The sequence below is a fragment of the Oryctolagus cuniculus genome, chromosome 16 (genome assembly GCF_964237555.1).
Source record: "Oryctolagus cuniculus chromosome 16, mOryCun1.1, whole genome shotgun sequence".
Taxonomy (NCBI): domain Eukaryota; kingdom Metazoa; phylum Chordata; class Mammalia; order Lagomorpha; family Leporidae; genus Oryctolagus; species Oryctolagus cuniculus.
In genome coordinates this window covers 17471596-17615774 of record NC_091447.1, presented here as the reverse complement: position 1 = coordinate 17615774, position 144179 = coordinate 17471596, and the positions used below count along the sequence as shown (strand labels likewise).

The following is a 144179-nucleotide window of genomic DNA, read 5'->3' as shown; positions in this document are numbered from 1 at the left end:
AGCCCTCAGAGGAGGGGCTGTGCTGCTCCTCGGGTTCACGCGGACCCCACGCACGGCGCCTTTCCCCGCGCCCCACTCGGCGCCGACGGTCGGGAACGGCGGCCGCGGCCGCCACGTTCCGCGGGACGCCGCCAGGGGGCGGAGGGGCGCCCGCGCCTTGCCCGTCGCGCGCCCGCCCGCCCGGGGGCCGCGAGTAACTGAGGAACCGGGAAAAGCAGACAGTTTACAGAACCAAACGGAGCGCGGATGCCTGGCCCGACAATAAGCGTTTAGGGGGTCGCTTCGGCGCGCCAGCAGCCCCCTGAGGGGAGTCCTCCCTGGACGCCGGGCGGCGTCCGCAAGATGGTTTCCTCAGAGCGCGGCCGGCCGCGGCCTCAGGCGTCCCCTGCGGGGCCCACGACCGGGGCAGCGAGGGGCCTTCCCGGCAGCGCGGCGGGCCACGGCCCTGGCCCCGCACGGCTCTGTTGGGGGCGCATCGGGGGCCCCGACTGCACGTGGGCAGGGCGGTCTGCCTTCCCCGGCCCCCCGCACCAGCGCACCCGGGGCGCGGGGGTCGCCGCGGGGAGCTGCGGGACGGGACACGCACGCCCTCCGCGCGAGGCTCGATCCCGCCTCGGGGAGCTTCGCGTTCTCGTCTTTTCCGCCGACTCCCGCACGCACACCTGCGCGCCCCGAGCCTGTACTCGACCGCATTCCGCTTTCAAAAGCAGACGTGCGGTGGGTGGGCGTGTTTGTTGCTTAAACATCTTCAGAACGGGACCATTAAGCCCTCACCCTACGAAAGGAAGCAGCAGGTCGGGGGGCTGCCGCCTGTGCCTTGTCGGGGCCGGGGCCGGGGCCACCGCCGAGCCTGCGGCTTCGTTTCCGGCCCGGCCCCGGTTCCCCGCGGTTCCCCGTCGCCACTTCGGGTTTGCCGGGTCAGGCTGAAAGCGCACGTTCCGTTAGGTTCCCGCGGCCGGCCGGGGCCCGGGCCGCTGGGCCTGCAGGGCGCGCCCGTTTCCCTTCAGGGGTCAGGAGGCCCGGCCTTTGAAGGGGGGACCCGAAGCTTTCGGAGCCCAGCCTCGCTGTCTCCGTGTCTGTTTTGTGCACCGCGGAAAAGGCAGCAAAATGCGTTTAAACGGGGACCGGGAGGCGGCGGCCGCGCGCCCCTCACCGCCGTGACCCCCTAACGGCGGGCCCAGGCCCCCGCGTTGGGGCTGGACGCCGAGGCCTGAAGACGGCGCGGCCGTCCCCGGCTCCCCCCAAACCCACCCCCCACAAGACCGCTGGCAGAAGGTGGGACACACGAGGGGAAGTCGAGGCCCGGCGCCCCCGCCCCGCGCCCGCCCGGCCGGCTCCCTTTTCGGGGCCTCTTCCGGGCAGAGCCCGGGGACTGGGTTTCCCCGGGAGAGGTGGTTTCGCCGCAGTCCGGCGGCGCAGCCGTAAATCAGCCTCCCGGAGGCCCGGGGCGGGGGCGTCGGGGGCTCGGGGCCCGGCCACCCCCGGGCCCGCAGTCGCAGCTGGGCGGCCGCCTCCGGTGAGGCGGCGGGGGTTCCACCCATCAATCAAGCGGCCCGCCGCCTCCCAGCAGCCGCGGGCGCCGCCCGCGGGGCCTGCTTTGTGTCTCGGCCGCCCTCGCGCCCGGGGCCTGGGAAGCCGGGTCGCGGCGCTCCGGGGACCCGGGGGCGGCGGCGCGTTCCCACGCGGGGCCGCCCCCAGCCCGTGACGGGGTTGACTGGGGCCGGGGACGCTGTTCGCAAGGGGATCTGTTCTTTGCGTCTGGCAACCCCGGGGCCAGCTCCTCGGTCTTGCCGCACGGTGCGGGCCCCCGAGCCCTGTCACCCCGGGCTGGGACGGTTCGGCCATGAGCACGCGGGAGTACCCGGGCTCGTCGCGCCACTTCAGAGCCTCAGTTTCTCCTGGGTACAGCGAGGAGCTGGTTCGGGATTCACGCATCTCGTGTCCGGCTCTAAAAAGTTTCTGTTTTTGCGTGGAGAAGCCTGAGCCCTCGCGGCCGGACTTGTTTGTGGACGTCCCCTTCCCTCTCACTTTGACCCTCGTCTGTCCAGTGCCTGCCCGCACGCCACTGGGCCCCCGCGCGCCCGCGCGAGCCACTCGGCCCGCAGGGGCCTGGACTCCCTGAACTTCGGAGGAGCCGAGACCAGGCCGTGCTTGGGCCGGAGGGACCACCAGGGGGCGCTCGTGCCTCAGGATAGAGCCGCGAAGTCCGGGGTCTCACCTCGGCCCTGCTGCCTCTGCCTGCTTTGCGCGGGTTGTAAGCGATGTAGACGGATTTTTTTTTTTTTTAAAGTATGCGCATTTGCTTATTAGGGCCCAGGTAGCTGGATGAAGCCTGGGGTTGGGGGGAAGAAAGCACAAAGCGCTCCGGAAGAGCAGGCCGGCCGGGACATCCAGCGGACCCAATGGCCAAAGTGCAAAATGGGGCGAAGGGGCAGACGTTTAAATGCGAGACTGGGGATCAAAACCCGGCCCTGTAGACGGGGCTCCGCGGCCGCGGGGGAAAGCAGGGCCGCGGGACACGGCCACGGCGGGGGGGGGGGCGCCCTCGTGTTTCTGCAGACTGTGGATTCACTCTGGGGTGGAGGTGCAGACGCCTCCCCCCCTGCCCGCCCGCGCTCCGGGTCTGCCCGCGGCTGGAGCTGTCAGCGAGTGTCCGCAAGCGCAGAAATGGCACCTTTACTTTGCTGGGCGCATGGAGGGATGATGGCTGTAATGAAGCATTAAAAAAAAAAAAACAACCAAATTCTCTTTCAAATGTGACTCTTCCCCGCGTGTGCTGCCCGTCCCCTCCTCCCCAAAACTAAGTGCGTTCTGTTCTCACGGTGTCGCCCTTTGCAGCATCCCTCAGTGGCGTGGTGATTTGGGGGTGTATTACAGGGCTTCCCAAATCCCGTCTGCATCCTGAGAACCTTAAACCCAACCAAATCACCACCGTTGTTCTGGTTTCTTGTTGTCATACATAAGCCGCGCCCAGAACTTTCAGAGCACACGCGAAGCGGAGGCGGCGTGGGGGTTTTGGAGTCTTGTCTGTGCAGAAAAGCTTGAAGCTGCTCCGCTGTGATGAGAAAGATTTTTATCTTTACGGAGAGATCGCATTTACCGAGGTTGCTGAAATGACAGAGGAGCCTAGCAACGATGATTAAGATAGGAAAACTGCTCTGAAAACAGGGCGTGCCTCAGCCACCTTAGCCGGCATACCCCGGAGTTAGGGACTCGGAGCCGCCCGATGAGGCCTGAGCCCGTAACCGCAGGATCTGTGGCCTCCCTGCTCTTTTACAAAAGTTGCTCCTGAGGCTCCTGCGTGGCAAAAAGCTATCCCCGGCCGCTCCTGGCGGGGATAAGGGATCTGTTTTTGCCTGCTGCCTGCTGCAGAGCGGGGAGGCGGTGCTCAGCAGGGCTGGGGTGGCGGCAGGGCTGGAGAAGAGCCTCTGGCTAGAGGGCCGAGCCCACGAGTCTCCACATCACGCGGCCCTGAGTCATGGCCTGGAGCCACGCTGCGGCTTCGAGCTCGGCTTGGCAGCCAGGGCAGTCGGCCTGGTGAAGAGCGGCCGTTTCCAGCCTGCCCACGCCAGGGGGCTTGGAGGGCTGGCCCAGGACCAGCCACTCGCAGGAAGTCCCTCTCATGCGGCCCTGGGGGAGCGGGGGATGTTCCAGGTCGCCCCAAGTGGAGGCTGGCTCGGAGGCCGGTGCTGGGAGTGGGGTGAGGTCTGAGCCAGGCGGGCTGCGTCGGTCTGCGTCGGTCTGCGGAAAGGCACGGTGGCCTTCCCGAGGGGCGCTGTGGGTGCTCTCGTCCCCGCACTGGTCTGGAAGTTCGGGAGCGCCCTGGCAGTTGCTGCATGCTACAACCTGGGGCGAGGGCAGGACAACACGTTTCGTCGTTGATGCGGCTCACAGCAGCATCCTGTGTATATCAGTGTATTTTGCTAAAAGCTGGGAGAGGGAGGATTGAATCAGAACCCGCAGTCGTGTGTTTAGGGTGCTGTGTCCCACCCGGGCTGTAAGATCAGCCACACAGGCAACTGCACACTTCTAGGAGCAAAAAGAAATAGGTAGTAGCATTACTTTAAGAATTCTTTTTATGTAATGCAATATAAACTTTTTTCTGATTCCCATATCTTCATTATCTGATGCGCATGTGACCCTCCCAGCACATATGAATTTGGGGCAATCACATTTGCAAGCCTAAGAAGCCCCAGGGGCCAGAGCAGAGGGCTACACAGAGCTGTTCTGGGTGGCACCAGCTCCAAACAGGTGCACGCACCAGGTCAGCCACGTATCTCTCCCCACATTCCCCTTACGGTCAATAGAACTTGCAATTAGAGAGTGAGACCAAGAGATCTTCCTGCTGATCTGCTCCTCAAATGTCTACAACAGCCCATCCAGGAGCTGGGAGCCGGGAACTCAGCCCAGGTCTTGTGTGTGAGTGTTAGGAAGTCAGCTCTGAGCCATTACCTGCTGCCTCCGAGGTGTGCATTAGTTAGGATGCCGGAGTCAGGAATCCCAGCACTCTGCTATGGGACAGGGCAGTCCTGACCGTTAGGCCAAGCACCCGCCCGGAAGTTTGAAGTATCAGAGGAAAGGCTGAGGAAAACTAGTTGTAAAATAGAAATATATTCTTAACAGAGTCATCTTAGCTCTGAAGAGAAGGGGGCCTGGGGCAGGAATTTCATCGCTGGCATGGGAGGTAAACCAGTGGATGGAAGACTCTCTCTCTCTCTTTCAAATACATAAAGAATAAATAAACTGAAAAATAAAAAGATGAGAGTCCTAGGCCTCATGATTCAAGTTAAGGAAAATTCGGTGTTTAAAAAATTAACGATGCTTTTTTTTAAGTGATTCTGCTATATGGTTTGTGTGTGTGTGTGTGTGTGTGCGCTAAAAGTGAATCCATCCTCATTACAGACCACTTGAGATGATACAGGTACAGAACATAATGAAAGTCCCCACCACTTGTAACCACTGGTCAGAGTTTCGGGGTCTCGCTGTCTTCACACACAGATTTTCTTTCCCCAAAGAAACAGTTTATTTAAGGAATACACACCTCGTGCATTTCATAAATACAACTTTAGGAATATAGCGATTCGTCCCACCATACCCACCCTCCCACCCACTCGTTTTTATTCACTCATTGTATCGCAGCATCGCCACAGGGTGTTGAAACCTCACTGGAAGGCCGGCGCCGCGGCTCACTAGGCTAATCCTCCGCCTAGCGGCGCCGGCACACCGGGTTCTAGTCCCGGTCAGGGCGCCGGATTCTGTCCCGGTTGCCCCTCTTCCAGGCCAGCCCTCTGCTGTGGCCAGGGAGTGCAGTGGAGGATGGCCCAGGTGCTTCGGCCCTGCACCCCATGGGAGACCAGGAAAAGCACCTGGCTCCTGGCTCCTGCCATCGGATCAGCGCGCTGCGCCGGCCGCAGCGCGCTGGCCGCGGCGGCCATTGGAGGGTGAACCAACGTCAAAGGAAGACCTTTCTCTCTGTCTCTCTCTCTCACTGTCCACTCTGCCTGTCAAAAGAAAAAAAAAATAAAAAATAAAAAAAAATAAAAAAAAAAGAAACCTCACTGGAAGCACATTTGGTGTGTGCATGGTAGACAACCGAAGCCGGTGGCTTTGGCGAGGGGGAGAGGTGACCATCGGCTCGCTAAATGGTGACCAATACACAAGGGTACCCTGTGGAAAAGTGGCCCGCTGCTGTGGTCTTCCTCAGCCCTGTTTGGTGACTCTGTGTATGTCATCACCCCCAGCAACCAGAGCCGGTCTGCACCCATGTCTGTTTCTGGGGGCGGAGAGCCTCCCTTCCCTGCACCCAGCCACCCGCCCAGATGTCAGTGCCACATCGACACCCGCGGAGTGTGACGCAAGGGCGGGAGGCAAACACTTCCAGGGAGATTGCGAGTTGAAAACTAGCACACTGAAAGGTCTCCGAGTCACATTTTACTTTGCTCCTGGAATCCACGCCCCCTGGGCGGTCACAGCGGCCACTCGGTGCAGGTATCAGGCCACCTTGGTTAAATCATCGTTGGATCTGTTTTTGCTCCCCGCTCTGGCCCCCTTTCCCACCATCTGTCATTTTCACAGGCCTTAGTGACATAAATCTTGTGGAATGTTGGCTATGCACATAGCATGAAGGATCCAGACTCTCCCATTTCTGGCTGGTGGGCCAATGTAAGCGATCCAGGGTGGCGGAGACTGGGGACAGATAGGACAGGGTGATGCAGGGGTAGGGGACCCGGGGAGACGCATGATGAGTGAGGGTGGCAGCATGTGACTGATGATCGCCAGCTAGCAACCAAGTCTGTTGGGCGCTACACAACCACGAATTGTTCTTAGCAGTTTTTTTCCCCCTGTCCACGTGGAAAGACGTGGGGGCTGCGTCCAAGCTCAGTTTGCCTCTCCTTGCACAATCGTGATCCAGTGCAGTGTCCGGATGTTGTGCATGGAGGAACATCCGAGGACAGAGCCCTTCTGTGATGGGCCTGGGCTCTTGCTAAGCAAACCTGCGAACACGGCTGTCTCACGGCCCGCCCTTCCACCCCGCACCTCTGTCACCAAAGGCCCGTTTGTCTGGTTTGGTGAAGAATCTGCAGGCTCACGGAGCTTCGGGCTTTTTGTGAAGCTGCTAACCAGCGAGCCGGGTTCTTCCCCTCTCTCCGGCTCGGCTCAGGCTTTCTCCTGCGGAGTTCTCCATGGCCCCGGCAGTTCGGAGCTGGGGAGGCAGGAGGGTGTCTGTGACCTAGTGGATCTTCAGTGTCACAGAGACAGGCACGCTCAGGGCTCCTAGGACCTTAAGCCACATGGTTTTCCAAATGGGAGAGAAGCTTGTCTTTGCACCTCAGCGCTGGCCCGTCTGTGGTTTGGATGCGCACATGAGATACTAAACAGGCTCGGTGGGAAAGGTTCCTTCGCCTCGGGTTTGACTTTCCCTCCTCTTGTAATTTTTGGCCTGAAGTCAAGTTTTTGTCCATCCCCCTGCTCCCCCTGGGCGGAGGCCAGCGCCAGGGGCCGCTCTCTTCTCGGTGTTGACAGAATGTTTTTCAGCCGCACCAAAGGCCACAAATTTTATGTCAGACTTCAAGATACACAGCTTGACAAACACGTCTGCCTCTGGCGATTGGCAGCATTCTTTCTGGAAAAGAAAACAAAACTTGTTTTACATCAATAAGGAAAGTGGTATGACCAACACGGAACAGCGCGGCGGGGAAGGGGAGCCGGGGCTGAGTTCCTGGCCGTGGGCCCCATCCTCAGCCAGGCTCGGTTTTGAATTCTCTGCCCAGCTCCCTGCAGTCCTGGGGTTTTCCTCGGCCACATGTGTCTGATTCTGTAGCAAATCAACAAATCAACAACGGATAACTTGGGAAAGTTGGGTGGCAGTCAGCACCTCCAGGATGGTGTTTGGAAAAGGTGTCTTGGCTCTACCTGGCTATTTTATTTTTCCTGCTGGGTGAAATGGCCGATTATGGTTAACTCCTTTCCTTCACAGTGATTTTCAAAAACCCCAAGATGCTATCTCTCTGATGTTTTTCAGTTGAGTTTTCCTAACACTTACATTTTTTTTCCTTAGCCAGAGAAATTTGAACAGGGAATCAGTGTGTGTGTGTGTGTGTGTGTGTGTGGTGCAGAACTCAGCTCTGCATTGGGTGAAAAGCTTATCTTTTAAAAAAATTTTCTGTACTTTTTTTTAAAGCTTCACTTATTTATTTAATTGGATGGCAGAGTAATGGGTTGGGGAGCTGTGAGAGAGACAAAAAGAGAGAGGAAAACAGAGAGAAAGAGAGAGAGAAAGAAATCTTCCATCCACTGGTTTACTCTTTTTTTTTTTTTCTTTTGACAGGCAGAGTGGACAGTGAGAGAGAGAGACAGAGAGAAAGGTCTTCCTTTGCCGTTGGTTCACCCTCCAATGGCCGCCGCTGCAGCCGGCGCAGCGCGCTGATCCGATGGCAGGAGCCAGGAGCCAGGTGCTTTTCCTGGTCTCCCATGGGGTGCAGGGCCCAAGCACCTGGGCCATCCTCCACTGCACTCCCTGGCCATAGCAGAGAGCTGGCCTGGAAGAGGGGCAACCGGGACAGAATCCGGCGCCCTGACCGGGACTAGAACCCGGTGTGCCGGCGCCGCAAGGTGGAGGATTAGCCTATTGAGCCACGGCGCCGGCCTTGGTTTACTCTTTAAATGCCCATAATAGCTGGAACTGGGCCAAGCTGAAGGCAGGAACCAGGAGCTCCATCTGTGTATGTCTCATGTGGGTGGCAGGGACCCAAGTTCTTAGGTTGTCATTTGCTGCTTCCCAGGGCGCATTGGCAGGGATTGAATCAGAAGCAGAGGAGCCAGAGCTCAAAGTGGCACTCTGATATGAGTGTGGGTGTCCCGGGTAGTGTCTTAACCTGCTGCATCCCAATGCCCACCCCAGAAAACTTACTTGTTTAGCACTGCTGCCAGCTCTTAGGAGTTCCCACAGAGAAATGGATCACTCCTGGCAATTTCTATCATTACCACCTGAACTTCAAGTCCTTGTTGGGAAAGAGAGAGAACTATGAGGCCACTTCAAAACACTGGGGAAACAGAATGAAAAGATAAGTTAATTTTGGTGTAAAAGTATTTTGAAATCCATGGATACAAGGGGTTTTTGAAAAGTCCATGGAAAATGTGTATTATGAAATTGTATGTGCATTTCAAAAAAATTTTTGCATGAAAATGAATTTATTTTTTCATGCAGTATTTGGCTCTAGAGTTAAGATGCTCTTTGGGATTCCTGCATCCCATGTTCGAGTCTCTGGGATTAAGTGCTGACTTTGCTCTTGATTCTAGTTTCCCGCTAATCCACACCCTGGGAGGCAGCAGGTGAAGGCTCAAGTACTTGGGTCCCTGTCCCTGTGGGAGAGCCAGACTGAATTTTGGGCTCTTGGCTCTGGCCTGGTCCAGCCTACCTGGCTGTTGCAAGCACTTGGAGAGTGAACCAGCAGATGGAAGGTCTCTGTGTTTCTGGCTCTCTTGTCTCTCTGCCTTTCAAATAAAATGAAAATAAATAAATATAAAAGTTATTTTTTTCTTCCATTTTCCATGAACTTTTGAAGCGCCCCAGCACTCTGTTTCTAAGGCAGCTTTGCCACTGAGCGACGCTTGGAACCTGGCGGAAGTCTGACTTCCTTCTTGGGTTGAACTTCCCTTTGGCAGGTTGATGAGACAATGATGGAATCTTCTGCAAAACTGTCTGGACCAGGGTTGGGTCCCTGCAGCACAGCCTCTGGGCAGATGTTGCACCTTACCTGGGTGGGCCTGCAGAAGGGCCGGGGGCACTCTTGGTGACAGCTCTTGAGGTTTTCCAGTGACACCTCACATTATCCCCTGCCCTCAGGCCACTTGGCCAAGCCCAGGGCCACACTTCTGATGTCACCGTGGCCTATGACTACACCCCCACCCAAGACCAGTCCAGTGACAGAGAGGTGGTCAGTGAAAGATCTGAGGGGTCCCGAGGCCCAAGGTTGGGTGTGACTCATTACCAGTGGCAGGCGAGGACTGGGAACCTGTGTATGTGCTGGCAGCATGTTATGGGATGCCTCCCTGGGATTAGTGCAGGGGTTCATGGCCACTGGCTTGTGACCTGTGTCTGATGAGTGTGTGAGGGGCATGAATGTGCCATGTTAGTGTCTCACCACATTGCAGAACTGGGAGAGGTGAGCCAGTTCCTAGTCATAAGCAGAATGGAGCATCAAAACCAAAAATGGTGGATTCCTAGACATGGAAATTCACACCCACATACACGTTTGGGTGCATTAGTTTGATATTTTAGAATGAGCTCTGAATTCAGGATACTTTTTCGTTATTAATTTTGTTTTAAAGATTTATTTGAAAGGCAGGGAGGGAGAAAGAGAGAGAGCTTCTATCTTTGGTTCATTTCCCAAATGGGAACAAATTTCAGGTCTAGACCAGTTTGAGACCAGGAGCCAAGAACTCCATCCTGGTCTCCCACTGAGTGGCAGGAACCCAAGGGAGGCCATCACGGCTACCTTCCCTGGCACATTAGAAGGGGGCTGGATCAGAAGTGGAGCAGCCAGGACTTGAACTGGGGCTCTAATACCGGGTGCTGGCTTTGCAGGTGGCAGCTTAGCTTGCTGCACCACAAGGCCAGTCCTAATTTCAAAAATATTTTGGATGAATGTATAATAGTTCTACATTTTTGTGGGGTCCTCTCTATTATTTCAGCACATGTATGAGGCATGTACTAATCCAATCACTAACTGGAATTTCCATTTCCTTGTTACTTCTTAATGTTTGGAGCCGTCAAGCTCCTCTCTTCTAGTTCCTCCTAAAGTACATGACCACGAATGGTAGTTGCTCCACTGTGCCAGGGAACACCGGAATGTACTCCTCCCTCGCTGCGTTTTGGTACCCATTGTCCAACCTCCCCTGTCCCTCCTCCCACCGCCTTCTGTGCATCTGCCAATCATCGTTCTGGGTTCAGATAAGCTTTTCCGAGCTTCCACACATGAGAAGGGGCATGTGATATTTGTTTTTCTGTGTCTGGCTTATCTTACTTAATATAATGTCTTCCAGTTTCACCCATGTTGCCATTCTTTTTCATGGCTGAATACTATTCCATGGTGTATATACCCCACATTTTTAATATCTATTCTTTCATTGATTGATGTCTTGGTTGACTCCGTATCTTGGTCACTGTGAACAGTGTTATAGTGAACATGGACCTGCAGACATCTCTTTCATATGATAATATCTTTTCCCTTGGATATCCAGAAGTGGGATAGCTGGGTGGTGTGGTAGATCTATTTTTCACTTTTTAAGGAATCCCCATACTGTTCTCTGTAATGGCTGTAGTAATAGGCCATCTTGAAGAGCTCTGTGTGTACCTGTTCCGTTTGCAGAGGGCAGGACTCCTAATGCCTCCTAACCAGGGATGAATGCTCGGTGGTCCATGGGTTTGGGAGCCGGGTCTAGGAACCTCTACAGTTATCAGTAAGTGTTTGAGTTGAGTTACTCAACTTCTTCAAGATAAAAAATTTTTAAAAAAATTTGAGTGGGAGAGGGGAGAGATCCTATTGGTTTGTTCACTCTCCAGATGCCAGCGATAGTCATGGCTGGGCCAGAGCTGAAGCCAGGAGCTGAAACTCAACCCAGGTCTCCCATGTGGATGGCAGGGTCCCGCCTACTTGAGTTACTGCTGCTGAATCCAGGGTTCTGCCTTAGCAGGAAGCCGAAGTCAGGAGCCAAAGCCAGGAATTGAACCCAGGCACTTTGATGTGGGACATGGGTGTCCTAACCAGTGTCTTAGCTGCTAGGCCAAATGCCCACCCCATCTTCACATTTTTGTAGTCCTCTGTAAGATGGGGAAAATCATACCTGCCAGGTGGGATTAGTGCATGCAAAGCACGTGACAGAGTGGCCCCAAAGTGCCCTCTCCTTGCTACATGTAATCGTTATAATTGTTGTTGCTGCTATAGTGATGCGCCTAGGTGAGCTTTAATTGAACACCAGAACTATAGACTTTTATCAGATTTGCAGAAGGGACTTTGAACCCTACAGGCTAAGAGCTAGCATCACTGGTAGAGCCATTGGGACATAAATCTTCCACAGAGTTAAGCTCACTTTGTCAGGAACTGAGTGATTTGTGAGGTTGACCAATCTGGGGAAATTCCTACAGTCCCCAGAAGCAGGGAGAACTCTGCCAAGGTTTTAGGTCAGCACTGTTTCTATTCTACCTTCTATTAGTTCAAATTTTTTTTCTCACTCTCCGTACTCACGTTATTACTTTTTTTTTTTTCATGAATAACGTCCATAGGGCATAGTCATCTCCTTTGTACACCAAGTCTGTTTTCCCACATCTTGAATTCTTCTGGTGTTTTGGCTATTATTATTATTATAATGCCTTTTATCATTGAATTTCATTTCACAATTACAGGAAAAAGTTTTTATGTGACATCTGTAAATGTTGCTATTTCTGTCAGATAGGTTGGCAAACTGAGCCAGTGGAGTGCACATTGTTGATTGTACATAACATGTGTGTTGTTGCCTATTGTCTACTACATAAGAAATACTGGCAGTTCAGGTGATGGCAAACCCACAGACCAGGTAAAGCTTCCTGGTGGGGATTTCCTGCCGACACTGCTCCCAGGACCTCACTGACTGCCAGTTCTGCTGGGGAGGAAGGTGTTTCCCTGTGTCCACACATCTTCTGAGCCTGTCGATACTGCTGAGTGGTTGCAACTGCACTCCTGGTAATACCCATGATGTTCCACCCAACAATGAAGGCCCATAGCTGTGCAAGTTCCAGAAGACCAGATTACACGCAGTAAGAGTAGAAAGCCAGGCCCTTCATCGAATAATTAACTTCACTGCCTGAGGACAGAGATGGCTCTAAAGGTACGTGGTGTCATTTCAGATTTGGAAATGGCTGTCCATTCTTATGCTTAAAATTTACTTTGTGACATAATTACCTCCCCACAAAGCCAGTTTCTAAATGGGAGTTCTTCCTCTGGCTGGATGTCCTTCTGTGTCCTGGACGCCCCTGTGGACCTAGGCTCTCGGTGATCCTGGAGCCCGAGGGTCTTTGCTGCCCACCGGCCTTGTTCATCATCATCTGTTCTCCTCTCCAGGCAGTGCGCCAGCTCTCTGCCCCTGGACTCTGGCGGGAATTCTCTTCTGAAAAGGGTGTTCTAGGGGGTGAGAAATTGACCCAGGGTGCACAGGGGCCCCTGCTGGAGCTGCCATGGGGGAGCCCCAAGGGACTCTTGTTTGGCCAAGTGGTCTTGGCTTCCCTGTGTCTTCCAGTGTGGTTCCAAGCGCAGGGTCCCACTGCGGGTGAGCAAGATGATATGGCACGACCATTTTCCAGGCGGCTTGCTGTTGCCCTGCGTGCAGGGACCGTTGCTCTCTGGAATTCGGTTCATCAAGACTTTCTCGTTTCCACTGCTCTTACAAGCTCCACAGAAGAAGCTGATGTTGATTTTTCGGTGAAGCCTTGGTTGATCTGTCTTCACTGGAGGGGAAGCCATACACTCACTCCAGGGCTGACTGTGCCAAGGATGATGGTCCCTTGAGTGCCCGAGGCAGAAGCAGGAGCTCTGCTCGTCATTCAGGGCATGTCAATGCAGCACCTGTGTCATCTGAGGCTCAGTCCTGGACACTGGATGAGAGGGACCTGGGTCCTCTCCCAAGGAAGACAGCTGAGGAGCTGAGAATGAGGCAGGTGCACATGGAAGCCCAAAAAATGCCCTGAAGTGATGCACTGGAGGGCGCAGGAAGTTCCTTTGGAAGGTCAGTTTCAGGAGAGACTACTCCTAGCTTTTAGGTGGACAGGGCTTCCTGGTGGGATGGCACTTAACTCTGTGAATAGTGAGGGCAAATCTGGGAAAGGTAGTATCAAGTGGAATGAGATTTTTGACTCCTTATTTGAAAGAACAACACTAGGTACATTATTTTTTAAACAGGCAGAGTTAGACAGTGAGAGAGAGAGACAGAGAGAAAGGTCTTCCTTTTCCGTTGGTTCATCCCCCAAATGGCTGCTATGGCTGGCGCTGCGCTGATCCAAAGCCAGGAGCCAGGTGCCTCCTCCTGGTCTCCCACGTGGGTGCAGGCGCCCAAGCACTTGGGCCATCCTCCACTGCCCTCCCATGCCACAGCAGAGAGCTGGACTGGAAGAAGAACAACTGTGATAGTTGCCCCAACCGGGACTAGAACCTGTAGTACCGGCGCCACAGGCAGAGGATTGGCCAAGTGAGCCGCGGCGCTGGCCAAGGTACATTTTTTTTTTTTTTTAAATGGGTTGGAAGAAGATCCAAGTATATTCTGTGTCCAGCTCCCAACTGTAAAGATTTATTTATTTGAGAGTCAGAGTTACACACACACACAGAGAAAGAGAGGCAGAGAGAGAGAGAGAGAGAGGTCTTCCATCTGCTGGTTCACTCCCTAGTTGGTTGCAACAGCCGGAGCTGCACTGATCCGAAGCCAGGAGCCAGGAGCTTCTTCCAGGTCTCCCTCACGGCTTCAGGGGCCTGAGGACTTGGTCCATCTTCTACTTCTTTCCCAGGCCATAGCAAAAAACTGGATCAGAAGTGGAGTAGCTGGGATGCCAGCACTGCAGACAGTGGTCTTACCCACTACGCCACAGCACCGGCCCCAGCAGCTCCCAACCGTAGATTTTTCTATACAAGGCATGCAATTAAAAAAAGTTATTTATTTATTTGAAAGGCAGAATGACAGAGACAGAGAGAGGGAGACAGAAAGAGAGGTCTTCCATCTACTGGTTCACTGCCCAAATGCCTACAGCTGGGGCTAGTGCAGGCCATGAGTTAGGAACTCCATCTGGGGCTCCCAAGTGGGTGGCAGGAACTCAAGCACTTGGGCCATGACCTGCTGTGTCCCAGGTGCATCAGCAGGAATTTGGATTGGAAGTGTGGAATAGCCAGTATTGGAACCAGTCACTCTAATGTGGGATGCAAGCATCCCAAGTGGAGGCTTAATCCACTGTGCCACAATGCTCACTCTGGCACACAACTTTTAAGCATGAAACTGTAAAAATAAAAAATGCAAAGCAGAAAAGCAAATCCACATGGGTGCTGTGGACCATGGAGATTTCTGCTTCACACTGGAGTCATTTGCCAGGTCGTTGTGCCAAATGAATACAATCTCCACAGTCGAAAACCATGACCAGGTTTCAAATCTCTCCCTTTCCAAGTGGCTGTCACAGGGTCCCTCACCTGTTCACAGAAGGACTCCCGGTGGAATAAGGCAATCACGCTTCCCAGAAAGCAAGAAGGATGCTTTTCCTGGTGCTGTGAATAGATCCTCTGTGAGTCTCTGCCCAAGCAGACGGCAGACACTGGACGACCATAGCCCCTGTCTTTGGGGCACGGGTAATTAATGGGGCAAGTGTAGGTTTGTGACTTTCGAGTTGCTAGGGCAAAACTGCTTGTCCATTTCAGTTTTTGCCTAAACCACTGGGACACGTTCTTCCTGAGTCAGTAGGGATCCTGCAGAGCCAACAAAAGACTCCCATTGATCACTGCCCTCCAGTAATTGCTGCCAGTGTGAGGCTGTCCCTGCAACTTGTTGACATCTTTTGACAATTTAAATATGTCCCATGCTAAGGGCCTGCAGCCCTCAGACTGCAGGGTGAGGCATGGAAAGGCAAATATGAGCTTTTCCAGCAAACCCGAGCATAGGGTGCAAACAAGCGTGTCCAGCGATGACATGTTAATGGTGCATTAGGAGCCTTTTCTCTGGGGCTCCCTTGCGCAGAGAGATTGCTGGCAAGCTAAACCCCTGTGGGGCCCCTGTCATTTTGAAAATAAGAAAATCGGGAGGCAATAATTCCTCCTACAGCACATGAACATCCCTGTGGATTTTAAAACAAAGGTGTGTTAGGAATCGTCGGGCAGAAAAGTCTCAAAACAGACGTGGGGTGGAAGTTGGCAGCTGCACCTGGAAAACTCTTTTGCAACTCATCTGCACTGAGGGCTCTGCAGTCTGTAACCAGGATTCAGCAAACTCTGACCAGGGATCTGTCAACTGGGACCCACGCTTGGCAAATTATGACCAAGGCTGTCAACTGTGACCAGGGCTCAGGCCTTGCAAAGACTCAGCACACTGTGACCAGGGCTCAGCTAACTGGCTGTGGCCCAAATCCAGCTGCATGCCTGCTATGGTAAAGTTTACCCAGAACACAGTCACCGCCGTTTGTTCAGGTACCATCTGTGGCCACTTTCTCGCTACAATGGCAGAGTTGGGTAGTTGCTACAAAGGCCGTATGACCTGCAAAGGTGGAAGTATCTGCCCCCAACCCTTGACAGAAGATAAAGTGTGCTGACCTCTGCTCTAGGTGAGTGTCTCAGCGCCAATGGTGACCTTCCTGTCGAGTCACCAAAGTGAGTTTTCAGAGGAGAATCTGTGATCCTGGAGCACCCATGCAGATGAGCATGGGATTTGAGAGAAGGGGGCCGGCCGCCCAGCCTTCCTGAGCGACCTTCCCGGCCCTTCTGCGTCCTCCTCACTCTGCTTCCCTGAGACATCCGTGCTCACAGCTCACAGTGCCAGCCTCCTGTGACTTCAGGGATCATGGGAAGCTGGTAGAATTTTATTTCTCTTGGAGCCGGCACAGTTTAAGCTGGAAGTGTAAACGCCATGGGCCAGCTTTTGATCGGTGTTTGGGTTAGATTTGACCATAAACCTCTCAGCGCACAGGTAGAATTAGTAAAAGTCAGGCATGCTTTTTCTGGAATTCCAGAGCTAAGTTCCAGCTTTCTGGACTGCTTGGAGAAAGAATTATTCTTTATAGCTGGGAAGGGATTTCAACTTTAAAGCACCAGATTCTTATAGTTGCTAAAAGTTTCATTGTAGTTTGGGTGGAAAAATCTAAAATGTTTCTAGTTTAAGTCTGTTGCCAGCAGGGTCCCTGCCCTGAGCCCCAGCGCGCTGTCTTCCCTTCCTTGATTTCTCCCACTTCCTGCCCTCAACCTCATAAAGCTCTCACACCCACGGAGAAGATGTTCCTTACCTTGGATTAAACACCAAGGGGTTGTTGTGTTGAGAAGGATCCTGAGGGTGCACCCAGGAGCTGTCGGAAGGAGCTCCGTGATGGATGATTGATGTCTGCTGATTCCAGGGGAAGTGACGGCGGCTCAGGCAGCATCACTGTTAGTCTTGCTCAGTGCCCGCAGGGGCCCCAGCCTCGCAGGGCAGTCCTCTGCCGCTTTGCTTTCAGATGTCTGTTGTCAGCAGGTCAGAGAATCCATGTTCCTGTCGCTGGGTCTTACCAACATCTCTTATCCTGTTGCCTCTGGTTTGTCCATTGCTCGCTTTTTATTTCGTTCTGTATTTCTTCTCCTTGGCTCCTCTCACTGTAAAACCCCTTGGGAAGTCAGTTGTTTTTAGTCACTTCTGGTCACAAGGTTGCTTCCTCTGCTCTCCAAGGCCAGTGCACACGAGCGTACAGATGGCAGCCGGGAAAGCGGTGAGAGTGGAGGTGGAGACGCAGAGGGCACACACAGCTTTTACATTCATTGCTCTTAATTCAGCTTTAGCCAAGAGTTCTCTCCATTCTTCTCTTTTTTAGTCTGTTTTATTTTTTTAAAAGCTTTTGTAGAAATTAATGTTTGTTGTATTTTACCAAAAAATCAACCTATGAAAGTCTGGAAAATTTTTTTAGTATATATGTATAAGCTTCCATATATGAGAGAAAACATGCTGTATTTTTCTTTCTAAGTCTGGCTTAAGTCACTTAGCCTATGATCTCCAGTTCTATCTCTTTTGTTGCAAATGTTAGGATTTTATTCCTTTTTATGGCTCAATAATATTCCATCTGTGTATATTTGCATTCTCTCTTTCCATCCATCCATTGACAGACACTTAGGTAGATTCCATATCTTGCTGTTGTGAGTTGGGCTGCAGGACACGTGGGAGTGCAGGTGCCCCTTTCATGGGCTGACTTCATTTCCTTTGGATATATTCCCAGACGTGGGCTAGCCGGGTCATATTGTAGAGTTGTTTTTAGTTTTTTGAGGAATCTCCATACTGTTTTCCATAAGGGCTATACTAATTTGCATTCCCACTGACAGTGTATTAGGCTTCTATTTTCTCTCTCTCTCTCTTTTTTTTTTTTTGGTCTTTTTAATAATGGCCAGTCTCACTGGAGTAATATAATACCTCACTGTGGTTTTTATTTGCATTTCCCTGGTGGCTAATGATCCCGAGCAGCTTTTTCATGTGTTTGTTGGCCATCTTCTTTTTCACTCTCTACTTGTAGATTCTTATTTTATTAAATGGATTTCCATCCATTTATTCTGATGTTCAGATTATCTAAGATTTGCCTGGGGAAACCCCTTTCAGCTTGGCTCCCGTGTTCTTTTTCTGTGTCCCCATCATCTTTGTGTGAGTCCTTTCTAGAACATTTACATGCTTGTCCATGTCCTCGTCCTGACTCTAATCCTAATTCCTCAGTTAAACAAATGCTCACCGTCTGTCCTTTTGCCAAATTCTCCCCCATTGTTTCCTGGTTCGGTGAATCTTATCTTCTGCCTTCTAGAAGTTTCCTCAGGAATAGTGGGCATTTATTATTCTTGAGAGCTCACTGCTTCTCCTGACATTATTCCTTGCTTCTGGGATGGTTGGCTTGGCCTGGCTGGGCTCCACATTTCTTTGTCTTGGAGGAGCAGCTCCTCTTTGGGATACCCTTTGCCTGGCTGAGGGTAGGAATGAAAAAGTTGAGCTGGGCAATTCAAGCATATTTATAGCTGCTACCTGGATGTGGTGTATGTGATGTTTTCTGGCCTCTCATTGGCTGAGGCCAGTTACCTGGACACGTTTCCTAGTGGAGCTTGGAAGTGTACACTTCCTACATGGAATTAAAGCCAAGGGAAGGAGTGGCTGCTGCCTGTACAGGAAAGAGAGGAGTTAGAATGCTCGCTATAGTGCAAAGTCAATCTTCAAATGGGAGACTTTATTCAGAATTTCCTAAGTTAACTGACTACAAAACACTTTCCTGGGGGTGCATCATGGAGGCCTCAATTCCCTGGAAAGCAGGTTTGGGAAATGCTGCGCTGGTCCATCTTGTGGGGTTAGAATGGACCTTAGAGAGGACATTCCTTTGAAATCTGAGTACGTGCAGTATAAAGAGTTCAGAAACCCACATTTCTGTGAGTAAGAACCACGCATTCAAGTCTTCCCACCCCAGCAGGTCCAGTGCTGCTTTATTAGCTAGCACGCCTCCTCCCTGGAGAGCTGTAAAAACCAGAGTGGGGAAGTAATCCCTAAGTTTGCACGCATTCTGATCCCCCAGGATCAGCAGTGATCTCCTCAGGAATCCTCCCTGCCCCCAGACATCCTTGTTCACCCCCCCTCCTAACTAATCTGTTGCTAAGGAATTATTATTTGTCATGCATCTCTTCAATCATAAAATCAAGAATCTCCATCTGGTTGTCTTTATGTCCCTTTTGGTATGATTATTGCCTTGGAAACAGAGATGTGAATAATAAATTATTTTTAATGATGATGAAAACTCGCTTACTGAGCGAGGGATGTGTGCATGGCACGGTGCCTCCATGCTGCGAGCTTTGGCCATGTGGAAGGCAGGGAAATAAAACTAAATTAGGAACACATATTCCTTCTTTGGAGCACAAGGTCAGTGACTCATAACCTTGAAGTCAGGAGATATAGGTTTTTGGGCTAAAAGATAGAATGCAAGCAAGGGCATCTTCATTGTAGGTCTCAACTGAGGGTGAGCATGGGCAATTCATTACTAGTTTTCTGATACTAGTCTTTAGGCTTCTCACTCGCAAAGGAAGAGACACTCCCTGGAATCTTTTGAAGACGTTCTGCCAAGAAAGACCACAAAGGTGAGAGAAGTGTGACAGAAATGTGCCACATAGGAGACTTTAAGTTGCATTCATTTCTTTTTATCCAAAATATGTCATCTTTCAAGCCTCAGTTTTCTAAATTTTGTCATAAAATCTCCATAATACACAATTAGGCATTTAAGTATGTGAATAGGTAGTATATTTATAATGTGCAACCATCAACACTATCACTTTCCAAGACTTTTGTATCATTCCAAATACAAACTCTATACCTATTAACAAAAACTCCCCATTGTACCTGGCCCTCAGACCCTATTTCACCTCTATTTCACTTTCTGTCCATGAGTTTTCTTACTTTATGCACTTCATGTCAGTGGCTTCAAACAGTATCCACATTGTTGTCCCTAGAAAGGCAGCCATATGGTTGTTGACTTTGTACCTAACTTAGATCTGAATCAAGCCATTCCTCACCAGGAGGCTGCAACAGTCCATAATTTAGCAGGTTTAGGCTAGTTCTGGTCTCATAAGGTGGCTTAAATTGGGTTTAAGCAACTCTTCAGAAAACTCCTCTGTAGTATTAGCAAGATCAAACAAATCAGAAATTTGTTCCTTCCTTTTCATGGCTGACTAATATTCAGTTGCATGTGTGAGTGAATATCACATTTTGTTTATCTATTAATGGACAGTTGGGAGTCGCTTCCACTTTTTGGCTATTGTGAATGAGTGCTGCAATGAACATTGTTGTATGTATGAGCCTTTTATAGACAGTTCTAGTCCAGCTCTGTAGTCTTGAAGTTCTGCCACAGCTAGGCAGAGGGAGAGCATCTGGTGAGTAAAATGAGCAGCTGACAAATGGGTAAAAATCTGGTTTGAAATTTTATACGCTTAGTGTGTTTCCATTATTTTCCCAAGGAGGACCTTTTCCCGGAATCAAATTTCAGCTCTTAGAACCACCTGGATGTAGTGGCAGGTGTACGGTGGGGGTGGGGCAAAGCCATAAACCCTACTAAACCCTGCTCCTTTACATGTTAATGGGACTGTTTGCTGTTGAGAAATTGAAAGTATTATAACAGAGTGACAGTTTAATATTTGTTTTAAAAAAGTTTTAATTAATTAATTTTAAGGCATGGATGAAGAGACAGAGACAGAGACAGAGAGATATTTATCTTCCATCTGCTGGTTCATTCTGCATATGCCCACAATAGCTGGGGCTGGGCCTGGCTGAAGCCAAGAGCCTGGAACTCCATCCAGGTCTCTGACATGGATGGCAAGGGTTCAAGTACTTGAGCTAGTACTTGTTTCCCACCCCCACAACCCCAGGCACATTAGCAGGAAGTTGCATAAGAAGCAGAAGAACCTGGACTTGATCTCAGGTACTCTGGTATGGGATGTAGGCATCCCAAGTGACAGCTTAGGCTGCTGCACAATGTCTACCCCTGTTTAGTCTTCGCCTGCCCTGTTTAGTATTCTACCTAATGGACTCTCTGGGTTATGATTTTACCCCTTGACATGATAGATTTTATAGCATGATTGGATTTGTATGTTGGAACCATGTTTGTTAATAGAGATTGACACAGTTCCACTAAGATTTTAAACTGACTGCGGCAATACAGGAAATCTAGGCTGATAGATCAGGGAGGCTGGAGACCACAACTGACCAGAGTCCTTTCTGTGTAACTTTCACGGGAAAAGTTCTTGGAGATGAAGTCCACGTTTTCACTCTTTTGGACGAATTGTACAATGATGGGTGTGGAGCTGTGGAAAGATGGGCTCAAACCCAGGGCCTCGCAGAAGTCAAAAGCCACAGGAGTTGCTGAATTTTCAAAGAGCTTGTCAAAGGGAGAGCATGAAAATGCACTTGCATAGTCCAGTTTCATTATTGTTTCTCTCACGAAGCCTTCTGGGCTGTGGGTATAAGTACATACGAGTCAGCAGGCGTTTGGAGCTTATATTTTCTCAGGAGAATACCTAAGATCTGTTCATTCCACGGCAGCTACCTGGGTCTGGAGTTTTTTCGAGGTAACTGTGGCCTAGAAAGGTGGCAAGATCACTTTTGCTGCCGTACTTAGCTTAGATCTGAATCATGCAGGGCCTTCCCCAGGAGGCCTCAACAAATTTTAAATTTAGTGACATTACGTTTGCCCTGGCCTCGTAAAGCAGTTTAAACTGAGTTTACATAGATTTATGCAAAAATTCCGATGCAAGATTAGCAAGATCCAAATAAATCACAAAACTATAGTCATGTTCATCTTCTGGGAAATTATGGTTTTAAATTAGTAGAGAGAGTCTGTGTGGTTAAAAGTGACAAAGCAAACAGATGGGTTCCACTCCTAACCAGGTTCCAATTTTTTATTATGATTCATTCATTTTTAAATTTATGAATGTAATTAATTATGAAGCTAATCTTATAAAAATATAGAAAAGAAAAAAATTACCCACAATCCAACACTCTAAAGCAGCTACTAATGTATTCAGGTATAATTCTTTATAGTCTTTGCACTCAGAGCAACTATTTAGCTATTCTTCTTTCCATGTTTATAATCAAAATTTAAGGACAATTTTGTATCTTGATTTTTAATTTAATGTTGCATTTAAACATTTCCCATGTTTCTGTCTGATCTTTATAGCTAAAGTTTTTTTTTTTTTAAGATTTATTTTTATTTGAAAGTCAATGTTAGAGAGAGAGAGACAGTCTTTCATCCACTGATTTACTCCCCAAACAGCTGCAATGGCCAAGGATGGGCTAGCCTGAAGCCAGAAACCAGGAGTTTCATTTGGGTCTCCCACCTGGGTGTAGGGATCTAAGCACATGGGCCATCCTCTGCTACTTTCCCAAGCACGTTAGCAGAGAGGTGGATAGGAAGTAGAGCTGCTGGGACTTGAACCAGTGCTCATATAGGGTACAAGCATTGCAGACGGTGGCTTGACCTGCTGTGCCACAGCGGCAGCCCCTGTAGCCACAATTTTAAGTGCTTTAATTGAGGGAAAGTATATAATGTAGAACATTCTGCTCATTTCAAGTTTTATTTTATTGTCATTTTTATTAGGTAATTTTATGTATTTGAAAGAGACACAGAGAGACAGAGAGGTCTTTTGTCTGTTGGTTCACTCCTCTCATGCCCACAATAGTGGGAACTGAGCCAGGCTGAAACCAGGAGCCAGAAAGGCAATTCAGGTCTCCCATGTGGATGTCAGGAACCCAATTACTGAGCCATCACTGCCATCTTCCTGGGTGTGCACTAGGTGGAAGCTGGAGTTAGTAGCTGGAGCTGGGACTCGAACCCACGTACTCTGATATGGAATATGGAATATGGATATCCTAAGTGGCATCCTAATTGCAGGGTGAAACACTGTCCCCTCACTTACAGTTTTAAACTAAGTTAGACCATGGCCACTTGCAAATTATCATTCAAAATTTCAACTGTTTTCCAGAAATTCCAAAGATCCATGGCACATGGCAATCAATAGTTTTATTGCGGGCATTTGTTGCATCTGAATCACAAGATTGTGGTCCAGAGCTAGCCAGTTAGTCCACGAATTAATTTCTCCAAATGAGGATTTTAACATAATAGTCGTCCCATATGCATAAGTATAAATGCCTGTGATAAGTCTTCTAGGAGCTGGGAAGCAAGCTGGCATTGGGTAACTAAACACATGTGTTTGAAGAGAAGATGCTGAAAAATGGAGATTGGGGTCTAATCATAAGCTTTAACAATCAAACTGTTAAAGATAGTGGATGGGGCAGAGTTACCCCGAGAAGATTTGGCTGACGTGTCTCAGTAGAGAGTTTGTTCACTTGGAAAAGTTGTTGTCTTAGTGACATGTTTCTGCAGCCATTCTTGTTTCCTGGGGTGTCAATTGGGAACTCCTGGAAAGGTGGAGCCTCTGGTCGTAAGCAGGGGCAGGGCTATAATGTGACAGGCATCAACCTCCACCAATGGGAATGTAGAAACAAATGAAGGGGGCAGAGATTCTACAAGTAATGATTAATTAAACATGGTCTTTAAGTGGAGGTGGCAAGGAGTTTGGGGAGTTCATTTGGTAGTGGCTGGGTAGAAGACAGAAGTAACACAGACAGTGGAGGTAAGAGAAGGGAAATTAAGAAGAAAAGTCTTCATGAAACGTCACATTTAAAGATTAATTAACTTCAGGTGGGTGTTTTATTTGGTGGTTAAGATGCCCGCATCAATGTGCCTGGGTTCCGTTCCCAGCTCCCGCCCCTGACTTCAGCTTGCTGCTAGTGGAGAGGAGTGATGACTCAAGTAACTGGGGTCCTGCCGCCTACGTGGGACACCTCGGTTGAATTCTGGGCTCTATCTGGGAACCATATGGCCATTTGGGGGAGCGAACTAGTAAATGGGAACTTTCTCCCTCTCACTGTCTCTCAAATAAAATACAGGCAAGTTAATTATATGTAGACATGGTAAATCTATCTTTTGCTCTTGCTAAAGAACACAGACTTCTCACGTAGCACTGGGGATGATGGTTCAAAATCCCCATGAGGCTTCTGGCTCCTGAAAGGTAGCCAGCGAGATTCCCAGAGCTTGAAGGGGTCTGTCTTAACCAACAAACCAAGTGTCCACAGACACTGATGCAGAGCATGTAGAAAAATATTAGCCTTTCCTATTCAAACAAATAGGATCTAGTCTGGGGACACGGGGTTATCTAATTTTCCTTTGCAAAGATAACATTGAAGAAAGTACAGGGTTTAGACAGGAAAAACACTGAGCACCATGTAAAGGCACAGATCCAAACTGGGAGCTCTCCTGCCCAGGAGAACAAGCGCAGCTTTGTCCCAGTGATAGAATGCAAACGGCGTCTGCTTCTCCAAGTTTGTCCTGCACAAAAGTCTCGGTTAGCAACTAAGCATGTCTTTTCTTCCTCCCTCCTCCTGCCTCTCTTCTTTGGTTTTTTTTTTTTTTTTTTGACCTCCTGTTTTTTACAGAGCTATCTAAGTGGATGTCGAAACAGTCTGAATGTTAAGAAAGAGTGCATTTCCTGTGTAAACAAACACGACTCAGCTTAGAGAGCGTGGAAAGCACTCTTGTCAACCCGAAAGGACCCAGCACATGGCAATTTTCGTAACTGAAGTATCCCAGGGTACACGAGCTCTCCATAAAACAGGAACGGGACCACACAAAAACACATCCCGGGCTCCAGCGGGCATGTTTGAAAATAAGCAGACCTGGAGGAATAGGAAGCAGGGGACTAGCATCCAAGATCTTTATAAAAACTCCCTCTAAAATCTAAGTCCCTTCTAAGCTTCTTCCAGGTAGGACCGTTGCCCAGCGGGGCTGGAAGCCGGGAAGCCAAAGCTATGCAGCGAGGCAGACAGAACGGCTGGCGAGGTCATGACATGGAGGCGTTTTGTTTTCTTTCTCAAGGTCTTCTACACGCATCACTGGAGCGCAGTCTCAAACCTGCGATTCCAGCCGAGCTCACATGCGTCAAGAACTTCCTATGCTCTCGGTACAAAACTTGGTGGCTTCACACATGGTTTTCATGAGGATTTTTCAAAGACAGCACCTAGCTTTTCCCTGAGACGCTCCAGCGGCAGAGGTTGATCCGTCCTAGACCGTTGTTGCCCACCCTGGTCAAGGGTGCTTTCCTGCCCCTGCGCTGGCAAAATCCTTGACTGTCGGAAGTCTCTAAGCAGCCATATTTACAGCAACCAGATAATTATAAAAAAAAAAAAAACAGTCAGGAGGGATGCTAGCATTCTAGAATGTACTTTTCTCTCTGACCCTTGTAGCTTCCAGTCTAGTGCCATTCCAGAGCCCCGAGGGCTGGAGGAACTTGGGAAGGGAAGGAGAGACCCTGTCCTGGCCGCCACAGGGGTGGCCCCTGTGCCTCTCTGGGACGGAAGTCAAGATTTCCTTGGGTGTAAGTGGCAGCTTTGAATGGCTACAAAGAGAGTCTGAGTTTGTTTAATTTGGAGTAAAGTTTTATGGGTTAATCTCTAGTGAGGCAAAGCAGCAGTAAACACAGAACATGCTGATCATTATTCTAAGAATTTCTCCATTCTTTCTCATGCATGCAAGGAGGAAAGAAAGTAAAGAGGAGTGATGTTCAGACGTACGTGTGTGTGTGTGTGTGTGTGTGTACGCTCACGTCTCTCTCTCTCTGTGTATGTGTCTGATTTTGTTTTGACCAAACCATCTGGTGTCCAACACACCCCAAGGCTGCAAAGGCAAACATTTACAGGACATTCACGTGGTTTCTGCTGTGTATACACAAATTTGTAGAAGACTTCTGTTTCTAGAAAGTGGAGATAAACAGACTTGTCTTATGCAATTTTTAACACATGCCATCCTTTGCAGACCAAACTTATTTATGTTAGTGGTCCTTATAAACTCAGGTGGGCTAAAATGCCAGAGAGACACACGCAGTCTGGAAATGATCAGTGTCGTGTCTGAGGAAAACGTTACTTTTCTCCTCAGGTTCAATAATAAGGGCCCAGAATTCGGGGCTATTGTGATAAGATGGTGTGCTGAAAAGTGGATTGAACCTTGATTAAATCACAACATAAATAATGCCTTAACTAAAAATGTTAAAGGTGAACTTGAAATGGTCTTAAAAACAAAGGAGGTCATTTGCCTGATTTATTAGGGGAGAGAAAAAGTAGCGTGGTGTGTGTTCTGTGGATTTCGTGTTTAATGGGACAGACTTTTAGGGAGACTGCTGGGGATTTGAGAAAGCTAAACCCAAAGCCCTGAGTGTGCTGGATGGATTTTTAAGAGGATAGAGGGAGAGGAACAAAAACACCCATCAACTAGCTCCCCACCACCCCGCCAGCCAACCCACCCAACAAAAAAGCCAAACCAACCCCTGGTGCCCAGGCACGGGGAACGTGGCCATTGTTCCACAAGGGGGTCCTGGCTATCAGAAGACCACTCAATAAGGGAGCACTTAAACTTCAAAAAGGAAAAGCAGCGATTTATTAGGAGGCACACACGAGGCTTTAGGGAATATTCCTGGAGACCAGGACCCCTGCCGTTCTCATTCCTGTGCCTCTGTGTTGTTGAAAACCCTCTGTAAGATCTCCGTGTGGCTTCGCTCCTAGTCTCATTAGCTGCAGCTCGAACATGTTGCATTACCACCTCTCGGGAAAGTTCAGGATGTGGGGCATTTCCTTGGAAGGGCCTCTCAACTCCTGCTTACAGAAAGGATCCCAGGCAGCGTCTAGGTGCGGTGACGCTGGCAGTGGCGTGGGGGTGCCAGGAAGGGCGTCGCCAGCTGCTCTGTGTCTGTGGATGGAGGACATCTCCTCTTGGATCCTCGGCTTCCTCATTTGTAAACAGAGGAGCTGCTCTTCCAGGGCCTTTCCAGCCCCGAGTTCATGGTTCTCAGGGAGCCACAAGAGCCAGCTTCTAAGCAAACCAACCTCAGAGGGCCAGGGTAGAATATGTGCCAATGTCACACAGCACGTGCCTGTCAATTCTGAATGGCACTCGAGACTGTCCCTCTCTGCTGACAGCTGGACTCTGGGGTGTGATAAGGCGGGGGGTTTGGGGTGGGCCAGGGCCAGGGCCAGGGCCAGGGTCAGGCCTGTCTTGTTCACCATCATCATAGTCCTGGGGCACCTGGGACAGAGCAGACAGTCCAAATATATTTATCAAATCAATGAATGGAAAGGGTGAGAGAAACAAGGGACTTCCTAGGGGCAGGTCAGTTTTGGGAGCCATGGTTTCTTAATTGGATGGCATGGAGCTCCATGCTACCAGCAAGCATGGATTTTGTGTAAGGGAGGATGGTCGTCCCAGATCGCTGGAGGAGGAACTGGCAGAATGATGGCTTGGGAAATTAAGACACTTCTGTCATTAGTAGTGATGGCAGTGTTTGGACGGCCTCTTCACAGACCCACATAGTTAAGTGTGCTGACAGTGGGGGCAAGGCCAGGGGGACTGGATGGCAGTGTTGACTTTGGACATGGATGAGTCAGTTGGCAAGCCTTCACCTGTTAGGGATTGTGTGAATGCGTCTTCCAGAGCCATCAGACAGGTGAACAAGGCAGGCTGCTGGCTTGAGAGTCTTTGTAAAAACATAGTCACCGATCTCTGAACTACTTCCTCATGACGCAGTCTGCACACACATCCCCAGGAAATGCAAGCCTCATCAACCACTGCTTGCCTTTACTCTGCAGTATGCGGGTATTTTATTTTCTATTCTACTTTGTTTTTATTTCTCTTTATTTTTTATTTGAAAGGCAGAAAGACAGAGATTTTTTCATTTACTGGTTCACTCATCAAATGCCCACAACAGTAGGATAGGCCAAAGCCAGGATCCTGGGACACAATCCAGGTCTCCCTTATGGGTGGTAGGGACCCAAGTACTTGAGCCATCATCTGCTACCTTCCAGGGTCTGCATTAGCAGGAAGCTGGAGTCAGAAGCTAGAGCCAGGACGTAAATCCAGGTTTCCCAGTATCAGATGCTGGTGTCCTAAGCTTTGCCTGAACTATTATTTATTTTTTTTAAAGCAGAATACCATGTATTAAGTTGGTTTTATGACTCAACATGCAATGAAAACAATCCTCCAGGATACATTTGGGGTAGGCAGATGAGGGTTGTGTGGATTAGACATTTCACCTGTTTTTGGTTTGCTCTTTTTGAAAAACAACTTTACTGAAGTACGAAGCTTCTTCAAAAACGTCATGGAAAAGGCCTGTCACAAAAAATTACACATATTTTCAAAAAATTTTTTGACACCAGCTCCCTGCTAATGCACCTTTAAAGACAGCAGAAAATGGTCCAAGTGCTTGGGCTCCTGCCGCCCATGTAGGAAGCCTGGATGTAGTTCCAGGCTCCTGACTTCAGCCTGGCCCAGCCTCCATAGATGCACCAAAATCAGGAAGACAAACGACGAAGCTGCAACTTGAGTCTCTTTTAGGGTCAATGTTATTATTTTGTTAAACCTCATTTCGTGCTTTTAAATGAAAACCTAAGTGATGCGTGTGCACATCCCCAGATGGGAGCCTGGTGTATGCTTGCCCTCCCAGGACCTCACAGCACTTCACAGAGGATTTGATTTAGTGTTCACTGAGAAGCCACCTTTGACATGACCTGATTTCTGGAATTTTCTGGGTTATTGGAACTGTGCAGTTTTTCATCTTCTTGGCCTTGCCTCTGACATCCCACACTGACACGGCTGCCTCTGCCTGCGTTCTCGGCATATTCCTCGGGCGTTTGCTAATCCAACGTTCAGTGTGATAGATTCTCAGAAGGACACAGAGCCAGGGCAGAGGGTAGGAGGTGCCACTCAGAGCCAGCTCACAGGTTTCCCAGGCTATGTCGCTAGCTAGAGCCGTGTAGCAGTGGCTGCAGGGCGGCAGATGGCTCAGCTCTGCCCTGAGGTGGTGCTTGGCGTTTCCCTACAGAGGTGGTACCTTGAGGGCCCCGGGGGACAGGCGAGGGTCCCCTTCCCAAGCAGCAGGTCCTGAAGTCAGTCATTGGGTTGGGTGCTAGGAAGGCAGAATGGGGGAGGAGCTTTATAATCAGGGGACTTGCGTTAGAATGCAGGCATCTTGAAATTGATTTAACAAATACTCAGCAAGTGCACTGTCCATGCCAGCACCTAAGTTAAGGTAATTGAGAACAAACCAGAGAAGGTTTCTGTTCGCATGGAGGTTTGTTTTTTTTTTTTTTTTTTTTTTTTTTGTGGAAGGGAAGGAGAAATCAATATAGCAAATATTTACATCAAATGATATCTTTTTCTTAAGAAAAAGAATGTAGAGTGAAGCATTGTTATTAAGTGGCCAGAGAGGGTTTTTGTTAAGGAGGCGAGGCTTAAGCAGAGATCTGAACCATGCAAGAGGCTTGCCTATGGGTGTGTGTTCCAGGCTGAGGGAGCAGCATGTGCAAAGGCCATGGGGAAAGGAGCAGCAAGAGGGACAGTGTAGCCGCATGAGTGACTAAGGTGGCCACTAAGAAGGGCAGTAGGGAGTAGAGTCCCAGGGAGCCAAGGGCCCATTCACGTGGGCCTCACAGAGAGTATGAGGCCTCATGTGAAGCCCACCCTGTGCCTCAGTTTACCTACTTTCTACAGTTGTGAGATTATAGCACATAGAGAAAGTGAAATGCACTTCATAAGATGCTGGCTGTTCTCCTCTCCCGTAGGATAGCAGCAGGGATGAGTGGTGTGGCTCCGTAGGCTGGCCATGCATCAGGCTCGCTCTTGGCCTGGGAATTTGGGACGTCCAGGTCATCTCTGTTTTTGGAAATCACCAGGTCTCCCGGGAGCTGACATCAGTTGCTGGGGGCAAGGGGCAGATCTGTGCTTTCCTCATGACTTACAGTTTGCCATTGGCTGTGGAGCTGGCAGGGGAGCCTGGGTGTCAGGAGACCCCTGTAGCCCCTCATGGACCTCCTGTGACTCACAGACAAAACTGTAACTGGCTCCTTAGTCCTCAGAGCCTTCCTCCTCCTTCTTTTTTTTTGGAGGGGGGGGAGGTCAGTACTCTCCCTCTCCTTTATTTTCTGACAATGCAGGACAAAAGTCTCCAGAGAGGGGCTGGCGCTGTGGCGTAGCGGGTGGAGCCGCCTCTTGCGATGCTGGCATCCCATATGGGCACAGGTTCAAGACCCGACTGCTCCGTTTCCGATCCAGCTCTCTACTATGGCCTAGGAATGCGGTGGAGAATGGCCCAGGTCTTTGGGCCCCTGCGTGGAGGGGGAGGGGGGTGGTGGTGCAGAGAAAGCTCCTGGCTCCTGGCTTCGGATCGGTGCAGCTCCAGCCATTGCAGCCATCTGGGGAGTGAACCATCAGATGGAAGACTCTCTCTCTCTCTCTCTCTCTCTCTCTCTCTCTCTCTCTCTCTCCTCTCCTCTCTCTGTGTAACTGTGACTTTCAAGTAAAATAAATAAATCTTAAAAAAAAGTCTCCAGAGAATGAATGATAATACAAATACAAGCAAAGTATAGTGGTGCCCAGGAATGTAGCCTGGTGGGGGGGCAGGTATTTATTACAGTGGTTAAGACACTGCTTGGGCTGCCTACATCCCATATTGGAATGTCTGGGTTCGAGTCCTGGTTCCATTCCCAGTTCCAGATCCTTGCTAACGCTCACCCTGGGAAGCAGCAGTGATGGCTCAAGCCCTTGGGTCCCTGTCACCCATGTAGGAGACCCAGATGGATTCCAGGTTCCTGGCTTTGGTCTGACCCAGCCCACACTATTGAGGGCATTTGGAGAGAAAACCAGCAGATGGTTCTGTCCCTCCCTCCCTCTCCCTCCCCATTTCAAACACATTTTTAAAACAGAAAGAAATGTAGCTGGAAAGCTGTGAGAACATGGGCTTGCCCCTAGATCACCAAATGATAAAACACACACTTCTTTATGTCGTCAAAGGCTGCTGAACCGAATGCCAGGGATCAGCTGCAGAATCTGTCACTCCCAAACCCTCCCAGAGGGCTTTCTCCCAGCTTCCAAAGCAGCCCCATTTATGCTAATAGTTCCCACACTGGTCTGGGGGAGTTAGGAACCCCTGGCAGTGTACAAGGTGACACACGAAGATGATGAAAATCTGAATTTTCTACATAAAAATCCCTCCCTTCCATTCTCCTTGGTCCTCCCCCTCCCCGCTTCTGTTGTGTCAGGCGCTGACTTCTTAGTTAAGGGCTGGACGTGGGAACCAGGTGGTCAGTGTTCGAATTCTGGCTCTACCACTTCCTAATTGTGTTCCTTTGGGTGAGTGCCTTACCCTTGGGGTAGCTTTGTTTCTTTGTTGGCAAAAGAAACAAGCATCACCCACCAGCTAGGGCTCTTGTGAGGAAGAGTAGTGTTAGAAGGGAGCCTGGTCCCCTGTTAGGTGCTTGTTTGATACTGTTTTGACAGAGCTATAGTTTGTAAGTAAACAAATATGGAAACCTGAGGCCTGCCCGCCTTTTCCCACTCTGGAGTGGGTGACTTCAACCATGGGGAAGTCTTTCCTTGGGGTGCTGAGAGTCACTTTCCATCTCACGTCCATGACACCAAGCTTCTCCAGGACAATTTACTCGTGGCTCTGATTTCGTACACCTGGGGTGGGGTCTTGGTACCAACACTGAGGGAAAACAGGCGGGACAGAAAGGAGCAGAGCCTGACAGGCAGCCATTGCTCTCTAATTATCAGCACAGTCCTGCGCTGCGTGCAGAGAGCTGGGCTGCGACACAGACACAGGACATTCCAGCGTTAAGAGTCCTGGAAAGGATTATTCTGGAATAATTGCACTCTCTACACTCTTTGCACAGATCCAAAGAGAGATAAATTTTGAAAATCAAGAAGGCCTCAGAGACCTGCAACTAAAGAGTTCTTACTTTTTTTTTTTTTGGAAGTGTGGAGAAGAGAAAAGGAATAAAATGAGATTTATTTTAATTCAAGATATAGTTGCTAGATACTCTCACTTTCCTTGGGTCTGCAATTCTCAAGTGCTTCTGTTCTCCTAGTTTCAAGTTGAAACACTCGGAGTTAACCCATGGTTTGCCAGACTGGTGACTGACACCCAGTATGGCTGTAGCTGTCTGTACACATTTTTTTTTTTTAAGATTGATTTATTTATTTGAAAGTCAGAGTTACACACAGAAAGAAGGAGAGGCAGAGAGAGAGAGAGAGAGAGAGAGAGGTCTTCCATCTGCTGGTTCACTCCACAGTTGGCCGCAATGGCTGGAGCTACACCGATCCAAAGCCAGGAGCCAGGAGCTTCCTCTGGGTCTTCCCACGTGGGTGCAGAGGCCCAAGGACTTGGGCCATCTTGTACTGATTTCCCAGGCCATAGCAGAGTGCTGGATGGGAAGTGGAGCAGCTGGGACTTGAACCAGCACCCATGTGCCCTCCGTCCACATTTTTTTTTAAAGATTTAATTATGGCTGGCACCAAGGCTCAATAGGCTAATCCTCCGCCTGCAGCGCCGGCACCCCGGGTTCTAGTCCTGGTCATGGCGCCGGATTCTGTCCCCATTGCTCCTCTTCCAGTCCAGCTCTCTGCTGTGGCCCGGGAAAGCAGTGGAGGATGGCCCAAGTCCTTGGGCCCTGCACCCACATGGGAGACCAGGAGAAGCACCTGGCTCCTGGCTTCCGATCAGCATGGTGCGCCGGCTGCAGTGGCCATTGTGGGGTGAACCAATGGAAAAGGAAGATCTTTCTTTCTCTCTCTCTCTTTCACTGTCCACTCTGCCTGTCAAAAAAAAAAAAAAAAAGGATTTAATTAGTTTATTTGAAAAGCAAAAGGCAGAGTGACAGAGAAAGGAGAAAAGACAGAGAGAAAAGAGATCTTCCATCAGTTGATTCACTCCACAAATGGCTGCAACAGCTGGGTGAGGGCAAGGCTGAAGCCAGGAGCCAGGAACTCCATTCTGGTTTCTCACGTGGGTGCAGGGGCCCATGCACTTGAGCCCTCCTCTGCTGCCTTCTGAGGCACATTAGCAGGGAGCTGGATGGGAAGCAGAGCAGCTGGGACTCAAACGAATGTTCACGTGTGTCAGCCCGACCTGCTGTGCCACACTGTTCGCCCTACAGGAACGTGTCTTAACAGCAATATTTAAATATGTCTCCAGAAGTGGAAAAAAAATTTAAGGATCTCTTTTTGTATCCATCCCCCAGGTTCAAAAATGAATAAGTCACAGTCAAGTTTGTTCCATTGATAGCTCCCTGGTTTTCCCTATTCTCTGGGATATTTTGAGGCAAATCTCAGCAATGATGTTATTTTATCCACACATATTAAAAAGGACTGTGTAGGATACTGAACCACATGGGAAATAATAAGAGGCAGAGAACACCAAACCAAACTAGAGCCCAAGCCTCAAGTGCCCAGGGCTTGGGAGGGACCTGGATGAAAGAACTGAGTATAGAGTTGGCCAAAGCAGACTTAATCTCACTCCCAAGGCACCTCTGACAATGAGTCTTAAACTCCATTATGGCATCATGAGATTAAAAAGGATTTTTTTTCCTATAGTGTTCTATTGTCTTCTAGTAATACAAAGTTATTTCAAAATAAGGTCATGGAGAAATGTAAAACTTTTGAAATTGGGGCTGGCGCCATGGCTCACTTGGCTAATCTTCCGCCTTCAGTGCCAGCATCCCATATGGGCACCAGGTTCTAGTCCCGGTTGATCCTCTTCCAGTCCAGCTCTCTGCTGTGGCCCGGGAGGGCAGTGGAGGATGGCCCAAGTGCTTGGGCCTCTGCACCCGCATGGGAGGCCAGGAGGAAACACCTGGCTCCTGGCTTCGGATCTGCGCAGCGCCAGCTCTAGTGGCCATTTGGGGGGTGAACCAACAGAAGGAAGACCTTTCTCTCTGTCTCTCTTTCTCACTGTCTATAACTATACCTGTCAAATAAATTAAAAAAATTGTTTTGAAATCCATGCATAGTGTCTTCATAATATGCATTTCTATGGACTTTAATAAATAAATATTTATTTTTCTATCTATCTGTCTATTTGAAAGGCAAAGTGACAGAGAGGGAGAGACAGAGATCTTCCATGTACTTGTTCACCCCCCAAATGGCTGCAAAAACCAGATCTGGGCCAGGCAGAACTCAGGAGCCAGGATCTTCATCTCTGGGTTCCACGTGGGTGGCAGAGACCTAAGTACTTGGGCCATCTATTGCTGCCTTCCCAGGTGCATTAGCAGGAGGCTGGATTGGAAGTGAGTAGACAGGACTTGAACCAGCACTCTGACATGGGAAGGCAATGTGACAAGCTGTGCTGTGCCACAGCGCTGGCCCCTCCATGAGCTGTCTGTAGACCCCTTGTGTCACAACCATGACAATGAGTATACATATTGAAGGAGGAAAAGCGAGAATCTGGGGACCAGGTTGTAGTTCCAGAGCGGATTCTGATGTTGCTATCTGCAAAGAGTGTGCTCTTGGTTCTTGGAATGATAGAGTTAGTTATTCAGATGCATCAACCAGGGAATTTTAGATTTCTGGGAAAATTGCTATAGAAGAGAATAATAATTCCCAATTCGCCTTCTGGAAACTAGAAAAGTTTTCAGTGGCCTTAAGTTGCTATTGATTGGCATCTTGCTTAGAGAATAAAGTGAGTATTGATTCCCTTCTCCTCTTAAGGATGCTTCCATGGGGACAAGCCACCTGGGTAATTTTTGAAAGGTTCCAAATGCTAATGAATATATGACCTAAATAAGGAGCATTTAGTGAATAACTTTGTTTTTATTAGAAGTTTGAAATTTGAGGATGGTTCATCTTGCATTTCTGTGTATCTGTTTTCTTTCAGGAGATCCTAAATAATTTTTTTATTTTGTACATTTTATACAAAAAATTCTATTTTTCTCTATTGCCACTATCACAAGACATCAGGCTCAACTTCCTTCTTCCTTTTGCATTTTTTTGTTCTAATAATTTGCGTTTGGTGACCAGTGCCACAGGAAAAGATTTTTTTTTTTTTTTACAGGCAGAGTGGACAGTGAGAGAGAGAGACAGAGAGAAAGAGGTCTTCCTTTGCTGTTGGTTCACCCTCCAATGGCCGCCGCGGCCGGCGCGCTGTGGCCGGCACACCGCGCTGATCCAATGGCAGGAGCCAGGTACTTATCCTGGTCTCCCATGGGGTGCAGGGCCCAAGTACTTGGGCCATCCTCCACTGCACTCCCTGGCCACAGCAGAGAGCTGGCCTGGAAGAGGGGCAACCGGGACAGAATCCGGTGCCCCGACCGGGACGCGAACCCCGGGTGCAGGCGCAGCAAGGCGGAGGATTAGCCTAGTGAGCCGTGGCGCCGGCCAGATATGGTTTTAACACCAAAGTGATTTTTCTTTCACCTAAGTAAACCATTCAAGACAATGGAAAAGAGAACAATTTTGTGTTTTCCAAGAGCCAGGATTTTTCCCTCATTGTATCAGCTCATAGCAGATAGCATGTGTGCAATTCACTTTTGAGTGAATCACAATAAATATGAGACAATATGGTAGAAACCACTTTTTATAATGCCATGTTCACCAATAAATTCCACTTTGAGTCTTAAATCAAATTGGTACAGATGCAAAAATTATGTAAAACTGGTGGTACCTGCTGCTGACCTGGCGGAGGCCCTTCCAGATCTTGACTCCATAAACTTTCCTTCCCTAATGATCTGGCATTTATTCCTATCAAGAGAATACAATGGGGTTGTGGGGAAGTGGGGAAGTGAAACGGTGATTCAGAGACCACCAGGGCCCATAAGAAGATTAATTTGTATGAGGTATCTGAAAAGTTGGAAAAATCTCAATGCATTTCTGAATACACATATTCATTTTGAGCTGATCTCTGTTCCTCCTGTGCCCTGTAAAATTTCAAGGAATGCAGTTGAGGTCTGGAGATTTCCACAAAGAGATTAAGAGAGGCTATAAACCCAAGAAATAGTGGTTTTGTATAACTGTTGGGCATGAAATATTTTTAGTACCACGATGTCCTGATTTTCAGTATAGAAACTAAGTAAACACCTTGTAAACATTCAGAGGACATTTCTATTAATGCTCTTAATAACAGGGCATGGGAGTTTAAGTCTAAAAAGAGCCTGCGTCTGTTATTTGTACTTGGAATAACGTACTTGTCTGTTTTAATATTTATTTCACAAACCAGTTGGTGAAGCAGCTAAATTTTCTGGAGATGCTGGCTCTCATTTTTGTGTTTTATTTAAGAGCCAACCCATTTTGAGCTTTCAATAAACACTTGTGTTTTTTGTTCCTTGGATTTCATTATCCTAAACCAAATACTCAAACTTCTCTGCTTTTAAAAGAAATTGGGTCCTTTTAGTTTGTATGAAATCCTGAAATGTTCTCTTGCACCATATCAGTCATTTTTACTTTTTCTTTTAGAAATTTACTTTTATTTATTTGGAAGGCAGAGTGACAGAGAGGGAGAGACACAGAGAGAAAGATCTTCTGTCCATTGGTGCATTTCCCAAATGGTCAGAACTGGGCCAAGCTGAAGCCGGGAGTCAGGTACTCCAGTAGGGTCTTCAACATGAATGGCAGAGGTCCATGTACTTGGCCATCTTCTGCTGCCTTCCCAGGTGCGTTCGCAGGGAGCTGGATTGGAGGCAGAGCAGCTGGGACTGGAACCAACACTCTAATATGGGATGGCAGTATCACAGGCTAAGGCTTAACCCACCGAATCACAATACCAGCCCCATGCCAAGCCTTTTACAGTGGGGGCAGAAAGGCTGTTTCTCATCTCATTCTTGCAGTCTAGATATGGGGCTGATTTGTGACTACTTGGATGGAGGTAGGGAGCATATGTCTTGGGAGGTGTAAGGACAGGGGAAATATTATCCAAGATCTGTTTATTTCTAGCTCATAGTTACATCACAGTGAATGAGGAGTAGGGAGTGACAGGCGTTGGCTTCAAGTCAGGTGGGCCTGGGATGCAGCCTCACACCTGCTGCTGAAGCTGTGTGGACTAGGCTGACACCCTTGAAACTCTGCTGCTCTCTGTAAAGCAGGGGTAATGCCGTTTGCCTCCAGGATAGATGTTAGGATCAAACAAAAGGCTTTGCACAGTGGTATGTGAAATATAAACAGCTATTTGATTCTCATCATCTAGTTATGGAGGGGTCCAGTCTCCCTGAGGGACAAATAACACAGCACCACTTTGAAAGGCTGAGAACTTAATGGTTTCAACACATTTTGGTTCCTCCATTACAAGGTCTTCTGAATTCCACATATATTAACAAAAGTTAAGAGGTGGCTCCCATTATACAGCGCATTATCCAAAACACATGAGAATTGGATACCTGTATGGAAGCCAACATGTTGCTTTACCAATTTGAGCATATCAGTCCACTAACAGTATTTAGTTAAGGCAGAAGGGAATTGTAGGAATCTTCATAGTATGGATTATATAGTTCTATTATGTACATATATTATTTTGTAATCAGAGAAAGGAACAACGACTTTCAACCTACTTTACGTTTCTATACATGCTCACTCTCTCATGCTTACAATCCTGAAAGAACAAACAAGACTGGCTGCAGTTTTGCTTGGGGTTTCTCCTATTAAAGAGTCACATAAAGAACCAGATCTGGGCTAAGCACACACATACAACTTTTCATTTATGTGAATAGTATATTTGTAGTTCCAGGGTTGGCTTTTTTTTAATGACAGATTTCAGAATGAGCAATTGAAATGTTCAAGAAGAGAAGTCTAATGGGACTCACAAGAGTAGCTGTCAGGAGGACCCCAGTCGCCCTTCAGGCATGATAATAGTCCCTTCTCCCAGCTAAAACAATGAAATCACTTCTTTTCTTCCTCAATGTTGAAGAAAGGAAGCCTTCTTGCCCCAGAGAGAGGTATTCTGTCTTCAAGCAGGAGAGCCTCGACCTCATTTCCACGTGGATTTCCCGCTTGATGTCAACCCTCACACAGCAGGCTATTTAGTGTCCCACCCACGAAACACCAGAATCACCTGCAGGGATTGTACCACTTCCACATCCTCCCTAGTGTTCATTCCTGCTGAGAACCACAGCGTCTCGCCAAGCTGGACCATTCCTGGCCACCAAGGCACTCCACGCAATGCTGTGCCTCTGGACTATTGCATATTCTGCTCCTTGTTAGTGAAAAGTGCATCTGGTCTTTCCTTCTTTCACTATTGAATTACTGTGTATGTATCCTTCTTAACTCTGGAAAGGCTTCTCCTATTTCTCTCACCCCACACTTCCAATACCTTGCTTTGAATGTTGCATTATGGTTCATGCAATGGTTCATATACAAAGAACTGAAAAGCTAAATAACAGAGGCTTTAAAGCAAAAGACAAATATGGATCCTGGAAGTAGATGGATCCAAGCCTGTTTCTGTAGCTCACTGTCGTTATTGCAATTCACACTTTTTCCTTCCACCAGCGCAGCTGTCCTTAGCAGGCTAGCTTTTTATCCTCTTGTTACTTGTCTCATCATCGCAAGATGGCTGTAGGGGCACTAACACAGTAACATCCTGCTCTCACACCGCTGTTGCAGCTAGTGACAAAGGAGATGATCAAAAGGCTTTCTCCTAAGTATATTCTGTCTTTTTATCTGGCAGGAAACCTGTACCCACAGACATTCTCCCAGGTCTCATTAGCCAGAGCCATTCCACAAGAACATAGCCCAAAAGAGGATGAGTGAGAGATTCAGTCTCCATCCATGGGGTAATGGGTCCCATGACTGGTTTAGCTATAAAATATTTATAACTGGCCAAATTCACAAACACCCACATACATGCATGCAGCACACACACACACACACACACACACCAATTAAGGTGTGGAAGGCAAGAAAGAAGGGCAGGAATGGCAGTCAGTGTCTGTGAATTTGTGACTCTGTCTCTGTGGCATCTGCAAACCAAGATGTCAGAGGTTGACACTCATCTTACTTGGATTCTTCAGACTCCAGCACAGCAAGAAAGCCAAGTTTTCCCCTGGGACCAGAGTTCGGAATTCAGCAAACACTACTGATGCACCAAGCTCAGGCCCAGGTCCCGGAAGTCTTCCTGAAACTCTGGCCCCTTCCTTTCCCTCTCAAAAAAGTCTACAGCTCAGCGCCTCTGAGAGGGACATTATTACAGGGATGATGTTACAATTGTTAGTTATACTTAACTGAATGTTTATTTCAAGTAGCAAAATCAGTATTTTATTTCATCAAGACAAAAAACGTCCCTCTACTCCTTGCATAGCTGACAAAATATTTACATCTAGAACAGAGAAATCCCGAAATTCCATGCCTGCACAGACAACAGGTGACACAAACGTAGCAAGATGGCAGCCTCCCGCAAGCCAAGAGAAGAGGTCTCAGAATGAAACCTCCTTCACCAGCACCTTGATCTTGACCTCCAGCCTCCAGAACTGGCAGAAATAGCTTCTGAGGTTTACGCTACCCAGGCTGTGATATTTTGTCAGCCTGAGCTGACCATGACAAGTAAATCCATACTGAGGAAAAGCAGGCCGGTGGTTGGTAGGACGAGGCAGCAGTGGTGGATGTAGGGGGCAATGGTGACAAGAGAGCAGGAGGAAACTGGGGAGTCGTGGGTGTGTTCATTGCTTTACGGCAATGACTGTTTCACGTACTCAAATGTTAGAGCTTATCAAGTTGTAAATTTAAATCTATCTAGTTTATGATATTGATGATACCTCAACAATATTCTTAAAATTTCCACAGCCAAGGTACTTTAACTGTTATTAACAACATAGTTTACAAAATACTAAGATACCACTGTTTTAAAAACTAAAACTTGGGCCAGCATTGCAGCACAGTGGGTAAAGCTGCCACCTGTGACACCATAATCCATATGGGCACTTGTTCATGTCCCCGCTGCTCCACTTCTGGTCCAGCGGCAGAATATGGCCCAAGTACTTGGGCTCCTGCCACCCAGGTACTCAGGTGAAAAACCCAAATGAAGCCCCTGGCTCCTGGCTTTGGCCTGGCCCAGCCCTAGCCACTGTACCATCTGGGGAGTGAACCTGTAGATGAAAGATCTCTTTCCCTCCTCTCTCTTTCTATGTCTCTCCCTCTCTATATATAACTCTGATTTTTAAAAAAATAAATCTTAGGAAAGATTAAGCAAGCATTGGGGGCAACTGCACTCTGCAGTGGGCCATGGGAAGAGAGAGGGAGAGAGAAAAGCAGTGTGAGTCCAGTTCAACTGTTGCAGGTATTTGCATTTGTACATTTCTCTTAGAAAACATTTCCTCTGGTTGTCCATCAAGGTTATTTTTCCTTGGAACATTTAGAAACAGGTGCGTGTTTAACAGGCATTGACATAACAGGGCATGTGTGAGTTTGTTGATGTTAGAACTTTCATTTTGTTTTAAATTTAAATTTATTTGAAATTTCATGGTATGATGAAAATATTCTCAATGAGAAATTGTTCAACTTTCTTAGGAAAAGTTAGACCTTCCTGTGTTTACCTGAAGATGACTATTTTGTGAACTGTTAGATTTCTTTCTTGATACAGATCTTTTATATTTCTTATAAAATATTATTATTAGTTTTTAAGCTTCATTTCAGGTAGCCTTTGAGAAATTCATTATGTAGATATCTCCAGTTTTATTAAAATTTATGATGCATGACACAAAGCTACTTTTAAATGTTTATTTATTTAATTTATTTGAAGGATGAGAGAGAGAGAGAGAGAGAGAGAGAGAGAGAGAGGTCTTCCATTTGCTGGTTCATCCTCCAAATGCTTAAACAGCCAGTGTTGGGCCAGAAGCCAGGAGCCTGGAATTCAATTGAGGTCTCCTAAGTGGGTGGCATGGACCCAAGTACTTGAGTAACCCCCTGTTGCCTCCCAGGGAGCATATTAGCAGGAAGCTGGAATTAAGAGTAGAGATAGTACTTGAACCTAGGCACTCCAATATGAGATGCAAGCATCCCAAGTAGCAGTTTAATCATTGCACCAAAAGACCACATCTGCTTTTTACTTTTATTAAAAAAATCCAAAGAATAGCTTACCACATTGACATCCCTGAAGACTTGGATAAATCCACGCCTTCCTTAGCTGTTGAGTAGTTGTTGATTTCCTCCTTGTTCATGTTCTTACCCATTAGGATTTCTCGAGAATGCCCTTAAGATGTTGGTGTACCTTGCTGTCAGAAATGGCCAGACCATATCTACAAGGGGCCCTTTCTTTGCTATGCTTAGCTGTCATTGTTAGAAATCACTACTGTGCAAAGAATGGAGGAATTAGATTTTTTGTAGAAAGATTTTATTTAATAAATATAAATTTGATAAGTACAACTTTTGGATTATAGCGGTTCTTCCTCTTATACCCACCGTCCCACCCCCAAACCATCCCACCTCCTACTCCCTCTCCCATCCCATTCTTCGTTAAGGGAGGAATCAGATTATTCCTTCTCCTTCCCTAAACTGTGGGACAGGTTAAAGGTGGATTGAATTCTATTTCCCAGTCATGGTGGCTTCACTCTGACCATCTGCTGTCAATGTCTATTTTCTACAGCACAAAGCCAAGTTCATCAACAGGGAGGACTCTCACTCCCTGCATCCAAGGGCATTCCATCCTGATTGAACACAGCTCATGAGTTCTCCTCTCATTAAAATCTGTATTGATCTCTATTATTTACAGAATGTTTACCCTCCTGGAGAAAACAAAGCTGCAAATCTCAACATTATGAGCATGCAGCTTCAGACCATGGTGCACTTTTTGGGCAAAAGCCAGAAAGGTTGTTTCTGGAGGTGAAACGTCAGCATTTTTCTTGTGGAACTTTAATTGGGAATAGGATGGTGGTTCAGCCTAGAGAGGAGATCAAAATGAAACAAGCTGGTGTTTTCCTCCTTGTCCCTTAATGGACCATAATCCAGGTCATAAAACCCTACCACTTAAACTTTGGCAGTCTTACTTTCCCAAGAAGCTTTATTACCAAGTATTAGCTTGAGTCAAGACATAGCTTTTCCAAGCCATGCTGGAGCCAAGGCCATGGGTGAGGAGAATGTGTTTGTGGGCAAGTCAGGGCTCCCCTATGGTCCTGCACTAAGCCATGCATGGTCTTCAGAATGGAGAAAATAGGCTCAGCCTGTTGCATTCCAATCATCTCCCTGGCCAAGGACACAAAGGGAAGTGCAGAGAATTCTGAGCTACAGGTTCATCTGTGAGTGCTAAGACAACCCACACTCGTAAACCACTTCAGGAACATTGTTGCCCCTAACAGTGAATCCAGCATGGTCTGGACTGTCTCATGCACAAGAGTCAGGACCTGCAGCTCTCCTGGGAATCCTGTTCCTGACCAGTCCTCACTCACTCACACCTCAGGCTCCATCTGTTTACCTTTGCACCAATCAGATCAAGCCTGGGTGCTCTCCACCTTGGCATTCGGTCCTGGACTTTTCCTGGTCCAGCTGATCTGTTCTAAGCTGCCGATAAGTTCTTCCCTTGTGCAGGCATCCTCGGTGCTTAATAATCCATAATAATAAGAACTGGGATTTGCTCCAGCAAAAACCCCTTCACAACTGCTTCAGGTAGCTTTCATGTCAACAGTGGATCCACTCCAGGAACGGCCGAGACTGGGCAGAAGCCATATTTCATGTCCAAGTTATAAATAGTCATGCTCAAATTCAGCCTTTTTTAGATAGAGCTCACTTCTGATCACTCCTGTAACTTAAGAAATCAAAGATGCAGTATGAGATGCCGTGTTTTCACCGGGGATGGCATAGTCTTATTTTCCCAAATCTCTGATTAAAACTCTCAGATTTATGTCACCTCGCTGACCCCTGAGCACTTTGCAATCCCCCAGAGGAAGGCTGCCTTGCTGTCCTGGGTGCCTAAGAGAGCAGCAGGTGAGAAGGCAGTTCAGCCTTGCCTGGTTTGCTTATCAAGGAGGGAGTAAGCCCCATTTCTGTGTCTGAAACAAGAAGGGGGAGATCACATAGGCAGGAGGCAATTATCCAGGTTGGAATTGGGCCAGGCCAGTAGGGTTCAGTTGCTCCTCTTGCAAAAATTGCCATCTGGTCTTTAATGGCCTCGAGTGGTCAGGCTGGCATTAATTTGCACCTCATCCCAGAAAGGCACCTCGGAGAATGAGAATGCTGTTAATGTAGTGCAGTTCCCAGGCTCTGAGGGAAGGGTATGGATGCCAAGTGGAGACAGGAACTGTTTGTGCAACAGGGAGCAGAGCATATTCCAGAATGAGAGCAGGAGGTCACACAAAGGCCATTCTTCAGGCTGGACGCTGGTCAGCACCAATGCAAAAGGGAGAGGCCCACATCAGACAGGTGCTGAGGACATTCCTATCACTTACCTGTTGCTTTGGCTGAAGCTGTGGAAGTCTCTCCGAGCACCCAGCAGAGTGCTAGCAGGTGCAATGGTGCGATGGCACAATGCGCGTCATCTCTGCTCAGTCTTGAGGGGACATGCATGCTTCAATAGAGGCCCATCCGTGTGCTATCATGGCACAAGTGGGACAGAAAGGGTCTTTTCTTGGTGGTGGTGGATATAGGTGTATCAAAGTAAGGAGTTTACAAAATCAACTGAAGATGATCCAAGAGTCAGCACGGTGATGCAGTGGAACAGGTGGCTCCCCAACATATCCAGCATATTTCAAAACCCACAGTGTTTTGAGCATTGACCAGATGCTACAAGCGAAAAATTCTACACCTGATATCATGTGATGGGGGGCTTTCGAAACACAGGTGCACCAAAAATATTGTGTAAATTTACCTTCTATATATGAAGCATAAATGCATTTTGGGTTTAGATTTGGATCCCATCCTCCAAGTATCTCATTATATTTATGCACATGCCCTAAAATCTGAAAAAAAAAAAATCCCAAATACTTCTGATTTCAGTACTTTTGAATAAGGGATATCGAGCCTGAAAAATATTTTATCTTTTATTTTTCTGAATTTTTTTTATTTGAGATGCAGAGAGAGAACTCTTATTTGCTAGTTCACTCCCTAAATGCCCACAATAGCTGGGGTTAGGCAGGCTAAAGCTGGTCCAATTAAATTTTAAAGCAATTAAATTTTGGTTACTAACAATGAAATGTGTTTTCTCAATATTAAATATATTCTTAATGAGATCAAACCTTCTGTGGATCATTCCTTTTAACCAATGGAAGAGAAAGGAAACATGGGTGGCTGTAACTTTGAAGAAATGTTATTTAAATACCTGTTAAAAACCACTCTGCCCAGTACAAATGTCTGTAAACTCCATAAATAGTTGAAAGAAACTATTTTTTTTTAAAGATTAATTTATTTATTTGAGTTAGACAGGGAGAGAGAGAGAGAGAGAGAGAGAGAGATCTTCTATCCTCTGGTTCCCTTCCAGATGGCCACACAGCCAGGGCTGGGCCAGGCCGAAGCTAGGAGCCAGGAACTTCTTCTGGGTCTCCCACCTGGATGGCAGGGGCCCACGCACTTAGGCCATCTTCAGCTTCTTTTTCCAGATCTTTAACAGAGAGGTGGAGCAGCTGGAACACAAACCTGGCACCCATATGGGATGCCAGTGTCACAGGAAGCAGCCTTGTCAGGTATACCACAATGCTGACCAAGAAACTAGTTTTTGATAAATCAGTTGATTTGGACAATTTAGTGAATTGGGCATTTATATAAATGGGCTATTCAGCAGATGATTTTCCGTACCTTAGTTTTTTGATGATCTGATTTTCTTTACGGACTTAGAGCCAGTCCCATAGTTGGGAGATGACAAGGTAGGGTCCAGCAAATGTTTCTCCTTGGACCTACAGTCTCCAGGTTGTGAGAGCAATGTATTTCTTTTTTTTAACTTTTATTTAATGAATATAAATTTCCAAAGTACAGCTTATGGATTATAGTGGCTTTCCCCCCCATAACTTCCCTCCCACCTGCAACCTTCCCCTTTCCCGCTCCCTCTCCCCTTCCATTCACATCAAGATTCATTTTCAATTCTCTTTATATATACAGAAGATCAGTTTAGTATATATGAAGTAAATATTTCAACAGTTTGCACTCACATAGAAACACAAAGTGAAAAATACTGTTTGAGTACTAGTTATAGCATTAAATCTCAATGTACAGCATATTAAGGGCAGAGATCCTACATGAGGAGTAAGTGCACAGTGACTCCTGTTGTTGACTTCACAAATTGACACTCTTATTTATGGCATCAGTAATCTCCATATGCTCCAGTCATGAGTTTCCAAGGCTATGGAAGCCTTTAGAGCAATGTATTTCTAAGCACAATGATGCATTCAACAGCAGCCAGACACCTGTGAATGTGATGGAAAAACAAGAAGGAGGGTGGATCTGGACAAGTGAATTCAGTAGTTGCAAGTTTATGAACGAGCAGATTCAAGATTCAAATCCAGTTCTAACTGCAAATTCTACTATACGCAGGTGCCTCTCAAGAACAATCATGACATGATCATAAAAAAGTCTTGTAAATATTTTGTGCAGAAGCAGATGACCAGATGGAGTTCTAGAATCTAACAGGAGCTCCTTCCTCTGCTTAATTTTGTCGAAATAGCCCCCTGGTGCCCCCTCTCATTCAGAGAGGGCTGGGGACAAATGCAAAGAAGACAAAACAAATACAAAAGCAACACAACCAACCTATCCATAGTTCCTATGTGAGGAATAGGTGATGTTAAAAAGATGGTGCCAACTCTCCTGACATCCTGCTAGAGGAGGCAAGAGGTGGGTTCTGCGACCTCCCCAAGCCCTGCCAGTCTTGGAGATGACAACTACTGGGCTTCCTGGCATGCATCTTGTTGGTTGGACCAGTGACTTGGTGCTACGGTGTGTAAGCGCTGGATGGCTTCTCTGCAATGTTTCCATAAAGTCTTTCCGTCATCACATTTTCATGCCCATCCTCTGTAGTTTCCCTCAAGGAACTCATTCGTTGTAGTTCATTCTGCCGGGTTTCAAGCACATCATTCCAATGTGCTGATGTTGTGTCCATCATCACTGCATGTCGACTAGGTGTCCATGTCAGGTTGGCAGAATTTGGCCCTGCTTTGCACAGACCGTGTATGTCTGGTTTGTAAACATAGTGGAGCTGAGCTTTTATGAAAGTATAAGCCGAGTCCTAACACGTAGTCTCTCCTGCCAGAGTGTCCTGGTGGTAATAAATTGGAGGTACTAACATCACGCTGGTTAGCATCTCTTCCAGGCAAGCATTCCTTGCAAAAGTGCTGTAATGCATGGTTCTTGGGATTTCCTACATTTCCTATCTACTCCATGTGACGTGTTGTAGATCTCTTCTTTCCTTCCCCATAAAACCTTTAATATAGCAGGACATTCTCTAAACAAAAAGTATTTTCTCCAAAGTCCTCTTTGGTGGCCATCTCATGAAATTTTTTTAAGCATACAAATAGGCTGTTAACACTGGAGACATTCTTTAAACAGGGCTACCAATCACCCTGTCCCTGGAGGACTGGCTCGAATTGCAGGATTCTAAGAGGAGAGGCTCTCCTGGCTGTAAGAGCTGTTCTGCTTTATAGTTGTGAAAATTTGCTTTCGAAACAGCTTTCTATGAATTTGTAATACCACAGCAGGCTGGCAACCAGGAGTTTATGCAGTTTCTTGAGATTTTTGCTCCTTCTCCCAATGTCACCATGGTCACAGGTCACAGTAGTCCCCAGGGTCTCCATTACCACTGATATGGCCAAGTATGGTACAAATTAAACTGCCCTGGTGATGTACAGAGAATGTTTTTGGTCCTTTAATCTTCAAAAAGGCAGAATTACCCCCAACCATATGTATTTTATTTGTGTCGTGTACATCTATGGGTAAGAATAGTTAACCCAAATTAAGCAATATAATATTTTCGCAAATTTGGTGACACAGACAAAGATCAGAGCTGCTCATAGGTCTGTTTTGCTTTGCCAGCTGCCTTGATAGACAAAGCTTTATTTTTAAGCTAATACTTTATTTTTATTTGTCAATGCACTTTTGGACCTTTAGTACTATTTGTAATTTTTTTTTATTTTTATAGTGCTCCAAATAGAACTTACAGTAAAAATTTGCAACTATTAAAAGTCATTCTGGGGGATGGGCATTTGGTGCAGTAGTTAAGATGCTATTTGAGGCTGGCGCCGCGGCTCAATAGGCTAATCCTCCACCTGCAGTGCTGGCACCCTGGGTTCTAGTTCCGGTCGGAGCGCCAGATTCTGTCCTGGTTGCTCCTCTTCCAGTCCAGCTCTCTGCTGTGGCCCGGGAGTGCAGTGGAGGATGGCCCAAGTCCTTGGGCCCTGCACCCGCATGGGAGACCAGGAGAGGCACCTGGCTCCTGGCTTCAGATCAGCGCGGTCCAGCAGCCATTGGGGGGTGAACCAATGTAAAAAGGAAGACCTTTTTCTCTGTCTCTCTCACTGTCCACTCTACCTGTCAAAAAAAAAAAAAAAAAAAAAAAAAAGAGATGCTATTTGGGATGCCCAAATTCCTTATCAAGTGCATAGGGTTGGCTCCACTCCATATTAAAGCTTCCTGCTAATGTGCACCCTGGGAGGCAGCACACGGTGATAATTCAAGTACTTGAGTCCTTGCCACCCATGTGGGAGACCCAGATGAGTTCCTGGCTCCTGGCTCTTACTGTTGCAGACATTTGGAAAGTGAATCTGCCGATGGGAGATCTGTCTGTTTGTCTTTATTTGTTTGTCTTTCTCCCTTTAAAAAAAAAAAAAAAAACATCTTGGGCTCTCGTAAAGAAAGAACGTCTTAGTTCCAGAAAAGTAATTTATAAATGTTCCCCACTTGTTTTTCCCCGTAGAAACATTTGGTTCAATTGTTTGGTAGCACATTTATTAATTGAAAAATAGGACATAGAAATTGTGCATAGGGTGTGCATATTTTGCTAAGAGTTTTTGTGTGATTTGGAAAATCACAGTAAGTTGGTTTGCATTGCAAATAAATAAGAGAATGAACACATAGATGTTTAATGATTGAATTTGAGGAAACAGTCATAAGGACCATGAGGGGATAAGGAGGTGGATGAGAGAATCCTTTAGAACCGGAGCAACTGTCAGCACACAATATGGAAATTGTTTCACTCACGGAGCCACACAGTGATAGAAACATAACTGAGGAACGGTAGTGTGGATGGCATGACAAGAAGAAGTAATGATGTATATGTATATGTATATGTATATATGTATACATATTGTATATGTATATATTGTATTATGTATATATGTGTATATCATTACTTCTTATATATATCATATATAAGATATCATCTATCTTATATATATATCATTACTTCTTCATTTAAATACATATATTTATGTATATATGTGTGTGTGTATATATATATATAGCGATATAGATAAACGTTTTGAAAGCCATGGTTGAGTCCATGAATAAACCAAGAATGAGAAATCCTCTTGTATTTAGGGTTAGGGCTAGTGTGCTGGTATAGCCTGTTAGGCCACTGCCTGTGATGCCAGCATCCCATATCAGAGCGCTGCTTTGAGTCCTGACTGCTCTGCTTCTGATCCAGCTCCCTGCTAATGCACCTGGGAAGGCAGCAGAAGATGGCCCAAGTGCTTGGGCTTACATGAGACACCTGGATGGAGTTCTGGGCTCTTGGCTTTGGCCTGGGCTGGCCCTGGCTATGAGGGCCATTAGGGGTGTGAACCAGTGGATGGAAGATCTCTCCCTCTCTCTGTGTGGATGTCTTTCCTTCTCTGTAGTTCTGCCTTTCAAATGCATACATACATACATACACATATTTTTAAAAACAAAGTATGGTTTATAGTCATAGTCACCTGCCATAAGCCTTGGCCTTCTTCTTAAAAGTGGAATTCCTGACACTTCTTATCACAAAGAGACATGGGCAAGAAGCGCATTACATAGTCATGTGCTCTGAGCACCACATGCTGTGGTCTTGCTGCCTGGTGTGGAGAGAGCCTATGGAGACAGAATTTCCAGGGAGGTTCTTTTCCATGTCAAAGACCATTCCTAACCACATATGCACATCCCACACTTCAAATATTCCTGAAAGAGAGCTCCCTTTTCACAGCAGAATCCCTTGGCTGAATTTGCAAGTAGGTTTTACGAATTAAGAAGCCCCCCACTTTGGTGTTTGTCTGCTTACTTGGATATTTTCTTCATAAACTACATCCGTCATAAGTCAGAAGGGGAGGCCCCGACCTTTCCTTTTTATTATTACTTTTCAGAGGAAACTGGAACTTCTATTGTAGTTTTCTGGTAGCAAAACCTTAAAAAAATTTATTATGTAAAGTTTCAAACCTCAATCAAAAGGAAAACAGACCATCGGGAACTCCATGTGTGGGTTGCCCAGCTTTAACACTGAGGAACATTTTACAGTGTTGCAATGAGTTTTTATAAAATGCAAGTGTCAGGTTTTTTGCACTTAGATGTGTTCTTGTAAAGAGGCATAAAAATTGAGCTGCTGTAAATTTTGGGGGAATCTTGCTCTTAAAAACCATCTTAAGGGAAACCATTTGTTAGAGTGCATCATGCCCCCACCCCTCAGTTTTACAATTAGAGTAAACGTTTTCTGCCCGTCCACCTTCCCTCCCTCCCCTCTCCTTTCGCTTCAGCAGGGAATGTATTTTACAAAGGGTTGGACCAGGCAGTTGTCATTTTCTGTGGGATTATACAAGGCTGATAATTTCACTGGGAAAGCAGCAAAGAGTGTTTTAAAGACTTTGAAAATAACTGAGCGAGTGGCTCATGTTTTATGCTCCATCTGGTAGGAGAAAACCCTACAGCCACTTGTTTGCAGCTTCAGGGATGTCCACATCTCAAGCCATAACTGCCCCCTTCACAGAGAAGCCCGAGAGTCTACTCAGATTTCAGCCGCTAGGAATTCAGGTCGGCCTGGTCCCTCTCGGGCGGCGAACGCCTCCCTAGTGCTTACTGGAGCCTGGAGCAGACAGCGAGTCTCACTGGAGTCTGGGCGTGGTGACTCTCTCTTCTGGGCAGAGGTTTCTGAGTTTTTGTGCACTGTGGTGGGTCCTTCCAGAAACCTCCCCAGTAGCTGTTCTGCGCTTCCTGAGAGATTCCTAATCCTTGTTAGGGTGGCAGTGGATCCACCGAAACCATTACATGTCCTGGAGTCCCCAGTGAGACATTAATAAAAATTTGTTGGGGATCTTGGAGAGAGATTTTACTTTTTTTGGTTTAGGTTGGCGTCATCTCCCTTTGCCTTTTCTTGCTGTCTGAATGGAGGACCAGAGGTGAGCTTTCATCTTGTGACCAAGATGATGGAAATGGGTTGGGATCTGGCTTCTTTTCTGGAATGGCCACACTTGTCCGGAGGAGCCTTCTGAGGATACCTGGTTGCATTTGAGAAATGAATCTCATCTGATCACGTTGCAGGGGTCGCGTTTCGGTTTCATGCATATGGAAAAGCCATTTCAAACTGACCCACATGTAGTGTATGGGAAATCTTGCTGTTTCTCCCACAACCTTGGGTAATGCCATTGTGTGTGTCTCAAACTGGGAAATCAGGACCCAGCATGGTTCTCTAAGCAGTGAAACGCTTTCTTGAAAGCAGCTCCTATTTTCTTTGGAGAAAGAAACACCGAAAATATTCCATAAAAACATTCTCATTTCTCAGTCTACACTCACAAAGCCAATCAGGGAACTGAGGAAACTGCTTAGTGAGGGCAGCCATCCTGAACACGGTCACAGCAACCAGTCCCATGATGGGGTCACCACTGATCTTTGTCTTTCTCTTGGAAAGATTTAGAGAGGTAATTTTACAAATAGGGAAAGAGAAGATATTCATTCATTTATTTATTTTAACTTGAGAGAGCGAGAGAGATTGAGAGAGAAACATTTCCATCTGCTGGTTCACTTCCTAATGACCGCAACAGTCTGGGCAGGGCCGGGCCAAAGCCTGGAGTTAGGAACTCAGCCCAGCTCTCCCATGTAGGTGACAGGGATCAATTACTTGTGTCCTCGCCTGCTGTTTCCCAGGGTGCACTTCAGCAGGGAAACTGGAATTGACAACACAGCCAGAAACTTGAACCAAGGCACGTCCACGTGGGATGTGTGTCCGGAACGGTGGGTTCACTGCGGCCCCGAACGCCCACCTGCCAGTGGTTTTCAGATGTGCTACAAGGCTCATCTTCTTTTGTCACTGTAAATAAACTCTCAACTGCATAAATATCTACTAACTTTAGGTTTACATGGCTCTACCTTTAAAAATGCTTATGTCATTAAGCTAAGAAGCTGCCTAATAAGAGTGACTTATTCTGGTTTGGATCAATCAGGCCTGGGATGGTTTTTACTGAAATGCCTGTAAGTGCTCAGAGAGCGATATAGAAAGGAACGGGCTTTAAAGATCGGTCTTTTCGAGAAGTGACAGATTACCTAACACAATAATCCATGCTATTGGACAAATTGGCTTGAAAAGGAAGGCAGCTGGCTTCGTTCCAACACCTCTAAAAGTATGAATGGCAGTGACAGAATAATTCCCCGGGGGCAGGGGCCGTGTGACAGACCTGGCTCTGGGCCAGCCCAGGGGATTTGCTCCGAGAACTTTCTCTTCCTATTTTTCTGTTTACGTTTGGCATTCAGCAGCCACCTAAGGGCTGTTAACATCAGATGCTGTGTAAATCTGAACAGGTAAAACACAGGACCGGTTTTTTAAGATGGAGAAATTCCCAGCAATCCATCTTGAACGCAGAACTCCGGCGTGTCTCGCTTGCCACGAAGCCCCTTATTCCAACAGTGGATAATTTACGGCTCCCAGATCTTGGCATTTCGTTAAAGCCCAAAGCATTTGACAACCCATATTTTCAAAAAGTTTTTCCATGAGTTGGTTTCTAGCAGGAGGAATTTATGATAGGTTGACTTAATCCTTGCTTTTTGGAGACATCTACAAAAAGTTCTTTCTATAAACAATGGAATTGCGTGTAGACGATCGCAGGCAAGGCGCTGGTGAGGATGTCAGCCCTGCCTTGGGAAAGGAGGCAGCTCCAGTGCCTGTGCAAGGCCGCTGTGTGCAGGCCCTGCTTTCCTGCCCCCGGAGCCAGTTGTGCTGTCCGCAGGGTTGGCTGGCGTCCAGGCTTACCTGGACCGGTCTTGCTCCCCACACCACACTGCCTGTGTAGTCACTTACTACAACTAACCACTGTGAAATTATTCGCAGGCCTTGGAAATAACATATGGAAGGTGATTTATTTATATATTTTGACTAATAATCTTAACTTGTCATTTCGTTTTTAAAATTTGATAAACGGACTGGGAATTTGAAGAAGGAGCTGTTTGTGTTAAATTTATATCCCTACTTCCTGGCATTTTGGGATTGGTTATTGCTTTTGGATTTCTTTAGTTTTGTCAGAAATGTGTGTGTGTGTGTGTGTATGTGTGTGTGTGTGTGTGTGTGTGGCGTCTCCTCCTCACCCTCTTCTGTTTTTTTTTCCCCCAGTATGTCCATGTATGTTCCACAAGGACATTTTTGAGAGTTGTGGGTTTCCAAAATTTTAAGCACTTGAAAAGAAGAAATCAAAAAATGTGAGTATAGGATTTTGTTAGAGCAATTTTTGCCTTTTATTTATTTATTTTGGTGTATAGAGTTACTTCACAATGTTTGTGGAAAGTGGAATGAAAGTTAAATTTATTTTAGGTACAAAAAAAAGTGAGACCCATGCCTAGTTTTGTATAATATGCATTTCGATGAATTTTTGAAGACCTTTGGTGTTTACACAACACAATGTTAAATGGGATTTTAGCAGTGGCTGTAGACAATTCAAACAGATTTCCTTATCTGCTTTCCCCGATATTGTCATCTACATGTAATTCAGGGCTGATCACAATTCCATGTCACTTTGAGCTGAATAGACACGAACGCTTCTTGAATCTTCCCTGTTTGCTTCCATGACTGGGGAGAAGTGGGCAGTATTTGGAAATATCTCATATCACTGCTGCGACTGCCTGAGGGATCATGTGAGCACTATGGCTGCTACTTTGTTAGGTGCACAGTTGCCTGGGGTGTCTCTTACTAGTTTCTGCCCATACGCGCGTAGGTCCTCGGATCTGGATTAACCGGAAAGTACGGCTGACATTTCTAATCTGAAATCCTGAAATCCAAAATGCTCGTAAATCTGACACTTTTTGAGTGCCATCCTGATGCAAAGTCCAACGTTTTGGACTTTGGACCACTTTGGATTTCAGAGTTTCACATTAGGGGATGCTCAACTAGAAAAGTTGATGAAAATGTCCCCAAATCTGAAAAATTCCAGAATCTGAAACACTCCAGTCCCAACATTTCAGAAAAGGGCTACTCTACCTGTACAGGAAAGATCAATTAGAGATTGTCTGGAAAATTCAGATCAAAAACTACTTTGCATGGAAATACATCCAAGGGAATACATCCAATGGTTTTGTGGAGGAATTTGTATATCAGGATTTGGCAAAGTTTCTGTAAAGGGCTAGATAATAAATATCTCAGGTCTCTATTGCAACAACTCAATTCTGCTGTTGTAGCACAAATATAGCCATGGAAAATACTTAAAGGGGTAGGCATGGTAGTGTTCCAATACAATTTTATTTAAAAAAAAAAAAAGACTACGGACTGGATTTGTCCTGTGGGTTTTAGTTTTCCAACTCTTCTCACCCAGGTGTGTGAAGTGAATCCTCTCGCCATCTGTGGCTTGCGTGAGGCTAGAGCCCTTCCCTCTTGGTTCTCCGGTGGTCTGATTCCTCCACTGGGCAGCTTCCTTCACCCTCCATGTGGGTCGTCATTCTCCCGGTTATGTCAGCCTCGACACCGGAGGTTTACTCTGCCTTGCAGGACTGGCAAGCACAAGTGTGCCTGTGGACGGATGTGTGCATATAGGTCAGATCGAGCCTGTTTATGGATGCTGAAGTGGATCAAAATGTGAGAAATCTGAGGCATCTCTAGGCTACTCATTTTTAAACATGGCAATCCTTTTACATGATCTTTTTTCTTGTCAATCTTTTCAGTTGTTCCACGCCTTCTCATGTATATGTTGGCAGGAACCAGAGCCTGGGACCAGCCAAGAGTGCCCGTAGCCTGTAGGAAGAGCCGTCTCAGAGGCAGAGAATGAAAGATGGAAAACTGGCTAAGAGGATGATATGGTCTGGAGAAGGGAGTAAATGTGGTGTTTTTGCTGAATGAGGCTGTGCAACCTTTCTGAGGCATGCGCACGTGTTGTGGACAGGTTATTGCTTCTGTTTGCCACGTTCCTGCTCCATGAGCTGTAAGGACTGGGGCAGGCCGGGCAAGTGGCACCAGCCAGGAGGATCAGAATGTACCTACCCATGGTGCTGCAAAGGTCCAAGTCGGAGCTGGTACAGGCCATGCTTTCTGCAGTGTGTACGGTCCCGGCAGACCCAGGAGCAGAGATACGAGTGGAGCAGAAAGTATCTGCTTTGGTCTCTGAATTCCTCCTTTGACTTTACCAAACACCCCCCTGCCTTCTTGATTACCCCTCTTTATTTTGCTTGGTTATTTTTAGTAAGTTGAGAATTTGACAACCACAATCAAACAGTCACCACTGTATTTTTTTTTGCCATCTTGTTGATAACAGTATCTGTCTACAAATGTCAAGTTGTATATAAAATCTCTGTTTTCGTAGTAAATCTGTTTCTTCTTAACAAAATCGGTGTGGCTGGAGTCCTCTCACATTCATTATGTTCCTAAAGGAAGCAAAAAATACCTTTCAATGTCTTCTGTGAAAGAAATATGTAAGCTATGCAGAACGCATGGGCCTGAGTGCCACTCAAAGGATACATGTGTTCAACCACACCTACCCTCTCTTTGCAAAGTTGCTGTTCTGAGTCACAGCTATTTTTCACAGTTTTAAAAATGAACAAATAATAAAATTCCTGCAGAAGTTTAAGTCACTGTGGAGGAATCCAGCAGTTAAGAGTGTATTTGTTGGTGTAGTGGGTAAAGGCGCCACCTGCAGTGCCGGCATCCCATATGGGTGCTGGTTCGAGTTCCAGCTGCTCCACTTCTGATCCAGCTCTCTGCTGTGGTCTGGAAAAGCAATAGAAGATGGCCCAAGTCCTTGGGCCCCTGCACCCACATGGGAGACCCAGAGGAAGCTCCTGGCTCCTGGCTTCCGATTGGTGCAGCTCCGGCCATCTGGGGAGTGAACCAGTGGATGGAAGACCTCTCTCTCTCTCTCTCTCTCTCTCTCTCTCTCTCTGCCTCTGCCCCTCTATAACTCTGCCTTTCAAATAAATAAATAAATCTTTAAAAAGGTGTATTTGTTGCTGTAAGGGAATTCTTTGAGCTTTGGATTCATAAAACCATAAGACCAGTCTTCTCTGAAAAAGTGGAACAGAAACTGCGGCCATCTTCGGAACAGAAAATCAAGTGGAAACTGGAAATAACTAGAACCAGTGCCGAGTTCGTTTATTATTTCCAGCAGGCTTTTTTTTTTTTTTTTTTTTTTTTTTTTTTTTTTTTTGGCTGTGTGGTTTTCTATATACCAGATCAAGTAATCTGCAGTCGGAGACACTAACTCCTTGCCAGTCTGGATAGCTTTTATTTCTTCCTCTTGCAAACAAACGGTGAATTTTAAGGAAGAATGACTCCATCTGATACATTCATTTTTGAATGAGACTGCCCACAGCAATCTTGATAAACAGTATTTTTCCAAGTGTCCACTTGACTCTGCAATGTGGTCCAAGCTGAAATGAAGACAAACTTGTGAAAGAAGACTTTAATCATTTTGATTCCCACAGTCAAGCTATTCTTGGACTTTTTATGACTTAGGTACAGTAAAGTTCACAGATCTTAAGTGTGCAGCCTGCTCTGTGAATTTTGATATGTGTAGATGTCCTTGGAGCCACCACTCACATGATTCACAATATTCCCAGCACTCCAGAAGGTTTCCTAAATGAATATCCTCACCACTCTTCTGAACTCTGTCACCACAGATCAGTTTCACCTGTCCCTAAACTTCATATGAATGGAACCATACTCTATACTCTTCTGGTTTTGCCGTTTTTCACTCTCCAGAATGTCTGTGAGACTCATTCATGTTGTGGAGTAGCAGCAAACGCTTCCTAAGTGGTCATGTAATATTCTACTGTACAACTATACCACCATTTATGTAACCATTTTGCTGCTCTTGGACACTTGGATGGCTTCTAGTTTGAGGCTATTAAACCTTACAGTGCTAAGCATATTCTAGTACATGTTTTCTAGTGGACACACGTACTCCTCTCTTTTTGTTAATATACCCAGCAGTGAGGCTTCTGGATCTCAGAGTAGGCATATGGTTAGCTCTGGTAGATACTGGAAGATAGTTTTCCAGAGTGCCTGTACTATTCCAACCCATCAAAAATTCACATGTTAAAGTGAGTCTGTATCCTCATCACCACTGTACGTTCTCTCAGTTTTAGTTCTGTTGGTGGTTGTATTTGGCTGCTTGAGCTGCCATAACAAAATGCCTCACCCCAGGGGCTGAAACAATACAAATCTTTGTTCTCGTGGTTGTAGAGGAGGCAATCCAAGATCAAGGTGCTGACACATGTGGTTTCTGGTGAGGGCTGGCTTCCTGCTTGTAGGCAGCCACCTTCTCATGTGTCGTCTCCTGACCTTCCCTGCCTGTGTGAGCATGAGAAAGAGCCCTTGGCATCTCACTCTTCTCTTATAACCTTACCACTACACCCTCACTCAATGATCATTTCCCAAGCAAGGCCCTGCCTCCAAGTGCCATCATAGTTGAGAGTTAAGTATTTCACATAGGAAAGTTGTGGAAAGACACACTTCAGTTCATAATATTGGTCTGGTGTTCGTATCTCATTGTGGTTTTACTTCCTGTCCACTTTTACGTGCTCATTGGTCACTCGGATATTCTTTTGTAAAGTGGACTGTTCAGGGGTTTTGCCCAATGGCAGGTGTTGGTTCTAGCCTTAAGACATTGCTTGGGACATCCACATCCCACATCAGTGTGCCTGGGGTTCAAGTCCCAGCTCCCCTCAGAAGTCCAGCTTCCTGATAATGAAAACCCTGGGAGGCAGCAGGTGATGGCTCCAGCATTTGGGTCATTGCTGCCCATAAAGGAGATGTGAATTGAAGTCATGGCTCCTGCCTTTGGCCTGGCTGGCCCCAGCTATTTTGGACATGTGGGGAATGAACCAGTAGATGTAAGATTTGTCTTTTTCTCTGTATTTCTTCCTCTCTCAGTATCTCTGTCTCTCAAATAAATAACATAAAATAAACTAATAAATTATTTTGTCCCATTAAAAATTACTGAGTTGTCATTCTTACCGATTTTTAGGAGCTCTTTACATATTCTGGATACTAGTCCTTTGATAGACACGTGAATTACAATATCTGCTCACAATCTCCAGCTGCGTGCTAATTCTCTTGTTTTTATGATGAACAGAGAAGTTAAGGAAGTCCAGTTTTTCAACCTTTAAAAGTGCTTTTGGTTTTCTATGCAAGGAGTCTTTGCCCACAGCAAGTTTATTGTAATATTCTTTTATTTTTCTTCCATAACCTTAATTGTTTTAATTTTCACATTTGAATCTGTGATCTATCATGGATTAATTTTTGTTGATAGTGAGAGATAGGGGGTCCAGGTTCATTTTTGCTATATGAAGATCCATTAAGTGAGAGGATTTCCCACTAAATTATGGTGGGATTCTATTGCAAACCAGATAGCTGTATGTGTGGGTTCTCTGTTTTCTTCCATTGGCTTATTTGTTTTTGTGCCCTTGACTTTACTACTGTAGACTCATGAGCTCTGCTGTCTGATAATGCAAGTTCTCCAGGTCTGAACTTTAAAATTACCCCTGGCTGCGTGCTGTGCATTTTCATGTACATTTTAGAATTAGCTTGTTACTTTCCACAAAGAAAAGTATTGTTATTGGGTCTGCATTGAATTTGTAAGTTAATTTGGGGAGAATTAATATCCTAACAATATTGGATTTTCTAACTGATGAAAATGGTCTATCCTCTAACTTATTTAGGTCTTCCAAAACTTCCTTTAACAATTTTTTGTAGCTTTTTGTGTATAGATCTTACTGATTTTGGGTTAGATTTATTCCTGGATATTTAATGATTTTCAGTGCTATTTCTTGAGTATTTTTAAAATTTCATTTTCCAGTCCTTTTCAGTAGATATGCAATTGTTTGTGTTCAACAAACTTTCTAAATTAGGTTACTAAATTTAGTAATTTATAGTTTCGTTAGTTTCATTTGGAGTCTCTTTATGTACTTAACTATTTCCTCTATGAATAATCATGTTTTACTTTTTCCTTTCCAATATCTTGACTTCTATTTATTTTCCTTGCCTTATTTTTTGGGGTAGGACCTCTATAATAATATTGAATAAGAAGGAGAATAGAGTATTTTGTGTTGTTCTCAACCTCAATAGACAGTGTTAGTTAAGTTTTGCAGATGTCTATTATCAGGTTATGGATTTTTTCTACTATTCTTAGTTTGCTGAGAGTTTTTTTCAAGTCATGAATAGTTGTTGAATTTTTATCAAGTATTTTATCTATGTCCCTGAGATGAATATATTTTTCTTCTTTATTATGTTAATGTAATAGTTTATGATATTAAAGTAACTTTGCATTCATGAAATAATCACAATTGGTCATGATGAGTTATCTTTTAGCTGTATTATTGAACTTGATCCATTGATATCTTACTCAGGATTTTTTAAAACTATAATCTTACATTCTTACATTAGGTTCTGATATCAATCTTATGTTCCTCATAAAAAAAATTGGAAAATATTTCTTCTATATCTATTCTTTTTTTTTTATTTTTTTTATTTTTTATTTTATTATTATTTTTTTTTGACAGGCAGAGTGGACAGTGAGAGAGAGAGACAGAGAGAAAGGTCTTCCTTTGCCGTTGGTTCACCCTCCAATGGCCGCCGCGGCCGGCGCGCTGCGGCCGGCGCACCGCGCTGATCCGATGGCAGGAGCCAGGAGCCAGGTGCTTTTCCTGGTCTCCCATGGGGTGCAGGGCCCAAGCACCTGGGCCATCCTCCACTGCACTCCCTGGCCACAGCAGAGGGCTGGCCTGGAAGAGGGGCAACCGGGACAGAATCCGGCGCCCCGACCGGGACTAGAACCCGGTGTGCCGGCGCCGCTAGGCGGAGGATTAGCCTAGTGAGCCGCGGCGCCGGCCTTCTATATCTATTCTTTGTAAAGATTTGAATCAAAATTCACAAATGTAGCCATTTGGGTATGTGGTTTTCTTTATGAGATGTATTTAAATTACATTTAACTATGTTCAAATTTTCTTTAGTCAGTTTTGGTGAATATGAAATTTCATGAAATTTGTTCATTTAATCTGAAAATTTCAAAAAGAAAATTTTAAATTTATCACCATAAAGTTCTTCATAGTATCCTCTTATTTTCTCTTTTAATGCCTGTGGACTGTGTAGCGAATGTCAACCCCAGGACGTGGGCTACAGTGGACTAGCTATGTTCAAGTGAGCCAGGGCCTGTGGTGGAAATTCAGCACCACACATGGATGCCAAATCGACCTCTGTCGACTATGTCATTGATTTTGGTTGGGTGTGTAGATTTCTTTAGTCTGTTATTTTTTCTTCTTAAGTCAGACCACAAAAGTGCTTACATTTTCCAAGCAATAGAGTGTATGTGGGGTCTAGACATGGTGTCAGTTAGGGCAGTGAGGAGAGGGGAAGGGAACAGACGTAGACAGAGGGACGTGCGCAGTGAAGGTCTCTACATGCGCAGCTTGGTCTCGTCAGCAGAATCTGAGTGGGGGTGTGGCCCGATGCTGCCTGAAGTGTGGGTTCGAGCCTCTCCCCAGACCCAGGTGAGCACTTTCCACCCGGGCGTATCTGCGGGTTCCACATTGTCTGTGGTTGTGGGCTTGGTACTCCTCAGGGGCTAACAGGTCAGCATCGATTTCTTTAGGGCAAGCATGGTGGAGAGGAACAAAGACTTTGAATTCAGAAAGACCTAAATTGAATCCTATTCTGATGCTTTCTGGCTTTGTGACCATAAGCAAAAGCACAACCTCTTTGACCCTCAGTGTTTCTTTCTTTTTTTTTTTTTTAAGTTTATTTATTTATTGGAAAGTGGCAGGTAGGGGACACACAGACACATAAACACACACACACACATACAGAGAGAGAGAGAGAGAGAGAGAGAGAGATCTTCCATCTGTTGGTTCATTCTTTGCTTACAAGAGCCAGGGCTGGGCCAGGCTGAAGCTGGGAGCCAGGAACCCCAAATCTCCCACATGGGTGGCAGGGTACCAAGTACTGAAGCCATCATCTGCTGCCTCTCAGAGTACATGTTAGGAGGCAGCTGAGGCAGGACTCGAACTCAGGCCCTCCAATATGAGATGAGATCCCAAACAGCAGCTTAACCCACTGTTCCACAGCGTCCTAAGCCTCTGTGTTTTGTCTGATTCCCGGGACTTAATGATTAGGATGAAATTAATAAGGAGCTCTTAGCACTGTTTCTGACCGTAGACATAGTCAACGTATGTTAGTTCTTTCCCCTATTTCCCAGTCGTTCAAGTGCGAGAATTGAAGAATGCCCTTACTTTTGGAGTTTGGAGACTTAGGCTTGGGAGTCTAGCAATGGGTAGGTAGGAATAAAGAGGGTTTGAGACTTACAGGTTCAAGGCCTGCTTAACAACACTGCAGTTATCTCACCAAAGTAATGGGGAGCAGTTCTTAGCTATGTCAGACCTTGTCTGTTACCCCCAGTGGATGCTGACACAGTGGAACGTCCCAGGAGAATGGTAAGACAGCCCATGCAGGAAAGATATGACTGGCACTTCACTGCTGTCTGTGTGGAAAAGCCACTTACAAATCAGAAGTCAATCCATATATAATTCTCACGTTTTCCTTTTGCACAGAACTGGAATCTGTTAGCACTCATCGCTTTCTGAGATCTGCACTAAGCACATCATAGGCAAGTGTTGTTACCAGTGGCTGGACGAGGCTGGCTGCATGCTGACAGCACTAGCTGAGGGTGGAAGTGTTGATCAGGCTGGCCAGGGCATGTCGGGAGTGATGCCTGAGCCCTGTGAGGCCATGGGCTGGGCCCTGGGGGCCCCAGCATCTCTGTAAAGTACCCAGGTAGACATGGAGTGAAGGAGGACAGAGGGAGCCTGCCAGTACTGTGTGGACAAGGCCTAGCCAAAGAATGGGATGGGCACAGTCTGTGGAAAACTCTGCATCCCAGGAGGGGCCTCCCCTCTGCCAGGTCACCTTGAGGATGATTCCAGAAGCTTCTGTGGGCTCCACTGGACATGGAGCAGGGAAGGGGAACAGTTGACCATGTCCCCTTTCTTTTCCTATTTCAACTTTAATTTTTGTTTCCAAATAGAAGTGTTTATATCATGGGAAGTCAATGATACCACACGGCTTATCAAGAAAACCTTGGTTCATTGTTGTATTTCTGCCCCTATTACCCTTGCTCTCTACCCCTTTACCTCCTCTCCTAAAGCAATCTCTTTTCATTTTAAGCCATGATTCTTATTTCTATATTTCTTTTTCTTTTCTTTTATTAAGAATGAGTTCAAATGTAAAAGTTAAGAGGGTCTTATGAGAAACGCCCATTCCATCACACAGCTTCAATCACTAAATCACTGTCCTCACTTAGCCAGCACTGTTCCATTTATTTCTCCAAACTCTGATGATTTCTTTTTTTTTAAGATTTTATTTATTTATTGGAGAGGCAGAGTTACAGACAGACAGACAGACAGAGAGAAACGTCTTCCATCTGCTAGTTCAGTCTCCAAATGGCTGCAACATCTGGGGCTGGGCTGATACAAAGCCAAGAGCCAGGAGCAGGTCTCCCATGCAGGTGCAGGGGCCCAAGCACCTGGGCCATCTTCCACTACCCATAACAGAGAGCTGGGTCAGAAGAGGAGCAGCTGGGACAGGAACTGGCATCCGTATGGGGTGCTGGCACTGCGGGCAGAGGCTTAGTCCACCACACCACAGTGCCAGACCCTCTGATGATTTCTTTAAGTTTTTTTTTTTTCAGATTTATTTATTTGAAATTCACAGAGAGATGTCCCATCTATTGGTTCACTCCCCAAATGGCCACAATGGCTGGGACCAAGCCAGGCTGAAACCAGGAGCCAGAAACTTCTCCTGGTCTCCCACATGGGTGGCAGGGGCCCATACACTTGGGCCATCTTTCACTGTTTCCCAGGCGCATTAGCTGGATTGGAAGTGGAGCAGCTGAGACATGAATGGGTCTCCATAAGGGATGCTGGCGTCATAGTAGGCAGCTTAACTTGCTATGCCACAATAGTGCCCCCCTCTGACCCTTCCCCCTCCCCCATGATTTATAGTTAAATCCAAGTCACTTCATCTGTAAATAATAGATCATGGCACTCTAAAAAATAAGGACTCTTCTTTATCAACAACTGTAGACTGTTATCTTTTTAGCATCATCAGGTATTTGGTGTCCTAATTTTCCTGAGGGTCTTCCAAAATTTTTTTAACATTTAATCAATAACATGCTTATATTTGGGCCATTTATTTATTTATTTATTTTAAAGATTTATTTATTATTTGAAGGTCAGAGTTACAGAGAGAGAGAAGGAGAAGCAGAGAGAGAGAGAGAAAGAGAGAGAGGTCTTCCACCTGAAGGTTCACTTCCCAATCAGCTGCACTGACCAGAGCTGTGCAGACCCGAAGCCAGGAGCCAGAAGCCTCCTCCAGTTGTCCCACGTGGGGCCCAAGGACTCGGGCCAGCCTCTACTGCCTTCCCAGGCCACAGCAGAGAGCTGGGTCTGAGGTGAAGCAGCTGGAACTTGAACCGGCACCTATAGGGGATGCTGGGACTGTAGGCAATGGCTTTACCCACTACTCCACAGCACCGGAGGGCCATTTATTTTTAAAGCCAGTATCACAACAGCTCTATTCCAGGGATCCATGTCTATTTTAGGGCAAGCTTACAGTTTGTTAGGAAGCAGAAAGATGTCTGTGAGTGAGGCGTGATGGTCTCCCAGCTGGGATCCCTCCCTGGAGGCTCCCCTTGCGGACCCCAGCTTTCTGAGCAGTTGCATGTCAAGTAGCTATCAGGCGGCTTAGTGTTGTCACTTGGTGACTCTGAGTGCGGGGTTGGTGATGCCTGTTTGCACAAGCGTATGTGGATGGCACTGGCATATTCAGCGTCCTTCCTGACTCGGGAAGGTGATCCACAATGCCAGTTGTTACAGAGGGAGCCAGAGTTGGGTAGTGGAAGGAACTTGCGGTTCTGGGAGCTAGAGAGTCTGGGCTTAGATCCCGCTTTGTCACCTAGCAGCTGCGTGACCTTGGGCAAGTTATGTCTAACTTCTCCGTGTTTCTGTTTTCCTGTGTGAGGTCAAGGGTAAGCGTACTTACCATGAAGGGAAGTTTTTGCGGGAACTAAATGAAGCAACACCCTGGAGGAGCTGACACTTAGTAGGGACACAATAATTTTACTTGTTCTCTCAGAATGTGTTACCATCATGGAAAATGGGAGTAAAAGATAAATTTATTTTGGTGCAAAACTTTGAACATCATTCATAGTGGTTTTCATAATCCACAGTTTCAAGGCTCCTGGTAGTATGGATTTCAAAAAAAATTTTTGTACCAAAATAAACTTATCTTTTAATTCCATTTCCTGCAATTTTTTGAGGTATTTGTATATACTATATAGGATATGTATGCATATCATATATAATGTTTTACTTTTTCATAGATGGACAACAAATCTAATTACTTTCATTTTGCATGTTTACTATTCCATTGATAGCAAATTATCTAGCCTTCCTACTTTTAAAATATGCTTATTTTTATTTACTTGAAAGATGGAGAGAGACACACACACACAGAGATCTCCCATCCTCCCCAAATGCCCCCAACAACTAGGGTTGCACCAGGCTGAAGCCAGGAGCCTGGAACTCCATCCAAGTCTCCTGTTGGATGGCAGGAATCCAAGTACATGGGCAGTCATCAACTGCCTCCCAGAGTGTGCATTAGCAGATTCTGGATCAGAAGTGGAGGCAGAACTTGAACCCTGGCACTCTGATATGGCATGTGGGTGTCCCAAAACTGCATGATGGTTACTTTTATTATTCCCATTTTATGGATGGCAAATTGAGGCTGAGAGTGTTAAATAACTTCCCTAATCACACAATTAGTAAATAGAAGAGCTCAGATTCCAATCCTGGCAGTCTGAGTGCAGAGCTGGAATTCTAGGTACTTTACTGGCAAAAGGAAATAGGCACTCAGTCTGGTCATGGACCCATAAGTAACTGAATCAAGTGCACTTTAGTTATCACGTACACTGCACTGTGTGTTCTGAAATAAAATCAATTCATAAAAGATTAAGATGCTACTCTATGTTTAGCATGATACACAGTATCTTAGATATTGGGAGGGTCATTTGCAAAACACAAATGTTAGGGCCTCTCCCTTAAGAAATTTGTAATTCCATTTGAGAAGATAAAACATGCAAATGGAATACCTTTTAAAAAACACCAATACAATCAAAGCCACCCAGGAGCTTCATTCATTTGTGTGGGGGAACATGGGCTAAGAAGTCATGCCAGGGATGGCTGGGCTTGGCTAACGAAACTTTTTGAGAAGGTAAATTTTTAAAATAGATTTACTTATTTATTTGAAAGGCAGAGTTACAGAGAGAGAGAGAGAGAGAGAGAGAGAGAGAAAGAGATCTTCCCTCTGCTGGTTCACTCCTCAAGTGGCTGCAATGACCAGGGCTGAGCCAGGCCAAAGCCAGGAGCCAAAAGCTTCATCTAGGTCTCCCAGGTTGGCAGGGGCCCAAGCACTTGGGCCGTCTTCTGCTGCTTTTTCCCATGCCATTAGCAGGGAGCTGGATCCTGGGCTGTGAGGGAGGGAAAGACATAGATGAGCAAAAACTCGAGAGAAGATCTGATAGTAATAAGCACTAGGAATGATAGTTGACATGTCTTTGTGTTGCCATGGCCATTCACTCTGCTCACTACGTTGTGGGCCCCACACGGAGTCCTCATGAGAGCACTGGGAGGCAGGGACCACCATGATACATTTTTTTTTAAAGATTTACTTATTTATTTGAAAGGAAGAGTTACAGAGAGGTGTTGGGGGTTAGAGATCTTCCATCTGCTGGTTCACTTCCCAAATGGCCACAGCAACCAGAGCTGGGCCAATCTGAAGTGAGGAGCCTGGAGCTTCTTCTAGGTCTCCCACACAGGTGCAGGGTCCCAAGGACTTGGGCCATCTTCTACTGCTTTCCCAGGCCATCGCAGAGAGCTGGATTGGAAGTGGAGCAGCCGGGTCTCGGAACCAGCGCTTATATAGGATGCCGGCCCTGCAGGCAGCAGCTTTACCTGCTACACCACAGTGCCAGCCCCTATGATAGTTTTTAACAACATGTGTGGACAGTGTGTTGTAAAGAGGTTTCAGTAAGATACTCACTTGAATTGCTGAAGTTGGGGGCCCCAGAACCCCAGTTCCCAGGCACTATGCCCTTGGGTATGTCCCCTTTAAAGAATGGCAAGATCTATTGTGCATCAAAAATACTGGGAGGACTAAGAAAGCATTCACAGGAGTCTAGGCATGAGAAGGTATCTGGTATGAGTGCACGCATGTTGGGTCCTAACGCGAGTGGCAGAGCAGCTGACCTGGCAAGGGGCACTTCCAGACATGAGTAATTCAACAGGCACCACGCCAGGAAATGCTCAGGGACCATCTGATCCCAGGCAGACACTGCCAGTAATTTCCCCAGCGTCTTTCCTGGGGCCATGCATGATCAAGGTGCTGCTACAAAACAGTGGAGGATGCGACAAAGAATCCGTCTGACCTTAAACCAGTGAGCCAGTGAGGCAGAGTCATGCAGAGCTGGCTTGTCTCCGTGTAACCCGATCAGGCCATCCCCAAGGGCAAGCCCAGTGAGAGGGCAAAGTGCACGAACGAAATGCAATCGTCAGGGGCAGAGGAGAAGACGAGGAGACCAATGAAAGCAGCTGAGCAACACTTCCTGACCCGCTTTTCATCCTCTTTTTGGCTCACCCCAATCCCTGGGTCCTTGAAGCCAGTGAGGAAGAAAACAGGATGTGTGCGTGTTTATGTGGTGTGCCCAGGAGTGTATGTGTGCGTGGGTTTATACTCACGGCCAGCTGCTCTGCTGTGTGTGTGTTCAATGGCTGAAAAATTAGGAGAGAGTGCCAGGTCCCGATTTAATTGGATTTTCTAAAGCATAAATAAAAGGTAAGGAAGGGAGATGCATTCTCTGATCGATGTCTTCCCTCAGCGTGCGTGCAGCTGCTCCAGAGTCCCCTGCCTGCCTAAGCAAGAGCCTTTGTTCTGCTCACACGCAGAGCTGCTGCCTGTGTGCTTCACTGGATGCTGAGGTCAAGCCCACGTGGCCAGATGTGCCTCCAGAGGTGGAACCAGGACAGAGTGTGTGTGAGGACCAATGGTGACGGCAGAGAGAAACATGGTGCCCGGCACTGGTCTGGACACAAGGGCCCTAGAAGAATGGCTTCAAGTGAGCTTAGAAAGATACCCAAGGGGTGAATCTTTAACCTCCAACAGCTTTGCGAGGCTGCTCTTTGGGTGGTGGCTGCTGGGCTGGGCTGGGCTTCCCCAGGCTGGAAGAAGAGAGTGTGGTCCTCTGTTGTGCAATTTTCTCACCAAGGCCAGGTCTAGGGGAGGTCAGCTAGGCAGTTAGGGTACAAAGTTTAATGAGGTGCTCCCTCTCTGGTACTTGCAGTGGTCTTTCCAACATGTGAACAGGAAGGGCCTGAAGACAGAGTCCAGATCCCTTCACAAGGCTGTGCCTACCTGAGGAGGTCTTGAAAGCAAAATGTCCAGGTCAGGAGCTCCTGAGATTCTACATTTCTAACAAGCTGCCAGGTGATGCTGTTGCTGCTGGTCTGGCTCAGGCGCCAGGTACATCAGGTTGTGAGCCACCCCCAGCCTGTCACTTGTTTTTGTTGAAAAGGTTTTATTGGTGCACATTTATTTACATGCAGAGGGGTTTCCAAAACATCCAGGGAAAATGCACATTGTCTCTTAATTCCATGTTGCCATGGACTTGTTTGAGAGTGCTCTCTCATGCAGTGGCAGGATTAAATAGTCACACCAAAGACTGTGTGGTCCACAAATCCTAAAGTATTGACTATGTGCTCTTTATAGAAAAGTTTGCTGATCCCCGGTTAATGGAACCTCCTTGTGTTTACAGCTCCTTACCCACATTTCAGCCAGACACCAAGGGCTTTCCTTCATGGGGCTTTGCAGATCTTGCTACCTCTGCCTTAACGTTCTGTCTCTCCTCTCTGTGCACTTCTCTTGTTCTGGTCTCTGCTAAGATGTCCTTGCTTCCATGGTGCATAGCTTGACCTTGGAAGACTGAGCACAAAGATGAATGTGTGTACTTCCAGACTCTTGACTCGCATAGGTGGCTGGCTGACACTAAGTGCTTGGATCAGCTCTCCTCTTCAGACCATAGGCTTCTGGGGGGGCAGGGACTGGGTTCATTAACTATTGAATCCCATGCCCTTTGTTCACAGTATTTAGTTTTTTTTAAACTTTGTAGCAACTTTAGGCATCTTTCTCATTTTTAAGCTGTCCTGAATTGGAGAGAGATCATGACATTCCAGGGCAGTTGAGACTAGTCTGCTTCCCAGTATTGATCTCCTTGAAGAGGATGAAATACTCACTGCCCATCTACTGCGGTGAGAACAACACCCAGCACTACACACTCACTCACACACACACACAACATGCACATGTGAGCACACACATGTGAACACATGTGCACACATGGACACAGGGACACTCAGCTCTCATTTCCATGCTAGACTTTTACAGTTAAAATTCTTGGGAATTTGAGAAAGGCTCTAACTTAAATATTTAGTGTACTTCGATGGAATCTTCTGTCCTGGGATGCTTAAGAGATGTGGCAAAGGTTTCAGCAGGGGGCCAGAGGGAAACTCTTGCTTACAATGATTCTCAGACTGTATTTCCTCCTGTTCTCCTGTAACAGAGAGAATGGAAATCCAGTTCAATAGGACATTTCAAGAAAGTGATCAGCTGTTAGGTCACTGCTTCTTTTGGGAGCCCAGGCAGTGGTTTGCAAAGCTCATTTCCACTCAGCAGGGTCTGTGAAGTCTTGGGCAAGGAGCCGGAGTCCGGCCAGGGAGTGGCTGGGGCCCAGCTTGGGGTCTGGCTGTGGGACAGGGCCCCGCAGTCGCCCTGTGTTCTTTCTTGAATGGGACAGTATGTGCTTCCAAGGTGGCCCCTGTGCAGTGTGAGGGGGGCATCCAGGGGCAAGGCTTAAGTCTTGAAGCCAGCATTGATTGAAAGCGGCTAAGATGGTCTGGGTGAGGAGGTCTGAGCTAAGCAGGTACACCTCAAACCACTGCTTCTTGAATTCTTTCCTGAGATGTTGAAATCATCACCACAATGTTTGCACATCACAGGGCGCTTACCTCTTTTCCTCGCGTTCACTTGCCGCAGGCCCCGTTTGCTCAAGTTCATGGTTAACTATCAGAACCGGTGTGTGTCTGGTGCCACTGCTTTTCCATTATCACAGATGAGTGCTTATGACTTTTTAATATCACAGGCATTTCCTCTGCAATCTCTTTGCTCGCGTTTTGAAGCAGGAAAAAAAAGCTCCTTAGGAAAAATTATGTAACTCTAGAAACAACAGCCAGCATTTGAGACATCCTGTGACAGTGAAAAGCCAAATTCCAGATGTGGGATTTTGATTCTCCAAAGAAATGTGTGCAAGGAAGGGAGGACTAGAGTCAGTTCAGGAACTCATTAGAGATTTACTGAGTTCCCTCTGTGCATGGTCAAGGGCTCAGGGCAGGCAGCTGAGCGGGGCATTGGATATAGGCAGAGAGGGGCAGCTCCTTTAGCAAGCTACAGTTCTCCCCCCATGCCTAGCCTACCTCCCTCCTGATCTTTTCAGTAAATATTTATCGCAGGACATCTGAGGTAGAACCAACAGGATGGAGTCCTTGGAGTAAATGGTTATTTACTTATTTATTTTCCTGCAGGCCAGGCTGAATAAGTCAAATGAGTGACTTCTGGATCTTTTTTGAAGTTTGGCCTCCTTTTCCTTTTTTTTTTTTTTGCATGAATGAGCTACTCATAGCTGGGATTTTTCAGGCCACACACAGGCATACTTTCTAGTTTTGGCAATAAGTAAACAATCAAAGCTCATAAATTACATTCATAAATATTTAGTGTACTTCGATGTGTTAAAGAGTTTTAAGGGAAAGGAAAGAAAACCAAGGTTGGGTAAAAAAAAAAACAGTTTAAGCAGAAGTAAATAAAATTGCTTATTTCATTTTTTTTTTGAGAACTTGAAAGCAGTCACTGAGAAACAAAGATGAATGTTGGAAGTTTTCAGAGGAATCGCATTTTGCTCCTAATGTAACAGCAAGGAAAACATCTCTTTATTTCAATAAAACTTTGGATTAATGTCCCGCAATGACAGGGTGAAGAAATAGTTGCATTTAAGGGTTGATGAATCATGGAGCAAGAGAAGTTGTGATCCAGGAACCAGTCAATCAGTGATCCAATATGGAGCCGCTCCGGCTCAAACAGTGGATGGGAGCCAGGGACTGGGGCTTCCAGCCTTCCCTTCCCAGGGGGATGCCTGCCCTGTCCTCCTGTGTCCAGAAGAGATTAGGTGTGCCCCACTTCAGAAGACGCTAATGCACAACCATCTGGGTATGTGAGAATGGGCGCTGGATTAGCAGTGGCGCTAGCTCTGGGGAAGGGTCTTCATCTCCAGACTGATCTGGCAGCTGCTCTAGGACTCATGAGATTTTCTAAAACATTAATTGCACAAGGCTTTCTGGGAATCTTCCCCTTGTGGGAAGTGAGATGTTCTCGAGCCAGCCACATTTCCCCTGAGGCTTATGGGAGTATCAACACTAATATTATTTTGTCACTTCCTTCCTCACAGACCTCCAAGGCCCTCCCCATGGTCTACAGCAGGGCTTCTCTGTGGTGGAATGAAAAGGTCATGCCAAGATGGCCACTGGCAAGGAAACTGCCTGGCAACAGGCTGTGATTGGATGGGTTCAGAAAGTGCCTGGCAACAACTTGTGATTGGTTAAGGCACAGACTGCCCCTTGACCAGATTGGCTGCCTTGGCTATTTAAGCTGCTGTACCAATTGAAATAAATGAGTCTGCAGGCTGCTCACCTCTGGCCTGCTTTCACCCGGGTCCCTGGGGTCTGTGTGGTGACTCTACACCTCTTGCCCCCACCACGCTCCTCCTCTCAGAACGAATGAACAGCAACACTTCTCAACCTCAGCACCCTTGACACTGAGGCTGGACAACTCCTTGCTGCAGGAGGCTGTCTGGTACAGTGTGGGGTGGCCGACTGCATCCCTGGCCTCTACTTGCTAGAGGACGGTGGCATTTGTCTGAGTCCATTCTGGATGCTGTCACAAAAAACCTTAGACTGTGTGATTTATAAACCACAGACAGTTCTTCCTCATGGTTTGGGAGTCGGGAAGTCCAAGATCAAGGTACCAGCTGAGTTGGCGTGTGGCGAGGACCCACTTCCTCTGAGACTGCTGTCTTCTCACACCATCTCAGGTAGCAGAAGTAGGATGGGGTCTCTCTTAGGTCTTTCTTCTTTTTTCAAGATCTATTTATTTGAAAGTGAGAGTCACACAGACAGAGGGAGAGACACACAGAGAAGGAAATCTTCTACCTGCTGGTTTGCTTCACAAATGGCCACAATAGCCAGGGCTGGGCAGATCGGAGACCACAAACCAGAACTCCCTTCAGGTCTCCCAAGTGGGTAGGAGGGGTTCAAATATGTGGGCCACCTTCTGGTGCTTTCCTAGGCATATTAGCAGGGAGCTGGACCAGAAGTGGAGCAGCTGGGACTTGAACCAGTGCTCGTATGGAATGCCAGCATTATTGGTGGCAGCCTAACCCACTGTGCTACAACATTGGCCCTTCTCTTAGGCCTTTGATAAGGGCACTAACTACATCCCCTTCTCTATGGTGAAGTCAGTGGAATGATCCCACTTACAGCTGGGGATTGCTGTACACCACCGTTCCACTTAGAAGGCACTTTGAGTCTCAGATGATTTAGTTTATTCATCTGGATTCTGCAACAAAAACAAAACAAGCCAACAAAACTAATTTAATTGTGTTTATCTGAGTAGACTTGGCCACCAAATTACTCATCTTGACTTCTAGTTTCATATACATTATATTGACAGGCCATATAACTGCATAGATGAGTTAACTCCTCCAACCCCTGGCTTTTTCAGCTGTAAAAAGGGATACCATTAGTTTTTTCTACCAGTTAATGATTAGTTCATACCCAATGAGGTGAGAGTACTGAGAAGTGTACAGCGTTCTGCAAATGGAAGCCTTTGTACAGAAAGTGCTTTCTTTCAGTGACATTTTAAAAAGAATATTATGTTAACCTTATCCTGGATTTGTGCTCCAAATCTTATGATGCATTAGCACTCAATTTCATGTGCTCGAAGCACTGTGTGGTATAGCTGTTATTTTTGGCGAATGTCATCATTCCATCCACTGTGTAGTCCTGGAGTTTGGGCCTTGAGAAAGTGCATGTAGAGTGAAGACAATGGAATGCTCTATCCTCCAACTCTGCAAATGCCGCGGGACTTGGCACAGTGGCAGCTGGATAGTAACTCTGAGCCATGGTACTCCAAGGTATCAACTACCTGTGGACAGTGGTGATTTCCAATGTAAACCCAACCTCAAAATTCCAACTCATTAGAGGAGCAAGCAACCTTATGATTCCTATGTGATGTTTCAACTTGGGCAGTGAGGGCTGGGTACCAGGATGGAGGGCCTACTTTACTTATGGTAAATAGTGCTTACTTCAATAACACGGAAGTTATTATATATATGTGCTTGCAGAGGGGTGGAGAAACACTACAGCTTTGAATCAGACTAACCTGCTTGAAGACCTCTGGTTTTCACCTCTGCTTTTGACTTCATAAATATTGAATAAGCAGTAATAGCCAACAGATAGTCCTATATTTTTCTGGCTCAGTTACCTGAGAAATCTATCTTTGGCTTCAAGGGCATCATAATAGGGCAACCCTGAAGAATATTCGGAGGATGGTTCAGAGAAGGAAGAATTAGCTCTGGCCTCTCCTATCAGCTTGAATCTTCTGTAGGAGATGCAGTAACTGGGAGACAAGGGGTCAGATAGGGCTCACTGGTAAATGGAAGAGGACTGGAAGCAAATTGTCAAATAGCCTGCAGCAACGGTGAGAAACCTTCAAAATGTGTGGCAGTGAGGGGATCCTCCAGGAGCCAGCAGTGGGCCTTGGGCTTATGGGGTGGGAGAAAGCAAGCAAACCCAGATACAACCTGGGCATTCGAGAAGGATAGATTCTTGGATTCATGACTCTTTTTTTTTTTTTAAAAAGGTTTATTTATTTATTTGAAAGTCAGAGTTACACAGAGAGAGGTAGAGACAGAGAGAGAGAGACAGGTCTTCCATCCGCTGGTTCACTCCCCAATTGGCCGCAACGGCTGGAGCTGCGCTGATCCAAAGCCAGGAGCCAGAAGCTTCTTCCAGGTCTCCCATGTGGGTGTGGATACCCAAGGACTTGGGCCATATGGGATGCCGGCACCGCAGGCCAGGGAGTTAACCCACTGCACCACAGCGCCGGCCCCAGATTCGTGACTCTTGTTTCACCTGGGAATGATATTTTAAAATGCGCTAACAAAACTTTTTGCCTTTCAATTTTCCAAAAGTTAATATGTTAATTTCAAGGGTAGAAAAGACATGATTTCAGAATAATCAACAGTGTTAGAAACTATTAGAATAAAGTTATTCTGACAAAAATCTGTCCATATTCTACCTCCCTCCCCCCATTTCACCTTGGATTTCTGAAAAATCAACAGAAATTTGTTGTCTTGTAGTCCTGGGGGCTGGCGGGCTGGCATCAAGGTGTGCGTGGGGCCACACTTCCTGTGCAGTTCTAGGAGGGATCTGATCCTTGCCTCTCTCCTCTGCGTGCCAGCGGGCATTCTCTGGCTTGGAGAGGCTTCCCTCCACTCCTGCATCTTTGCACCTCTGTCCTCTGTCTTCGTGTGTCTGTCCCTGTGTCCAAATTGGCCTTTTTCATGATGGCATTGGATCCTAATGACTTTTCACTTGATTTCATTTTTAAAGACCCCTTTCCAAGTAAGGTCACATTCTAAGGTACTGGTTATTAAATTTTCAACAGATCTTTCTTTGGGAGACACAATTCAACCCTAACAGTTGTAAAGTTACCACTGAAAAACCGAGAGCCATTTATGTGGTATAACTTAAGGGAACCTCCTTAACTCATCTACTTCCCAAATCTTTGCCCCCAACCCACTGGGATTATTCTATCATCAATCATTTTACCATAGAAGATGTTCCTTGTAAAATATCCCCTTGGGGGGGCCAGCATTGTTGTACAGCTAGTTAAGCTACTAGTTGTGATGTTGGCATCCCATAATGGTATGCTGGTTCAAGTCCCAGCTGTTCCACTTCTGATCCAGGTCCCTGCTAATGTGCCTGGGAAGGCAGCAGATGATAGCCCGTGTACTTAGGCCCCTGCCAGCCACATGGCATGGGGTGGAGTTCAGGCTAAATGCTGTCCAGGCTAACTGCTGTTGCAGCCATTTGGAGAGTGAACCAGCAGATGGAAAATCTCTTTCTCTCCATCTCTCCCTCTCTCTGTCATTCTGCCTTTCAAATAAATAAATCCTTGAAAAATATCTGTGATATTTTATATATCAACTTGACTGGGCCATAGTGTCCAGATGCCTGCCTTGACACTATTCTAGATGCTTCTGTGAGAGTGTTTGTGGGTGAGATGGGCATGTCAGTCAATGGACTTTGAAGAAGGAAAGTTGCCTTCCCTAATGTGCATGGATCTCATCCAATCAGGAGGAGGCCTGCATAGAACAAAGGTGGACCTCCCCTGGAGAAGAGCTGGTGACAACTGAACTTGAATTGCAACGTTGGCTCTCCCTGGATCTCCTGTCCATCCAGCAGTCTTTGGACTTGCCAGCCTCTGTAACTGCATGAGCCAAGTCCTGAAATGTCTTTTTCTCTGTACATACACATCCTATAGGCTCTGTTCCTCTGGAGAACCCCAACTAATGTAAGACCCCTGACTGAGCCCCTTGCCCAAGTGATTCTGAAGCAATTGGCGTGGGGTGGGCCAGGGGACAAGGATCAGGGAACGGTTATTTCGAAAAGCAGTCTGGGAACTCCCACACGAGTGGGGTTGAGCACTCCTGCCAGAGTGGCTCACATGTAAAATAGGTCTTGGTTCAAGTCAAATCCCTGTGGTTTGAGCCTTGATGTTGCTGTACTGGGCTGCGTAACCTTGGACTTAAGACCCTGAAAGTTTTTTGAGCCAGGGAATTCTTCTCCTTAAAGCAGAGATAATAACAGCAGGGCCCTCCGATTGTCATGAGGGTAAAGAGATGTCAAAGGAAATGAGGCATAGAAAGGCATAATATTTTCATTTTTATTAGGTGGGATGAATGTGTGGGTCATGTGTGCCTGTTACTTTTGTGATCACATGGCTCTAGAAGTAGAGTGGTTTGTTTTTTTTTTTTAATCTGTAGGCGCTCACCCTTGGCCTTGTTTCTTGGACCAGCAGCTGAGTCTCAGCAGTTTGCCTTGTGCGACTCACAGCCCTGGATCTGACCTGGTTTCAGCCCAGCAGGGGCCGAGCTGAATGGGTGGGACCCTGGATATCCGAGATTCTGCAGAGTTGCCTTGGGGGCTCCGCGTGGGAGCTCTGAGCAGGGGACGATGTGGGACATTGGATGAAATCATAGGTCACTTAGGAAATGTTGGTGAAACAAATTGAAATACTGTGGTCAAATCGCAGCTGTGTAGGAGACCAGGAGACATATGTGACGGATTTTCACGGTTAGCTGAGAGGCGCACGGCCGCATGCATGGGTGAAAAGCGATCCCCTCCGTCTCTGGCCTTGCAGGCAGCTTGCTGGAGCTGGCGCGTCCTTGCCAGCTGGTCAGGCTCCCGTTCAGGTCTCCGAGTGCGTGGCTGGGAAGCACGCTCCGTGATGCGATTTCATACTCGGACATCTGAGAGGGTTACGGGAAACTGCTCCGCCCATCCTCCCCTCCTGAGCGCCATGCTTTCAGGATATGTAATAAGCATGCCCTTTAATTTATGGAAATGTGAGAGAACCTGAGCAGCTGGGACTGAGACTACAAAGATGAGGGCGACGAGAAGGCAGCGTGGGCGTGGATAATGCAGTTAACATCCGTCACTTGGGCTGCAGGGGTCTGGGGAGGAGGGCTGTGGGATTTGGACCCTCAGCACAGCCTTGCTAACCTTAAAGGTGTTAGGAAAATACCCAGGTTTGTTTACATCCTGGAAAAGGGCGTTCTTAATAGCTGAAGGAAAATACATTATTTGAAAGAACTGAAGAACACAGTCAAACCTATATTCAGAAAAGCTTATCTTAGATGTGCAAACATTTGCCATCTAGGAAATTAAACTATTCAGTGGTAGTCAGTGGAAACTGCCTGAAAGATCGTGGAATCCCTGGTGGTTTCTGATGGAACCAACTCATCTCATCTCATCATAGGCTGCTGCTAGGTCAGGCTATGTGCTAAACTCCCTACAGATATTAAGCTGGGTGCATCCAATGGCTGCCTAAAAGGGACTGTATTAAACTGTATGGGCCCATGATGAACACAGCTATTCAGGTTCTACTTTTTACTAGTGGTATAATTTTATGTAAACTACTTAAAGACTTAGTTTCCTCATCTGTGAAATTGATGATGATGATGATGAATGATGAGAATGGTGGTGATATCAAACATGGATCGGGCACTCATGACATCCTAGGCTCACAGGAAGCTCAGATATAAAGATCTTTCATGAATTCCTCATTCAGTCCTCACCACAACCCAATAAGGCAGGTTACTAGGATCTCCATTTTTATTTCCTTTGTGGGATACAGTGAAGATGAAATGAGGTCTTGTGTACAAAGCACTTAAGGCAATGTCTGACATTGGGAGACCTCAGTATTAGCAGTAATAATGAAGAATTAATTTTAATTGATGATAGGATCCAGTCTCCAAATAATAGTGGTTGTTGCTTTACGAGAAGTCTAAGCAAAATGCCATGAGGGTTCAGAATGGGGAGGGAATAGCCCTGCGAGGAGCCAAGCCTTCATGAGAGGTAGTCTCAGAGCTGGCCCTTCCAGAAAGAACGTAAGCCCAACGGGCAGTATGAGGCAAAGGTGTGCAAACAGGGGCTGCGGCATGACTACCACCCAGAAGCAGGGCATTGTGGGGCATCTGGGGCCAGCTGGCTGAGGGAGGAGGAAACACATGAGTTAAGATAGAAATGTAGGTCCTGTTGTGAATGAATTGAATGTGTTCTAAGAGTTTCCAGTGAATTTGGTAGGTGAGGAAGCCACTAAAGGATTCGAAATGGTCAACTCCACAGTTAGAGCCATTTGTTTCTTCCATGCAATTCTCTAAGAGTTACCCAGGGAACCTATAACATTGGCAATGAACTCAGATCCAGGCCACCATCCAAAGTGGATGAGAATTTGGCTTTAAGGGTGATGATTAGATCAGACCTGAAGACTCACAGGGTCACATTTAGCTGGTCTGGTTCCTGCACTGACAGCAGTGCCAATATTTTATCTGTTTTTAAAGTGATCAGCCCTTCTCGCATCCACCTTCTTGCATGTCTGATCAAGACAGTTCCAAGGAACAGCAAGGAGCAGCAGCATATAGCACCCACTTGGGACAGAGCCATGTTGGGTGCGATCTGTGCAAAACTTGCCACCAGATGTTGCAATCTCACCTTCCCTTGGTTATTTCTAAATGGAACAAAGAGTGATTCAAGGACAGTGAATTCACTGTGTGTTCCTGTGTGCCTCTGCTTTGTAAGGCACAGAGCTATAAAGCTGCATTGGCCTGGCTGCCACCCTCTTGTTAGGTTCTAGAGGAGAACCTGAGGCAGACATCAGTGATTATGAGATAAAATGAAAAGCATTGAAGAGTGAACAGACAGCGTGTGTGGGTGGTGGTGGAGGGTGCAGGTGGTAAGGATGGCTCTTCTTTGGAGAGAGACAGCAATCCTAACCCACCATATTTTGGGCATCGTGTGTTGGTACCCTGTCTACTGTACACTGTTTGGTGTGTCTTGACATCAGAGAGACTTTGGTTTGTGTCTTGGCTCTGCCTTTTACTGACTAGGATTCTGCTGGTAGATTCTCTGAGTTTCACTTTCTATATAAATGATTTTACCCATTGCATGTAACTGTTGTTGGAGCAATACAGACAACAGAGCAGTTGGGATACTTTTGTATACAACAAAACAGTAATAGAAACCTCAGCTCAGACTGGCCAAACAGGGAATTTTCTAGCTCTTCAGAGAGGCACTTGAGAGGGGGATAATTTCAGAGTTGAACCACATTGCCCAGAAGCAGGTTCATGGGGCTGGTGTTGTGGCACAGTGAAGTAAGTTTCTACTTGCGCTGCTGGCGTCCCATATTGGAGCACAGGTACGAGTCCTGACTGCTGTGCTGCCAATCCAATATAATGCACGTGGGAAGGCGGCAGTTGAGCGCCCAAGAGCTTGGGCCCCTGCTACTCAGTTGGGAGACCATGGTGGGAGTTCCAGGCTTTTGGCTTTGGCCTGGCCCAGCCCAGTTGTTACAGCCATCTGGAGAGTGAACCAGTGGGTATATTTCTTTCTCATTCTGTCTCTCTCTTTCTCTGTCACGTTGTCTTCCAAAAATAAATAAATCTTAAAGAAAGAAGCATGTTCTTGTAGTCTCTATCTGCCATCCAGGGTCAGCTCTCCCAGGTTCCACTCATGGTTATAGCATGGATGTCAGTTAGGCAACACACATCTTCATCTACACCTAATTCAATGGCATTAACTCGGGCCAAGTTCCTGCCTCAAAACCAGGCACAATCTCTGTAAGTTCCTGTGCCAATTGCTGCCAGCTGTGTGAGTTTGTGTCATTTCTTTAACCAGGGCACTGGGGGAAGGAGGAACAGACGTTAGGGAGAGATGTGACCTACAAAACCCTTCCGTAGCTTTGCGAATGCCAGGTGTTGATTTGAGAGCTTTGATATAGTTACATATCCCACTTTTGCAGCATTGGATGACTTAGGTCACTTTGTCTACCTGTGGGGAAGAAGGTGAGTGACAGACAATGTTGCTGTTCAGCAGTGGTGGAGCGGGGTCCCAGCCCCATTGGTCTGCCCCCAGAGCCCACATTTTTACTACTACTCTCCGCTGGGACTCAGCATTCACTGTTCACTACCCAGGTGGGAAGAGCCCAGCACAGTGCTAGGCATACCCAGCAAGGCCTCCACCAACAGCCCAGAGCAGGAGTAAGGCCAATCTGCAGACATGAAATGTCTTTTTTTGATGTCCTGTCCAGCCTGAGGTCACAGAGACCAGCCCATGGAAGGGGAAGAAGCTCTCACTTCCTGTGCAAGTCTCATCTCGTCATCAGTTAGGGCTGCTGTAACGGAGTACCGTAGATGGGTGGCTGATGGATGACAGACATGTCTTTGTCTCAGCTCTGCAGGCTGGAAGCCCGGGATCAGGCTGCCAGAATGGCCGGGTTCTGGTGAGGGTGCTCTTCTGGGTTGCAGATTTTATCTTATATCCTCACATGGTGGAAAGAGGGTGAGAGTGCTCTCAGGGGTATCTTTTTATATTTTAAATTATTATTCTCATTTTATTTGAAAGGGGGAGAGAGGGAGAGGGAGAGGAAGTGGGGGGAGAGAGATCTTGTATCTGCTGTTTCACTCCCTGAATGCCCACAACAGCCAGGGTTGGCCAGGCTGAAGTCAGAACCCGGAACTCCATCAGGTCTCCCACATTGGTGGCAGGGACTTGAACCATCATCTGCTGCCTCCTCTCAGGATGTGCATCAGCAGGAAGCTGGATAGGAAGTGGAACAGCCAGGACTTGAACCCGACACTCTGTTAGGGATGCAAGCATCCCAAACTGTGACTCAAGTCACTGTGCCAAACTCCCCCATCCAGGTCTCTTTTTAGAAAGGCACAATCCTTATATGAGGTCTCCATGTTCACCTCCCAAAGGCCTGACCTAATACTCTCACCTTGGAGTTTAAGGTTTCATCTGTGAATTTTGAGTGGACACAGACGTTGAGTCCATTGTACCAGGCTATCCTCAAAAGACCCTTTGTGACACCATCAAGTTTCTCAAAGGACATGAAGATGTGAGCAGGGACAAAGGTAATTTTCCTTGAAACACACCTGTGTTACTTGAGGAGTGTTGGTAATGGCTTCAATGACACATCCAGAAGTGTGCGGCACTAGCCATCAAGAGCGTGGGGACAGGAGGACCGGGTTGCTTCCGATGTGTAGAGGATGCTCTGATCTCAGCCTGGGATATTGGGAAGGGGCCTGGAAGCCCGAACAAAGTGACCTTCACCTGCCCTGGATAGATAGGAGCAACAAAGAACGGCCCTGAAAGACTCTGACCTTGCTTTGCATGGGGCCATCTTGGTGAGGCTAATCTAATTCAGTAGAGGAAGAATATTTTTAAAAAGTCCCAAGAGGACTAATAAAATGGCTTTGAATTTCATTATGTTGGCGAGAGAGGCACTAACTCAATTAGCTACAAAATTTGAAGCAATTCTGAAGACAGCCTGCACCCAAGGAAATGCCTGGATTGCCTTTTAATACAGTCTTCCCTCTGCAGACGGCATCTTGCTGAATTGCAGGCTGGCTTTTGAGCCCTTTGTTCCTTGCTTTATGCAATGCAGAGAGTAGTGGTGCTACCATAGTGGTTTGGTGCGAGGACTGTGCATTAACTCAGCACCAAGCGCATCGTGGTCACCCAAACAAATATGATCTGTTGTACCTGCCAGTCCCTATTGTGAGTGATCTTGTAACTTTAGACCAATGAAGGCTTATGTTTTTCTTAGCTGCCTCTTTCATTTTTTTGAAGTGCTTTTATTTTCCCAAGTTTCAAGGATTCAGTCAGTGATTAGCAGAATGCACATGGAGAGAAGGAAATGCGAAAGTAAATGATCTTTTGTTTAAAACAACAGCGAAGTTGAGAGTGGATGGAGGAACAGACGAAGGTGGTGTTTTCTCTGCTGACGTCTCAGAGAATTCTGTAGATGCCAGTAAAACAGACGGATGTAGCTAGGGATCCAGTTGTTTAGTTGCTACTTACTCACACTCACTTATGGAGTCTGGTGTGTCAGTCGGCTTAAACTACATGTATTCTACAGTAACAGAGCATGCTTAAACCTCAGTGGCTTAGAATACAACTTTACTTGTTTGCTCACTCTCATTGTGGTTGGATGGAGCTCTGCTCTGTGTCAGTTTGTTCTGGAATCCAGTCAAAGGACCAATCTCAATCTGGGAAATTGTGGATTTTGATACAGAGGGGAAAGAAAATAGCAGAACCATTAAATGGCTCCCAAGCTTCTGCTCCAAAGTGACATATGTCTCTTGGAGTCACATTTCACACCAAAGCTAATCCTGTGGCCACATCTACAATCAACGGAATGGGGAAGTGTCGTCACCCTACAGGAAAGAGTAGGGAAGAACTGGGAAAAATCTGTGATACTGCATCTGGAAAGTCAGTTTTCAGCAGGTGGGTAAAGCAATGGAAATAAATGCATGCATTTGATGAGCTTATAATACTAATTATTAGTTTTCAAAAGCTGGCTAACAAGTTCCCGTAAAACTCAACACATCACATCTTTGTTATACCAGAGTTCCCACTGGTCAGAAGTCAGAGCACAGCACTGCTGGTCCTCAGCTCAGAATCTCCTAGGTGGGACTGAGGGTGTTGGCTGGGGCTGTGGTCTCATCTGAGAAGGGGGTCCTCTTGCAAGCTCACAGGGGTGCTGGCAGAATCCAGTTCTTTGTGGGAGTAGGATGGAGGGCATTAGTTCCTAGAGGACACCTGCAGCTCTTTGTCATGGAGCCCTCCCCAGGGGCCAATCACATCAGTTGGTACCCATTGTTTCCAGGGTAGTAGCAGTGGGTATCTTTCTCCTTGCAGACTTTTCTGTTTTCCACACAGTCTTGCTGGGAATGAGAACACAGCAATTCAAAGCACAAGCCATGGGGCCTGTTCTCTTGCATTCAAATCCCAACAATGCCATTTATAGGTAGCAAGCTTGAGCAAGGAGCTTAACCTTCCTGAGCCTCAGTTTCCCCATTTGTAAAATGGGGATAATCAAAGTATTGCCTCGTAGGACTGTCGGGAGCATTAATTTAGTGCACATGTATTAAAATCCTGTAGAAGACCACCCAAGGCTGTCTGTTTAGTGTTGGCTGTTATTACTGAGGGTCTGTCAGGAGCCACAGATACAGAGGTGAGTAGGGCAAGATCTCAACGTCTCAGAACTGGAGTCTGTAGATGTGCAAACAGAAAGAACTCATCACACAAGTGGGCAGTGCTCAGAGATGGCCACAGGCAGAGGGAACTGTCTCTGGAAGATGTGGGGAAGCTATCAGAGGGGAGGTGGATTTCCCTGGCTCTTGAAAGAAATGAGATTGCATGGGTTGGGCAGTGGGGAGGGTGAGCTGGAATGCAGGAGCAAGGCTTGCAAAGCTGTCGGATGCCCAGGAAATGGGAGGCATTTGCCAGTGGGTTAAGCCTAGGGTTGAGCAGGTGGACTGGTGTGGCATGAGGCTTGCAGGTCATTGGGGGGAGGCAGTGAACAGAACTATTCATTTTGGGGGAGATAAGATGGGTGTTTTAAGTAAGGACTTCTGTGAGCGTTACAGAATTCACTAATTCTTTTCTGAGTTTTCCTCTGGGCAGAGGATGTCAAGGGCTTTTGGCATAGGCCCACTCCATAGCCACGTGGTCATGTCTTGAGGTGGATCTTGGATCTTTGTTGGTGGCTACTCTAAGGACCTTCTCCCAGGTCTGCCTCAAATGGGGAATTTGCTTTTCTGATGGGTAGGGTTCTTTCTGTGAAGCACAGAAAGAAGATCTTTTTAGTTTATTATTCTGGAACTGCTAAGTTGTTAAAAATCACTGTCATAATTTGGTTTGTCTGCACAACAGGTGGTTTTTGATTTGGCAGAATGTGCTGATTTCACATTGAATCCTTCTCAAAGATTAGTTGTGTTCATTTGCTTTAGAATCCTGTTTGCTGCACAACCCTTAACTCAACCCTTACTTCTGTGTGGTCATATTCTAAAGATTCATTTATTAAAAATATTTATTTGAAAGGGAGAGAGAGAGAGAGAGATATATCTTCCATCTGCTGTTTTCACTCCACAAATGGCCACAATAGCCTGGACTAGGCCAGGCTGAAGCCTGGTCCCTGAAACTCCATTAGGGTCTCCCATGAGTGCAGGGGCCCAGGTGCTTGGGTCATCTTCTGTTTCTTTCCCTGGTACATTAACAGGGAGCTGATCAGAAGCAGAGCAGCTGAGACTTGAACTGGCGCTCACGTGGGATACCAGCTTTGCAGGCTGCTACGTGAACCTCTGTTCCACATGCCAGCCCTGGGGTCCAACTATTTGAGCCACCACTACTTTCGTCCCCCAGCATCTGTGTTCATTGGCAGCTAGAATCGGGAGCCGGAGCAGGGAATCAAACCAGGTACTCTAATGTGGGACACAGGCATCTGAACCAGTGTGATGACCATTGGGTCAAACTTGCCCCATGTATGATAATTTATACTGTTCATGATTGCTTCTTAAAATCACGGACTCTGCCTCATATTTTAATATTCCATGGCACTTAATTTACTCTTGAACACAATGCTTAATAAATGAATACTACAATGGCACTTCAAAATATTCTTGGAAAAATGGAAATGGAGTTAAAATATAAGCTGGTACAAAAGAAATTTGAAATCTACACATAAAACAAAAACATAATTTTTTCATAATACGCATTTCCTGTGAACTTTTTGAAGTCCCCTTGTATATATAAAAGCATAATTTAACGTAATATAAATTATGCTAGTAGAATAATATCCTAAATGCAAGGCCCATAGGGTCAATTTGTTCTTCATGTTTAGCTCAGACAGACTTAGGCCTTGGGACACGGGGCAGTCTTCCCTGACTGAATTTCCAGATGACACAGCCAGCTTTCTCACAAATGCATTTCTCTGCCCTTGCATTCTGCACTTTGTTATGATCCTGGGCCGTCTTCCTGCCCTTATGACAAATCGTCCTGGAGTGTACACCTTTGACACAAGGACACGTGCCAAAAAGGGAGGCAGAATTCTTCTCTCCCACCTTCTTTCTTGGGGGAAAGAATTTTTCCAATTCAAAAAAGACTGCAAAAGACTTCAGTTGTCTCTGGCTTTGCCCTGGAATTTGTTTTTTCCTTTAGTGGTACCTTTAGACTGTTGTTCCCAGTGTTATTTCTTTGTAAATCGGATTTAATTCTGTTCTTGTGAAAAGCCTTTAGACAGTCTGTTGGGGCAGGCAGGGGCGCACTATGCTTAAGAATGATGTTGAAGTTTTAAAAGTGATTTATTTGACCCTGAGGCCAAATGGCACAGCCTGCAAATGTGATAAATCTAGCAAATAAATAAACAAATAAATAAATAAACATAAATGCCTTCGAGGAGGCGGCCGACCAATAGGCAGCTCTGGAGTTGGCATTTAGTTTTACAAGAGCACTTGTTAATCCCACATGCTCAGGACAGTTATAAAGGTTTCATTTCCTCCCCAGACCTTGCTTCCCCCGCTGGGTGTGGGGCACAGAACACTTTATTTGAGATTGGAATTGTGCATGGACTCCCTATAAGGTGATGGCTTCATGTATATTGATATTGCCAGTAGGGGTTTGTTTTCTCTCTGTAGGCTGTGAGCCTTTGAAGTCGGGAAGTATTGCACACATAGTTCTGCTCAGAGCTTTGTACGTGGTATGTGTTCTCCACACATTTCTTCAGTGAAGGAAGAGCATGTCCTGCCCATTGCTTTAAGCCCAGCATCAAGCACTATACTTAGCACATGGGAAGAAGCACTCAATAAATGTTTGTCAAATGAATGGATGGTACCAATCACAGTTTCAGCAAGTATGTCTAGCTCTTCAACGTTTTTGCATATCAGAAACCAGGTAACATTGCAGTCATTTTGATTGCTGGAAGAGCAATTTGTCCTTACAGTTGGTCCTCTGTACCCAACCATCTGTATATTCAATCAAGCATGGTTTGAAAATATTAGGAAAAAGTATCGTGTCTGTATTGAGCATAAAGACTTTTTTCCCTTGTCATTTTAAGCAATCAGTGTAGCAACTATTTACGCAGCATTTATCTGTATTTGGTATTGCAATTAACCTGGAGATGATTTACAGTATTAAGGGAGGCTGTTAAATCTTATAAAGGTTGTCAGGGAGCTTCAAAAATTCATGGAAAATTGATTTAAGATATAATGTGTATTTTACATGAAATTTTGCAGGTCCTTTGTATATGCCAACACTGTGTCAGGGGTGTGAGCATCTATGGGTTTTGTTAACCATGGGAATTCTGGAAATCCTTGCAGGTATGAGAGATAACTGTATTTGAAAAACTCCAGGTCCAAAGTTACTGAGTTAAGGCACTGGACTATGGTAGAGGGAAGATGAATGACCAGAGAAAGAGGAGAGAGAGAGAGAGAAAAAGAGAGAAAGAGAGAGAGAGAGAGAGAGAGAGAGAGAGAGAGAGAAATAGAATGAGAGACAGGAGTTATCCCTGGGATACCTACATCCCACATCAGAGTACCTGGGACCAAGTCCTGCTTCCAGTTCCCATCCAGTTTCCTACTAATGCACACCCAGGGAGGCAGAAGGTAATGGCTCAAGTACTTTGGTTCCTGCTATTCACATGGAAGATCTGGATGGTGTTCCTGGCTCCTGGCTTCAGCCTGGCCTGACCACTGCTATTGTGTGGGCATTGGGAATGAACCAGTGGATGGACAATCTCTCTCTCTCTCTCTCTTGCTCACTCACTCTGCCTTTCAAATAAATAAGAATTAAATAAATTAACTTGGAGAAAAGAAGCATAGTTGGTAAAAAAAAGAAGCACAGTTAAATGATAAAGCATCTACATCATCTTCTATCATATCTACATATATATAGATATACACACATAAAAATTAGATGCTGAAGTTTATTAATGTGGAAAACTATTAAATCTACATCACTTGCTAGCTCTATCCATCTTCATCTCTATAGTTTGGACCTTTCTCCCTCTATGCAAGAGGCCATAGTACAGCTGCTGTTGGGCATTTCTGCTGTAGGGCCACAGACAGCCTACATTTGCCATTTGTCCCTGAGAGCTGAGCGGTTTCCATCTCAGGATGCACCTTAGACAAGGGCTCTGAAATGTTTTATGGAATCCTTCATTGGCATGTTGCAGGTGATGTAAAATCCATTCTTTACACCAGGTCTCCTGCAGCAGGGAGCTGGAAATGGAGCAGCCGGGACTCAAACTGTCACCCATATAGGATGCCAGCATTGCAGGCATGTATTTATTTGTGGGGGGGAGGGGAGGGAGAGAGAAAGAGAGAGAGATAGGGAGAGGAGAGGAGAGGAGAAGAGGGAACTCCCATCCTTTGACTCACTATCTAAATGCTTGCAGTGACCAAAGATGGGTCAAACTAAAGCCTAGTGCCAAAAACTTAACCCAGGTCTCCCACGTGGGTGGCAGGAACCTGACACATGAGCCATCACCACTGCCTCCCAGAGTTTGCATTAGCAAAAAGCTGGACTCAAGAACAAGGCATTGAATTCAGGTTCTTCAATTTGGAATGCAGGCTTCTTAACTGCTATGATAAAATGCCCACCTCAAAATGTTAAATGTTCGCCACCATCCAATTACCATATTCTTTACTTTTTCACATTTCTCACCACCTAACCTCAATTTGGACATGAAGATGAGAAATATGTGTTGGAGCTGATGACCTCTTATAGGTGTCAACAATATGCTATTTTCCAGTGGTTCAAGTGCCAAACCTTCTTCTGTACATTGTGATTCTGAGAGGCAGAGTGAGCTGACTGTGTCTTTCTCTCATGGCATTGGGATCGTCTCTGGTTTTTATGACTCCTTTTGCCCCCACTATAATGGACCTTTTGGATTATAAAAATGTCCTCTTGGAATGGTCAGAGTGTTTTTGTTTAGCAGGCCTGGAGCCGCAGAGCACCTCTGTACTGAGTTGCGATGGGCTGGCCTCTTGCTTCTCCCTTTCATCTTTTGAGAGCAGTGGATGCAGGAGCCGATAGAGGTTTAGTAAATGTGAGCACCAAACACAAAGTCCAGAAGCCCAGGGATCTTCTGCTGTGACCTGGGACTGCTTGTGGCTATGTTACCACACCACAGTAAGACACTGCCCCAGAGGCTGGCTCTTCTGACTCCAAGGAGGCGGATGGCGTCTAAAAGATCACGTTTTGAAGTTTTTCCAGCCCTGAGACTGGACAGTCTTCCTGCTTGGTCTACCTAGAAGTCACGGTAGCCTGGGATATCCTAAGGGCAAAATAAGAGTTTGTCTTGCATCACGTTCAAAGTTATGAGTAACCTGATGCAATGGGCCTGGGTCACAGAGCCAAGTGGTTTTCTTTTTTCTCCAAGAGAGGAGTCAGGGTTGGAGGTAGCAGAAGGTCCAAAGCTATTTGCAGCAAAGGGCATGGTCCTTGCCCTTGTGTGTAAGGAGGGGGTCACCATGTTCTCAGGTGTCACCGCCAACTGCAGATATTTCAGCACCTCTTTTCCTTCCGATGGCTTGGGTTTCAGACAGGGGTAACCAGAGCCTTCCCATTTGCTACAGTAATGCTGTTTCAGGCCCTGTTCCTTGACCTTACAAGTCACCTGCTCCTCTTGAGGCATTGTCACCCTGTCAAGTGAGACATCCACCATCCAGGCTTTGCCAGCCATGTGGAGAATAATTTGTGGCTCTAACTTGTGTCATTGCTTGCTGCGGTTCTTACTTTGAGTATCAAAGTATGATGTTCTGTTATGGCTGTAGTATTGATTCCTCCATTCCTGTGTCTGATTTTCTGTTTTTTTTTTTTTTTTTTTTTTTTTTTTTTTTTTTTTCTGGGTGTCCAACTGCATTGAGTGGGTCTGTACTGAGAATGAGTTAAGGAAAACTCTGGGTTCTGAATGTGGCCACCTGACTGGTTTTGTCATGACCTAATGGCTAGAGTGATAGATGCACAGAAAAGATAGACTATATGGGTGCTATCTTTGTTGAAGGCAGCAGCAGCAGCAATGGGTGACGTGCCTTGATTTCCATTGCACCACTAATGTGTGGCCAACCTACAGAGTGAGAGGAGGAAGCCCCCTGTGTCCTACGGCATCTTGTGTATGGCAGATTCCCCATTGCTGCACATTAAGGGAAGGAACCCACACCATCTCGCAGATTAACTTGGTGCCTATATATGGTCACCTGAGTGTAGGTGGCACGAGGCAGGAGCCCTAGAATCTGGGCCACTGCTAGAATGATGAAGGCCCTAGGAACTTTGATTTTTATTTCTCTCCTTTGGTACCTATCTCCGTGTGTTCAAATGCTTTTGCTATCTGCATAAAACAGCTACAGTGCTTCACCCAGACCAGTGTGCATCACATCGGAGACAAAGACACATATGTGATTCATTTCCTTGAGGATGAAGTCTCAGGATTTACCTAAGGACCCAGGAATGTCATGAGGTAATGTTTCGAAGTGCCGCAGGTGGTGTGGTGATTATCAATTGGCAGGCTCACGTCCTCTTCCACTAATTGGCTATGGGTTTGCATTTCTAACCAGTGACCTACTACGTTAATAATCTGACGGAATCTTCAAGGAGGCAGCGAGTACTGCAGTGCTTTACTGAACAGATGGCCGTGAACACGCCTGCTCCCCGTGCAGCCATCCCAGACACTCAGGGAGAGGCCCCTACAGGCCAGCGTCTCCCTGAACCAGAGATCGGGGTGGAGGGGTCAGGGAGGCTGTACTGTCAAGGTTATCGATGCAGACCCGGCCATTTTACCCATAAAGACTCAAAGAAGTAACGCTGTCTGTGCAGAGCTCCTGAAGCATTTAGTTCCCTCTGCTGTTTGTCTTGTGCTTACTTGTGTACCTGTCTTCCCATCTCAGTTCAGAGTCTTTCACCTGCAAGTGACAGAAACCCAATTCAAAGTACTTTCATTAATAAACATATAAGACTTCATTGGCCCGGTTTGGCTGGACCCAGATGCCTGCACCATGCACTTGGGAGCCAGCCTCTCTCCACTTCTCCATCCTGCCTTCCTCCATGCTGGCTTGTTTATTCAGGCCTCATACCTGCTAAGGACAAACAGATCACCATGGCTCCAAATCCCAAGGAGTACAAGGCCCTTGCTTTGCCATACTGGATCAGATGACTCTGAGCCACTCCTGAACTTGTCCCATGGCTCTGACTGGCCCGGCCTAGGGCCCATGCCTCTCAAGCTGGTGTGGGGTCAGCTCTATGCAACTGCAGGGATGCAGGGTTGGAGCAGGGAACAGCCTCAGATAATATTTGGGGTAGCACTATTAGAAAGGGGGAGAATGGATACTGGGCATCCAAAGGAAGGGACAGCCACTGCACTCCCTGGTCAGAACTTGAGCGATTCAATGGAAAGACAACACCCATGAATTTGCCTCTGCTCTCCTTCCTTGTCTAAGGACTGGCCAAGTAGCAGCTCCTGTATGCTGACTGGAATGAGTGCTGGTAATTGAAAGAGGTGGGCCTAATTCCTTGTGTAGTGTTCTCTGCTCTGTCTTGTCTCCTGCTGCTTCTAGAAATGCTTAAAATGATTCACGTTGGGCTTTTAGTTTTTTCCACTCAACTTGCTTATTTGGAGAAAGTTTTGTAATTTTGTGGCTTAAAGTCAGAATTTTCAATATTCTTGATTTGGGTCAATGTGCTTTGACAGATTGATTGACACTCTGACAACTTGGTAACATCCTGGTGTACTATCTTGGGCACTGCAATTCTCACAGGTCTGGAGGCTGTGAAGTCCAATGTCAAGGTGCTAGCATCCAGCGAGTGCCTTTTTGTTGTCATCGCGTGGTGGAAGGTGAGATAGTGGCAGACAGCAAAAGGAAACTGAATTTACCTACTTTCTTTCTTTTTTTTTTTTAAAGATTTATTCATTGATCTGAAAGGGAGAAAGAGAGAGGCAGAAAGAGAGATATCTTCCATTTTTCCCTCAGCTGGTTCACTCCCCCAATGGCTGCACTAGCCAAGGCTACATCTAGGTCTCCCACTTGGGTGCAAGGGCCCAACTACTTGGGCCATCTTTTGCTGCTTTCCCAGCCACATTAGCAGGAAGGTGGATTAGAAGCAAAGCAGCTGGGACTTGACTTGTTGCTCTGATTTGGGATGCTGGCATTGGAGGTGGCGGCTTGACCCACTGTGCTAAAGCACAGTCCTGAATTTGTTTTTATAACCAGCCCTCTCTCACTATAAATAACCCATTACCTCAATGACAACATCCATCATTCTTATGACACATCCTCATGACCCAATCACCCCTCATTAGACCCCGACCTCCAAGCACTGTTTCACTGGGAGTAGTTTCTAACACAGGGAGGCCACATTCAAACTAGAGCAGATATTCAATCTGTGTCTATGGCCAGGATCCACTTTGGCTCTGTGTGTTTGCATTGCTTGGATCCTGTGAGCTTCCTCAGATTCTCAGCTTTGTCTCAGTTCCCACTGCAGCCTCTGCTCTGTGAGGACCCATACCGTTCTGCAGCCTGACACCAGCCACCAGCACACCTGAGCTTCAGACTCTCCTAATGAAACGCCACTCTGCAGGGCATGGGCAGGCACAGCTTGGATATTTGGGGACACTAACACCCTCAGTTTTGACTGATGGCACACAGGAGATGGGAGGGAACCTGGTGATGAATTCCTTCTCCAACATATGAGAACGACATAGGAGAGTATCTCTTTGCATTGCTTTTTTTTTTTAAATGAACTTTTTTCTTTTTTTAATTTGACAGGTAGAGTTATAGTCAGTGAGAGAGAGAGAGAGAGAGAGAGAGAGAGAGAGAGAGAGAGACAGAGACAGAGAGAAAGGTCTTCCTTCCGTTGGTTCACCCCCCAAATGGCTGCTATAGCCGGCGCTGTGCTGATCCGAAGCCAGGAGCCAGGTGCTTCCTCCTGGTCTCCCATGCGGGTGCAGGCGCCCAAGCACCTGGGCCATCCTCCACTGCCTTCCTGGGCCACAGCGGAGAGCTGGACTGGAAGAGGAGCAACCGGGACTAGAACCTGGTGCCCATATGGGATGTCGGCGCCACAGGCAGAGAATTAACCAAGTGAGCCACAGTGCCGGCCCCTGCATTGCTTCTTATTTTCCTGCTTCACTTCTCTTTCATTGCCCTGGGATTGTGCCTCCCAGGGAAAACACCAGGGCTGAATTCCTGTGTCAGCTCTGTTTTCCAGGGGACCAGCGCTAACACTGCATTATTTGTCTTTGTGACATTTTCTCTCAAAGCTACTGAAAATGTTTTAAAAATTTTTGTTTATTTATTTATTAGTTATTTGTGACACACACACACACACATTGGGCCAATGTGCTTTGACAGATTGATTGACACTCTGACAACTTGGTAACATCCTGGTGTACTATCTTGGGCACTGCAATTCTCACAGGTCTGGAGGCTGTGAAGTCCAATGTCAAGGTGCTAGCATCCAGCAAGTGCCTTTTTGTTGTCATCGCGTGGTGGAAGGTGAGATAGTGGCAGACAGCAAAAGGAAACGGTATGGGTCCTCACGTGTGTGTGTGTGTGTGTGTGTGTGTGTGTGTGGAGAGAGAGAGTAAGATCTCCCATCTGCTAGATCACTCCCCAAATGCCTACAGCTGGGGCTGGAGCTGGGCCAGGCTGAAGCCAGGACTCCAGTACTCAATCCAGTTTCCCGTGTAGGTGGCTGGCACTCAAGTATATTAGCTGTCACCACTACCTCCCAGGGCTGCATTAGCAAGAAGCTGGAATCAAGAGTGCAGCTGGGACTCCAACCAGGCACTCTCATACGGGACACATGCATTCAAGGTGGCATCTCAACTGCTGTGCCCGCTCTTGCTGCAAGTGTTCTCCAGCTCAATCATCTTCATTGGCTGTGGTAGGATAAGGCGGCTGTTCCTTTCCCTGTGTGTGTGTGATACAGTGAGGCACACAGGGCATGCAGCTGTTCAAAATGGCAGGCTATCACTGATTCATTTAAACACAGAAGCTAGATTTTCTGCCTTGCCTTTAAATATTCTACTCTCATTCACATTTTTTAAAGTATGGATCCGCACACACAGAAACCAGGGAAAAATTGGGATAATCTTCCCAATCATTGCAGCCAAGCAATGTCTCCACACTACATGAGGTCTCTGGAAACAGCCAAGGGCAATTTACCAGAAGCTTGCCATTAGATTGTTACCAGTGGTGCTGGTGACAGTGGGGACATGTTTTTAAGCAGAGGATTCCATTAATTTTTTTAAAAAAAAATGTATCTATTTTAGGCAGAGCAAGAGACAGAGAATCTTTCATCTTACGGCTCCTCCCCAAATGGCAGCAGCAGCTGGGGCTGGGCCAGGCTGAAGCCGGTAGCCGAGAACTCCAGCTGGGTCTCCCCTGTGGGTGGCAGGGACCCAACTACTTGATGCATCATCCACCGCTCTCCCAGGTGCATTAGGAGGAAGCTGAATGGGAGTGGAGCAGCAGGGACTTGAATCTGCTCTGTGATGGGGGGTGCCACAGGCAGGGGCATCTTAACCCACTGAACCACAACACCAGCCCAAGCAGTTGATTCCATTTCTCGAAATCTTTTGTATTTTGGGCTGTGCTCCTTGACTTTTTAATGAATGGCTATGAAAATAAATTTCTAGGCCAGCACCGCGGCTCACTAGGCTAATCCTCCGCCTTGCGGCACCGGCACACCGGGTTCGCGTCCCGGTTGGGGCGCCAGATTCTGTTCCGGTTGCCCCTCTTCCAGGCCAGCTCTCTGCTGTGGCCCGGGAGTTCAGTGGAGGATGGCCCAAGTGCTTGGGCCCTGCACCCCACGGGAGACCAGGATAAGTACCTGGCTCCTGCCATCGGATCAGCGCAGTGCGCCGGCCGCAGCACACTGGCCGTGGCGGCCATTGGAGGGTGAACCAACGGCAAAGGAAGACCTTTCTCTCTGTCTCTCTCTCTCACTGTCCACTCTGCCTGTCCAAAAAAAAATGAAAAAAGAAAAAAGAAAATAAATTTCTAGCCAAGAAAGCAGACTTTTCACAGGAGGAGAAATGACGTAATTATAAGTGAAATATTTCAGAATTGCCTAGAGGCATACTATACCCATGAAAGTATGGTTAATTAGTGTGTGAACATTTTTATGCTTTTGTGTCATATTGATTTCAAAGTAACTCATTGTCATTGCCTTGTGCTTGCTTAAAATGAGTTTTTTTTTTAAGATCTAAAATTATACTGAACAGAAAGGCAGTAATGAAGAGGAATCAAATAAAAAAAAAAAACAAAAAACAACAACAACAAAAAACCCTATCCTCATGATAGGATCCATTGCAGCCCAAGCCTGTGGTTTGGTTTTTCCGTGTGTGGCTGTTGATATTTAGGGTGAGTGAGTGGGGTTTGCAGAGTCCACTTATATTGGACCTGCTTTGTTCTTTCATGTATTCAAAGGCACCGTAGAGGAAATGAAGCTCACGCTGCAGTTACTTAATCACGTTACTATTGTCAGAAATCACAAAGTGCGTTAGTCTAGGAAAGGCAACAAATCAATGCAGCACGAAAGCCACTTCTGCACATTAGCAGCCTGAGTTATAAATGTCACACTGACGTCCGGAGTGCAATATGCTTTCTGACACCTGCTTAAAAGTACATGAATGTGACCACTCCAGAAAAAATGGCCGATTAGGTAAGCATGTCAAGTGTTGAAATTAGAAAACCCTCCGTGTTGATGAAATGTACATGTAAAAGAAATGAAGAAAAAATGTAATTTGCTTGACATTGACAAACATGTGGGGAAGCTGGATTTAGGTTTTTAGAGGGTTTCCAGCTTGGATTTTTGTTTTCCCTGTGGCCTGGACCATGGGAGGAACAGGGAGAAAGACCCAGGCTTCATAGCAGATTTTTAACAGGAGCCAAAAGAGAGGAGGCAGATACATTCTAGAAGGCGAGGCTGGTGTGGAACACTGTTCATCTGCTGGAGTGGCCGTCGGCAAGGGACAGTGACTCAGCCGTGGTGCTCCTTCTCTTAGGAAGGAGTGTCCTCAGTAGAACCTCCAGCATCTGTGGCTGACACCATCCTCACTTGACAACCTTTGGCTTTGCTTCCACGTTCACATGTTCATCTCTCAAATGACTGGGAAGGAGGTCAGGTATTGATCAATGCTGGTGGAAAATTTGGCATTTAAAATATTCTCATCCAGCACACGGAACAAATAAAAACCAGGAGGAAATATTTTTTTCTCTTGATTCTTTATCTCTAGGGTCTTAAAAAGAAACTTGGAGATTTCAAAAAAGCTTTTGCATTCCCAGGAACGATGTGGAAGTTCCAGAAAAGAATAAGAACTGGCAGATTAGCTTTGTGAACTTGTCAACGCCGCTAGATAGAGAAACAAATGGTTGAAGGGTAAGAAAACGGAGATCTGGAACTTGGAGCAACATTTTAAAACAAGAAGCTTCTGCCAAGGATTCTTTAACATCCACTCCCTTTAAAATTATAATGAAAACATACCATGAAAGTCAATGAAATACACTCATTTTCAACACACAAGCCGCACTAGCTGGGCTGTCGGTCCCGTTGGTCCTGATTAAAGGCAGGCTTTCCCAGCAGCAGAAGTCATTGTACCTTGGGAGAATCTGCTTTTGCACAAGAGGCTAACCAGCATTTTAGTCTAAACTTGCTCATAAAAGTTAATAAAGGTTGAAAGAAAAAAAGATTAAAGGACAGAACTAGCTTGACAATTAATTCCTCCGGGCTACGGAGGCTCCAGGACACCCATGGCATTTATGATAGAAAGGTAAGACTTGTGCTGTTGCTGGGTTTCAGCATTAGTGGAATGAAGAATCACCTGGGGCTGACTCACTTTTGGGTTGCTCAGACTCATCTTTGGGTTCTGCAATTTTCTCAAGCCAGTGAGTAAGAGGGCCTCTCAGGATTGAACTTTATTAAACCAAGCGACAAACGCAACACCTTTACGTCTTTATCTCTTTGTTCATTTTAGCCTCCTAGTCCATCTCCATCCATATTTAAGAATAAAAAAGGTGTTTGAAATGAAAGGTCACAGAATAAAATTGCCTATTCACTCTATTCGCTCATTTAATTTATTTGAAAGGCAGAGGAAGAGAGAGAGAGAAAGAGAGAGAGAGAGAGAGAGAGAGATAAAGCCAATGTCCCCATTCATTGGTTCATTCCCCAAGTGCCTACACCAACCAGAACTAGGCCAGGCCAAGTCAGAAGTGGGAAACTCCACCTGGGTCTCCCATGTGGGTAGCAGAGTCCCATATGCTTGGACTGTTTTCTGCTGCCTCCCAGGGTATACATTAGCAGGAAGCTGGAATGGGGAGCAGAGCTGGGACTCAAACCTAGAGACTCTGATATGGGAAGTGGATGTCCCAAGAAGTGCCCTAACCTCTGTGCCAAACATCGGCCCTGGCATAACACTTTTACAGATCAGGCAGTTGTATAAAAGAAACAAGGCAGCTCCTGAAGTTAGTTGGATTGGATTTATAGCTCACTGCTATTAAGAGGGGACCCAGCTCTCAATACTGCCAACCAGGGTTAATTTTACCTTTAGCTTGACTTTTATTAGTTAAGCTTCTTTTTAAAAGGCCATTCTCCTATATAGTGATCATTCTAGTAAAGTCATTATAGAGTAATCCATGGGCCTACGAGAATAAAGTGAAGATGAATGTGCCTGTATATCTTTAATCTCTGGGTTCAGATCATTGCTGAGGATGAAAGTCTTAACTTGGAAAAACTTAGTTTTATTACTGTTTTGGAGTCTGACAGCCATTTCTGTACTTTTAATAGGTCAGTTCCATTCATGTATTCAACTGAGTTCTTCCAAAGGGCTTCCTTGAAATGCCAAGAATATACTTCTCATGTGTAGTTTTGTTATTCAAGGTTAATATATTGGGTTTTTTTGTCAATCACTTTTTGCTATTCTGATCCTTTCTACATTATCTCCTTCAAAGTTATTTCTGTTTTATCAGGAGGTGTGTGGCTCGTAGAAGATGATGGATAATTTTAACAATAATGAACTTTTGTGTACTTTTGAAATACTTTAGAAATTCACAACACTCCCGGGAACATTGTTGGAGCCACCCTAACAGGACTTGTCTCAGTGGGGACCAGCGGTGATCGTTCAAGTCGCTATGACCTTTCTTGTTGTGTAAACAGAAAAGATGTGATAGGGCAGCTCAAAGTGACATATTATGCATTCGTACTCTGGCTTAAAAGTTTCCTGGGTTGGGAGGGTGGAGAGAAATTAAGTATTTTTATGTCAAGTGTCTCTTGCTGAGCCCCATGGTTTGCATGTGACTGAAATTGAAAGATGGAAGAACGGTGTTTATGATGGATTTCAATAAGAACCTGAGAGCAGCAGGCCAGCTCACAGTGGTGGATGCGTTCATGAGTGATGTACAAATACTGAGTAGTAGCAACTATCTTTTTAGTGGAAATGGAACTATAGTGATTTGATGTAATGTTATCCATAGTGTAACCAGTCAGGGGAACTTCTACAAGGAACAAAAATTCAGCTTAAGACTACACAATGAATATTAGACATAAAGAATGATGCATCCCTATCATAGAGGGCCTAAAGAACCATGACACCAAGTCTTGCCTATACAAGGGGAAGAGAAGCAGGACAGGCAGAATCCCTAATAGAAGAGATGTTGGAACAGAGGGCCAGAGACAGTTGTGTAGACTCCAAGTTCAGAGCAGCCAGGAATTGGTCAAGAAGCAAAAATGGTTGTCTTCCCAGCTCAGAAAGTTCAATATTCAGATCTGATGCTTTTGGGCCTTCAGTTGAGAAACTTTTGGAAACCATTTCCTAAGGTAATGCCAAAACTATGAGCATCACATAATCCCAGCCTGAAGGCCTTTTGGAAAACACAAAGACAAGGGCTGTAGTTACAGGATGTGGGATGATGGCGTGGAGCCCCAGGATGGGGATCAATGCCACCATTTATCATGCAGGCACTCCACAGCACCTGCTTGTTTGGTGCTCCTCTGGGTAGTGTTCCCAAGGTAATCCATCCCATATCCTTTGATCCAGCAAAGCGAGTCTCTTTGGTTGGTGCTCCAAGGGCTGAGCTCCTTGTGTGTGCCCCTGTCTGTCTGCCCAATCCTTTAGATTGGTTTCCTCTCTCTTTCAGTAATGGGGCAACCACCAAAGGCTGGCAAAAACAATTTGGAAATATTCATTCATTAGCAAGCTCTTTGTGCCTCTCACAACTGCTGCCTTTCTGTTGGTGCCAATGGCAAAGGGCTGGCTCCTGAGCTGTCTTCCTGAGGTTGCAGCGGGAAGACGACGATCTCCCTCATCATCCTGTCCTTCGTTCCTTTCTGAAAATACTCTCATTCTCAAAAATTTGGTTAATTCTGAATTTTCCCAGGCATAGGCCTTGTTGAGGTGACATAGAAGCCTGAAACCACTGTATGGACAGATTTATGCTGTGGGAGTGCAGGACCTCAGCCGAGCTCTCAGAATTAGGGAAGAAAAGAGATAGACTTCATGGCCCTGGCAGCACGGAGACAGCTTTATGTACGTGTTCTTCCTGGGCTTGGCTAAACATTCTGTACAAGAACGTGTGAAGGGCGGTAATCGGAGAAGCATTGCAACACAACGGTCCAGGCGGGGGCTTGGCTGCGGCCCTCTCCAGCTCTCAGCTGGGGACCAAGTGCTGTCCGCACCATTTGGAAGTGGCTCCCCCGTCATGTGAGAAGACTTCCAGGGAAACACCACCAAGCAGCAGCACAGCAGGCAGAGAGACACCAGGGTTCTTCTCCCCAGGGTGCCACGGCCTGCGCGGGCCTCACAGTGGGCCCCGGAGCAGAGACCCTGCTAGCGGCCTGCGGAGGGATCCTCGGGGCAGGCCCGGCCTGAGTCTGGCCTTGGGGAAGGCCGGGTAACAGCGGAGTAGGAAGTGGTGGCCGGGTGCTGAGTTTGGCTGAGAGCTTTGAGCCCCTTTGGAGCCCTCAGGCTCCAAGCAAAACTCAAGGGGGAATAAAACCCACAGCAACCCAAACAAGCTGGAGCCTTGGCAGGAAGCCGTCAGCAGGGCCTGTGCGGGCCTCTGGGCGGAGGAAAGCTGCCTTCACGGCAAAGTGGGTTTCTCTGGAGCGTTTGAGCCGCGCTCGCTGAATGCCCTCAGTCAGGACTTGGGTTTTCCCAGAAGCTGAGCCCCCTTCTAACACCCAAGCCCTGTACTTGGCCGGCGAGTCATTATTTACCCCGCAGCCCAGCCAGGCTGGGGAATCTGGGGTTGTTTTTGTGCGAAAAAGTCACACGGGGCCTGAGGAGACTCAGCGGGGCCGTGAAAGGAAAATATGATCAGGGATTTGGAGCCGAGACGCTCAGACTGGGTCGGGGTGAAGCCACCCCCCCACGATGATCCTAGAAAAACAGGCGATGTCGTCATAGCAGCTGCTGATGGCCTGACAGACAGCTTCCGCAGCGCGACATGAGGCCCTCTGCTGTCCCTGTCAGGAGATTGGCAGCTGAATGACACCAATGAGGCCCGGCCTGTATCCCCTCTGGGAAAGCCGCTCTAATTGATAGACAGAAGGCAAAGAGAAGGATTGTTTTTGAACCTGAAAAGAATCTCCCTGCTTTCCCCTAAAGCTCAGGCCCCCAGTCTCCACAGCTCTATTCCAGTCCCCCACCCCCCGCTCTTTTTTAAAGGTGTTTTGTTCCAGAGCTTAATGGAACTGACTGACTTTTAGCCTTCCCAATCTGTCCGTCAAGAGCGCGACTCCGGGACTGCTCAATACAGCCCTTTCAGAGGCAGACGGGAGAGGAATGTGTCAGTCAGGCAACAGGCCCCGTTGTGTTTTCATCTGTCAGAGGCCTGATGGGAGAGAGCGGGCCCCAGGCGGGGCGCGTTCCCAGCAGCTGCTAAGAGGCCTTGACAAATCCAGGTGTGGAGCCAGCAACTCCCCCATCGCCAGCATTCTTGAAGGTTAGACTCAGAGCCCCCAGGCACTCGGGTTTGCAATCAACTATGAGATGTTTGGGCAAACTTTCAGCACAGGGTTCATACTAAGCATTTTTAACATAAAACCAACCACTAAGTGCTCGGTATGAGACAAGGCATGGCTTTCAAATTAATACACCGCGCAGCTTAGCTGAAAACGCTGCAGACAGTAATACTCTGGCCAAGGGGCCTGCAGGTAGAGCCCCATTCCAAACCAATTTTGTAGAGCCGCCGCTTTCCTTTCCTTTTTTTTTTTTTTTTTTCCTAATTCTTTCCCTTCCCATTATATGACAATCCATTAATCTTGACCATTAACTTAAAATCGCCGGGCAATTTTTTTTGGAGGGTTCTGAACAGTTGCTTTTGTTCGCCCTAGATTCAGAGCTTTGCATTAAAAAAAAAAAAAGCCCACCGTTAGACATCCTAATGACCAATTCCTTAGGTTTCAGTGACGTTTCATTTAAGGGCTTTCTAAAGAGAAAATTGGAGGATGAGGGTAGAGGAGAAACAGGGCGGAGGGAGCGGGCGACATTGGTGTTAGAACAAACAAAGCTTGTTCTTATCGGGTGCTGCAGAAAAATCAGAAAAAGCTACAATACACCCACACTGAGAGCTCAACCTGGAGCTGGAGGCATGCAGGCAGGGCAGTGGCTGGCCGGGCCGAGTGGCCTTGCTCATGGCTGGGGGTCTGGCAGGGAAGCCGGGCCTGCAGTCCCTCAACCCTGAAGCTTGTCTGGGCTCAGGGTAAACGTGGGTATGTTATTTATGACTTGCTTGTTTTCCTGCTCTCCTTGTGAGAGTTTATATAAAACAAAAGCACTGTCTCCCCATACCTCCTGTGCTTTTCTCTGAGCTGCCTACCTTCCACCTCCCAACACACTATTCCCGAAGGAGGCAGACTTAGCAAAAACGTTGTCTCCCTTCTTTTTATAGCCCATCCCCCAGCGCAAGGGACTGGGGTTGTGTCATCCAGCAGCCCCAGGGGACTCACACACACATTGCTCAGTGTGTATGCCCTGGTCCATCAGGCAATGAGAGGCCCCCCACCTTTTCTCTTTCCTTCCTGCTCTTGCCAAAGTGCGCGCGTTGTGTTTTCTTCTGTCTGTGCCTGTGGGTCCCCAGGGATCCGCCTGTTTTAGACTGTGCTGCGATTTGAAAGGCCTTTGGCATGGACCAGCAAATTCTGTCAAGCTGAAGTAGGCCTTAAACCTGTTCAAATAAATATGGCACACGTTGTGCTCTGAAAGCTAAACAATTTCCCAAGAAATGGGTTTTCAGCATTTTGTCATAGTATATAAGATTCGAGAATCAAAATGGACCAACCCTGTACTGACCCACAACTAAACGAAGCCCAAGGACTTCTCTCTGTATTGGGGTGGAGAAAATCTTCCCCATCTCCAGAGGACCATCAGTGTTCTGGGGATTGCCTTGGCTCTACAGCTCGTGGACTGTGCATTTGGGTTTCAGGTCCACGGAAAACGTGGTGGAGACGGTGTTCTCCTGGAATATTCATGAAGTCTCTAGAAATATGTGCTGTGAGGCTTCCTGAGTCCATCCTTCACTGGTTATTAATGATCTGCCACACTTGAAAAAAAAAGAAGAAAAAGCCATTTTTCGGTTCGCTCTCTGCCTCGTCTAAAGCAAACATTGCACTCGGCAGTGCTGGGAGACACAAGAGCCTTGGAGACAAGGGAAGCATTTCTTCTTGTGTGCCCAAGACCTAAAACGGATGCCATGGCTTCTGTTTTTAACATTAATCGCTACACAAACACTTGCGAGTCAAGGAAATGCTTCTTAAAATGGCAATGTGTGCGCTGTTGGGGAAAAAGAATTCAGAGGCAGCCCTAATCCTCCTCCAGTTCTCCATAGGTGGCATTTAGCAAACCGCTGTGGTTAAAGAGCAAATAAACAACCACACAAACCAAAAAACAAAAATACGCCAAGGTCCTCCCTCGCTCTCTGGCAGGCCCGGCATTCAGTCAATAGAAGCACAGTTGGGAGCAAACTTCCTGTGTCATTTCCATCATTTTCGGGGGCTGTGTGTGGGAGAGGCACCCCGGCTGTGGGTCCGATGCATCCGGCCACCCAGTCCAGCGCTGAAAGAGTTGGGTTGGTCGTAACCAACCCAAGACCAAAACAGTTGCCACTCACTTGCACACACAGCCTTGCGGTGTGATGGTGGGTGGACATAGCCGTCAGATGCCGGCCACGGTGTGTTTCTGGGCCTTCAGGCCCGCAGGAGACTTGCAAAACATCTCTCCAGCTGGGTTGCCTGGTGATCGCTGCTGCATCTTTTGTCCTGGAAGGATGCTCTCATAAACCCCATTTCCTCTCTGGAGTTGCACATAAAAACAACTGGAGCAGTGTTTAAAAGCCTGCCTTTATCTGTCTGCTGCCCTGCCTCTCACATAGATGAAATGAAGTAAACATTTAGAAGTCTGGATGATAATGCGTAGGTTCTCTTTATTTTGGGGGTGGATAAGGTTTCAGATTCCTTTAGAAAAAGCCTCACTATTTTAATATCCAGAAACTTAGGTGTCAGTTCTATGGCATATGCTTAGAGTTCCATCTGAAGACCTCAAAACCAGATTGCCAAGAAATCTGGTGAGTCATCTCTGCAGAAGAGCCCCTGGGAAAGTAACGCAAGTTTGTAAATAAGTAAATCAGTAACTTGGGGCCGGAAATGGCCGGAGCCTCCTGGCCCACTTCCTTTGTCATTAGTCCTTATGTGATTATTTAGTCAGATCATCTTTATCATTTATTATTTATAATCATAATGATTCTAGTAATGATAAATATTAATTATATATTGGTTATTATATTATTGGTTTAATAATAATATTTGCTAAGTGAATTCCTCATGTATTCAATATATCTAATCAATCTATCTACCTATCTGTCATCTGTCTGTCTATATTATCTTATTTAAAAGATAATCCCCTCTGGGGTGATGCTTACAGCAATTACTTACAAGCTGGCCTTCGGTACAAATTGCTGGCTCTCTGATGCTGACTGCAACTCACTGCACGTGACCCTCATCAGTGTGCCCTCCACAGGGCTGTTGTGGAAGTAGGCTTAGTTTGAGGAAGGCCCTTCCATTAAATGCCATGTAAGTGTTATTACTGTTATTGCTGGAGGAGGAGCTTCAGCCAACCAGGAACAATCTGTTATCAGCAATGACAAGGAGCTCCCTTCCTGACCTTCAACCTCCTCCCACTCTCCATCGAGCCCTTCTGTGGGTGTAAAGTGGCCCCTGGCCAGCAATGGTGGATTTCTGGTAGAGTTTTGTGAGCACAGATTCTGCAGGGAATGACTTCCCTCAGGGCAATGCTGGAATAATCCGAGGGCAGCTTTGACTTCCATAGAGGTCGCTGGAGCCTTCTGGGAGCCCAGAGTGGAACTCTGTGTGTTCCGCTTGGTAGGCAGTCTCTGAAGTGCTGTGCCCGGCCCTCGAGGGCCATATTCCTTCAAGATATCCTTGCTTTGTTAGACTTGTGATGGCACATGGTCTTCAGTTTTAAGTGGCAGGGCAGGATATTAAAGGGCACCCCCTGTTAAGAGAGCAGTCTGGAAACCAGAGAAGACTTCCAGAGGGCACACGGCACAGCACACGTGCTCTGTGAGGGTCTTCTTGAAAACCAAGACCCCCTCCCTCGGCCAACCTCACTGTGTCTTTGGACCATTTCCTGTGATGGATATACTCATGCCCTCTGGGCTTCGACCGCAGCCCAAATCTTCCAGGACATTATGCCTGTGTGTCCCAATTGCTATCAGATTTGTCACTTTCCCTACAGGAAGAAAGCAAAGCCTACCAGTCAGTCACAGCTTGCTTTCCTCTTTAATTGAGAGGCCAGACAACCCTTCATTTAATCCAGTTTAAATTTTATTAAATTAATAAAAGTTTCATAACACTTACATAAGTATTTAATCATATATTTTTTATTTCCTATCAACAAATTCCTGGGTAAATATTCTAACAATACAGGAAAATCTCCAGTCTATGCTAACTTCATTTTCTGGTGACCTTTGCTCTCCTTAAGTCAATTCTGGAAGGTGTGTGAAGCTGGCCTCCTTGTAGAACTGCAGCCAGCTTGCTGCCTCACTCCCCGTCTTGCAGGTTTGCCTGGCTGTGCTGGGTTTACACTCAGGCCCACACACTCCTTGGTTGTGTTTATGGTGTGATAAGGGGCTCCTGACTGTGATACACTTGACCAAGGTTTGACCTGGCTATAGCACAGGCCATAGGTGTGATACAGATCAACACTACCTGGCTCACAAGGGAAGCAAACCCATCTGGGCACTCACTCCTGTAGTTCCTTGGCTCTGACAAGAGGCAAGCAACAGATCCTTTTTGTTGCTGGGGGCTGGGGATGATGGGGTCACCCCTTTTTGAGAAGTAGTGGTTTGGTCTTTCGCTCTCATGAACCCATTTTGTAAAGAGGATGTAGTTTACAAGTCAGTTAAGAAACTGTTTTGTGGCTGTTAGGTAGGACTGCAGTATAGACGGATGGTTGTCAAGGTACTGTTGGTCCTTTGTGGTTCTGTCTGTGCTCTGCCCCCTGCTCCAGCCTCTCCCTGGAAAATTGCTTACTTTCTACCCTAGGTGGTTCTGGTGACTTGTCTGTCCAAGAGCCCTGTCTCTGGATCTGAGGTTGTAGGCCCATGACTTAGGCCTGGCCAACTCCAGTCTTTCTCTTTATAGGGTTTGGGTCAAGTAGGGCCAATCATATCCTTCCCTGAGAACCCACATGTGGGCACTGGGACAGATTTAGGATGGCAAGTGAGCTATGGAGGACGCCTATGACAATAGAGAAGAGAGACAAGTAGAAAGAAGAGATGGGAGAGTAAGGGGGGAGGAGAGAGAGGGAGAGAGAGGGAGAGAGAGAGAGAGAGAGAGAGAGAGAGAGAAATGTTGTTATTTCTTGAGCTCATGTGCCTGAAAAAATTCCACCCCATTTTATGAGCCACTAAATTCACTTTTCTACTTATGGCTGTTTACATTGGGTTTATTTCACTTGCAATAGGAAGTTGCCTAACATACAAGGTTTATGGACTAACACACAAGATTTAGCTATTCTTCAAGTAACGATTTGGCTTTGCCAATCTCTTAACTAATCTCTTATCTCTTTCCTCATTTGTAAAGTGGAGTTAGTCTAGCTCCAGTAGTGAGCACATACAGTACCTCTTAGGAAATGCTTGCGGAATGGATGAAGTAACTCACAGTACAGAGCTAACTGTTAAGTACTGGATTTAACCACTGCTATTATCTGGAATGAACATTGTGTCACAGCGGGTTAAGCTACTGATTGGGATGTTTCCTTCCCATCTTGGAGTGTCTGGTTTCAGTCTTGACTTCTCCACTTATAATCCAGCTTCCTACTAATGTGTACCCTGGGAAGAAGCCGATGATGGCTCAAATGCCACTCACGTGGAAAGCCTGGAGTTTCTGGTTCCTGGCTTTGGCCTGGCCCAGCCCCGGCTCTTGAAGGCATTGCGGGCATAAACCAGCAGATGGAAGATCGATCTCTCTCTCTCCCTCTCATTATGCATTTCAAACAAAAATAAATAAGCTTTACCAATTGCCATTATTTGATAATTTCTGACCTAGAAAAGAAGCAGTTTCATATGATGAAGTTAATATTTTTAGTTACTGATAAAGTAGAGCTATCATGGCAACTAACATTTACTGAGAATTTACTACGCATGGGCATTGTGCTGGGTGCTGTGAGTGAGCTGACGATGGAGGCTCCAAGGTCCTTCTTTGCCAGAAGACCAGAGCTGAGTGAGGGACTCACAAGTGACTTAGCGACTGCTGCTGCAGTGTCAGTCACACTCCGTAAGCTAATAAAAAATAAGGTGTTTTTTTTTTTTTTTTTTTTTTTTTTTTTTTTTTTTTTTTTTTTTTTTTTTTTTTTTGACAGGCAGAGTTAGACAGGAGAGAGAAAGAGAGACAGAGAGAAAGGTCTTCCTTTTTTTGTTGGTTCACCCCCCATGTGGCCACTACAGCCAGTGCACTGTGCGGATCCGAAGCCAGGAGCCAGGTGCTTCTCCTGGTTTCCCATGAGGGTGCAGGGCCCAAGCACTTGGGCCATCCTCCACTGCACTCCTGGGCCACAGCAGAGAGCTGGACTGGAAGAGGAGCAACCGGGACAGAACCTGGCGCCCCAACTGGGACTAGAAAGCGGGGTGCTGGTGGCAATGGCCCAAAAATATGTTTTGTTTTGTTTTTTTTTAAGATTTCCTCTTTATCAACAAAATGCCATCTGTACAATCTGGGGAGGAGCTTGATAGGTTCAAACTCAAAGAAGACTTTTGTCGCTTCACTTCCTGCAACCCTCCCTTTGCAAATGTTTTCTTCTTTCTTCTTTCTGCAACTGTCACAGGACACCCTGGAGAGTCAAGGCACAGGGAAAATCCGGAACACACTATACCTTTGTTTGGTCTTGGTGTGGATTCACCCTGTTTGCATGAGGATTTTCTCCTTTTACTCCTTTTGTCTGGGAAAAACGAACTTAAAATCTTCTCTGTGCTGTGTCAGATCCCCAGTTCACATCCAGCAGAGGGTGAAGCATGATAAAGGTACATGGTGGAAGAGTTACCTGAATTCTCCTGCCTACCGGGGCTCTCCGAGGCCATGGCGCCTGCGATAACCCTTTGTGCCTCTTCTGTCCCTATTTCTTGATTCCAATTTCTGGACATGGTGCAGCAGTTGTGTGTCATGCTGTAATCTAAATATTTCAGCTTCAGGTGTTTGCCCACCAGTTCTCTTCCACATCGTGTGTACACGTGGAGCCATTTGTGCTAGTCCTGCTTGCTCCTGATCTCCCGCAGAGAAAGTGTCACCTATCGAGAGAGGACAGCGATTCCCTGCCCCGGAGTCGCCTTCCTGCCCACGGCTTGCCTGAACTTACTGACCTCTGCCCAGAAAAGAACACTTCTTAGCTTTAAATAAACTACATTTTTCTTCCTTCCTTGTTTATTTTAGGTAAGGCCTTTTCTTGTGCTGCTCACTTTTTCACTTCAGAAAAAAAAATGACCTTCGTGTGGAATAACTTGATATTTTGCCAAATCTGTCTCTCAGAATCAGGAACCTGGGGAATGTTTCAGTGAACCTAGAGAATAAGTGCTCTGATTTATGCATGATGGACATAAAGAGTAAAAACGCATGTGGTGGAGGCCACGGTCACTTGCACGCAACCCTGATGTTTTAATTCATCTTCTGCAAACAACAGAGATGTTTTTCTTGTAGACGAATATAAATACGGCAGCTCTATGCAGTCCCAACTGTGGTTGCCAAACCCTTGAGCTTGTGCACACGTATTCCACAAGGGAGCATTCCCGTTGCTAAAGGAACTCGAGTCACTTTTGCGTGAATGCTCTATGATTGGCAGCAGGACTGGCTGTTGTGAGTATCATATTGTTTGGTGGTGGCGAATATTTTTTATGGCTGACTCAATGGTGTTTCACAGTTATTAAACCAGCGTCATTGTCCTCGGAGGCTCCCAAAGTCTCAGAAACTTTAGGGCCTAGGGGGAAAAAAAACACCCAGGCACAAAACCTGTCAGTTATCCTCATTGTTCCAATGTGGCTGTCATACCCTTGGCTTTTAAGGTATTTGGGGAGAAATGTTGAGAAAGTGGCTTTTCAAACATATGGATGGGCAACTTGTCTTCATCAATAAGACTTTATGGCATGAAATTCAATCACAAATGTATGCTGAAATGTGCAAAAGTGAAAGCATTTAAGGAATTGCCCGACTGTATTGTTGGAACTGCACTTTAAAGCGTGTAGACTTAAAGCCTGTTCGCCGTGTTAGGAGGTAACTGCCGAAGATACAAGCCTGCCTGAAACTGTGGCTGGAGCCCACGTGTGAAATGCTCAAAGTGAAGAAGAATGGGAGGGGGTTAGGGAGGGAGCTCATTTTTCAGCGAATGCAAATATCCCAAAGTAAGCCAGGTGGATGGCCTTGTGCACCTGACAGGCGTTACTGACAATGGAGGACCTGCTAGAGCAAAAGGCAGCCCAGCAGATGTCTCCTTCTTGGGTACCCCTAAATTTAAGTGTGCAGTTCAGGGACTCAACTCTGTAGGGCTCTCTGTAGGGCTAAGAAAGGACCCGCAAAGCAGCATGGTACTTACATGGGACGCCCCCAGCAGGAGCCACTGAGGGTCTTCTGCAAACATCCAATTTTCTGGGGATTTGGTTAATTTTTTCTTCTTTGTCCTGACAGCATCGAGCCAGTTTCTGCAGATTCTGCTCTCTCAACCTTTTGCATACTTTTGTGTAGCTTCCTTTGCTTCTTCCAAGCAGAGTTTGTGAGGCCCCCGAGGACCACACTGACACTCAAGTCAGCGGATGCACGATGAATCTTCCGCTGCAAGAAAAATGTATGCTCCTTTCTCTTTGAGTGTCTCTGGCAACAACCCAGTGTGGGCAGGAGCCTGTGTTTACCTAAACAAAATCGGAAGATGTACAACCTCTCCAAGCACTTTCATGGCTCACTCTTCTCTGAAGATGCCTCTGTGTCGCCGGAGTCCAAAAATCTCCTATTTTGCAAGAAGAAATTGCAACGTTAGGGGCATTATACCCCCTGGTGGATATTGTGACTGATGTGTTTATGGTGGTGGGGATGGTGGCTCTGTCTGGACATATTTTCTATATTTCTTGGTTAAAGGGGAAATCTGTCTCAGTTTCCTTGAAATTTACCCAGTTATCCTGTCTTCTCCCTGCCTATCTCTCCCATCCCAATGCCTGCCCCCTCCACTTTCTACCAAGGGAGTTGGGGTTCCTCGACTGCACCTTAGGCAGGTCAAGTCCTCCTCGTGGTTCCAGTCTCCCCGGACCAAATCTTGCTGTGTCTATAATAGGTGTGCAGTCTGTGTAGTTCATCTGTACATCTTCCAGTCCATGACTTACCTTTGGCCTGCAAACCTTCCTGCCTCATTCAGAAGGAGTTTTCCAGGCTCTGGCTTCTGTTTTAACACTTGAAGTAGAGAAAAGAAATAGTTAAGGTTAACTCTAGGCTAAATCAGTTGACTGACTTTAAAAGCACTATTTATTTGACAGAGAGGATAGTCAGTCCATACATTGGCTCACTTGCCAAATGGAACTCAGTTCAGGAATTGGAGGCAGGAACCTGATTACTTGAGCCAAGACCTGCTGCCCTCCAGGGTCTGCACTGGCAGGAATCTGGAGTCAGGAGCTGGAGCTGAGTGCGGAGCCCAGGCATTCCAACATGGGACGTGGGAGTCTTAACTGGAATCTTAATTGCTAAGCCTAACATGTGCCCCTAACTTTTTAATAAAGAAATGTATTGATGGAGCTGTTCTCATTAACAGTGCGATCTTAGTCTTGTCAATGTGCAAGCCCTCAGGGGAGTTTTTTGTACATATTTGAAAAACATGGATGCGTATCTGATCTTAAAACAACAACAGCGTTTTCTCATTGCAAAATGTCTGGAAGGCTATGCAACAGAATGATAGCAAGGTTGTCTTTGGGAGAGACACATGATTTCTACTCTCTTTTCTACCTTTCTGTATTGTATGAATTTGTATTTAAACTTGGAAAAAAGAGGTATTTAACTTATAACCCTCCGCACAAGTTTATTCATCACTCAGATGGTCTAAAATTTTTTTAAAGATTTATTTTGGGCCGGCGCCGTGGCTCAATAGGCTAATCCTCCACCTTGCGGCGCCAGCACACCGGGTTCTAGTCCCGGTTGGGGCGCTGGATTCTGTACCGGTTGCCCCTCTTCCAGGCCAGCTATCTGCTGAGGCCTGGGAGTGCAGTGGAGGATGGCCCAGGTCCTTGGGCCCTGCACCCTCATGGGAGACCAGGAGAAACACCTTGCTCCTGGCTTCGGATCAGCGCGATGCGCTGGCCGTGGCGGCCATTGGAGGGTGAACCAATGGCAAAAGGAAGACTTTTCTCTCTGTCTCTCTCTCTCTCACTGTCTACTCTGCCTATCAAAAAAAAAAAAAAAAAGATTTATTTTGTTTGTTTAAAAGGCAGAGTAACAAAGACAATGATGTCTTCCACCTGCTGGTTCACTCCTCAAATGGTTTCAACAGCCTGGGGTGGGCCAGGCTTTTAAACCAGGAGTCTGGAACTCCATCTGGGTCTCTGATGTGGGTGGCAGTGGTTCAAGTACTTGGGCCATCTTCCACTGCCTTTTCAGGCACATTAGCAGGGAGCTGGATCAGAAGTGGAGGACTGGGCCTGATATGCAATGCAGTGTCCCAAGTGGTGACTTAACCTGCATGCCACGACACCAGTCCCTGAGGTGGCTTCTTAAGGGGTTATTCATAAGGAGATTGTGTCTCTAAGGAGCGTCTGATGCAGGTTTTCATCTGCTGTCTCCATGAACGAAAGCACTTCCTAGAAATTAAGGCCTCAGATTTTCTTGTGTAACATGAGAGTGAAAACACACATACAGCGCTACTCAAATAGGAGGAAGTTCAATGGTGCCCATTCACTCAGGGGAAGTCCCAGGGCAAAAGAAGGTCATAGAATATGAAACAAGGAGATGAACCTGCTGTTGCCCTGAAATGCAGTATTCTGCTTTTCTTAGTATGAATGGAGTAACCCTTCCTTGGAGTCTTCAAACTTGTACAAGAATTTTAATGTTCTTTCTTTTTAAAAGATTTATATTTGAAAGATATAGTGACAGAGAGAGGGAGAGACAGAGAGAACTCGAGAGAGATTTCCCATCCACTGGTTCACTCCTCAAATGCCTGCGATGGTTGGAGTTGAGCCAGGAACCTGGAACTTCATCTGGGTCTCCCACATGAGTGGCAGGGGCCCAAGCACTTGAACCATCTTCTGCTGCTTTCCCAGGTGTGCTAGCAGGGAGCTAGATCAGAAATGGAGAAGCTAGACCTTGAATTGGTGCTTATATGGGATCCTGGCAATGTAGGCAGTTTTAAAAATATGTATTTATTTGTTTAAAAGGCAGAGTTACAGAGAAGGAAAAAGGAAGAGACAGAGAGAGAGACAGAGAGAGAGGGAGAGAGATCTTCCCCCTGCTGGTTCACTCCCCAGATGTCTACAATCGACAAGGCTGGGCCAGGCTGAAACCAGGAGCCTGAAATCCCATCTGGGTCTCCCACTTGGGTGGCAAGGTCCTAAATACTTGAGCCATCTTCCACTGCTTTCCCAAGTGCACTAGCAGGGAGCTGCATCAGAAGTAGCACAGCCCAGACTCGAACTGTTGCCCATATGGGATGCTGGCTTTGCAGGCAGCAGCTTAACTTGCTACACCACAATGCCAGCCCAGATTTTAATATTTTTAGTGACAACTTCTAGCACGGTTTTGAGAAAGGAAAGGGAGAATGTATGTGTGTGTGTGTGTGTGTGTGTGTGTGTGTAGGTGTGGGTGTGAGTGGTGGTGGTAGGGATCAAAATACCCAAAATGCAATATACAGCAACATCGAATTATGTATAAAAGTAACCATCATAGCACCAATACAACCTCACTAACCACCAAATGATTCACGGGGTTATAAGACTAGTTTATGTGGTGTCAGATGTTTGCTAAACTGTCACAGAAAGGAAAAATTATTAAAACTGGAAACAGGAGTAGGTGTTTGGCCAAGCATTTGAGATGCTCACATCCCTTATCAGAGTGCTTGGGCTTGATTCCTGGCTCTGGCTCCTGACTCCAGCTTCGAGCTCTTGCAGACCCTGGGAGGCAGTGGTGATGGTCCACGTAAACAGGCTCCTGCCACCCGCGTGGGAGACCTGGACTGAGTTCCCACCTCCAGGCTCCGGCTGAGCTCCCGCTATTGCAGACATCTGGGGGAGTGAACCAGGGCTGGAAGTTCACTCTCTCTGTCTTTTTCTCTCTCATAAATAGTAAAACAAGGAGACCAAGAGCAACAGAAAAACCAAATAGAAACCACCACCTCTCACCAAACACCTAACTCACTCACCGCCTGAATCAGCGGTCCTGGGGAACATGGACTGCAGTGGCGTCATCCCGAGCTGTGACAGCAGTGACAATGAAATGGCCTTCTGGCGCGGAAGGGTCAAGAGGGCAGCAGGGGCCGGCGCTGCGGCTCAATAGGCTAATCCTCCGCCTTGCGGCGCTGGCACACCGGGTTCTAGTCCCAGTCGGGGCGCTGGATTCTGTCCCGGTTGCCCCTCTTCCAGGCCAGCTCTCTGCTGTGGCCCGGGAGTGCAGTGGAGGATGGCCCAGGTCCTTGGGCCCTGCACCCCATGGGAGACCAGGAGAAGCACCTGGCTCCTGGCTTCGGATCAGCGCGGTGCACCGGTCACAGCAACCATTGGAGGGTGAACCAGCGGCAAAAGGAAGACCTTTCTCTCTGTCTCTCTCTCTCACTGTCCACTCTGCCTGTCAAAAAAAAAAAAAAAAAAAAAAGAGGGCAGCAGGTGGCTTGGATATCCATGGACTCAGTGGACAGACCTGGGTCCTTACAACCACTTCCGGCTGATCTCCGCTCCCAGCTCTGGACTGTTTGGCAGTGAAGGGGTTACACGGAGGGTGATCAAAGATTTAAGCCATCCTGTCGACAGTAAGCCAGGGAACAGGCTGCGCAGCGGCCTTAATAAATCTGCCCTTGACTTACGGCCGAGCCTCATTCAGCAGACGATTATTTCTGCAGCATATTGAGTGCTCTGCTCTGACAGAGACAGAAATGAAAGCAAGGTGGAAACTGGGAGAAGAGAATGGAAATTCAGTCCACATGTGATGGGGAGGGCTCTTCAGCAAGCCCTGTCTCCAATGAAATGAGAAACAGAATGTGTGGGACTCCTGGAGCAGGGTGCATTCTTTTGATTGTTCAAATAGCCTAAGGGAGGAAAATGGACAAGGTGGGACTCTCGGGCAAGATCGCGATGAAGGGCATGGAGGGCTTAACCTCTCCCTGAAGTGATTTACACGTGGTTTCTCCTTCATTTGTTCATTTCGTCGGTCAGGGTTAATTGGGTGCTGACCGGGAGATGCTCAGATGAGCAAGGCATCTTCAGGAACTCATAGCTAACCAGGCAGGTCCACGGGTTCGTTGTCCCTCTGCCGTTTATCCGGCACCAGCTCTGGGCAACAGGGCCCCTGGACACTGTGCTGGTGGCAAGGAAAGCAAAGCCCTAAGGAATCGTCTCTGACTGGAACATGAGGGGGTAGGGGTTTAGGACTCAAAGAAGGGGGGGCCTTTTATTGTCCAATATATTTTCTCCATCAGTAGAAGAAATAGGGGATCATTAATGAATGTGAAAGTCTGGTTTTTAAAAGAATTCTGTTTCTCAGATGAAATGTGCTTTATATCTCTTTATTGCTTTTCCTGGTGGCATCTGAGCGTGAGAAGAAAGGGTTAAGATGGGAGGGTTCCATATTTGTTAGTCCAGTTCGTAAAGGCGCACTGGGTCCTTGCAGTCCCAGACCAGAGATACTTTGAATTCAAGGGATGATTTAAGAGACAGGACTCTTCCTCTTTCTACCAGTTTTGAAACTATTGGGAAAAGCTCCAGAAAATGCAAGGCAATAATGAAAGTGCTTCCTCTTCTAAATAATTTATTCACTGTCCCCCCGCCCCCACGCTTTCATTCCCAGAGCTGTAATGAGTTTTAGGAGCATAAGGTGTCAGATATTGGCTTTTTGTTGTTTCGTTGTTGTTGAGATCTCTGAATTCATGATCCCTCTGGGTATTTAGGCATGGGTAATATATAATTTATAAAGAGATCCGCAGCTTTCATCTTCTCTGCCCTCCAAGTTTTGGAGCTCTGGGTTCAAAGGGCAATTTGTTTCATGACAGCAGAACCAGCCACGTTTCCAGAAGTTTCAGCAGAGGACACGGCGATCAGATGCCCTGCAGGCTCTCCCTGACTAGGCTGCCGCATCTGTGGGCCAGAGTGGAGACTCTCCTTGTGTGAAAATAAAGACTCCTCTGGGAATGAGGGTGGTGGTTGGACAACAGGGATCAGGACGTGGTAGGGCTGAGAGGGAAATGGCCTTAGTCTTTCAGTGCTTTAGGGAATGAAGACACAACCAGCCCTGTGATTGCTTTCAAAAGGACTGAATTACCAGCTCACACAGCAGGCTTTACCCTCCAACGTTTATTGCCCCTGTACAATTTGTCTGTCTTTGAGAGTGTTCAGGTGGGAATATTATTTTCTGTGACCTATCTACTTTGGTCCCTGACTCTGGTCCTGTTCCTGTTCCTGTTCCTGTTCCTGTCCCTATCCCTACCCTACCCCTACCCCTACCCCTACCTCTGCCTTGGTCTCTGAGTCTATCTGTACCTCTAACTGTGCCTTTGTTTCTACCTCTATCCCTACTTCTGTTTTTCTCTCTCTTTCTCTCTAATTTTTCATCTATATGTATATCTCTATCTCTTTTTTCTCTGACTCTACAATTCTATTGTCTCTATGTCTTTATCTCACTTTTTTTTTGACAGGCAGAGTGGACAGAGAGAGAGAGAGAGAGAGAGAGACAGAGAGAAAAGTCTTCCTTTTGCCATTGGTTCACCCCCCAATGGCTGCTGCGACCGGTGCACCGCGCTGATCCGAAGCCAGGAGCCAGGTGCTTCTCCTGGTCTCCTATGTGGGTGCAGGGCCCAAGCACTTGGGCCATCCTCCACTGCACTCCCAGGCCACAGCAGAGAGCTGGCCTGGAAGAGGGGCAACCGGGACAGAATCCGGCGCCCCGACTGGGACTAGAACCCGGGGTGCTGGTGCAGCAGGCGGAGGATTAGCCTATTGAGCTGTGGCGCCGGCCTATCTCACTTCCTTTTTATAAAGTTGTTTTATTTATTTGAAAGGCAGAGTTACAGAGAGAGAGGGGGAGAGGGAGGGGAAGAGGGAGAGGGAGAGGGAGAGGGAGAGAGAGAGAGAGGTCTTCCATCTTCTGGCATACCCTCCATATGGCCCCAATAGTCAGGGCTAGACCAGGCCAAAGCCAGGACACAGGAACTCCATCCAGGTTTCCCACATGGATACGAACAACCAAGCACTTGGACCATCTTTCACTGCTTTCCCAGGAGCATTAGTAGGGAGCTGGATTGAAAGTAGAGCAGCCAGGACTTGAACTGGGGCTCCTATGGGATGCTGGAGTTGCAGGCGGTGGCTTAACCCACTGTGCCACAACACATGCCCTCTGTCTCACTTTCTGGGAACGGGAACTTGAACTCTCAGGCCACTCAGAGTGTGTCTGTGGTTATATCTGGGTAAACCTGGGCAGAGCCTTGGGGTTTTGGGACTGCACAGGCTGATGAAACCAATTATGGACAGGAAATATTGCTCCCTTCCACCTGTCAAATATTTAATGATGTATGTTTTTATTTGAAGAATATCACTCAGGTCAATTTAATATATTTTTGTGCACAAATATATGCATGTTCTATATATATATATATATATATATATATATATATTGAACTAGACAAACACATTTCACCCTAACACGGGATCCAGGGGATGAACATGTCACCTATGGATGTAGAAAACATTGTGATTACTTTGGCCAGTGGGGGTAAATTACATCATCTCTCTGTTCCTGGTTTTCCCCATTTACACAAGAAGAGCATGCAGCCCTTTTACTTTCCTCATAGTGTATAAAGACACAGGCGATCCCACTCCTGCCCCTTCCCCACCATGGCTTGAGGTTCTTTGAGAAGCTTCCACAGAAGCAAAAGTAATGATGATTTTCTTTTATTTTGATGATTGTCGCTTGGCCACCATGCTTAGGCTCTGGATGCCTAGTAGTAGACACTTGATGGTCTCAGGAATTGTATGAGCATTGTGATCTATATTATTTTTTTTAAAGATTTATTTTATTTATTTGAAAGACAGAGTTACAGAGAGAGGTAGAGACAGAGAGAGAGGTCTTCCATCTGCTGGTTCACTCCCCAGTTGGCTGCAATGGCTGGAGCTGTGCCAATCCGAAGCCAGGAGCCAGGCTTCCTCCGGGTCTCCCACGTGGGTGCAGGGGCCCAAGGACTTGGGCCATCTTCTACTGCCTTCCCAGGCCACAGCAGAGAGCTGGATGTGATCTATATGAATTCACAATTCATGACCAAGTTCATGTTGTCTCTCCTGAAGGCCACATGAAACCTTTTGCCCAAATCGGGCCACGATCTGAATCCAGCTGATTTTTTCAAGGACTTTCCTGCTCTGCTGAAGAGATAACCAGGGAAAGCATCTGAGCCTTGCATGTCTCCTCCTTTCTTACCTAAGCCATGTTCCTTTTCTTTTTACTTGAATTTGATGTGATCATGTTGGACAAAAGGGCTGGAGAACTCAGGATGCATTTGACAATTGCTGTGGGGTGAAGCCCTGGGAAAGAGGAAGGGGAAAAAGCCCAGGGTGAGAGCAAAGAGGAGGAGGTCCTGTGATCACAGGGGAGGATTTGCTTATCCATTCCTTTGAAAACTCCTGCTTTGGCCTGAAACAAAGGAGACTTGATGCATTTAGAAGAAGAGAAAACCAAGGAACTCAAACAAAGCTGGTTGATTATCAGGGAACGGGTTACATCAACACTTCCAGGGCAGGACGTTCCAGCATTGGAGGAGTAATGAAATCCACTGATGGCTTGATTCCAATCCAGAAGAAAATGCAAATAAAAGAATGCACCCAAGTACAATTTTTCAAAATGGAAGATTATTTTTTAGCTTGGTCTATCTGAGATTGAAACTTAGCCAAATAATTGCTGGGAAAGTATTTGGTAAGGTTTTGAAAGACTCTTTGGAGAAACCAACCAGCTATAAAAATGGAATATTTGGAATGACTGTCTGGGAAAGATAAAATTGAAAGTTGGGAAGGTGTGCTCCGTAGACATCAGGGAACAAGAAGGGGGATCGGAGACGATGGTGTTCTGTGTCTGTAGGGGTGAGAGCGAGGTGTCTGAGCCACGGTTAATTTGCCAAGCGTGGAGCTGGGAAGTTTCCCCTTGATGTGGTTTCCAGGAAGGATTACAGCCCCAGTCTTTGATGCGAAGTGGCGTCTTATTATAGAACAAAAGGCAATAGCCTCTAGTTGCAGTATCAGAAATGCTGAACTCTGCTTCAAACTGCCGTCACTCGTCTTGTTAACTGTAGAAATAAAATTGGAGGGAATTTGGCCTTCAGGTTCTAGGGCTGGAACACGCTTTGAGAGGCCTTCTGGTTGGATTACTTCTAAACCCTCCCTGACAGATGGAAATTTATCTTCGTTTTAAACATTCCCCCGAGGAAGCGTGACCACAGACTCCCTGGGTAAGCCCGTCCGATGTCTAACGACCTCCACATTCAGGAAATTCCTTCTCCTGTCTTACCTAAGCCCACTCCACTGGGCTGAAGTCCATTTTCTCGTGACCTGCCCCAGTAAAGATGCAGAAAAGAGGTCACCGTCTTGCATAAACATCCTTTCACTTAATCAAAGATTAAGTTTTGAAATCCCAAGGTCTCCTACCTCCTCCTCTTTGTCACATTGAATCTGCCCCCTTCCACTAGCAAAGTCAGGCATCCACTTTGCAGCCTCTGACTGACCCTGGCCGTGGTCTCGGACACCTCCTCTGCTGGATGAAGCCAGTGCTATGGCCCAGGGGAGACTGGAACCTGGCAGCGTCTGTCCTTCTTGCTCCCTTGGGCTGCTGGTGCCACCTAAGAGGCTACTACGGATCGTGTTTTTAAAACTGTAACAGTTTTCGAACCCGTGGTATGATTGTTTGCAAAGTGAAACTTCGCTCAGACAGTAGATCCCTGGGCATTTACAGGGGGTATGAATTGTATCCGTAGGGCTCAGGAGAGCGAAAGGAAGTGTGACAGTCCATTAATACAACACACTGAGAATGATGTGGTCTAAACAGAGTTGACCCAGTGTTGTGGGGCAGTGAGTTAAGTCCCAGCCTGTGATACCGGCATGCCATATGAGTGCCACTTCAACTCCCCACTGCTCCACTTCGAATCCAGCTTCCTGTTAATGGGACTGGGAAAACAGTGGAGAATGTCCCAAGTGCCTGGACCCTTGCCACTCGTGTGGGAGACCCAGATGGAATTCCAGGCTCCTGACCTTGGCCTGGTCCAGCCCTGGTCATTGTGGCCATTTGAGGAGTGAAGCAGTGGATGGAAGATCTCTCTCTCTCCCCCTCTCCTTGTAACTCCTCCTTTCACATGAATAAATAAATCTTAAAAAAAAAAAAAAACACAGGTTTCTCTCTGTGTCCATGGTTTCCGCCTTTGCAGATTCTATGGACTGTGAAGCTGTGTGAACAAAAATTGAGTCTGTAGTGAACACGTGCAGACTTTTCTTGTTGTTATTCCCTCCCTAATGCAGCATCACAGCTATTGACACGGCACTTCCGCTGTGTTAGGTATGACAAGCAATCTAGAGATGACTGAAAATGCATGGAGGATGTGGAGATTGCGTGCAAACACTACACCACTGTATCATGGACCAGGATGGTTTTGGTCTAGGAGACCATGCATCCTCAGGTTTTGGTCTCTTAAAGGTGGGAGGGGGTTCTAGAACCAATCTCCCAAGGACACCCAGGGTTAGCTGGACAAGGATAAGGCCAATGGTGACTTCTGGATCAGAAAATATCTAGTTTTTTCTTCGTGAAATCTTTCCCCTAAACAGGTAGTCTCTTAGTTCTGCTCAGCTGTTATTTGAGATTTTCTGTAAGTCAATTGTTCATCCTTGTGTTGAAATCCCTCTCCTGCCCTAGTTCTTGGTGATGAGACCCAAGCTTAGAACCTAAGTAGATGTTATATTTTCTAGCACTTTGCATGAATACTTTCAGGGCAAGGCAAAGTCTTGGTGTGTTTTCTTGGGAACCAAAACTATTGACTGTAAAAAAGGGAGCAGACATTTTATAACTTCCTTTCACATGAAGTGAGATCCTTTTCTTACCCATTTGCAGTTTCCAACATATTTAGACATTTGGGGAGTAGAGAAGTACAGACATGGCTTTATAACTTGCATTTAAAAAAATCATTTCTAAAGGACTGTGAAACAATCTGAAGGTCTCTCAGACTTCCCTGTAGCTTTCAGAGCACACTGTGAGGGTGTTAAAGGGGAACAGGTGCTTTAAAAAACTACGGCTATTTTTATGAATCATGTATTTACTTGTGTTCCCATCTTAGCAACAGATTGTGAAAGAAATGGAAGCCCAGGGAGATTAAGTCACTTGTCAATCATTGTCAAGGCTGAGTTCATAGTAAGCCAGGGAGCACTGCTGCGTTGGAAGGGGCAGCCCAAGAGGCCACAGTCTCATCCATCCTTCTTCTTCGTGCAAGGGCAGCCGTCATCACACAGCGCCGCGGTTACTGCAGAGCGTAGAGACAGAAATCCCTGCCCTCAGAGGAGATACTCTTCGTCTTGGTTTGACACATTTATCTTCTCCAGCACCTATTCAAGTTAGATACTTTCCTTTAGTGTAATAATAATTTGACAAAGCCTGACAAAACACTGTATTTGCAGCAAAAGAATTCTGTACGACTGAAGTTCTAATGATTTTGTGACTATTTTAAAATTTACTTGGTATGAGTGAAGTTGAACATGTTTTCATTTGATTGTTGTTTATAGCTCTTGCTTATTTTTCTGCTCACCTGTGGCCTTTTTACTTTTTATTTGTTGAACTCTTTAAGTGGAGCTTTATGCCTTTGAGTATAATGTAAATTAAAAACTATGTTATCTCATAAAAAACCAAAACACTAAGTTGAAAAAGTAATTAACAAGTAAAAAAAGAAAGTTTATCTTTAAAAATGTATCCTTTATGTTTCAACCATTAGAAAATGGTTACTTATGAGAAGTGTAAGATAATAGGGAAAATGCCTCTGGGTCCTAATGCTAGCAGAATGCATGTGTTCTGTCCTAAGTGAAAACAAAAAGCAAAACCGCCACCCCCTTCTAAACCCTCACGTGCACCCAAAAGTTACCATACCCCTGACACAGAAAAGACAACAAAATGTTAGTGACGCTTCGATTGGGTAGCAGGATGATGGCAATTCTGCTTTTTGCTTCTCTGGATTTTTCATTTTTTGGGTAGTCATCATATATTACTTTTATAATAGGATGACACACATTCATTATAAGAAAATTACTCCCTTCAGTCTTGAAAAGCTTTAAGTTTGCAGAGTCTGTCATTAAAATACACCTGGGATGAATCAGTCCCTAAGCCATTAGCACTGAAGGCTTGAAAGGCAAACATGGGGGAGGAGAGAAGGTGCCAAGAGACAGGCACACTCGGGGATAAGCAGCCTTTGGCCATCTCCTAGAGTCTTTCAGTTGTGGAGAGAGTGAGAAAAAGCATTTGGTAAGTGTGTTACACATTGGGCACTTCATTCCCTTCTACAGGTGAGGACACAGGCACTGGAGGCATAGCAGAGGTGTTCAATGAAAGCAGGAGATGTGAGTCAGGATCTCCCCTGGTCAGCCCGGCTGGCGAGCGGTGACCGTCTGCCTGCCCCAAACCTCCGGGGATGCCTGTCACAGCCTCCAGATCCTCCAAGGCTGCTCCTAGTGGTCAGGGCAGTGTTGATTTCAAAGACATATTTTTTTTTTAAAAGTGGTTACATATGTAACTAAATATGGCTATAATTTCCATAGCTTTGTCAGAGTATTTTCTATCAATTCCTATGTCAGAGTATTTTCTATCAATTCATCCAAAAACTTCTAGATTCTGAATTTTTCATTTCAATGAAATCAGAACTTTTCCCAGACTATATGCCTGGTTTTGGTTCACAAAATAGAGTCACTTTGGATTGCAAAGGCAGAGAGGAGTGAGTCCAAGACATTTTCTCGAGTTGTTAAGCATTGCATACGTGTGTGTGTGTGTGTGTGTGTATACCAAAGGGGTTTTTTTTTTTTTTTTTTTTTTTTTTTGTTCCAGTTTGAGTTTAAAAATTTGTGCTTAAGTCTTTTGGTCACTGAAACATAAAAATCATCACAAAGACCATGTTTTTTGGCCTGGTGACTAAGAGGCTGGTTAAGACTCCCACGTTCCATCTTCGGAGCACCTGGGTTTGACTCCAGGTTCTGCTCCTGACTCAGGCTTCCTGTTAACACAGACCCTGGGCGGCAGCTGATGGTGGGTCAAGTCACTGGGTCACTGCCACTCATGTGGAAGACCTGGATTGGGTCCAGCTCTTGGCTCTCACCTGGCTTAGTCCTGCCTGTTGTGGGCCCTTGGAATAGGAGCTCCAGTGAATAGGAAACCTCTTTCTCATCCTCTGTCTCTCCACGTGTCTTAAATAAAATAAATTAAGATAGTCACCGCGTCTCTAGACGTACTAGCCTGTGGGTTTAATCAGAAGTCTGGTAGACTGGGGAAGTCATTTCCCAAGGTTTGTCTTCAAAGGCCTAGAGGCTGTACCGTGACACAGCTGGCACTTTCTGTACTGCTTTCATTTCGCAGCTCGGAGGCCTGGAAGGTGGCTGACTGCTGTCTTGGAGGTCCTGTTAGTCACCCCTTTACAGGAGGAGAGCGAAGGCACACTGAGGCAATTGGTTGTGCTTTGATGTCTCCAGGGGTCACACAGCACGGGGTCCTGGGTAAACTACTGCGCTTGCTATTTGGGGGCACCCACAAAGAACGGCTGTTTAGCACGCTCAGCGCGAGACAGTCTAGAAGCCAGGGCTGGAGAGCTCCTTTCAATCTCTTGATGTTTTCCAACATCTGGAGCTGCCCTACGAACCCAGCATTTGGATCATAAGAGCTAAAGAGCAAGCAACGGCTTCCTGGGTGAATTCTTCTTTCGTAGGAAGGAAATTCAATGACATTTTTGTATGAAAATAGGATAAAGTTCTACGGCTCGGTTTTTAATGATAGCATGGAATTCTAAGTAAACATGGATGAAATACAACTTGTCAGCACAAAAATACCGCCTGTCATAGTCATTTGTGTATAAAATATGACCAGCAGGTTTGAACCATATGGTTACATGAGTTCTAATTTATGTGGCATCTTCTTAAGTCAGCAGAATGCGCCCCGGCCTGCCTGTGGGAGGTGGAGTCAGCACCTCACCCCAGTGAAGTGGAAAGGGCTCCCGGGAGGTGAGGCCAGTGTGGGCTGCTTCGGTAGAGATCAGAGATTTGCAAAGCTAAATGGAACCCTCCCTGGGCCGACTGCGCCTTTCCACGCAGTAGCATGGCTGACCAGCCTGTCCCCTCAATCAGCTCCCAAAGCCCAACATGCGAAATTGAAAAATCTTCGACACCACGGCTGGCGACTTAGCCGTTCCCTCTGTTCCCACTGGGGGAGAAGTAACACGATCTGCCCCAGACGTGATGGTGTGAGCGGACATTTGGATGCCATTTTAGACCAGTGTTTAATGAAGTGAGAAAATGCATTTGCCGTGTTGTGCTCCGGCACACGTATGCAAGCCCAGAAGTGCACAATGGACGCATTTTGTGATTTAGACGTGAATTGGAAAAGCCAAGGAAATGCCATCGAAATAAAAATCAGACTTGAAAGTCCGAGCTGAGCAAGAAACAGATGTACTGTTTGCTACTTAAAAAAGGAATTCTTCTGTCCTCTCCTCTCTTTCTCCCTCAAGCTGTGCCCTGTCACTATCTTAAGATGACCTTTCCACCGGGTCACCCTAAGATGCTTTTAGTGAACTGGTTGGAGCACGTGACCCTTGACCTTTCTGCAAATTCTGCAGGAGTCCCAGGGTTCCCCAGCTGCCCTCTGGGTGGTCCCCGTAGACGTGGCCACAGATGTCTGCTCCTGATAAGTGTGGAGGCGGGGACTGTAGACCCATCACAGGCTCCTCTGGAGGGTGAAGAATGTAGAAGCTGGATCTCGAGAGCCAAGGGCTCAGGCCCACAGCAGCTGCTCACGCCAGGAGGCTCGGGGCTGTCAGCCGTGGTGATTTTTATTTTTGGCAGGGGTGTGTGTGTGTGTGTGTGTGTGTGAGGGGTTCTTCTGGCTCTTAGAGGGTGTCTTCTACTTTGCTGCTATCAGCTGACAATGACTGTTCCTAGTGTTGACATTCGGCTAAAGGATGCTATCAACACCAAGACCAAAAATAAGGCTGAGATATTGAAGTCTAAAAGTGGGGGTTGCAATCTACCTTGTGTTCAAAGATGAGACAGCTTTCCTGGGAAGGAATGTTTGTCCAACAAGTGGAGAAGGCAGACAGCTGACAAAGCACAAGCACAACAGGGAAAACAAACCTAGAAACCCCAGTGTCAGTTGCTAATAAATGAGTCCTCCATACAGAGGAGAGGAGCGGATCTGACACTGTGGAGAAGGCACCGGATACCAGGCCCTGTGGCAGGCAGTTTCCACGTGTGGACTCAGCCGATCTGTACCACAGTGCTGTGAATGTGGTATTACCGTGCCTGCTTTAAAGATGAAGAAATTGAGCTTCATAGAGATTCAGACATAAGTCCTTGAGCTCAGAGCTACTGAATGGTTGAACCCAAAGCATCAGACCCTGTCTGAATTCAAATTCTGCATCCTTTCATACAGTCGCTTTAACAGCTGGTCCACTTGAATGGGAGGCTACTGTTTAAAATTAAGACTGTGTCGTCTGCATCTCTAGTTGGGATTTGTTGTTTACTTGAAGCATCCTATATGGGAGTTTCTAGTGTCAAGTTCATTGCTTTCTGGTCCCTTTACTGGACCCCACTTCTTTTCTTTTTTTTTTTTCTTTTTCTTTTGTTTGACAGGCAGAGTTAGACAGTGAGAGAGAGAGAGACAGAGAGCTATAGACAGTGAGAGAGAGACAGAGGGAAAGGTCTTCCTTCCATTGGTTCACCCCCCAGATGGCTGCTAGGGCCGGTGCACTGCGCCGATCCAAAGCCAGGAGCCAGGTACCTCCTCCTGGTCTCCCATGGGGTGCAGGGCCCAAGCACTTCGGCCATCCTCCACTGCCCTCCAGGGCCACAGCAGAGAGCTGGACTGGAAGAGGAGCAACCGGGTCTAGAACCCAGTGTGCTGGCACCGCAGGCAGAGGATTAGCCAAGTGAGCCATGGCGCTGGCCCAGATCCCACTTATTTTCAAGCACCTACATTCAAAGTGTGTAAAACTCACCCCAAAAAGTGAGTGTTGTTTTCAGAACTCATCTGCCCACTGTGTGATTGTTGACTTGGCTGCTTTTTGCTCTCGGTTTCTTGGTTTTTCATCATTTCCTTTTCTTGCTTTGGAGTCTGTATGTTAGGTGTTGTCTAACCCCCCTTGGTCCGAACAAGCTCGACGCTTCTTCCAGCACTGACCAAGAGCCCTTGGGGACACAGTCCCTGGCGTCTGTTTCCAGATCTCCTGCATAGCTGTGATGGACAAGGGGTCCTTTTGGCAGCCCCTCTCCTAGGCCTACCTTATTAACACTGGGCAGTGATTGGCCCTTTATCTGTAGAATAGTTTCTGTTAAGTTATTTCTTCTTAACATATAAATATACTGATGGCATAATGTGTGTTTGTGATTTCTCAAGTGGTGATGTTAATCATTACTGCAATATGACAAAGCTATCAGACCATTGAGAAGGTCAAGATCAAAAAGTCTCTTAAGAATGCTGCTCTATATTGTTTGACTGCTGTGTCTGACCTTTGCAGTTAAGGCTGCGTCTCTCTGCCAGCGGGTGTAGCTTTTTGTGTGCAATCTGCTTGGTGAAACCTGAGGGTGTTATCAGTGTCGATTAGTAAATCTCATCTTGTGGAACAGATCACCCAAAACCGCTTTTTAATTTTTTAAAAAGATTTATTTATTTGAAAAGCAGAGTGACCAAGAACATACACACACACACACACACACACACACACAGAGAGAGAGAGAGAGAGAGAGAGAGAGAAGAGGAGAATGAGATCACTGATTCATTCCCTAACTGGGCCAGGCCAAAGCTAGGAGTCAGAAACTCCATCCTAGTCTCGCATGTGGGTGGCAGGGACTCAAGCACTTGAGCCATCACCTGCTGCCTTCCTGGGTGCACACTAGCAGGAAACTGGAATCAGGAGCCAAGACTAAAGCCCCAGACCCATAGGAGATGTAGGCATCACCAGTGGCAGCTTAACCAGCTGTGCCACGACGCTCACCCCCAGAGAACCTGTATTCTCTTTGCTGTATTGTCTCTCTTGGGTTCAGGGATTCTGGAGACGGAAGGGAAGGAAGTGAGCACAAACCCTAGTTTATGACTTTGATGGGCACGATGAATTTCAGGGAGTTCCTTGGAGCCCTCCACAGTCCTCTTGGGTGAGGCCATTAGACCCTGCAGGTCTCCAGTTTATCTGGGGTGCTTACCTCTGTTGTCCCCCAAACACCCTCCACAACAGGCTAGACCAAACTCTTCCAGTTTCTTTCTAGCCATATGGTATTATGACAGACATGACTAATTCCTGCTGTTGGGTCTAAATCCCGTTAATCTGCCAACTGGTTAGCACCCATTATCAAGCAGCTTTTATCTGGACAGCCTGATTAGCATGTGAAATTAGCCCACGCCTCAACTTCATTTGGCCACATCTTTGCTCAGTCTGCTTCTGCAATGGAGTGTGTTCACAATAGAGGTTTTGTTCCTTGACTGTCAGGTGGCTTCCATGAGGTCAGACAATTAGCTTAAAAAACTTTTTTTTTATTATCGGATTTTAGCATTATTTGCTGCATTCCAAACTTTGCTACAGTTGTATTTTCTTTAGAAATTTCACTTCTGCAACAGAGAAAAATATATCGTTTCCCAACAAAGAAATCATTTCTCATTATATCAATTTGGTTTCATAAAAAATAATTTTAAAACGTCTTTTTTGCTAAGTTTCACTAGACTGATTGACGTGTTAATTATTCCCTCACCACTAAAACCTCTCAACATTCCCCAAAAGCCATCCTGATGCTGCTTTTTCACACTTTTTTTTTTTTTTTTGCCAGTAATGGAAGATAATGCCAGAAGTTTGAAGAGGAGTTTGAAAAGTTATAAAATAATATTACACAAAGGAAGGTGAGGATGTACTAGGGTACTTTGAAAGGTTCCTGGGAAATTGGAATTAAAAAGTAAGTTTATATTGGTGCGAAAATGTTTGAAATCTGCGTAGTTTTTTTTTTTTCCAGGATCTCTATGATGTACTCTCATGTATGTAGTTTCCCTAAAAATTCAAGATTTATTCCTTTCCAAAATACTTTTTATTGGTTTTCAGAAACAACATATGCTCACCAGAAAAAATAGAAAAATCAGAAACAAGTATCTGAGTACAATTTAAAAAGTGTCTTGAAAAGCTGATAATGACAGCCAATTCTTTTTTTGTCAAGTATTTTAAAAACAGAGAAAATGGATGTTGTCTGTCCTTATCACTTCTAAGAAGAAAGGATATCATAGTACCAAAAAAATGGGAAGCAATGTCAGAATATAATGCTAAGAAAAACCATCTAAAGTAAACACTTAACTGTATGGAAACCACCGTTATGGCAATGTCTTTCTTTTTCTTATTTTTGACCCTGTCCTGGGAAAATGTCATGTTGGAAGGCATTTTTTTGGATAATAGATGAAGCAAAGAACACAAACCCCCTGGTTTCCACTTTGCATACTTTTTCCACTATTCCATTGCAGTTTATCGGGATAATGAACCCCTGCAAAAGGAAAGATTTTCCTTCTGTTTGGCAGTTCCTGGCCCTCTGACTCTCTGCTTCCCTTTGCAGAGTGTTTCCGAAACAAGTCTAAAGACAACAGAATTGCAAGTAAATACTGTGCTTTTACCACCTTGTTGACTCTTCTTTCTAAATATGTATTAGTTGCAAACCAGCCAGCATGGGGATGACCTGAACTGTCACTCACAGTTTTCCTCCTCCCAGCCATGAACAGTTACTAACCACTAGACGTCATTATGGCATACTAGGTAAGAACTTGGGGTTTGGGGCCAGTGGATCTTAACACACTTACTTATCAGCTTGGAGAAATCCCGAGCCTCAGTTTTACCATCTGTGCAGTGGGGATACCCGTGTCTTCCCACTTAGGAACACTCTTGTGCTGACCACACGTGAGTCGGTTAGCATCGATCCAGACCATGGTGAGGCCCAATGATTGGCAGCTGTTATTTTTTTTTTTTTCTGCAGGACTCTGGGCTTTAGTTGGAAGGTAAAGGAGCTTTTGTGTCTCTCATTGTTTGGGGTGCATTGTCATTGCTCAGTAAATATCAATACTAATCGTCACAGAAAGTGGGCAGACGCTCCCTGGGAAGGGCACAAGGGGTCTGCGCAGGGCAGATGTCAGACGCTTTGAAGTGCTGCTGGGTCATAGCCAGCCTCACAAAACCTCCAAAAGGTTCAGAGTTGCCGCCTGCTGCATGTTCTCTGGGGCACAGGACCCAGGACCAGGAGCGGAGAGAAAGCTCAGTGTGGGTGGAACTCCCTGGAGAAAAACTGCCCAAGGAATGCAGGGGGCTGGGTCCTGAGCATCAGTTGCCTATTGTGAGGGGGCCCCCAATCTTAGATGCTCCCTGGGAGGGCAGAGCTGGCACAGAAGGCAAGGTATTGAAATGTCTTCATGTTTGTCTTCATTTTGCTTTTGTTGAGGGCTGGGGAAGAGGGGGAGAGGGAGCAGGTCTCAGGACGAGTGTGAGACCCAAGTCTGCGCAACCTCTGGGCTCTTGTGGTTCCCAGGTTTCCTGTTCTGAATGCGTGTGAGATTGTGCCATGGTTTCTCTTGCAGGGACTTTGGATAATGGGAGAAGATCATTTTGCTGCAGGTCTGTCTCCTGTCTTGGTGGTTCCCATTGCTAGGAAAGAATTGCTGGCAGGCTGGAGTGCCCCTTGTGGTGCTGTTTGAAGCTAGAAGCATAAATTGATCAAAATATTTGGGTTATAACTTTGCTAAATCATTTGACCGCCCCCCTCCCTGCCCACCAATCCCACACTTCAGCTTCCTGGTGTCTACAATGGTAGATAATAACAGGAGAACGCCAGGCCTGTGTATGTGTTTGGAGGAGCAAGGCTGGTGCTGTGTGTGAAGAACGGAGCACTGTGCCCAAGCAGCCAGCCCTTGGTGGATGTCCGGGGACGGTAGCACAGGACAGGCTGAGCCAGGCCTGACCTTTTGCGGTTTCTGCCTCTCCTTTCTGAGCGTTGGATGCCCCGGTGCATTTCTTTCCGTCACAATTGTCTTCCGTTAGGGACTTGTGGGGACAGATGCCCCCTCCAAGTGCCCCCCTCCCAGTCACAAACCAAACTGGGGTAGTGGTAGCAGGAACGATTGTACCCCTTACGTACAGTCTTCAGATAGTGGTGTCTTCTCAGTAAGCACAAAGATTTGAGATTTATTACACTTAGAGTGCAAAGCCATTGGAGAAAGACAGGAGAAATGTGTCCTTGGAGCACACTCAAGGTGGTCAATGCTGGAAGCTCTTCATGGGTTCACTTACCTGCAGCATGGGTAGGGGCCGATCTCCCCCAATCCCCACTCCGTCTCCCACCCCTCCCCCGCCCCTCCCTGCTGTGAATGGAACACTGCCACCCCCTCTCTCCCAGTACTCAGCCCTTTCTTTGCTTAGGGCGAGCCAAGCTTCATTTGGACCACGGTACGCAAGCTCTCTCTCCCATGGTTGTAGGAATGGAGGTAAAAGGAAGGGAAGGTGCTTAAAATTCAAGAAAACCCAGGCTGTCATCAAGTGGTGCCTTTTTGGACTTTTCTAAATGTTTTGACAGATTGTATGGCGTCTTCCCCATCTTCACCTTTGTGGTCCACACCCGTGGCAGGCAGGGGTAGTTAGGCTTGGAGAGGGGCTCTGTGGCCATGCGTCAGAGTCTGTGCATTGCTTTGTTTTCCTTTCTGACTGACAGCTAACTGCTCCTCCATGGGGACCCAGTGGGAGCCTTGGAGTGTGATGAACATTCTATTTGCTAGGTGCCTCCCCAGTCAGGCTGCGTACCAGCCAAACACTGGGGAAGTGGTTGTTGAACTGTCTGGGGCTTTGTCTGTGAGGAAAATTCGGTGAGTCTGAGCTGGGACCTGGGGATGTGTATTGTCATCATGCATCCTGGGAGGTTCTGATGGGGCCGGGGTGTGGGCCGGCCTTTCAGAACCGCTGTCAGAGATAGCGCTCCCTCCATGCTCAGTCCTTCTCTGTGGCAGATCGTGAACCCCTCCATGGGATCCGAAGCTCTGCGTCTCCCTTTTGCAAAGGAAGCAACCCTCAAGAAGTTTTCGAACGCTAAGAAGCCAAGTCTGGTTCAATTCCCAGGGACGGGACTGAACAGTGACTGATTACTCATCATCTGCTCTTTGAGTGTCATAATAAAGATGAATGGGGACTGGGAAACGTCTCTGGGGAGCCCAGCTGTGGCAGTCGGTGCACCGTGGACCACAGGGAAGCCTGCTGGGGCCCGGGAAGGGCAGTTATTAGCTAATAGGTATGCACTGAGCTTATGAAGTGTTTTCTGAAATGACAAAATCCTCAACATTATACAGGGTCCTTTTTTTTTGTGCTCCACAAGCTGACTAAATTCCCAGATGACTTTAATGAGCAAATGGTAGCCTATTAAAATTACAGTAGTTTTGCAAAGAAAATAGCTCCCCGGGGAGGCCAAGAGAACGCACCAGGCTGCTACTGTGTTGATAGTTGTCCCAGGAGCTCCCTTCTTCTCCCCGAAGCACTAGTGGAAGGAAATCTGCTGTGCTCAAAAGCGTTTGCTCCCATCTGGCCTGTCCTCCTGTGTTCGGACACACGGCTGGCTCTTGCTAATCAGTTCCTGCCTGGCTGACCTTGAAGCAACGGGGAAAACACTTTCGTATGTGTTCTGTTCAAACAGCTACTGTGAAGCCCTAGGAAAAAAATGACCTTGTTTTTCCATTTTGGTGTACACATCTCAGTTTCGTTTCCAAGAGATGGTGTCATAAAGCACTAACCACTTACCTCGACCCAGTGCTCAAACTATAACTTATAATTTTCATCCCATTATATTCATTATACGTGTTTGGTTATATGAGAGGGCTTTTTGCTCTGTTTTGCCTTCAGAAGAGGCACATTTCATGCAGACCAGAGGGGCGGGTCTTGATCTCCTCTCCATATTTTTCTGAGCGTTCATACAGTGCCCAAGCATGACCCAGACATAGTTTCCACTGCCTTGGAGCTTCACCCCGTGGAGTATCATAGATGTTCCTTTTAAAGCACATCACCAGATACGTGTCCTTGATCCTGAAGAAGGAAGATCTTGCTGTAGCTCCTAAGACGCCAGTCCTGTACAGCTCCTGGGTGTGATTTGTGCTAAACACGGTGTCCCACAACCGTCGTCATTACTGGCCCCTAACTGGACCCCAGCTTCAACTGACAAATGCTGACAGGACACAGAATAAGGATATGAATTGTGTTAAAGGATGTTATGTCACCTCGCACCACAGTACGCGTCAGCGTATCCATAGGATATCCTGTGATGATTAAAAGATTCTTTACCTGCTCTGTCCAGTAGCTAGTTACTAGTTCCGTGTGGTTATTGAGCACTTGAAATGTGACTAGCATGGCCAAGGAACTGAATTTTTAGTTGAGCTGCATTTTAATTCATTGAAATGTAAATCGACACTGTTAGTGGTACCTCGTGGCTACTGTATCAGGAACGCAGTACACACAGGCAAGCTTTTCCCAGAAAGAAGGGGACGCACAGTAGGACAAAATAGTATCCACTGAGATAGGGAAAAGGGATAAAGACCGGCAAGGCAAAGAACAATGTGGAGCCAAAAATAAGGCTAAGAGTATAACACGGAGTAGCCTCCCTCCATTATGGACTGACCCTGAATTGGACTCATAAGCTTTCTGGCAAAGAACACATATACAAAAGAAAGCTTGTTAAGTGTCCAAGTGAGTGTTCCCAGAGTGAACCCACCACTCGGGGGAATTACAATGCAGTTCCAAGATTGAACAGCAATCCCTCCCAAGCACTCCTGTGTCATCTGCGGTGTTACATGCAATGCCTCCCACCCATGACTTTCCTGTGTTCTAGGTGTCCCCCCACTGCCCTGTTGAGGGATCTTGAGGCTTGGCCGGCAGACAGGTCAGGGGAGGGGTTTGTGGGTTCTAAGTCTGACACTGCCTCTTAGCCGTCAATATAGGTGAAGATTCTGGAAAGTGCAAGTCCTGGGATGGGAAGCCCACCCAGGGGATTCCTCCAAGGCTGTAGAGACACATAGTCTAGTTCTGGGGACTATGGAGTTTAGGTCATGGTACAGTGTGTGCCAGCTGTGCAGAGCCTGGGCATGCCTACAGACACAAGTTCGGCAAAGCAACTTTACTGCCAGTGCCTTAGAGGGGCCCAAGGATGGACATACTGTCTCCTGAGCTAGTAGCGGCAAGGAGAAAGCATATCGAATGCCATGTAGCTGTGATATTGCAATGGAATAGACTATGTCTGGCATGTGGGCACTGCATCTCCCAAACCACAAATGAATACTGGTCTTGCTACTGCATGCCCAGTCCTTACCAAGGACACAATTGTTATTTCTTATGTCTTGGAGATGGTTGCAGTGAGTTAAAGGGGAACTTGTGTGTGGGTAGATGAAAGCTGGACCAAGATAAGGAATTTAGACCTTCCTTGCCCCCCGCCCCTTGCATGTTGATGCTTCTGCCCCAGGAATGCCCTTACACTATTAATGCTAATGTGTTTGCTTCTAAGACCATCCTCTCCACCCATCATGATTTTGGTGACTGGAGACCATGAGACAGACATGGGAGAGGGACACCAGGAGCTAAAAATCTGGCCTTCTTACCTGATGAGTGAAATCAACTTTCTAAAGGATGAGTATAGAATGATTTGTTTCCTTTTGGGTAATTAAATACAAAATGGAGGTGGGGAGCAGGAGGCAGTGTAAAATCAGTCTGCAGTGAGCCATGACGAGCTCTCTGTCAGGTGCAGGACACAGTAGATGTGCCAAGAGCCCTTTGGCCAGTTGGGGAAACCAACATGTAAGTATTTCATTACAAGTAATTAAACCAAAGATGTGCATAATATTCTTTCAGAGCTCAGAGGAAGGGTACCTGACTTAACCTGGGTGGTGCAAAGGGGTCTTCAAAAAAGTTCATAGAAAATGTGTGTTATGAAAAAATTGAACAGATTTCTTTTTTGTGCCAAGATAAACATCTCTTTTAATTTCATTTTCTATGAGCTTTTGGAAATACCTTCTTATGTGTAAGTGAATAAACCTAGGAAAAATATCAGGAAGGGGAGGGGTTGGGAAATGAGTCTTATGGAATTAAGATATGTTAATTAGCTGGATTTAGCCATTCCACAATGTGGAATCAGGCCTTACAACATACATACATTCAATTGTTATTTGTCAATTAAAAATGAATTAATTTAAAAAGGAAGTATGAGTAAGACCCAGGCAGGGGGAGAGGGATTCTAGGCAAAGAGAAAGCACTTCAAGGGGAGTGGACTCAGAGCAGTTGCAAGGGGCTGGGTGAGAAAGCGCAGAGCTGGGAGGGATGGTGGAGAATGCGATGTCATCAGACCCACCAAGCTTTCTGAACAAACATGGCAGCGAGGTGGGGAGCTTCAAGCTGGCCAGTGAGGTGCAAAACAATTATGCTGGCAAGAAGCGCGCTTAGAAAAACAAGGAGCGACTCACATACATCAGGTCCATTGACATACGCGTTGGCACTGGGAGATTTCAGAGTCAAGTCTCAGTAATATTGTTTATATCCTCCACCAAATGTTGGACCAAGACCAGAGATGGTTTTCTGTAATAAATGTTTTCCTTGGATTTTGTCCTGTGTGATACATATGTTGTAGGGCTGTTGGTGAGGCACATTCTGGAAACCAGGAACCACTGACACTCTGGTCTTGTTGAGCTGAGTATGTGTGGATCCAGTCTGAGAGAGGTGGAAACTGCTTATATTCAGAAAAAGCACTTTTGTCGGAGAGGTGGTAAAGCATGCTACACACATTCAGCCACTGAGCCTTCTTTTCGTGGAAAAAATTGACCAACTGGCCCGTGTTTAAATCAGTTTTTGCTCCTGAGATGGCAGGAAAACATTGAAATAGACATTGAGCCATTGAACAGCGTAAGTTTGGAGATGCAGACCAGTCATGCAACAGACCTCTTTTTTCTTTCTTTTTTAATTTTTTTTTTTTTTGACAGACAGAGTGGACAGTGAGAGAGAGAGAGAGAGAGAGAGAGAGAAAGTTCTTTCTTTTTTTAAAAAAGATTTATTTATTTATTTGAGAAGCAGAATCATAGACAAAGAGAGGGAGGGAGGGAGAGAGAGAGAGAGAGAGAGAGAGAGAGGTCTTCCATTCACTGGTTCACTCCCCAAATAGCCACAATGGCTATAGCTAGGCTGATCTGAAGCCAGCAGCCAGGAGCTTCTTCCATGTCTCTCATGTAGGTGCAGGGGCCCAAACACTTGGACCATCTTCCACTGCTTTCCCAGGCCATAGCAGAGAGCTGGATCAGAAGTAGAGCAGCCAGGACTCAAACTGGCGCCCATATGGGATGCCAGCACTGCAGGTGGTGGCTTTACCCACTATTCCATTGTGCCACCCTCCCCCCCTTTGAAAGATGTATTTGAGACACAAAGAGACAAAGAGAATATCATCTGCTGGTTCACTCTCCAAATGCCTACAGTGTTGTGGCTGAAGCTGGGAGCCAGGAAATCAATCCTGGTTTCCCACGTGGGCAGCGGGGACTCAATTACTTTAGCCAAACTGCTGTTTCCCAGTGTGTGCATTAGCAGGAAGCGGGACGCAGGAGCCGGAGCACAGTGATATGGGATGCAGGTGTTTTATCCCTCATCTTAACTTCTGGGCTAGGAGCCCACCCCAGCTGCTCTTCTAAAGATTGGCCTCGTAAGACACTGCCCTCTTTGACACACCAGCGGTTACATAGACTGCAGGGGTCACTCAGTGACTCACCTGGTATTTGGTAGGGCCCAGCACCACTCTGGGGGTCAGAGTGGCTAACGAGACTGACAAAGTCCCTGCTCTCATGAAATTCAAGTTCTGGTGAGGGGACCTGGCAATAATCGGGTCATCAACAGGGGCATGTGAGGTGCTCATCGGTGCTATGAAGTCAGTTTTTAAGAAAATTGTTTATTTTATTTGAGAAACAGGGAGAATGAGATAGATAGAGATCCTTCATCTGCTGTTCACTCCCTAAATGCGTGTAAGAACTGGGGCTGAGCCAGACTGAAACTGAGAGCCAGGAACTCAGTCTGGGCCTCCCATATGGGTGGCAGGGATCCAACCACTTCAGTCAGCACCTGTGGCCACTCAGAGTACACGTTCGTAGGAACCTGCAATCTGGAGTGGAGCTGGGACTAGAACTCAGGCACTGTGATATGGGATGAACGCATCTCAAACACTGGGCCAAATGCCTGCCCGTGAAGACGCCCTAAATGGAATGACAAGAGAGACAGTGACTGAGGGAAGGGGCCAGGGAAGCAACCTCTGAGGAAGTGACCCTGAGCAGGTACCTGAATGCTGAGAAACCTGGCATGCAAAGGGGAAAGAAGAGCAAAGGCCTTGAGAAAGCAATGGGATCGACAGGTTCACTAGGAACTGTGGGGTGATTCAGGCCAAGGCCTCTGAAGCCAGGTGTCTAGTGTTCTTTATTTTTAAGCTTTAATTATTTATTTTTCACTTTTATTAGATAGACATGGAGAAAGACCATCTATCTACGGTTTACTCATCAAATACCTGCAGCAGCCAGGGCTGGGCAAGGCCAAAGTCAGGAGCCTGGAATTCAATTCAGGTGTCCCATGTGGGTAGCAGGAACCCAAGCACTTGAGCCATCCCCTGCTGCTACCCAGGGTGTATATTTGCAGGATGCTGGATTGAAAGTAGAGTAGCTGGGACTCAAATCAGACATTCCAATATGGGATACAGGTGTCCCAAGTGGTGAGTTAATTGCTATACTAAACCCCCACCCACCAGGTATCTTGAATTGATCTCATTTCTGCCACATAATAACTATGAATTTTGGCACATTACTTCTGTAAACTTTAGCTGTTCTCTGTAAAATGGGAAATAATGTAGTATCTTCTGCAGAATGCTTTCATGAGATAAAGCAAGTAGAGTGTCCAAAAATGCATAAAAAAGATGTAGCTCAGGCCGGCTCCAAGGCTCAATAGGCTAATCCTCCGCCTTGTGGCGCCAGCACACCGGGTTCTAGTCCCGGTCGGGGCGCTGGATTCTGTCCCGGTTGCCCCTCTTCCAGGCCAGCTCTCTGCTGTGGCCAGGGAGTGCAGTGGAGGATGGCCCAGGTCCTTGGGCCCTGCACCCCATGGGAGACCAGGAGAAGTACCTGGCTCCTGCCTTCAGATCAGCGCGGTGCGCCGGCCACAGCATGCCAGCCGCGGCGGCCATTGGAGGGTGAACCAACGGCAAAGGAAGACCTTTCTCTCTGTCTCTCTCTCTCCGTGTCCACTCTGCCTGTCCAAAAAAAAAAAAAAAAAAAAAAAAAAGTAGCTCTTCTTCTTCAATAATTCATTCAACAAATATTTGTCAAGCATCTACTATGTTCCAGGCATTCGATTGCAAACTTACTGACAAATTTTCTGTCCTAAGATCTAGGGCAAAGTTTTTCTCTTTAGGCTGTAACATTAGGGTAGATGAGACATGCACACAGAGGAAGAGCTATTTATTATGTATAACAGACAGTAATTGTGAGCTATGTGCTGAGTTATTGTGCCTGAAAACATTAATTTTTCCCAATAAATACTCATGTGCCTGTTCCTTGTGAAGCAATATCATAGGTATTGGGGACAAACACTGAATAAAATGAACTTCCTATGCTCATGGAACTATAAAGTTGAAAAATCCTCAAAGAGATTGGCCCATTTGTAATTTGATTAGGAATTTGGGCCAATAACCCTGACAAGGCACAAGATTCTCCTGGAGTAGACTTGCTCCAGATATAAATAAAATTGGGTATTAGGCAAATGGATTCTACTTGGCCATCAACATTTTTTTTCTTTCTTCCTTTTTTCCCTCCCTCCCTCCCTTCCTTCCTTTGTTTCTTTGTTTCTTTCTTTCTTTTTCTTTCTTTTATAATTTTAATTTATTTATTTGAGAGGTGGAGTTACAGACAGTGAGAAGGAGAGACGGAGAGAAAGGTCTTCCTTCCTCTGGTTCACTCCCCCAAAATGGTCACAATGGCCAGAAGTGTGCCAATCCGAAGTCAGGAGCTAGGAGCCTCCTCTGGGTCTTCCATGCGGGTGCAGAGGCACAAGCACTTGGGCCATCTTTCCACTGCCTTCCCTGGCCATAGCAGAGAGCTGGATTGGAAGAGGAGCAGCCAGGACTAGAACTGACACCCATATGGCAGAGGATTAATTTATTGCGCCAGAGCACTGGACCCTCCAGCATTTTCAATACTCTAAATTTGGAACCTGGTTTTCAGTGTTTAAGAGGTGATGGCATGGGAAATTGGAATCGCTCCATTTCTCAATTACAAAGAATTCCAGAAGAAGCAGGTTGTATTTTGGAATCAGGCAGACCTGAACCTGAAGGCTGCCTCCATCTCTTAAGACTTAGCTTGGCCAGCGCCACGGCTCACTAGGCTAATCCTCCGCCTTGTGGCGCCAGCACACCGGGTTCTAGTCCCGGTCGGGGCGCCAGATTCTGTCCTGGTTGCCACTCTTCCAGGCTAGCTCTCTGCTGTGGCCAGGGAGTGCAGTGGAGGATGGCCCAAGTCCTTGGGCCCTGCACCCCAGGGGAGACCAGGATGAGTGCCTGGCTCCTGCCATCAGGTCGGCGCGGTGCGCCGACTGCAGCGCGCCGGCCACGGCGGCCATTGGAGGGTGAACCAACGGCAAAGGAAGACCTTTCTCTTTGTCTCTCTCTCTCACTGTCCACTCTGCCTGTCAAAAAAAAAAAAGAAAGAAAATGTACAAGACTTAGCTTCCTTGTCTGTAAAATGGGCACAATATCTGCCTGAAAAATGTGGCAAATCAAATGAGATGACGTACAGTTTCCAGTACAACTGATGCTGGCATGCACTGAAAGTCGTTTTTCCTAGTGGCCTTTTCCCCTTCACCTGTAAACTCAAAACTGAGTTATCTTCTCTACCTCCAACACAATCTCAGTTTTGAATTGGACTCGTGGGTTGGTCTCAATGTTGAGTGTTTTGTACAGGGCAGAGATTTGGGGCATGATTTTGGAAAGTTCTATCTTGGGTGGCCCCCACCTCCTGGCCTGAGACATAGTTTCCTTGTTTAGAGGAAAAGAAAGTGATGGCTGTTGCCAGCAAGGCCATGGGCTGGCTGTGCGGTGGGGATTAGGGGAGACAGGGTGTTTCAAGGGCCCAGCACAGTGTCGGGGGAGAGGAAGACAGGAAAGTCATAGCTGTGATCCACACGCAGATATTTCAGGCTCACAGCGTGAGGCTTTCGACCAGTGTCTCACTGTGAGATCCTCTTGGGAAAGAGTCCTCTCCTAGGTGGAGAATGCCTTTGTTCTGAATTTGAAGCTGAGCGCAGGTAGCAGAGGCTGCAACCTCACTTGCTGTTGGTCAACAGCTGCGTGCTGTCTCTACAAATATGAATAGAACATTACTTTGAACACTTGACAGATGGCTCTTTGGATAAGTATAACCAAGTGAGGAATTTCAGAGGGTGCGTTCTCTCCTTGGACACAAATGGATAGAAGGTCAAAGAGAATGAGACCATTTAAGAAAAATTCACATTATTATTTTGCTAAACAGAGAAGTTGAAAATTTGAGTAGCATGGGGCTTGACAATCATTTCATTATTAGAACAAGCTTTAAATATACATACTCATCCAACAAATATTTACTAACATTCAATACTTGCAGGCCAGTATTTCCTAATTTTCTAGTCTAGGAGCCTAGATCTCAGTTTCATTGTATAACTTTTTTCTCAACTTTTATTTAATAAATATAAATTTCCAAAGTACAACTTTTGAATTATAGCGGCTTTTCCCCCCATAACCTCCCTCCCACCTGCAACCATCCCATCTCCCACTCCCTCTCCCATCCCATTCTTCATCACGATTCATTTTCAATTATCTTTATACACAGAAGGTCAACTTAGTATATACTATGTAAAGATTTCAACAGATTGCACCCACAAAGATACACAAAGTATAGAGTACTGTTTGAGTAGTAGTTTTGCCTTTAATTTGCATAGTACAACACATTAAGGACAGAGGTCCTACATGGGGAGCAGGTGCACAGTGACTCCCATTGTTGATTTAACAATTGACACTCTTATTTATGATGTCAGTAATCACCTGAGGCTCTTGTCATGAGCTGCCAAGGCTATAGAAGCCTCTTGAGTTCACCAACTCTGATCTTATTTAGACAAGGCCATATTCAAAGTGGAAGTTCTCTCCTCCCTTCAGAGAAAGGTACTGCCTTCTTTGATGTTCCATTCTTTCCACTGGGATCTCATTCACAGAGATCTTTCATTTAGGTCATTTTTTTTTTTTTTTTGCCACAGTGTCTTGGCTTTCCATGCCTGTGAAACTCTCATGGACTTTTTAGCCAGATCCTAATGCCTTAAGGGCTGATTCTGAGGCCAGAGTGTTGTATTGTATAACTTTTTTAAAAAAAGATTTATTTATTTATTTGAAAGAATTACAGAGAGAGGGATACACACACACACACACACACACACACACAGAGAGAGAGAGAGAGATGGAGACAGAAAAATCTTCCATGTGCTGGTTCACCCCTCAGATGACCAGGAGCTTCATCCAGGTTTCCCATGTGGGTACCAGGGGCCCAACACTTGACCCACCTTCTGCTGCTTTTCCCAAGCCATTAGCAGAGAACTGGTTCAGAAGTGGAGCAGCTGAGACATCAACCAGTGCTCATATGGGATGCTGGTGTGGCAGGCAGCAGCCCGACCTGTTATACCACAATGCCGGCCTCTCATTGTATATCTTGTGTACTCATCTCCAACTTGCTTTGAAAGAGGAGCAAAAATTCACTCAGCTTCCAAATAAGTCAGCATATTATTAGGGGGTGAGTGCACTATTTTCTGATTAAGTTTTGGAATCTAATTGTAAGTCTTGGTGGAGAACAGTTGACATTATTGTTGATATCACACAGTAGCTGATCCAAATTTGGCCAAATTTGTTTTACTGTGGAGAACAGGAAGAAGAAGGCTGCAGGCTCTGCCATAGTCAGCTGTTCTAGCCCATTTTTTCTTCAGGAAAGGACAGAATTTGGGGCTGGCACTGTGCAGTAGTAGGTTAAGCCTCTGTCTGTGGCAGCAGCATCCTATATGGGCACTGGTTCGTGTCCTGGCTGCTCCTCTTCTGATCCAGCTGTCCGCTAATGGCCTGGGAAAGCAGAGGAGGACGTCCAAGTCCTTGGACCTCAGCACCACGTTGGAGACCCGGATGAAGATCCTAGCTCCTGGCTTTGGATCAACCCAGCCCCAGCCCCAGCCATTGCAGCCATTTGAGGATCGAATCAGTGAATGGGAAGATCTCTCTCTCTCTCTCTCTCTCTCTCTCTGTGTGTCTTTCCCTCTCTCTGTCTGTAACTCTGCCTCTGAAACAAATAAATCTTTAAAAAAGAAAAAGAAAGGAAAGAATTTGTTGTGAATACTAATTGTGTGTGTATCAGATTTTTAAAGTGATGTTTTTAAAAAATCCTATTGTTAGATTTATTTATTTTTTTATTTTTGACAGGCAGAGTGGACAGTGAGAGAGAGAGAGAGACAGAGAGAAAGGTCTTCCTTTGCTGTTGGTTCACCCTCCAATGGCCGCCGCAGCAGGCACATCGCGCTGATCCGATGGCAGGAGCCAGGTACTTATCCTGGTCTCCCATGGGGTGCAGGGCCCAAGCACCTGGGCCATCCTCCACTGCACTCCCAGGCCATAGCAGAGAGCTGGCCTGGAAGGGGGGCAACCGAGACAGAATCCGGTGCCCTGACCGGGACTAGAACCCAGTGTGCCAGTGCCGCAAGGCGGAGGATTAGCCTAGTGAGCCGCGGCGCAAGCCCCTATTGTTAGATTTAAACCTTGCTTCATGTGAGGCTCCGATCTCCGTTTATTCAACTTCTGAATTGCCAGGCATCTTTAGAGGTGTTTTTCTACCATCTTCTATCTCTAGACTCTACCTTATAAGTATCCAAACTGGAGACATTCCAAGAGAGAAACGTGTATCTCTTATGAATATAGATGCAAAACCTTTAGCAAAATATCAGCCCATTGCATCCCATAATATATACAAAGTTAATATATCAGGACTAAGTGAGGTTCCTTCCAGGACATTCTATGAAATATTCAATAAGCTGGTTTTCTTTTCTTTGTTTGTTTGATTTTTTTTAAAGATTATTTATTTGAGAGGCAGAGAGAGAGAGAGAGATCTTCCATCTGCTGGTTCACTCTCCAAATGGCTGCAATGGCTGGAACCAGGCTGAACTGAAGCCAGGAGCCAGGAGCTTCTTCTGAGTCTCCCACGCAGGTGCAGGGGCCCAGGCACTTGAGTCATCTCCTGCCGATTTCCCAGGCCATAAGCAGGAGCTGGATCAGAAGTAGAGCAGCAGGGACTCAAGCTAGCACCCACATGGGATGCCAGCGCCACACGTAGAGGTTTAATCTACTATGCCACAGAGCTGGCTCCTCAACAAGCAGTTTTCAAAGGTGTCAAGGTCACAAGACACAAAGATGGAAGGACTGACCTAGAGTAGAGGAGACCAAGCAGAAGTAACCATTGACTGCAGTGCGGTGTCCCGCCTGGGACACCTGCCTAGGAAGAGAAAGGGGACTGTGGCAGAAACACCACAGAAACCTCAGTCAAGTCTGTGTGTGGTTAAGACTCTGGTACCCATGCTCATTTCTTAGTTTTGATGAATGTATGCTATGCAAGACACTAACATTTGTGGAAATTGTGTGGAGGGCAACTGGATTTTCTCATCTTTATAACTTTTTTCAAAGCCTAAAAATCACTCCAAAACAAGAAGATTAATAAAAAGCATAGAAAAGAACAGCAGAGTTAAAGGCAAATGCAGTTAAATTCTCACCCATCATGACAAGTCATGCGTTATCAAGACGCAGCATTTGGCGTGGTGATAAAGCGGCTGATTGGGACGCCTGCATCTCATACTGGAATGCCTGGGTTCAAGTCCTGGTTCCTCCTAATTCTCCAGACTCTGGCATATGCACACCCTGGCAGGTGGCAGATGATGGCTAAGGAGCTGGGCTCCTGCCACCAGTGTGGGAGAGACACAGATCAAGTTCCTGGTTCCTACCTTGGCTGAGCCCTGGGTACTGAGGACATTTGGGGAGTGCACCAGTGAACAGGAGATCTTTATCTGACTCTGATTCTCAAATAAATATGTAAATAAAAACTTGAAAAAGATGCAATATTTTAAGCTCATGGGTAATTATTTGAAGAAGGAGCTCAAAGAGTTGAGAGTGGCCACTTCTGGGGAACAGGGACAGGGGTAGAGGAAGAGTGGCTTGGAGCTGTTGTCTCTTTCTTTCTTTCTTTCTTTCTTTCTTTCTTTCTTTCTTTCTTTCTTTCTTGACAGGCAGAGTGGACAGTGAGAGAGAGAGAGACAGAGAGAAAGGTCTTCCTTTGCCGTTGGTTCACCCTCCAATGGCCGCCGCGGCTGGCATGCTGTGGCCGGCGCACCGCGCTGATCCGAAGGCAGGAGCCAGGTGCTTCTCCTGGTCTCCCATGGGGTGCAGGGCCCAAGCACTTGGGCCATCCTCCACTGCACTCCCTGTACACAGCAGAGAGCTGGCCTGGAAGAGGGGCAACCGGGACAGAATCCGGCACCCCGACTGGGACTAGAACCCGGTGTGCCTGCGCCGCAAGGCGGAGGATTAGCCTAGTGAGCTGTGGCGCTGGCCTGTTGTCTTTCATTAGAAAAGACTTTCTAGAATAATTTAAGACTTACCAAAAAAGTTGCAATAACAATACAAAGATTTCCCTGAATGTTAACCTCTCATATAACCGTTGTGCAATGATCCCCAAACAGAAAATTAACGCTGATGGAGCATTCCTAACCAATGACAGGTTAACAGTTAACAGTTAACGGCTATGAATTAATCCACAGATTTCTTTGGTGCCACACGAATGTCCTTTATCTGCGCTGGTATCTGAGCTACAATCTCGTGCTGCATGTCATCATGGTCCTTCCTGACTGTCCTCCCATGGTGACAGTTTCTCAGCCTTTGTCTTTTGTGCCTTTTTTAAAAAAAGATTTATTTATTTGTTTGAAAGTCAGAGTTAGAGAGAGGAAAGGCAGAGAGAGAGGTCTTCCATCCAATGGTTCACTCCCCAACTGGCCACAATGGCCAGAGCTACTGAGATCCGAAGTCAGGAGCCAGGAGTTTCCTCTGGGTTCTCCCACATGGGTGCAGGGCCCAAGGCCTGGGCCATCTTCTACTGCTTTCCCAGGCCACAGCAGAGAGCTGGATCGGAAGAGGAGCAGCCGGGACTAGAACTGGCGCCCATATGGGATGCCAGCGCTTCAGGCCAGGGCGTGAACCCACTGTGCCACACAGCACCAGCCCTTTTGAAGAGTACTGGCTGCTTATTTGTAGAATATTTTTAAATTGATTTTTGCTTTCTAAATTTGAGCTCGCGTGCTAGTTTGTCTTTTTCAAACCACGTGCACGTTGTTTGTGATTGAAATAATTAAGACACATAATTGAATTCCATGTTTTCCTCCCGTGGATGTTGCACGAGTGGCCTTTCCTGATGACTGCTGTCCTCTGTCCGGAGTTTATTTTTGCGGATTAAGCCTCGTCTCCAGCTCTGCTGTGGTCTTGCTTCTTCCTGGCTCCCTCTTTGGTGGAGGTGAAGAACAGTCCTATTTCCAGCTGCCTCCTTGGGATTCAAGTTGACAGTGAAGGAGCAGGTCCGATTTCCTCTGCTCTTGGGAGGAGACCAACCACAGAGGCAGGGCCTGGCTTTGGTTCGGGCAGAAGTGCCTGGGGGTGGTGGGGTGATGGTGGTGGATATTGAGACAAGGGCAAACCTCCTCCAAGAAGCGTCCTGGCAGCCCCCCAAGGCACCCCATCTCCCCTCTGTGACCAGGCACTTAGAGCTGACCTCTCCAGGTCTCTGCCTGTCAAATAGTTGCCTTCGGCCTAGTCTCAGCCCCTCATTCCCTTTCAACAAAGGGAGTGGAGACCGTCGGCATCTCCAAATGCGCTCCCTGCCTTTTGAAGCTTTGAGAGATCCTTGCAGGGGCATAAATCAAAGGAGAGGGTGCTTATTCATTTAGCTCGTCAGAAAAAGCCTACTGTCATCATGTCACATACAGGAGTTTATTCTTTAATAGCTTTATTCGTTTCCCGTTTAGAAAAGAATTGTGCCAGGGCGCTCATTCCATACTGTATATCAGCCATTTCATTTTTCACAGTGGGGGAAAAAATGTACCTTTGCACACATGATTAATACTGCAGCTGAATACCAGAGGAGCCGATCATGCACTGGTGTTGGGCCATCCATCAGCCATTTAACATCTGTAGCCTAGCCACAGCAATCCCTGCCAACATCAAGAGCAAAGCACGGTTGTGGACCTGGTGTGAGCAGACCAGGCCTTCTCCCCAGGGATTTGAAAGGGAGGATAATGAAGGTCAGGAAAGCCGCATAGGAAGAGAGGACCTCCAGCTTTTTGTCTTTGACACATTCCTGGTCAATTCTTGCCAGCAGGAGTTAAAAGCCCTATCCTTTCCTCCCTAAGAGAGAAGATAAAGGGCGACACAAGAGTGGGGCTCATGCATTAGAGAAGAGGGGGCAAGTGAGACCAGAACCCCTGGTTCCAATGCAGCAGCAACAGTGGCACTCTGGCTTCTCACTGGTTTCCTCCCCAGGGTCCCAAGTGTGGGCACACAGAATTCTTACTGCATTTCCCAGTGTAAACTTCCCATCAGTTGCTCTGATAGCACATGTGTCTTGGAGCCAGGTAGGCTGGGTTGGAGTCCTCACTCTGTGGCCTAGCAGTTGTCTTTAGATGAGTCCTCTTTCCGCTGGATTCCACAGTGGCGATGGAGGTCCTAGCAGGCAGTGCCAGTGCCTGAGCACAGTAGGTGCTTCTGGAACATTCTGTTTCTGCTCTTCCCCTCCAAGGACAGCGAGGTGTCTCAGCTGGATTAACCAATCGAGACGAGTTTTCTGGAAGTTTAGCTGAAGGGCAGATGCTTTTAGGGGAACACGACTAGCTTTATAAATTGCCTTCAAAAGCAGCACCGAATCCTTCAGTCACTTTTAAAGGAACTGTTTACCGCTGCATATGGCAGTCATTATTTGGAATAATAAACCCTCTGAGAATCTGAACATTCATGGGCCAACAGATGGGTCAACCTGCTTCGCAATTTAACAAAGTAATTTATTTCAATCACCAGGACAGGGCATGCGAAGATTGCTAATTCAGTTCACAAGCAAAAGCAGCAAACGCCGCTTCATGGCTGAATCGGGCAGCCATTATGGCAACGCACACCTGCTCGGTTGGTCTGGGGATGCTCTTCATTTCCATTAGTGTTTCCTTTACTTCGAAGCTACAAGTTACATCGCCGTGGATTCTTTTGCTGAATTCATGTGCTAATTGGTGTCAGGATGAGCTAAAGCATATCTGTGTGCACATTTATACCTTAGCTAAAATTTAGGTCATCCAAGTCAGCTTTGAGAAGGAGAACAGGTGTATCAGAAGTACATCCTTATGATAATTGGGCGAGGTGTTGTTCTTGCTCCTCGAAGCAGTCTCCCTGGGGTTTAGTGGGGAAACGAAAAACATGAGCATCATTTTTCCTTTGTCTTCAAATCTACATAAATCTCCTGCATCTTGACTTTGTCTCTCTCCATTCACACTCAGGAGTCTAAAGGGAGAGAGGAATAGAATGACCATCAGAGTGCTCCCTGTGGACAAGGTCTTATTGCACACAAATAGTCTCAGATACTAAAAATGATGGGGGTACCATTCCCCTCGGTGTTCCCCACCTCTCCCCACACCCCCATACTGGTTTGCACAGAGCTTTGCTGTCCCACACAAGATGGTGCCTGGTTTGCATTTGTGAACTCATCTACGTTGGCTGCAGTCACTAATTGCTTTGTTGTGTTCTTTGAAAGGAAGACACGTTTCTTCTATCAGGTCTTTCTCTGCTTGGATTCTGTAGTTCTGACTTCGTTGTAGACGTATTTCCTCTTCTGCACTGCCCCTCTCATACCACTTAATTTTGATTTGTCTTCTGTCTGCCTGAGGTCACGTTGCCTACCATGGTTTCAACTAAACAGCACACCATGGTGATCCTCAGCTAGGCGGGGGTGAGAGTAGGAAAGAGTGATTATAATTCAGTGGTGAGATGGTCACAGTTGAGGTAAATAGATGCCGGGTATGAAGGGACCCCTCGCCAGAGCTCTTAGAAGACATATCTATGTTTTAAAAGACTCTCCATGGATATTAGAACAGTGACTATTTATCCCAGTAGGACTGCCAAATTGTAGTGTGTCTCCAGAGTTTGTATTTGTCAAATTTTCAACATCCACATGAATTTTAGGATTGTGTACATAAAGCCATTGTCTCAGGCTTTTTGTGCTGCTATAACAAAATCCCGGAGACCAGGGTAACTTATAAAGAATGGAGATTTCTTTCTCAAGGTATGGATGTTGGACATCCAAGATCAAGGTGTCAGCAGGCCTGGCATTTGGTGAAGGTCTGCTCTTTCCTTCCAAGATGGCTCCTTGTTGCTGTGTCCTGTGGAGAGGATAAACCCTTGGTCCTCACGTGATGAGAGAGCAGAAGGGCAGAACGGGCCTCGGACTCACTCATTTTCCCCAGAGGCCCATGTCTTAGAACCATCACAATGGAGACTAGGTTTCCACACAGACCACAGCACCCAGTTAGAGGCCATGCCAAGAGTCTCAGCTTGAGAAATCTCCTGGTGACAAGGCCTGGGCCAAATGGCGCTCTTCCACCCCACCGGACCCATCAGCTCTGCTTTTCCAGCTCCTGGTCAGCGCCATGTGGATGTGCCAGCTACCCCTCCCCTTCTCCCACCCCTCCCAAAGCTCCGTCTCTGAAGCCCAAGTTTTCCCCTCTCCTGGGGAACACAGTTCTTCCTCCAAAGTCCCTCTTTTCATGATCGGCAGCGCCGTACATCACTCACCTTGCATTACTCACAGCAGTGGAGAGCTGTGGGCTCTGGGGCTGCCCTCTGCCCTAAGTGCACCTGCTCTGTCCCCCTCGCTGTTGTTTTCCTCCTTTGGGACCACTACATCCCACCCCCTCCCCAGGAGGCAGCTTGATCCTTCCTACCAAGACCTCTCCCAGCTCTCCGTGGCACTGGAATTAAGTGGCAACTTGCCAGTCCGAGAGCCTTCTGGAATAGCCACACCACCCGGCTTCGTTCCTGTCCTGTATCCGTCCTTCATGTGCTCATAGCAGTAGATGCACAAGGGTCCCGAGTCTTCCTAAACGCATCTTTGCTTCTCCACATCTAAGCACTGACATATGCTCTTCCTCTGCCTGCGGTGCCATCCCAGAGCCCCGGCTGTGGAAGCGCTCCGCTTCCTTTAAAGTCCACTTCAAATGCTTCCGGAAGTCTCCCCCCACCCGCCGCCCCCCTTCCAGCCAGATGTGCGGTACTCTCTCTTTTCAAACACGAGTAGCTCTTTGATTCTTTTGATGTCTTCTGGAATT

At 46.6% G+C, this 144179-nt stretch overlaps 1 long non-coding RNA gene across 1 annotated transcript; it reads right to left on the bottom strand.

Moving 5' to 3' along the window:
* Nucleotides 1-13792: 13792 nt before the first annotated feature.
* Nucleotides 13793-16784, bottom strand: LOC138845800 (uncharacterized). The gene is made up of 2 exons (XR_011382962.1): nt 16499-16784; nt 13793-14046 (listed from the first exon to the last, which is right to left on the bottom strand). It is a non-coding gene; the product is annotated as an uncharacterized lncRNA (long non-coding RNA).
* Between the last annotated feature and the right edge of the window lie 127395 nt (nt 16785-144179).